The sequence below is a fragment of the Trachurus japonicus genome, chromosome 3 (genome assembly GCF_045865225.1).
Source record: "Trachurus japonicus isolate A0001 chromosome 3, Traja_1.0".
NCBI classification, from domain to species: domain Eukaryota; kingdom Metazoa; phylum Chordata; class Actinopteri; order Carangiformes; family Carangidae; genus Trachurus; species Trachurus japonicus.
The window spans coordinates 26,409,225-26,550,053 of record NC_140909.1 but is presented as its reverse complement, the minus strand read 5'-3'; the positions used below and the strand labels follow the sequence as shown (position 1 = coordinate 26,550,053).

The 140,829-nt window shown below is 46.6% G+C and overlaps 10 protein-coding genes across 21 annotated transcripts in view; 7 read left to right on the top strand and 3 right to left on the bottom strand.

Moving 5' to 3' along the window:
- Positions 1–14,207, top strand: part of LOC146990054 (isocitrate dehydrogenase [NAD] subunit alpha, mitochondrial) — a 242,259-nt gene extending 228,052 nt beyond the window's left edge. The window contains exon 12 of the mRNA XM_085768235.1: positions 14,193–14,207. The gene's annotated coding sequence lies outside the window, so the exon portion shown is untranslated. The remainder of the gene's footprint in view (positions 1–14,192) is intronic.
- An 18,793-nt stretch (positions 14,208–33,000) lies between these two features.
- On the top strand, positions 33,001–39,930 carry zdhhc1 (zDHHC palmitoyltransferase 1). 3 transcript variants are annotated; one of them, XM_085768047.1, is made up of 11 exons: positions 33,001–33,580; positions 33,952–34,171; positions 34,439–34,614; positions 35,325–35,426; positions 35,816–35,940; positions 36,073–36,228; positions 36,399–36,514; positions 36,610–36,698; positions 37,566–37,680; positions 37,813–37,888; positions 39,174–39,930. In XM_085768047.1, the coding sequence occupies exons 2-11, from the start codon at positions 33,953–33,955 to the stop codon at positions 39,698–39,700; spliced, it is 1,701 nt and encodes a 566-aa protein (XP_085624173.1). In that variant the 5' UTR covers positions 33,001–33,580; position 33,952; the 3' UTR covers positions 39,701–39,930. The 3 variants fall into 3 exon arrangements, with proteins under 3 accessions (XP_085624173.1, XP_085624162.1, XP_085624184.1); XM_085768036.1 differs by having other exon boundaries at positions 33,452–33,580; positions 33,949–34,171; XM_085768058.1 differs by having other exon boundaries at positions 33,470–33,580; positions 33,922–34,171.
- Positions 39,931–43,664: 3,734 nt separating this feature from the next.
- tppp3 (tubulin polymerization-promoting protein family member 3) lies at positions 43,665–46,380 on the top strand. Its single transcript, XM_085768023.1, has 4 exons — positions 43,665–43,787; positions 44,946–45,145; positions 45,248–45,401; positions 45,602–46,380. The coding sequence occupies exons 2-4, from the start codon at positions 44,958–44,960 to the stop codon at positions 45,794–45,796; spliced, it is 537 nt and encodes a 178-aa protein (XP_085624149.1). The 5' UTR covers positions 43,665–43,787; positions 44,946–44,957; the 3' UTR covers positions 45,797–46,380.
- Positions 46,381–49,084: 2,704 nt separating this feature from the next.
- On the top strand, positions 49,085–65,552 carry LOC146990051 (transient receptor potential cation channel subfamily M member 1-like). The gene is given in 28 exon segments (XM_085768013.1): positions 49,085–49,250; positions 50,813–50,889; positions 51,022–51,214; positions 51,374–51,587; positions 51,670–51,794; positions 51,917–52,088; positions 52,738–52,912; positions 53,711–53,834; positions 54,366–54,438; positions 54,512–54,748; positions 54,751–54,914; positions 55,245–55,379; positions 55,650–55,700; positions 56,059–56,199; positions 56,365–56,394; positions 56,471–56,763; positions 56,840–57,068; positions 59,342–59,473; positions 59,546–59,692; positions 60,036–60,164; positions 60,437–60,688; positions 60,871–61,045; positions 61,386–61,406; positions 61,760–61,904; positions 62,033–62,229; positions 63,719–63,851; positions 64,192–64,547; positions 64,857–65,552. Coding segments are annotated over 28 exon segments (4,875 nt in total). The 5' UTR covers positions 49,085–49,166; the 3' UTR covers positions 65,528–65,552.
- A 453-nt stretch (positions 65,553–66,005) lies between these two features.
- Positions 66,006–75,095, bottom strand: LOC146990050 (ATP-binding cassette sub-family C member 12-like). The gene is made up of 29 exons (XM_085773026.1): positions 75,022–75,095; positions 74,771–74,989; positions 74,540–74,687; positions 74,217–74,453; positions 73,637–73,810; positions 73,346–73,493; positions 73,038–73,186; positions 72,833–72,940; positions 72,503–72,685; positions 72,077–72,148; positions 71,805–71,929; positions 71,641–71,713; positions 71,086–71,289; positions 70,658–70,792; positions 69,965–70,034; positions 69,721–69,771; positions 69,469–69,555; positions 69,245–69,348; positions 68,972–69,154; positions 68,646–68,872; positions 68,324–68,461; positions 67,614–67,803; positions 67,441–67,530; positions 67,154–67,337; positions 66,913–67,072; positions 66,759–66,837; positions 66,562–66,675; positions 66,236–66,400; positions 66,006–66,115 (listed from the first exon to the last, which is right to left on the bottom strand). Exons 1-29 carry the CDS (start codon positions 75,093–75,095, stop codon positions 66,023–66,025), a joined length of 3,984 nt encoding a protein of 1,327 aa, XP_085629152.1. The 3' UTR covers positions 66,006–66,022.
- A 2,830-nt stretch (positions 75,096–77,925) lies between these two features.
- On the bottom strand, positions 77,926–81,871 carry galr1b (galanin receptor 1b). The gene is made up of 3 exons (XM_085767989.1): positions 81,058–81,871; positions 80,321–80,386; positions 77,926–78,686 (listed from the first exon to the last, which is right to left on the bottom strand). The coding sequence occupies exons 1-3, from the start codon at positions 81,772–81,774 to the stop codon at positions 78,369–78,371; spliced, it is 1,101 nt and encodes a 366-aa protein (XP_085624115.1). The 5' UTR covers positions 81,775–81,871; the 3' UTR covers positions 77,926–78,368.
- Positions 81,872–87,621: 5,750 nt separating this feature from the next.
- LOC146990048 (chymotrypsin B-like) lies at positions 87,622–89,087 on the top strand. The gene is made up of 7 exons (XM_085767966.1): positions 87,622–87,685; positions 87,793–87,896; positions 88,011–88,090; positions 88,187–88,268; positions 88,349–88,529; positions 88,610–88,743; positions 88,857–89,087. The coding sequence occupies exons 1-7, from the start codon at positions 87,634–87,636 to the stop codon at positions 89,016–89,018; spliced, it is 795 nt and encodes a 264-aa protein (XP_085624092.1). The 5' UTR covers positions 87,622–87,633; the 3' UTR covers positions 89,019–89,087.
- Positions 89,088–91,868: 2,781 nt separating this feature from the next.
- Positions 91,869–93,524, top strand: LOC146990047 (chymotrypsin A-like). Its single transcript, XM_085767977.1, has 7 exons — positions 91,869–91,929; positions 92,197–92,300; positions 92,380–92,459; positions 92,547–92,625; positions 92,712–92,892; positions 93,067–93,200; positions 93,295–93,524. The coding sequence occupies exons 1-7, from the start codon at positions 91,869–91,871 to the stop codon at positions 93,454–93,456; spliced, it is 801 nt and encodes a 266-aa protein (XP_085624103.1). The 3' UTR covers positions 93,457–93,524.
- A 2,900-nt stretch (positions 93,525–96,424) lies between these two features.
- Positions 96,425–97,125, bottom strand: agrp (agouti related neuropeptide). Its single transcript, XM_085773128.1, has 3 exons — positions 96,943–97,125; positions 96,722–96,819; positions 96,425–96,637 (listed from the first exon to the last, which is right to left on the bottom strand). The coding sequence occupies exons 1-3, from the start codon at positions 97,067–97,069 to the stop codon at positions 96,446–96,448; spliced, it is 417 nt and encodes a 138-aa protein (XP_085629254.1). The 5' UTR covers positions 97,070–97,125; the 3' UTR covers positions 96,425–96,445.
- A 3,271-nt stretch (positions 97,126–100,396) lies between these two features.
- On the top strand, positions 100,397–137,452 carry vps13c (vacuolar protein sorting 13 homolog C). 10 transcript variants are annotated; one of them, XM_085767899.1, is made up of 87 exons: positions 100,397–100,612; positions 101,290–101,333; positions 101,442–101,484; positions 101,965–102,060; positions 103,039–103,140; positions 103,528–103,590; positions 103,784–103,858; positions 104,059–104,168; positions 104,285–104,344; positions 104,427–104,486; positions 105,470–105,550; positions 105,665–105,722; positions 105,856–105,983; positions 106,089–106,195; positions 106,390–106,564; positions 106,725–106,787; positions 106,867–107,005; positions 107,085–107,185; positions 107,264–107,406; positions 107,498–107,690; positions 107,790–107,904; positions 108,168–108,304; positions 108,395–108,527; positions 109,090–109,207; positions 109,281–109,413; positions 109,517–109,589; positions 109,697–109,794; positions 109,901–110,048; positions 110,169–110,248; positions 110,465–110,524; positions 110,694–110,844; positions 110,928–111,044; positions 111,128–111,231; positions 111,342–111,509; positions 111,802–111,837; positions 112,444–112,748; positions 112,928–113,075; positions 113,155–113,263; positions 113,387–113,511; positions 113,660–113,816; positions 113,930–114,009; positions 114,104–114,163; positions 114,406–114,559; positions 114,666–114,785; positions 114,860–114,963; positions 115,097–115,264; positions 115,670–115,974; positions 116,060–116,207; positions 116,576–116,717; positions 116,794–116,915; positions 117,230–117,396; positions 117,484–117,737; positions 118,388–118,614; positions 118,954–119,046; positions 119,156–119,389; positions 119,472–119,603; positions 119,696–119,785; positions 121,032–121,187; positions 121,969–122,233; positions 122,323–122,483; positions 122,586–122,707; positions 122,998–123,295; positions 123,773–124,162; positions 124,368–124,472; positions 124,672–124,827; positions 125,052–125,177; positions 125,274–125,407; positions 125,501–125,627; positions 126,319–126,554; positions 126,635–126,779; positions 126,872–127,012; positions 127,092–127,173; positions 127,474–127,543; positions 128,064–128,175; positions 128,263–128,376; positions 128,694–128,824; positions 129,165–129,246; positions 129,324–129,437; positions 129,667–129,742; positions 129,984–130,147; positions 130,220–130,265; positions 130,402–130,525; positions 133,465–133,579; positions 136,228–136,319; positions 136,395–136,518; positions 136,601–136,681; positions 136,773–137,449. In XM_085767899.1, exons 1-87 carry the CDS (start codon positions 100,513–100,515, stop codon positions 136,872–136,874), a joined length of 11,247 nt encoding a protein of 3,748 aa, XP_085624025.1. In that variant the 5' UTR covers positions 100,397–100,512; the 3' UTR covers positions 136,875–137,449. The 10 variants fall into 10 exon arrangements, with proteins under 10 accessions (XP_085624025.1, XP_085624015.1, XP_085624042.1 ...); XM_085767889.1 differs by having other exon boundaries at positions 118,385–118,614; XM_085767916.1 differs by lacking the exon at positions 111,802–111,837.
- Positions 137,453–140,829: the final 3,377 nt, after the last annotated feature.

Below are 140,829 nucleotides of genomic sequence, written 5' to 3'. Positions count from 1 at the left end.
GTGGTTTGTGGTCGTTTGATCCCACAGCTTGTTAGTCAGAGAGGAGCCGCGTCGATTCAGCAGATTCTCAGCCAGGTCCCACCAGAACAACCAATCACAGCCGTCCAGGGTAAGTCAGGAGGCGGAGTCTGTCTGGGGAGGGGGGGTAGGGTGCATGGCGGCCATGTTTGTGGTTTGTGGAGGAGAAATGTTGAGGACTAATAAAGAGAAAAGAGTTGCTGGTCTGTTCTCAGCTGGAGAGGTTTCATTTCATGTCACCACTTCAACTCCTGTCAGTCAAAATTTATTAGTCTGTCAAAACTTTATTCGTCTCTCAGGACAGACAAAGGACAATCATCAACAACAAACACTAAGAGGGACACACAAGATTCACACTCTCACTTAATGAGTCGCTCAACAACAACAGCAGCAGCAACATTGTTAATGTTGCTGTTGCGTGACTCATAAAGTCCAGTGTGAATCTACAACAAAATCCTTATCTGTCTAGGTGGGTCGTTGTCTTCAAGGAAAGAAATGGGACTGTACTGTTACACCTGTTCGCAGAAGCGTCACATCAACTCCAGAAAACATTTCACCGACTAACATACACATACACATACACATACACATACACATACACATACACAGTCGATCACATCAAACTAAGATTGGTTCCTCAGTCACTTCCTGTCACACTGATCCCTATGCTCATCATGGGGCCTGTGTGTGTGTGTGTGTGTGTGTGTGTGTGTGTTTCTATTGATATCATCTAGTTGTAAAGGTCAGACAGTCCATCAGACTGTTTCCATGACTTCTTCTTCATGTGATTTGTCAGGAAGTTTAAAAAAACACCATGTCTGTACCTGCATACATACGTTTCTGTGTGTGTGTGTGTGTGTGTGTGTGTGTGTGTGTGTGTGTGTGTGTGTGTGTGTGTGTGTGTGTGTGTGTGTGTGTGTGTGTGTGTGTGAGAGGGAGAGAGAGAGAGAGAGAGAGAGAGTTTGTGTTCTTGTCTCTGATTGGTTCTTTCTGTTTCTCTGCCTCTGCTCAGTCCTGATGATGATGATGAAATCAAAGGCTGTGTAACTAGATCTTAAATACCTGACATTTCTCATTGGCTGGATCATCTTCAGAGACTCTGCCTACGTCTTCACTGGAACCAGCCTCCTCAAAAAAACAAAAAAAAAACGAATTCTGCTGCTCCGCAAAACACAGATCAATCAACAAACCACAAACCAGAGACCAGCCCACAAAGAAGTGTGAGGTCGGAGCAGTGACCTCAGGCTCAAAGGTTCATTCTCAGTGCAGAGTGAATACAATGATGTTTTCTAGTTTTAGAAAATGTGTCAGTGAACCTGCAACCCGCCCTGCAACACTGTCTTCTCAGACTTTTTGAACCACGAACATAGAAGAGAGGTGTGTGTGTTTTGTGTGTGTATCCATTATTTGCGTCTGTTAGCTGTAGCCGCACTAAGCTCATTGTGATGATCTATAGAAGCTGTGATTAGACCCAAACACAAAGAGCTTTTTCTTCATTCAGCGTCTGCGTCCAGCAGCAGCTTAAACCGCTGCAAAAGGTCGTTACCATGAAAACCAATAAGTGGGAGGGTTAGCGGCAGATTTACATTCTGATTTACATCCACAGTAACAGGGGCGATTGTTCACCTGGATGAAGGGGGGGTTAACACGTCATCGATTTGTGCCATGTTCAGACCAATCAGCTGGTCAGGGAGTCAGCTGAGACACTGAGGGACCTCGGGTGGTGTCTGACATTCAGACTCTTCACAGTTAAAAACATTGTTTGTGAAATATAACTCGTATAGCTAAAGGGCTAATTCAGGCCAGTTTAACAGACCATGTCTGAATCTGTCTGTTTTTCATGGAGACGGCAGCATCGACACCATCATCATAATTGTCATCATTGTCATCTTCACCATCTTCACCCTCCTCCTCCTCACCTAGCCTACTACACTTCAGCCTAATTTTTCTGTGGTAGAAACATGATGTGTCCTCATAAAACCTCAGTTCTCATGAAAGAGGGGGCGGGGTTGATTTACAGCTGCTGGGAAAATGGATGAGCTGCTGTCTGAGCAGCTGGAGGAGAAACAAACAGAAACATGAGGATCTGTGATCTGTGACATGAGAAGACTGAACATGGTGACAACTCATCTCAGGTTTGTTTCACACTGAAACGAGATGAAAACAAGACAACACTTCCTGTTCGTCAGTGGCTAATGACTTGTCAGTGATTTTTCTCTTGAGTCACAGTTCTACTGTTGTCTTCTTTTCTTCTCTGTATCACTTCATCTCACCTGGTTTTCTCCACACTTCCTGTTTTAACACATTTCAGGCATTTTGCTTCATTTAAACTGACATGAACGACAGAAGGGGTTTGAGTCTGACACCTATAGTTTCTGTTCAGGCTGCTGCTTCCTCACATCACAGTGACAATCAGGTCCATCAACTAATGAGTCAGCTATAAATACATAAAGAAATGGAAACAGCTGTGAAGTAAAAAAGTAGATTGTGTGAAATAAAAGTTGACAAAAAATAAACGTAGCTACGGAAGCCCTAAAGGGCCAAGTCCGTATAATTTTTTTTATTATCGTTTTCTCGTGATAACGACTTATTATTTCGTTATCTCGAGATAACAAAGTCTGTTTTCTCGTGATAACGAATTAATTTATTTCGTTATCTCGAGATAACAAAGACCGTTTTCTCGTGATAATGAAATAATCATAGAATGTGTGGTTGACATGGTTGCCAAGCAACATGTTTCCCCGGTGCAATCGCTTCTGCTTATGGGGAAGTAGCAGCTGGTTAGCCGCTGTATGTTCGTAGCAGGGGGCTACTACGTATTAACTGACTCGCCGCTCTGTGTGTGTGTGTCGCGGTGATAATTTAACCGTGAAAAGTAGGCTACAACACACACAACATAACGTTACAGCCGCAGTGTTGTGAGTGAATCATGTCAGGACAACCAGGCTTCATGAATCCGTTTCACAGACCCCGGTGCTTGGGGGTCCATGGCACTGGTCCGACCTCCCATTAGTTCGACCTCCCATTGGTTCGAGCTCCCATTGGTCCGACAATCGGAGTAATGAGAGTTCGAACTAATGGGAGGTCCTCATTAGTTCGAACTGGACTAGTTATTAGTCAAACTCTCCATTCTTACCGTTCACTATGCATTTATATCATTATTCATATAGGCTCCACCTGTCAATAAGACACAAGTGGAAGAAGAGGTGCAGTTTATTGTGTTTCACCAACGAGGAGCTGTCATTACGCACGACTTTTACGCACTGCTGCGCGCTCATTGGTGTCCGTAATTAAACCTTGACACTCATATCAAATCAAACTTACATTACAGACAGGTGGATTGGGTTCTCTGTCTCTTTCTCCCACTCCGAACAGACAGACGGACGCAATCAGAAAGGAAACAGAGGCTGCGCATTGATCCTTTTTTCCTTTCTGGGATCAAACGGATCATGTGCATAAGCACTTCATATTAATAACATATAACGCTCATTATGCTTCCAGCCTGTCTAGCCTCTACCTGCTGTTTTTACTAAACTTAACCAACTCCTTTCTTCATTGCCTGAACCTAACCAAAGCGAAATTTACTTTTTTTTTTCTCTCTCTCTCTCTCAGTCTGCTGCCAGCAGCAGCAGCGGCTGCAGCAGGCTCGCGCCCGTGAAGTGAGCTCAAGCCGGCCAGGTTCAGCCGTGCTCGAGCGGAGGGGGGAGGAGAAAAAAAAGTGTATTTCTTTTACTCTGTACTCTGGGAGGGGGGGCTTTGATTATCAGTTTACACATCTTGATCAGCATTTATGATGGTTGTGCGCGATCTGACATGATCTGGCTCTCTGACTGAATATGGTGATATTCTGGGCCGCGCGTGTATGTGTGTGATGTGCGTAGAGAGAGAGAGAGAGAGAGAGAGAGAGAGAGAGAGAGAGAAAGCTGCATGCTCCTATCAATGGAAGAGCTTGTCACAAAGTAGCGATGACAGTTCGAACTAACGGGACCACCCACTGGTTCGACCTCTTATTGGTCTGACTTGTGGTTGATTTTATCGGAGTAACGGGAGGTCGAACCAATGGGAGGTCGGACCAATGGGCAGTTCCCGTGCTTGGGCCGCCGCCGCCGCCGCTGCTCTAGTGGCGGCCGGGCACCGGGGTCTGTGAAGCGGATTCATGAAGCCGCTCCACAGACCCCGGTGCCCGGCCGTAGGTGGCTCACACACCCGGGGAAGGACATCCTGGCAGTTAAGAGGAGAAACTTTCTGCTTCTAGTTTAGGAGCAGCGCAGCGGCTCGCGGCTGCAGCTCTGTTCACTTCATACACTGAGAGTCAGTGTATGAAGTGAACAGAGCTGCAGCCGCGAGCCGCTGCGCTGCTCCTAAACTAGAAGCAGAAAGTTTCTCCTCTTAACTATGCTGCCAGTATGGCCTTCCCTGGGTGTGTGAGCCCGGCCGCCCCCGCCGCCGCTGCTGCTACGGCGGGGAAGGCGAAGCTCACTGATCGCCTTACCCCAGCGGCGGCGGCGGCCGGGCTCACACACCCTCACTGCCAGTATGGCCTTCCCTGGGTGTGTGAGCCACCTGTGTTGAGTGTTGTGAGTGAATCATGTCGGGACTCGGGACAACCAGGCTCCATGAATCCGCTTCACAGACCCCGGTGCTTGGCCGCCGCCGCCGCCGCCAAGCACCGGGGTCTGTGAAGCGGATTCATGGAGCCTGGTTGTCCCGACATGATTCACTCACAACACTGCGGCTGTAACGTTATGTTGTGTGTGTTGTAGCCGAAAAGTAGGCTACAACACACACAACATAGCATTACAGCCGCAGTGTTGTGCGTCATGTCGGGACTCGGGACAACCAGGCTTCATGAATCCGCTTCACAGACCCCGGTGCCCGGCCGCCACTAGAGCAGCGGCGGCGGCGGCCTGGAAGCCTGGTTGTCCCGACATGATTCACTCACAACACTGCGGCTGTAACGTTATGTTGTGTGTGTTGTAGCCTACTTTTCACGGTTAAATTATCACCGCGACACACACACAGAGCGGCGAGTCAGTTAATACGTAGTAGCCCCCTGCTACGAACATACAGCGGCTAACCAGCTGCTACTTCCCCGTAAGCAGAAGCGATTGCACCGGGGAAACATGTTGCTTGGCAACCATGTCAACCACACATTCTATGATTATTTCATTATCACGAGAAAACGGTCTTTGTTATCTCGAGATAACGAAATAAATTAATTCGTTATCACGAGAAAACAGACTTTGTTATCTCGAGATAACGAAATAATAAGTCGTTATCACGAGAAAACGATAATAAAAAAATTTATACGGACTTGGCCCTTTAGGGCTTCCGTACCGTAGCTATAAATACATAAAGAAATGAATACAGCTGTGAAGTAAAAACAGGAGATTGTGTGAAATAAAAGTTGACAAAAAATAAACGTAGCCTTAAATACATAAAGAAATGAATACAGTTGTGAAGTAAAAAAGTAGATTGTGTGAAATAAAAGTTGACAAAAAATAAACTTAAGCGAGTCAATAAATGAATGAAAAAAATACATAAACCTGTGAGATAGTCACAACCCTTCATTTGAATATAACAAATGGCCCTACACTTGGCTGCAGGAAGTACAAGTCTCCTAATTAAATGTAGAATTACAAAATAAAAGTCTCCAAAACATTTAATCTATTATAATACAAATGTTTAATTCATGTAGGCTATTTACTAATTCTCATGGAGGTGTCTTTGTGCAGGTGAAGGGTGATGATGTCAGTGATGTCATGACACAGCATTTTTACAGGAACATTAACTCATTGAGTGCCAGCCCTTTTTGGTCAGTGCCATGTGCCAGTGTTTTGGGGCATTTTGAGTAATATTTCAAGACCCACAGAATATTTTGTACTATGACTCTGAAAACACCAAACAGCTCAAAGGAAAGAGGAGACTCTCTATTTAACTAGGGAAAAACCATTTGTTTGTACCTTGTTCCATTCGTGATATATCTTAAGCTGAATAGAGCCTGGTTGCACCAAAAAGACCACCTTTTTTCTAGAAAGCTGAGAAAAATGCATTTTTGTGAAAGAGAGTCTCTCAAGAAAAACAGTGATTTATCCGTTTTAATTTTGGCTTCAAAAACATGTAAGACATCTGAAAATTTCATTTCACGTGTTTTTTCAGTGTAGAATTTTTAAAAAAAACTAAAATACAACAAGTAGGAGTCCTACTCTGCAGAGTGATGCCTTCTCTCCTACTTCTCCTCCTGCAGTTGCTGCCCCCTCACCCTGTCCTACCCCCTCCTCCCCCCCTCCCCTCACCCCCTCTCTGCCCCTCCCCTCTCCTACTTCTCCTCCTGCTGCATCGTCTCTGCAGTAGGGAGGGAGACGTCATGGCGTCTTCAGCCTCTGTGCTGGACGCGACCGCAGCAGCGACTCACCGCGCTGATCTCTCGGTTCGTCGGTTTCAGACAGCAACTGGTGAAACTGACTCCGCGATCCGCTTTCGCTTCGGCTGATCATCTACATCATTTTACCTTTCCTGCCTCCTCTGATCACTTCATGTTGGAGCTATGCTAATAGCACCGTGGCTAAGCTTTCCTCCAGCTCCACGTTACACTTGTTCCAGGCTCTGCCCGTCGTTTTTCTCTAGAAATAGAAACTTTTTCCAACTTTTTTATCTCTGTACCGATCGCACTTGTCTTCTCCTTCTTCTTCACTTCTTGCTCTGGGGCCGTATTCACAAAGAATCTTAAGGTTAAAAGTAGCTCCTGAGGGCCGAATTTAGGAGCAACTCCTAAAAAAAGTGGGCGTGTCAGTCTTAAATTTAGGACTCCTAGTTTTTTAAAATAAGAGTAATTCACAAAGTATTTTAGGTCTAAAAGTAGCTCCTAAGTCTGGGAGAGCTTAAAAGTCCTCGTGAGGACTCCTAACTCACTAAGACCTATTCACAAAGAATCGCAAATGGCTGCAGCCAGGCAAATGTATGGAGGACTGCGAATTGCTGCAGAGGGGGGAGCTGGAGCACCTGCCCCTTTGCCCTTTGATGCCCAACGTGCCTTTTTGTCTGTGTTTTTTTTTTTTTTTTTGGTCATCTACAACATTTTCGCTATAAAACGGGAGTAGTGACGGTGACGGACTGTCCAATATAGGCATCACAACGGTCGGACCGAGGTAACTGCGACCGCTGCGATGCAGTCGTGCTGATTTGAGCCAAAAATATTTTTAAAAAGTTGCTGGGTGCGCTAGACACATACATTTGTTGGTAGTAATAGCTCACGTGATAGGGTAGCTACTCCAGTAAATTAAACTTATTGTCAGTCTGGGTTCAAATCCTGCTATAGGCCACAAATGTGGGTAATGCATTTTCTTTTCTCATCATTATTATGATCACTATATAATATAAGGGCTGTCAACGAATGTGAAAATTAATATTCAAATGTGGGAAGAAAAAAAACCAGCGGCTGCTTTGCGAGTGGACGCACTGACCCTCATTGCATTTGCACAGCGTCACACTACAGAAAGTGAGACGTGACACTGTAGCAGAAAGATGCAGATGGCAGAGAGAAAGACAGAAAGTTCAGAGCCCAACTTGGCAGCAGAGAGAGTGGTTTGGACTCGAAACAATCTGAAAAGCCCCGTCGGACCTGACGGCAAAAAAAAAAAAAAAAAAGTGGAGCGGAGCGGCCGGTGGCAAGGAGGAGGGAGGGAGGGAGGGGGGGGGGGGGCACTCAACAACCAATCACCGTATTGAGCGCCTCAAATTCGTGCACGAGAATTGACGTAATCCATAGCAACGGGGCGTCACCAGGGGCGTCACTCTTACTCTGCTCTTAGTGATTTATCCTTAGTAAGAGTAGGTCTCAGCGGCTTTGTGAATAGCTTTTAAGAAAAAACTCCTACGTAAAAACTTTTAGTGCGAGTTAGGAGCACTCCTAGCGGTAAGATAAAAGGCTTTGTGAATACGGCCCCTGATCTACAGTCTCATTCGTTCTACACATCCCAGAAGCCCCCAAATTACTCACAGTGTGGGTGACAGCGTCCCCATTTACCAGCCGCAGAAAACTGCATTTGACGTATATGGACGTCAATGGCACTCAAGCGTTGGGTTTTGATTGACGTCCATAGACGTCAATGGCACTCAATGAGTTAAGAAGAAGAGATTGTGACTCATGCTCGTTGCTGAGTGACTTTTTTTCCAGCAAGTTTGAACCTTGCCCTGGCCGGCCCCACCCCCGGCCCGTCATACTTGTCAAGTGATGCACGTCATTGGTACAGGTGTACAGTAGAGGGGGCGGGGACACCTCCTCTTTACCTCCTCATTACCTCCTCTTTACCTTAATCCTCATGTTAGTATACGAGGACGTATCAAAATGTGACCTGAGAGGCAGTTCAACTATACACCTGTCCAGAGCATATCTCAGTCCAGGGGTTCATCTAGACCAGGTCCACATCAGATACTCGGTCCCCTTCTTCAGCAGCAACGTAACGTGTCACCAGGTGACATGTGTTCAGACCCTCAGGAGTTCATGGTCCGTTGCTGCAGTGACAAGATGAAAGTCCTGATATCAACCTGCTGAGAAACCACATAAGAAGAAGCTGCTGCTGCTGAGACCCCTCCTGTTCCTGAGGCTCCTCCAGAGACCACAGTGTAAATCCCAGGACAAACTGATCAGTCACAGCTGGGGTAGTGTCCCCTCTAACAGCATCCGAGACAACATGTCAGACTGAGGATGGCAGATTCTACTACATGCACCACACACACACACACACATACACACACACACACGCGCGCGCAGGCATGCAGGTTACTTTCCTTAGAAAACAGCTCAATCAATGAATACACTGCCAGTAACTATTAGAGTGAGGTCACTGACACACACACACACACACACACACACACACACACACACACACACACACACACACACACATGCACACACTCATTATGTTGAGGTGTGTGTGTGCTTGTGTGCATGTGTGTTTTGGGTAATTGAAAACAGACTCTCAGCTCTCTTTGGACCATGTCCTCTGACTGAGCCTGTTTACAGATGTGTTTGGCTCAAGAGCACATCAGCAGAGAAACAGCTGGAAACATCTGGAGACTTTTTTCCTTCTTCTGTGGTTCAATGAAAAACTGAATCTCTGATCTGATCCATTTACATTTTTCCTAAAACAACTGATAATGGAACACAAATACAACAGAGTACAATAAGAAAAACACAAACCTGAATGCACCACGACCTGAACACAGAGAACTGAACACACCAGAACCTGAATGCACCACGACCTGAACACATCAGAACCAGAATGCACCACGACCTGAACACAGAGAACTGAACACACCATAAGACCTCCTGTGTCTACTTGTTCATGCTGACACATCAGCACATCAACAAACTGTATCTGTTTCATGATATTTAAACCTCAGGGAGAGGGAGAGAGAGAGAAAGAGCGAGAAAGAGAAAGAGGGAAGCAAGAGAGAGTGTGTCCTAGTCTTGATCATACAGAGATTCATCAACAGTCTGATCTGACATGTCAGACTGTTTGCCACCCCCTCCCTGTCATACAGCCCATGAATTAACTTCCTTCACTTTATTTACTTTGGTTTTCGCCACTAAACAACAATCAGCCAGTGGCTCGTATCCAGCTCAAAGCTTTTCTTGGCTGCAGCTCTCAGACTGAACTGTTCACGTTAACACACACGTCCCACGCCAGCGGGAACTTTACACACATATCTGAAAACTAATCCTTTAAGGCTGCGTTTTCCCAGAAGCCTCCTGAAAATAATTCCTCCTCTGCTGCTCGGGAGGTGAACGGTGCCCAGAGAGGCTGCAGGGAAACCTGGGAAAGTTTCTGTCTGGATTTCAGCCGCTGTCATCATCTGAGAGAGAGAGAGAGAGAGGGAGAGGGATAAAAGAGGGATAGAGGGAGAGAGAGAGAGAGAGGGAGAGGCAGAGAGTTACCTTCAGTTTTATTCTGCAACTTGTTCAAGTCAGAAACTTGATTTTGGGCCATTAACTCACAGAAACGTGTGAGTTAACACAGTCACATGATGAAGGAAATCAGAGGAGGATCTGATCTGCCAATGCCAGAACACAAACCACATGAAAGGATGATGAAGGGTTGTGTCCAGTTTTCATGTTGCACTAATATTTCCATCATGAATTGACATGATGTTTACCTGTGTGTGTACCTCTCTCTCTCTCTCTCTCTCTCTCTCTCTCTCTCTCTCTCTCTTACACACACAGAGACAGGGAGAGAGAGAGTCTTCAGTAAAAGTTCTGCAGCAGCAAGTGTGCATCAACACTTAAGATGTGTATTACAGTTACTATGTGTGTAAGATGTTTCTGTGGTCAGTTACTGCTGCATTCCTAACATACTGCTGACCAAACATCAGGAAATCAAACTCACCCTCCCCTCAATACGCACACACATAACACACACGCACACACATGCATGCATGCACACACAAACACACATGCATGCATGCACACACAGTGGACACACTGCAGCTGTTTCACTTTGGTAAATTATGTTTTGTTTAATATCAAACAGACTTTGTCCGGTTGTTCATCTTTGATTAATTGTTAATAATGTGGAGAATCCTGAACCACGATGAGCTGTGTGTGTATGTGTGTTTTTGTTGCGAGTGCACACGCAAATCTGTCGGTTACAAAGTGTCAGTTGTGTGCGTTTGAAAAGTAAAACAATCTGTCAGCCTGCAGTAGAGATGCATCGTGGGACATGTAGGCAGTGGCACAGGTTCCTTGCTGTTGTCTCCTCATCTCTCCTGTGGAAAAAATTAAATGAAGACACTCCATCAGGAGACTTTCTGCTTGTCAGTGCTGTGTGTGTTTCTGTGTGTGCGTAAGAAGGCCAAACTCCAGCAGAGAGGAGGAGGAGGTGTGAGGATTTATTGCAGAGCTAAAGTCTTATCTTCCTACAGAGGGAGGACACAAAGTCCACATTATATAAAGGTCCCAAAGGAGTGTGTGTGTGTGTGTGTGTGTGTGTGTGTGTGTGTGTGTGTGTGTGTGTGTGTGTGTGTGTGTGTGTGTGTGTGTGTGTGTGTGTGTGTGTGTGTGTGTGTGTGTGTGTGTGTGTGTAAAAAGGATAGAATCAGGGTAGTTTCATAAAACCTCAAAATGAAAGTTTGAATGTTGCCAGGCTGAGCCGCCAAGTGATGAACAGGTCTCTGATGGTCAATACAAATATTGATAACTTCAGTTGAAAACATCAACTTATGATCAGTTTTAGACATGATGATGATGATGATGATGATGATGATGATGATGATGATGATGATGATTTATTCAATTGCATAAAACACAATGTTTACAACATGAACAATGAACCGAAAGCTTTTTAATAGTTTCTATTTACTCCTTAGGCCTACAGTTAAAATTTAAACCCATCAGTTATTCATATCCAAAAATAGTCGATCTTATTCCAAAAAAGAGAAGTTATGATCTTGTGTTGTCTCCTGATCCCAGCAGTGAGACCCCCCCCCCTCCACACACACACACACACACACACACACACACACACACTTGTGACATCATCAGATCGCTGTCTAGCAGTAATGGACGTCAGTCGCCCTCTGACCACGAGGATCTGGTGTTTCCTCTCCTGTGACTCTCAGTCATGTCTCTGCTGACTCCAACACACAAGGCTAAATTTAACCCCCCGCTGTCATGCAGCATCAGCATCAGGAAACACCTCAGTGGCATCACTACAATGTCATCAACACCCACTGGAAACACACTGAGCAAGCAATAGCTCTCAACAGAACTCAACGTCCCCAAACACACTCAAGACCATCAGAGTCAAAGTCAGACAGTCAGAAAATGTTCCTCTTTTATAATTGTATGTGTTGGTGTGACGCCTCGGCCACACAGGGGAACAACCAAATAGGAGTCAGAGTCGGAGTCACAATCAGAGTCAGGGTCCGAATGAGAGTCAAAGAGTCAGAGTCAGAGTCAGAGTCAGGGTCACACTCTTCCTGGGGTCTCAACAAAATCATCAACAAAGGCTGTGTGTATGAGAGAAAGGCCTACAGATTTTCTGGTGATGACTTGCGTTATTTGTGCAGGCTGCTGGGGCTCAAGATCCCCAGCACCACACAACCTGGAGCCACTGTCTCACCATCCCGCAGATGGCATTACAGCTTTTTTCAAATGGCATGTTCTTGTGCTGTTGGAGATGCAGGACATTTGAATAAGGGTACTATTTGCCAAACCATCAGACGTGTGCCTAGCACTAAAATTTATTGTGATCATTGTTACTATTAGATTGCATTAATTTATACTGCTCACAAAAGTGTATAACAATTATTTCGGAAAAATGTCCAGTGGCTTCTTGAATTGTTATCATTATGTTTCGGTGGGGCAGCGGTTAGAAAGTGTATTCTGACAATTGACCCATTCAGCCAGTCCACTACTGACTGTCAGGCCTTTTCCATTATTCTAATGACAGCGTCCATATTTCCTTTTGTGGAAATATTATGATCACCTCCTCATATACTTCCATCCAGAGCAGCTAACCCTTTTCCATCTCTGCATCAGTGACCCACAGTGATTGATACTGTGGTCTATTTAGGAGAGACCTAACCTGACAAGCCAGACTATATCATTAACATGTAGTCTGGCAACGACCGGTAGACCTCGGCTCAATCCAGGGGGCGGGATGAAGGCTGTCTTTCCAACTGCCTCTGCACGCAATAGGGTAGCGCTACGACTAATCGGAGCAAAGAGCACGATGACGTTAGCCTGACAAGCCAATTAAAATGTATGTCATCATCGCGTTAAGCCCGCCCAATGACTCTCTAAACAGATAGAGCGCTGTGATTGGTGAACACAAACGGTGTTCGAGACTCAAAAAGTTCCTATGGCTCGTTTCTAGACCCACCTACGAAGCAAATATTTTTGCTGCCGCTAGGGTGCGTCTAGATTTCTAGGCTAGGAGAGACATGCACATATCTGAATTCCTTGGACCTGGCTTGACATATCTGTACCCTGTCGTCCTTAGATTGGGTCAAGCCTGGCTTTTTCAGTCATCCTGGATTTCTTAATTCTAAGACTAATATCCCTCAGGTCAGAAGTTTGTTGTTGTTGTTGTTATGGACATCACCAGTCAATACAAATACCATGACTGTTGTTTGCTCATACAAATACAGTGGCTAATACCCACAGGTGGAGCTTAGACACATGCTAGACTGTTGATGTGTGGAGCAGCCATTTGGACCTTGAGGTTGGTGTTGGTGAAGCTCCTTGTTCACATGAAACACAGTCTTCAAAATGAGTCTGTTCACACCATATAGATGTTGATTAACAGTTGTTTACCAGCTGTTCCCTGAACATGTGGCCGTTTTGTTTTTGAGCTAAAGGCTTCCTTCTCACAGTGACCCGCTCCAGGTCCAACAGGAGAAATGTGCTGAGTGTCCACCACCGCGGTCAGAAGAGACCCCCAGGCTGTTCAGGGGGGTTCACACAGTGAGGAATAACTCCATTTCACCATCGTCTCACACAGTCACTGAACGTACACGACCAACATTCAATATAATCACAGGCTTCTCTCTCCACTATTGTCTCCCACACACAGTGTAAACATCAGAACCAGCTCCAGTCCTCCCACACACTCCACCGGGACCGGGCCTGATCAGCACAGAGTGTTTGGCCTCTTCACACTGTCTGTGTCTGACTAAACAGAGATGACCCCGCCCCTCAACGCCTCAGCCCAGCACATCCAGAGTCCTGAAGGTCAGACTCTGAAGTCATGAAGGTCCAGGTTGAAAGGTTGAACCCAAAGACCTTCAGAACTGTCCGATACCATCTGACAGTCCTGACTCTCTGACAAACACCGGCCCGATGCGGAGCCTGAGAACTGAGATCCAACTGTTGGTCTCAGCTCAGACTCTCTCACCTGGATCCTGTTGTTTAACGTGAGCTCACTGTGGCTGGCTGAGACAGTAGATCCAGTCTGAGGGACAGGATGGTGTGGCTTGTGGATTCAATTCTGGTTCTGGTTGTCAGGTCAGTTCATTACTCTCATAGCCAGAAACTGGTCTGAGATCAGGCCACGCCCTCCTCTCTCTCTCTCTCTCTCTCTCTCTCTCTCTCTCTTTCTCTCTTTCTCTCTTCCTCTCTTTAACTTCTCTGTTTCTACAAGCCTTCCCTCCCTGCCTGCCTCACCCTTCAGGCAAGCCCCCCCCCCTTCTCACTCTCCCTCTCTCTCTCTCTCTCCCTCTGTCTCTCACCTACGCAGGGTGTCTCTCACCCGGCCTTGCGGGTTTGGCAGCCTCTCATGTTATTGTGCTCTGTGGTTTTGGAGGAACGAAGCGAATAAACCTCCTGCGCCGAGTCATCAATCAGCTCAATCTGTCACCTAAATCATGGGCAGAGCCATCATGGGGGGTGCATGGGTGTGTGTGAGTGTGTGTGTGTGTGTGTGTGTGTGTGTGTGTGTGTATGTGTACACAAAAATCAGTGGAGGAAAAATAAAAACCTAGAGCTTATTCTTTTTTTCTTTTTGCTCCTCACGTCTCATTCGGTTTAAACTGAATGGGGAGGTGGTGACTCCTACCACCTGCACGGACGCCACCAGGGGGCAATGGAGCCAGATGGAAACGTAGCATCCTCTGGTGCAGGTGAGGTTTACCTGCAGGTGAGGAACAAGCCCATGCAGAGGTTTTCTCATGGGCGCCCTCCGGTGGTACAGCAGGAAATCAGGCAACTTGGATTGGTCCCTAAACCTGACCAAACTGTGTCAGTAATCAATGCGATTATTGATGACTGACATAATCTCTGATAACATCACAGTCCATATCCTGAAAAACATTCATGATGAATCTAAATCTGCACAGTGAAATTCTCAGACAAACGACGAGTTCCTTCATCATGTCAAAATGAAACATGAATGGACTTCAGTTTCTTACGAACACACTTTCTTCTTTTACTTGTGTCTCTGATGTGGTTGGAATCATCATTAAAACTATATGAGTTTCAGACCTGTCACCAAACTTCAGTCTGACAGATCAGATCCGTGAAACTGATGAACTGGAGAAACAGCAGAGCTCTGTGACTCTGACTCTGAAGTTTAAATGTCACAAAGTCCAAACTTCAGCTTTCATCCAAATGTTCCATTTTAAAAACCTGCTCCACAGAGATTTACTGTGCGTGGACTTTGGAGCTTTAATTCCTGGGATAGAAATGTCGACGTCACAACATGGCAGTTGCTCGTGGCTTGGCATTACCCAGCCTCGAGTGACCTTAAATGGGCCTTGATGGCATTGGACTGGTTTAAGTGGTGGGCTGGCACTGGGTACTGAGAGTGGTCATAAGAACATTAAGAACTTTGGCCATTGTTTGATGCAGCTTTAACGAGAGGGGAACAGCTGGTGACGTAACGGCCCAGTGAAGGATCGGACTGATCCCACCTGGCCACCGTCCTCCGTTCAGAGCCGTTAGGTAACAACGCTCTATCGTCAGTGACGTCGCCACCCAAAATCACACAATCATCTATGCAGGGTGTATTTAACGAACGCTTTTCAAAAAACCCGCAACTTCCTGTTTGGCGTGTTGTTTGCCAATCACCTCGACCTTGTCCCGTAAACGGCGGCACTGTTTTGCAGAACTACCTGACCACAGGACATCAATAAAGAGCAACTGTCCTCGTGTGCAGCAGGTTTCAACATCTGCACAGCTGAAGCAACAACAGAGTTTCAACACATCCAGCAGCTGCAGGTGATACCCGCCCCCCTGGGTCAGACACGGGACAGGGAGGAGCGTAGAGACCCCAGCAGCGCTGACCTCTGACCTTTCAGTCCACTGCGATTGGTGGATATGACTGACGACTCGTGACCAGGCCAGGTGGAGTAGTATGCACGCAGGCATGCACACACACAAGCACTGTACCTCAGTTTGAGTGTGTGTACTGTAGTTTAGTTTTTTACTCCACTAAATGTATATAGATTTCCCCGAGTGAATGATGAGAACACATTATCATCTTTTAGGAGTTGGCTCAACTCCTCACCTGTCAGCCAAAGAAATATGAAAATAACCATTTGATTGGCCTGTGAATATTCTCATTTGTCCAGGTCATCGTTATCCCAAAGAAATTTAAATCAAACGCAACCGGACTTGGTTATTTGGTTATTTGGACAAACAACCAAGTCCAGTTGCGTTTGATTTAAATTTCTTTGGGAGAACCATTTGATTGATTCAGTTGTATTCTGGACATTTCTACAGCCAATCCGGAGAAGGCTGTGGGAGGGGTTAACACGTTCTAACTCGCCATTGGACGTGTGGGAGGTGTGATGTCATGGTGATTGAATGGTGTAGCCTACACAGGTGCGTGGCACTGGGGCTGATGTGGGGTGTAATTGTGGCAACAGATTAATGTAGCATCATTATGGGCTCAGCCTGGTAATTGTCTGGTGTCACAGCAGCAGACGGCGAGACGATGTAATCCAACAACGCGTTTACCTGACCCCACCCGCCTCACACCCACTCTCACATGACCTCACACACATAATGACTTTACAGTTTTATCAGCAGGTACTTTGTGACTGAGATGTTTTCACTGTTTTACTATGAACTTTTGTTTTTCAGTTTCTGAGTTGGACGTGAAGCACTTACTGTAGCTCTCTGTGGAGATTGAAGAGACTTTATATCATGACTAATTACCATAAAATATGTCATTATATTTTATACTGTATGTATATGAAACATATTAGAAAATGGAACAACTTATCATATGCTTATATGGTAGACATACCTTACATTTATGAAACCTTGATATAGTGGCTTTCAAAAGTCTAAGTCACTTTTGAAGATAGGTGTTTTAAATTATTATTATACATATTTACAGAGTCTTCCAAATAGAGAACAGGGATGTCAGCTTCAACAACACTGAGGCAGGAAAACACAGAGCACAGAACTGTCATGGCGAACATGTTTGATACAAGTCATTATAGACATTTAACCCCACACTGACCATCTCATGTGTTCAGTGTTGGTTCAGAGGAGCAGTACAACACTACACTACAACTTCTGAGTCAGGAAGGAGGACGTGAAGAAGGAGAACAGAGGCAGACACATGACGGCTGCAACTGTCATGACCAGGTTTGTTGTTGTGCTGTGTTGTGTTAGCTGCTCAGAACTGCAGAGTTGGGGGCGGTTCCTTGTGTTGTTGTGTTTTGTAATGTTCTATTGTTGTGCTGTGCTGTTGTGTTATGTTGCATTGTGTTGTGTGTCAGTGTGCATAGAGCTGCAGACATGGACACGCTCTTTCCCTCTCCATCAGAGACACTTGTCACTTGTGGATGATAAATGCAGGCTCCTCCTCCTCTGTTCCTTCTCACAGTTACATTATTGTGGTCAAACACTTCCTGCTTTGTAATGAACCTGTGGTCACAGTGACATTTACCACACCACAATAACACAGCAGGGTTATTACTGTGTAACACACCAGAGACTCAACACACAACTTCATTATTATCATATAAAAATACAGATCCTGAGGGACCAGTTATCATGACTTAGTCATCTATAATCAGTCACATTATTAAAGTCTGCTCATCTGTTGATTTATCTTTGTGGTAAGTTAAAGATGAAATTAGTCAAAAAAGCCAATGAAATGTATCCAGCATCTAATGGAAGTGCAACAACAGTCGTATTTCAAGGTAAGTGCAGGTCAAAGGACAGAGCTATAGTGTTAGTGATTCTGTACAGAGTTGGAAACAGTTTGTCCTTTAACACTTTGTGCTTCTTCATTAAAGTGTAAAAATAACAGCCGTGTGGATAGAAACAGCAGAAGCAGAACTGAGACGGTGAAAAGACTTAAACTGAAACTTATAGACACCACAATGAAGACGGCAACAAACCACAGTGACAAGGAAGAAAAACTACATCATTATGTTCAACTTTGTTGAATGCGACAACAAGAAGACAACAGGACAAAGCAACACAGAGCATCAATAGAGTGGGCAAGAGGACACAGTGGGGCAGAGTGAGACAAGACAGATACAATGATACAGTTGGACAAAAGTACATAGAGAGGAAGACAACAACTTTAAAAAAAAAAACATCATTAGGGACAACCATAGGACGACAAGAAGAGACAAGAACTGGATGCAAGGACAACATGGGGACAACATGACGACACAGAAACGTAAGAGAATACAATGTAACAACAGAGGACAAAATGGACAGATGTAACAAATAGAAACAGAAGAAGACTTTGGAGGACAAGATGAAGCAACAGAGAGGACACATATGTGCAGAGTGTCCCACATAAGTCCTCAGCAGAAAAAGCTGCTGAAATGTTAAAGCGTCCGTCTTCAGGGAGGATGTCTGCCTGCAGGGAGGACACTGAGCTCTAATCCTCTGATCCCTCACAGACAAACTCTCTGCTATCTCCACAATTTATGAGGCTGCATCAGAGCAACTTTCTCCCCAGACAGTAACAGGCCTGCACACACGAGGTCAGAGGTCATAGGTCAGAGGCCATCATAACAAATTATGCAGAAATTATGCAACGTCCATGAAATGGTCATCCTTATCAGAGCCGTAAAATCAGAGGAGACACTGAAGCGTGGACGAGCCCGAGGCTGAAACCAGGGTCCAGGGGCCCCGAGACAAACAGACAAAAATCAAATGGGATATTTTGGCAACATAGTGAAGTGTTTCTACTTCATATTTTCACACTCAGGCAGCAGAGACTGTAGAAATAGTAGAAACAGTAGAAACAGTAGCGATAGTAGTAATGGTAGCAATAGTAGTAACGGTAAACAGTAATAGTGGAGTCAGGGCTGGACAGCGTGGAAACATTCAGACTGCAACTGCAACCAGAGACCTGCACTTGCAGCAGAGGTAGTTGCCATGGTGATGGACGAGGACACTGAACATGTGACATTTCAGGGCCTCCACCAACACCTCTGTCCGCCTGCTCCTCGGTAAAGGTCAGAGGCCACGTGGGTGGGACAGACGTCCGCCTACAGCTCACACCAACTCTCATGACTGTCCATCATTCATCGGCCCCCGCCCCCTCAGGAAGACACAGAACTGGGCGTCATGACAACAGACACTGAGTAAAACAAAAGGTCAGATGATCAAAGCAGAACCACAAGTCAGTGTTTATTTACTGTTTCGCTTATTTTGTTCAGCAATGACGGGAAGTTTGATGTTAGAACGCAGCTTACTCTTCATCATCATCATCGTCAGACAAAGCAGTGAAGCTGCTGTTTTCTCCTGTAGCAGAAAGGTTTTAGGTCTTTTTAAGAGGTTTTGGTCCAGTTGGCAGTGGGCAGTTCCAGAAATGTTTGTTCTTCATAATAAAAGCATTTAATGTTTCGTAGAACAGATCAGAGCTCAGTGACAGTGACGCTGTTGTAACTGATGACTGATTAGCAGGACCGTTGTATAGGGGAGAAAGGTGATGATAATTCTAGGGGCCCAGTGCCCAGTAGGGCCCACAAAAAAACCCCAGTTGTATGACTGACTTATTCTGCATAAGATCCTGACTAATAATACTCATAGTAATTCTGCATTAGCAACAGAACAAAGTAAATAAAAATGATAATACATGTGTAGTCTAAGAAAAAAAAGTGGAAAAGTCAGGGGACAGGGACCACTATTCTTTCAAGGGGCCCAGAATTCCAAGCAAGGGCCCTGCTGATTGGATTCTTGCCTCTCCTCCTCTTCCTCACTCTCTTTCTCGTCTCAGCCACTATACAGGCGACATATTGACGCTGAGCTGATGGAGACACACCTCTAGTATGATCCACTGTCTGAAGCCTGCGATGCTGCTGCTGGACGTTTACCTGAAACTCAGACTCCTTCCCGTCTCCCAGTGGGAGGAGCCTGACCGAGGTCACCTGAGGTCAGGTCAGGCTCTGCTGTGCGGGGTCAGGGCGGTGGAGGTGTTTTGCGTCGTGACCTCCAGGGCTGTGACTCAGTTGGTGACGTTGACCATTGTTTTAACTGTTTCATGCTGACTGGGGGGTTTTTAAGCTGCTTCTGTTTACAGCTCACACCGACACTTATATAACTCTGACTGGTCTCAGCTCAGTGCTGTCGAGCGGCCACATGGTTCCTAAGAGGATTCAGAGAGTGTGTCTGCCAAACAACAGGCGTCGGCAGCTGTTGTTCTCCTCTGGTCCTCCGTCTTCTGTCCATTGTCCATCGTGTCTACCTCTCCCGTCTCTGCTGTTGGTAAACCTAAAAGAGGAAGTCAGACAAACCACTTCCTGCTTCTTCAGAGCTTTAGCTTTTGTGCTGATTCACTGCTGCTCAGGATGCCCGTTTCCAACACACCAACAACACTTTAGACACACAACAGTCCAACTGTCTGTTTTTCATTTAACAGTCCAACTAAAGTCAAATATTAAATAAAAGTTCTGACATTGTTTGATTTCTGTTAACCTTCTGACCGAACCTCAGTTTTAGACCCAGTCAGGTTTTATTGTGGATGTGTTATCACATCACACACACTCTGATCTTTCGTAATTATCTGTCCACCTCTTGTAGATAAACAGTTTCCAACCTTCATGTTTAGTTTCTATATAAAATTGTAGAGATATTTGTCCTCTCTCCCAGCATTGGTCTCATTGTGACATCATCACAGACGGTTTTTGCAGCACTGAGAGCAGAGAGTAGGCTGGGTGGAGCAGGAAAAAACATGTCTTTTCTACCTGTTTGAATGTTGTTCAACGGGTGATGATGGAGGAGCTGATGTGGTGTGACTTTTACTGGCAAAGCTTGTCATGATGGTCTCCGCCTCCTCCTTTGTGCGGCCCACTGTGACTTAAGGACATGTTTATATAAAGTTATATAAAGCCTTAGCAGATTCAAAGCTTCACTGAACTGAGGTGTCACAGTCTATACAGCGTTGGCACTGATGCAGAGTGAATAAATGTCACTGTTCCCATATTAATTAATTGATAAACTGATTTGATTGAGGAGAGAAGTTGTTTTTTTTTATTTCAGCTCATGTTTGAATCTTTGTCTTTTTGTGAACTTTAACTCTTTGTTGTGAATGAATCTGAGACGCTGGCATGTGACACAGACAATGAGAAAAAAATTGGACAGGGTTCAGACAAGTGTCCACACAGGTGATGTGTCATCCAGAAGGCGGTTCAGATATTCAGGATCTTTCTGAAAAGCTGCACACGTCAGTGGAAAGGAGTGTTGAAAACTTGCCACATTGTGGCTGAAGTCTGTTTCTGTCACACAGGTAAACTCACATACCTGCAGCTATCGACCTGTTCCGGCATCAGTTCAGCAGCTGATCGGTGTTTCACAATAGAGAGATGATTCAGTTTCTGTGAGGAGAAAGTGTTTCGAGTGAAAGTGTCATAATCATCCGATGTTTGATAATCACTGATATTTAGTAATAACTGTTTTGAATAATGATTCTGTTGATGAAGCTCTGTATATGATGGTGAATTATTTTCTCTAGGACTAAAACAATGACGAGTTCATCACTTGTTGGTTCTTTGTCTATTGTTCCAGCTGGTTTGTGTCTACACAAACCACACACACACACACACACACACACACACACACACACACACACACACACACACACACACACACACACACACACACACACGCACACCCTCTCTCTTTCTCTTTCTCTCTCTTTGGGTTCAACAGCCGACAGTTTAACACTCAGTTTATTAGACAGAGGAATGAGACTCTCAGGTCTCACTCAAACACAGAAAACCTTTTGTCCAGAGTTTGTTGACTTCCTGTTGTGTGTTGGCGGCGGCAGACTGTCAGGAGTCTCTGCTGCTCCATCGGCTCGAGGTCGTTGGCCTCAACTCAACAGCAGCCATACGTCTGCTGCTGAAGGTTAAAGTTACCAACCACACACTCCTCCTCCCCCTCCCTCTCACCCTCCTCTCCATAGCTCCTTGCATCCTCCTCTGGCTTCTCATGTCCTTCTTTACGCCTTCATCTCTTTCTCTGCCTCTTGTCTCCTCCTCACCTCCTTTTGTGCCTCCTCGTTCCTCATCTGTGAAACCACAGCTCTGTGTTTCTTTGTTTGGTAAAACACATATAAATGTCTTGATTTCCTTGTATGTCCGTTTCCCAAGCCTCGCCAATACAGTTTTTTTTTTTGGATTGGGCCAACACTAAAATCAAAAGTATTACACAATTATCAAAACCTACACCCAAGGAGTAAAACATCAGACCAGATTTGCACCACTATAAGCACAATGCCAGCTTCACATCTTTTGCAAAGCACACAGTGATTTTGCAAAACACTAAACACACTTGTTGTATTCATTAGACACAGAAGTCAATCATGACTTCCTTCCACTTCCTTGCAATTCCAAAGCACTGACTGTCAAATTACAACACATATGAGCCAAATGGATAAACACAACCATCAGGTGTGTACAGACACATGACTGCTTAATTGTAGACACACAAATCATGTTTAGGCACTATAAAAATGCAGCAGGTGAGTTAACCTGTCTTCAACCTGTCTTGTGTTGGTTTGGTGTTTGGTTTGCCATTGCTAAGACACAAGAAGTGCTGCTTGTGGCACAGTTATTGAAACCAATAACTCATGTAATAATAATTATTTTATTTATAAAGCACTTATCAAAACAATGTTACAAAGTGAAGTGAAGTGGTTCTACAGTAATTCTGAAAACTCCTCGTTACAGGTTCTGATTAAAAGAGTTGACGTCACTGAGATTCATCTCTTTTGTTTTTTTGATACTCTGTGTGTTCAGGGTCAGAATAAGGATCAGGATCTGCATCAGGGCCGATATATATATATATACATATATACATATATATGTGTGTGTATGTATTATATATATATTTTTTTTTTCTTCAAGGTTTAGCATGTACTTTTACCCTTTCTTTTCTCACCACACACAAGATCTAGGGTAAAATGCACAAGGAAACAGGTAAAATCACACCATGCAAACAAGTGGTATTTTTGTTTGTGCTGTGATATGATTACATGAAGAACTTTTTTTCAGGGCCTTTATTTACATTGAGTTGATAGACAATCAGCCTGACACATGTGGACAGATGTTCAGGCCTCCACAGGTTCTTTGCTGAATTTTAACCAGCGTCCAGGAACAGGGTCCTGCATCACATAACTCTCGCTCTATTTCTCCCTGCATGTCCATCCACTATCCAGCGTCACCTGGAAACATGTTTGTTATGTTGTACCAGTCTCTCGTCTGGTTCTGTTTTCCCGACCACTGAATCACTGTATTCCTCCGAACAGACACACCCACAGCTGCACTGAATCAGAGCACAGTTCAGCCAATCAGAGAGCTGCAGATTAGCAGCTGCAGGTTTCCAAAGGAAGTGAACATTTAAACCAAAGACGGTTTAGAAGAGTATCTTTGTTTAAACTAGTGCAGGCCTCGCCCACAGTTCGTCATTCCACTCCTCTGACCGACTCTGGATCAGTTCCTCACGCAGTCACAGGTCAGTTCATCTTCTGTGTCAGTTGTCTGCTGCTTCACTTATCCCTCCTCATCTTCACTCACTCATCACATCCATTGATCATTAACTGATGACTGACTGAGGGCTGATCAATGGCTGACAACTGACTGATGACTGATTGATTACTGAATGATGACTGTTGGTTGATGACTCGTTGCGGTGACAGGTGCAGCAGAGCATTCAGGCCTCTAGACGTCGTCCTTTCGTCTCTCTGACTCTTAGAGATTCTGAGGCCTTTGATTATTAATCTTTTCTTGATTCTTTCGTCTATTACTTGTCTTTTGTGTCCTCAGGTAAGACGTCCTCTCTTCTGCAGCTGATTGGATGTATTTTCTTTGAGACTTTAAGAAGTGAACTCTCTTTATTCATTTTCACTTTACCTGAAATGACCTGAGATGAAGAAGAGCTGACGCCTCAGTTGCTGCAGCTACTTCTTCTTCTTCTTCTTCTCCTTTATCGTCTTCTTCTTCTTGTTCTTCTTCTCTGTCCTCGGGTCACGGCGCAGCAGCGTTTCACCTCCTCAGCTCTGAATGTCGTCATGGAGTGATAACGACGAGATGCCTGAAATATTAAAGAGACGACGCTGCTGCTCACAAACTCATGACTAAAGCATTAAGAGCTGCTTCTGATCTGCCTCTGCAGGTCTGAGGCAACACACTGCAACCTCTCTCTTTCTCACACACACACACACACACACATTGTAACAAGAACATGAGGAGGAGGAGAGGAAGAAGGAGGGAGGATAAAAAAAGAGGATAAAAGCTGCAGAGAGGTGAACTGAAGTGGAGGAGTGAGAGGAGGACGAAGTGAGGAAGAAAAATACCTAAGAAGTAGAAAAGAGAGAGAAGGTGGGAAAATAAATTAAGGAGATGGACAAGGAAGGAAATGTGTATATTATGATTAAACTCTCCCCAAATCAGTTGAAGGCAAAGCTTCTCTCTATCTCTCTCTTCGCTGAATTCTAATTTAAATCGCAAAACCTTTATTGACAGTGACAAACGGCAGCTGACTGCGTCTCTGTCAGGAGGAGGAAAGCAGGAGGACCCAAACGCAGGAGCAAACACAGGTAGGTACTTGCAAACTGATGTTTAATACTTAACAGGCAGGAACAGAACACCATGACAACAAACAATAATCCAACAAGGAACTGAAAGACACACAAGACTAAATACAACATAACTAATCAAAGTAACAAGCAACAGGTGAGGAGACAGGAGAGCAAAGAAACCTGATTGGTGGAGACACACAAGGAGCAGGGCAGGGCTGACGAGGTGAAACACAGGACAGGTGTGCAAGGAGAATGAGGAGGGAAAACACAGGAAGTAACACTAGAACCAAATGCACAAGAACTGAACTACAAAATAAAACAGGAACTGAAGAAAACAAGAGTCCAAAACAACAGAAAACCGAGCCACTAAATGGCGGCAGACCCAGGGCCATGACAGTCTCAGTCTGACCCTGGTTCTGATCCTCACACTCTCTGGTTAGCTCCAGGTTGGAGGTCAAGAGGTTGTGAGAGGGACTGTTTCTTCCTCCTTGTGTCTTTTTCTCTGAAGCAACATCATGACACCTGATGTAGCAGATATTCTAGCGGTTAAAGGGATAGTTCACCCAAAATTCAAATTTCACTCCCTCATGTCGACCAAGGGCTGGGAGAAGTTTCAGAGTCCTCCGTGCCTTCTCTGAGTTACAGCGGCGCTCCGTGCAGCTGCACAACCACCACGCTATGAGATAATGACGGAACGATACGAAACGGAGCCGTTTTCGAGGTAAATACAGGGTAAATACGGAGACTGCTTGCTGAAAAACTGTCCCTGAACGCAACGCGCATCAGCGGTTTTGTATGTATTACCTCGAAAACGGCTCCGTTTCGTATCGTTCCGTCATTATCTCATAGCGTGGTGGTTGTGCAGCTCACAACTTGTCTACAAAAGCGCTGTGGAGTTTTGGGATGTTGAATTTGATGAGTTTAATGAGGGAAACCAAGAAATTCCGTTAGCCTCCATAGCGTAGCTCTGAGCAGCCAGCTGCTGCGCTCCGCCGTACTGAAAATAGCTTACACCTACAATTAAAGGTAATGAACCTACTGCTATGACTATAGCGATTATGGCAATGGGCCAATTTGCCAAAATGTTGAACTATCCCTTTAAAACATAAACTTATTTAATTTTTTTCAGAACAATTTCTCATGCCGGGGCTTCAATACGAGAGGGACATTACAGACAAGCAGTATGGAGGTATTTGGATGTTTTTTTGGTGTGTTTTTTTGGTGTGTCTTTTTGGACGAAGAAAAGTGAGCTCAGTTCGCAACAGTCATATGGACATGCAGTGCTGCACGGAGCCCCGCTGTAACTCAGAGAAGGCACAGAGGACAATGAAACTTCTCCCAGCCCTTAGTCGACATGAGGGATAATGAGTGAAATTTGAATTTTGGGTGAACTATCCCTTTAAGAGATGCAGGTTCATCTCTGTGACAGAGTCAACACACCCAAAGGTTAATATATAAACGATTAAAGCTGGTCAGCGTCCTGATCAGCAGTGACCTCAGGTCTATTCCTCACCACCCTGGACTTTATTAAATCTAAAGACAGATATGATCAGCTGATCCTTGACCTCTGGAATCATCTGGATGTGCTGCAGCTACATGCTGAACCCTGGTTGACCTTGGCTTTACCTCTGACCTCTCAGTGCCATTGGGTTATAAAGCAGGTCAATGTAGAGCTGAGAGATTACTTCTTCATGACTTGTCTCACACTGTTCGCCTCCACCACTTATATTAACCCTATGAGCCCAAATCAGCTTACAAACCAGTTGACCCCTGTGTAACTCCTCTGAGTCCAGGTTAAGGTGCAGAGTTCTTGGAAACCACTCGCTGTGTGCTACCTTTAATCTGACTGCAGCAGTCATATGCTCACACTGGAGCTGTGAAAATGTCACCTACACAAACATGCCACTGTGGATTTCCCATCAGCCCCTGCAATCACATGCTCATTTCCCTCACTTTTACTGCAGATTAAGATGGTGCAGGGGATAATCACAGATCAGGCGGCTCCTTGTTACTCAGCATCATATGGAGAACATACACAGCCAAGTAAGAAGTGGAGGAATGGCAACACTTACACTATCATCATCATCATCATCATTTAACAGCACAATAATGCAGTTACAATAAAACCTGTGATTGACGCAGTGATTTACAATGTAATTTATGTAATTTACTGTGACTTACAGTGTTATTTACAATGTGATTTATTGTGATTTATAATGTGGTTTACAGTGTGATTTACAACTGGGAGATGCTGTGATAACTGAGATGCAGTCTTTAACATTCATTCACAACGTGACAGTTTGTGCTTTAATTGATATTTCAGTGTTTTTGAATTGCTAAAATACTAAATTCCCTTGTCTGACCCAAATCCCCAGTGGCCTGAACCCATCACTTTTTGGGTGAACCCATAAACAATTTTCAGCAGTTAGACACAAGTTGCAAATCTCATATCACCTATTTGCACAACTCTAAACACAATGTCACTCACTAAAACACTGTGCGCTGTGATGTACTGTGATGTTATGTATAATAGTAAACACAGGTATAGCAAGTGTCAACAGTTGATGATGAGATGAAATCAGACCAAGTCAGAGTGCTCAGGTCGTTGAAGTAGAATTTTGATATACTGTATATATATAGAGAAAGAGAGAGATAGATACAGATATGCATATATTTGATTGGCTTGTTTATTATCTGAAAACAGAGTTTGATTGACCACAGATACAACTTTTTTGAGGTTTGTGTTTGGTTTTACAAGAAGAGTCAGAGGTTCAGTGAAAGTACTTTTATTAGTATATGTGTTCACAGTTTTGATAAAAGCATAGGAGCTTTCAAGAAATGTGTGTTACAGTTTTGAAACCCTGAAACCTTCCATCCTTTTCTCTAAACTGTAAACACAAAACCCAATTTTCAAATTACATTCATAAAACCTCCGACTCTTCCTGCAAAACCAAACTATTGCCTCAAAACAGTTCAAACCTTGTTGTCAGATCAGACCTGAGTCAATCAAAACAAAAAACACCACTGAACAGTCGCACAACATAGAAAAAAGGAAAACACAATGATCATATCATAAAGCTGTAGAAATAATTTTCTGTGAACATTGTTCACAATAGGAAAATGCATTTTGCAAAACAAAACAAAAATCCTGTTTAGCACTAAAAAAATAAAAATAAAAACAGGAATCACATTGTAATTACAAAAGTGCATACAGTATCTACTGTGCAATTATTCATCATGTCGACGTGCTGGGTCATGCTGCAGGGCTTTACTCTGCCTCTGCCTCTCTGATTGTTTCTATCCATAATGAAACTTCTCCAGTGGCTCATATTGGTTTCTTCACATCATTAGCCACGAGTGTGATCAATTTTGAGTTGCTGTGTAATTTGTGACACCTGTGCTTTAATTGAGTTTCACTTTTGCTACCTGTGCTTACCATTATGTAACACAAGTCTATCACAGTGCAAAATGTGTTTTAGTGGGTGAGAATATGTTTGCAAGTTGTGTCTAGTGAAAAGGTTCGTGAAAAGGGGTAGCCAATTCAATGAATGGGTTCAGGGCACTGAGCATTTGGCTCAGACATAAGGGTTTTATTTAGTGTTTTAGCAATTGAGAAAAACTGTAACAGTTGTGATTGTCTTTTTGATTACAGTTTTTCTCAGTTTTCAAAACACGAATTCCTGTTGTGTGAATCAGATGCTCAGTCGTCTAAACTCATTCACTAAATCAAACATCCTTTTGACAAAACCATAAACAATCTTTACCTAGTAACAATATTTGCAGACCCAGGTCATTCTTTTTGCACAACTCACATTTGTCATCTGTTAAACACAATGACTCGCATTTGATTACACTTGTTTCTCATGATGAGACAACCAATATAAACCAGTTCAGAGTGCAAGAAGACGAAGAGCAGTCATTTCTGATGACATTCGGACTACTGTCATAGACTGTGTCCTTGTGCATGGCATGACAATAAGGGGGCAGGCCAAAGTAGATTAGTAGATTCTCTGTGTCCACCATAATCCAGAGACAAGGGAACCATGCCATACAGGGGTGGGAGGACACCTTCGTCCACACCCCAGCAGGAGGACACTGTAGTCTAGATGGTCATTCAAAACAACTACGTGAAGTGTAGGGCAAACATAGCATGTGATGTTGATGAAGTGCTGTGGCCAGACCCTGCCCAAGACGAGATGAAGCTCAATGACTGCGTGATCAATTGTGTACAGTCTTTTTCCACCCTTTACAGTGCATTATAGGCCGTAGACTTTCATTTGTATTAATTTATTCAGGATGGAACATTCTTTTTTCACAGTACCTAAAAATAAAAATGAAAACAGGGCCCAGTTTTTCAAACACTACACCCAATATCTCAAATCTTTTGCAAAATGGAACATTTACTACTCCACACTAATCTGTAAAAAACACAATTGTGTTACCATATTGAAACACACACATTTGCTCAATTGCTAAAACACAACTCTGTTGTCTGAGCCAAATGCTCAGTGCCATGAATCAATTTATTGAATTGGTCGCCCGTTTTGTAGAACCTTTTCATCTACTAGTTAGACACAACTTGCAAACATATTCTCACCCACTAAAACACATTTTGCACTTGTGTTGCATGATGTTAACCACAGGTAGCAAAGGTGAAACTCAATTACAGTTTTTCTGAATTGCTAAATTAATTAAAACTAATTTCTGTTTGTGAATCAGTTGCTCAGTTGTCTAAACTCATTTATTGAATTGAACATCCTTTTGAGAAAACCATAAACTATAGTAAAACACTCTTTGCAGATCTCAGTCGTTCCTTTTGCAAAACTTTAAACACAATTCTCAAACAATAAAACACAGTTGTCACTGTGATGCACTTGTGATGCATAATGGTAACAACAAGTGGAAAAACATTAACACAAATAAAACACACGTGTCATCCGTAAAACACAACGACTCAAAATTGATCACACTTGTTTCTCATGATGTGAAAACCAATATAAACCACTGTAGAAGGCAAGAAGACAAAGAGTGGTCATTTCTGATGACATTCGGACTACTGTCATGTTCTTGTGTATGGCATGACAATGAGGGAGTCAGGCCAAAGGGTCATTCTCTGTGTCCATCTGGAAATTTCAGACAAGACAACAGGTACAGTCTACTTTACTGTAGGGCCTACCGTTTTATCAATGAAAGTTACTGTATATATACTTTTATTTTTCTTCAGCACATTACATTACAGATATTTTGCACATTCACTTTGTGTAGAATTGCCATACTGAAGTGGGAGGACACCTCTGTTCACACCCAAGCAGGAGAACATTGTAGTTGAGATGGTCCAACAAAACAATGCCATTACACTACGCGAAGTGTAAATAGGACAAATGTAGTATGTGACTTTTTTGCATGTAGGCTGTAAACTTCTTGTATTGATACATTTCAGAATGATGATGGAAATTATTTCTTAACAGTATCTGTTTATGTTTGATGAATGCAGAGTAAATGCTAAATCCACAGAGTTGTGAAATCTTTTTTTCTTCTTTAGTTTTGGAGACGGAAAATTCAGTGCTATATTGTAGTGTGATCAGCGAACACTTCTACATGCCCTGAACACTGTGTTTTCCATGTTGGTGTGTGTAATGACTGCTCAGCAGTGGTTCCATTTTGACAGATTAAAGCAATATCTGACAACATTGTTCGGTTGAGCACAGGTAAAACTATTTTGAGGCAATGGTTTATTTTGCAAAAAGAATCTGAGGTTTTGTGAATGTAGTGTGAGAAAAGACTTTTGTGTTTACAATTCTGAGAAAAGGACAGGAGGATTCGAAAAATGTTTCAACAATTGTGAAAAACTGTAAAGCACAGGTGTCACAACTTAAACACAGCAACTCAAAATTGATCACACGGCTAATGATGTGAAGAAACCAATATGAGCCAGTTCAGGGAGCCCTGGTTGTTGAAGTTTCATTATGGATAGAAACAATCAGAGAGGCAGAGTAAAGCCCTGCAGCATGACCCAGCACGTCGACATGATGCTGTAGATGAATAATTGCACAGTAGATACTGTATGCACTTTTGTAGTTGTAATGTGATTCCTGTTTATATTTTTTTAGTGTAAGTGCTAAACAGGATTTTTGTCTTATTTTGCAAAATATGTGAACAATGAAAATTATTTCTACAGATTTATGATATGATCATTATGTTTTCCTTATTTCTCTGTCCGACTGTTCAGTGGTGTTTTATGTTTTCAGGGTCTGATCTGACAACAATGTTTGGTTTTGAGCACTGTTTGAACTGTTTTGAGGCAATAGTTCGCTTTTGCAGGAAGAGTCAGAGGTTTTGTGAATGTAGTTTGAAAACTGTGTTTCGTGTTTACAGTTTAGAGGAAAGGATGGAAGGTTTCAAGAAATGTGTCTTAGCAAATTGAGAAAAACTGTAATACGTAATAGGAAACAATCACTAATGTAGTAGGACATGGTTATTAGTTACAGTGATACAATACAGTAATAGATAACAATCAGGGACTGAGTCCCTGGTTTATGACGAGAACAGATGAATCTGTGTTGTAAGCTACTTGGTTGGACAGTGTTGATAGTTTTATTGAATCTCAGTGGAATTGGCTATAGTGAGCAGACAGCGACACCTGGTGGTCACAGAGGTGTGTGTGTGTGTGTGTGTGTGTGTGTGTGTGGGGGGGGGGGGGGTTAACTCTCTTATATAATGTTCATCACCCTACATCACCTCCTTTTTCCATCAGTGCTTCATACATATCTTTATTTTTTTTAGCATGTTTATAGGAGCCCCCCACCTCCTTCTCGTCTGCTCAGCACAAATCAAACCGCACCCTGCTGATGTCATGATGATGTCATCAAGTCAGTTGAACAACACAGACATCAACACCTCGTTTTCATATTATCTTTCCCCCTAGATGAAGCAGCCACGGCTCCAGCCCGGCTGCGTTTCGGCTCCGTTCCGGCTGTGGTCCGGTTCTGTCACGGCTCTTCCCCGGAGTGCTGCTCTGGCTATAGGGCTCTGTCCCAGCCGGGTCCTGGCTCCTTCCTGGTGCTGCTCTGACTTGGATCTGGTTTTGTACTGGCTCGGTCCAGGGTCCATCTTCCTGGCTCAGACCCCTCCCCTTTCCTGAGCTGATCCAGCTCTTTGCAGGTTCAGTTGGTTTAAACCCCCTGAAGTTCAGCAGAAGCTCATCTTACAGAGAGTGAGAGGCTCAGTGTTTTCTGTTGCAGTTGGGGGGGGTCTCAGATTTGGATCTTTGTGCTGAGCAGTGAGGTTTTATAGATCACTTGGGGGGGGGGGGGGGCGTCAATGATTCCAAGTTCAAAGAAAACAAATGACAAACCGTTGTGAGCTTTGGGCAGAAACTGGATCTCTGACACTTTAGCTCCTTTGAGTCTTAGGCAGAGTTTTATGGGCCAGTGAGGTCACGACCCATCACAGTCCATACCAACATTGTCATGTGTGGAGCTTTTCCTGAAGCTGAAACACCTCAGGAGCTTCAAAGTCTCCTGAAGATGTCATGTCCACGACAATGAGATGCAAACGACATGCCCGTTGCCGTTGCTAAACAGTGCAGTCTTACAGATACAATCCGAAATACTCAACTGTGTCTGAGTCAGATCCTTGTTCAACTCACTCACTGATACAAAAATGAAATAATATATCATCAAAAAATATGATCAAAAACTAATAATCTCTTACAGGTGAATCGGCACCTGTGTGAACCAGAGGACTTCCTGCTTAATGTGTCCAAATGAGACGTGATCAATTCAGGTCCAGGTGTATGACTGGTTTCCTTTAGTGGGTCAGACATCTTATATTTTTGTTTTATATTCCCAATCTGTGTTATAATTCCCTATTGTTGGTCTGCAGTGTTTTATTTGTGTGTCTTTATTTTTTATTGATTTTATTTTTTCAATGGGCTTTATGCACAGGTGTGCCTGACCATTGTTGTGAGGTCAGACACACCTGGATTAATCAGTTGGTCCAATAATGTAAAACAGGAAATAAAGGAGCTGGCTTATTTCAGGAAGTAGTGGAGCTGTGCAGTGAGGAAATGTAGCTCCTCCTACTGTAATTAGTCAGCCATATAACATTACATTACTTTCATATAAAATATAATGTTTAAAAAATACATTATCATTGTAACACAAAAATATAGTACGATAATTGAAGGTATATTAAGATTAGTGTTAAATATATTAGTAATTAGGAGCATACTAGAGCATACTAGTCCCTGAACTCGGCAGGACCTCAGCTTGCTTTCAGCTCAGCTCATCCACTCAGTTGGTGGCTGGTCGTGGCCCTGCCGCCCCCTGCTGGACTCAGTCCGCTCACACAGCTGCTGCCATAGACATATGGCTGCTGCGGTCTGAAGGCTGTTCTCGGGGCAGGGGCGGGGTCAGACCCACTGACCAATCACAGCCGGTCTGGAGCGTTACCAAGGAGACGGCGTACAGGGCTGGGAGACGGTGGACGGCAGCAACAGCTAAGCTAACAGGCTAACAAGCTGGCTGATGGACAGCTGTGTCGCCAGCGGCCGTTAATTATTTAAAATGATCAATCCACGTAAAAAATTAAGCGTCGCGGCCCGTGTCTGAGTCACGGCTCTCGGTCACCGTTTAATCGTCTGTCGGCGCTGGAGCGCTCTCATGGCGGCGGCGGCGTCCGGCTGACGAAGCTAAAGCTAGACGCGGTGGCTAGTCCGCTAATCAGTCAGCAGACCGAGTCGTTACCGTGGTGTCAGCCGGTGAAGGGGTCCTGTGGTCGGTGAGCAGAGAGCCCGCTCCTCTGTGGCTGCAGCCGAGATGGATGTGAGTTAACAGCTGGACTGGGACGCGCTGACCCGGGGCTGTGGCTCTCTGGACGGAGTCTGGGTGTTGAGTTGAGCCGAGCCGATCCGAGCCGTTCCCTCCAGTAGCGACAGCAGCGGCAGATCGTGGTCGTGAGACCGGGGCACGGCGGGGCTGCACGCCGCCGGTCAGGCCCGGACTCGGGGATGAATGAAATGCAGCGGAGCGCACGGCCCGTTAACCCGAGCTAACCAGGTGAGCTGCCTCTTACACCTGCTCAGATGTGAAGTGCTGTGAGTCACACCTGTAGTCTCCTCATATTGAACTTCATGTTATTAACCACAGTCAGAGTTAATCGATTACCCGTTTCCTAGTACCAGTAGCAGTCATTGTTTGATCTATAACACGAAGAACTGTAATTATCCCGTTATTCACATATCAATCCCACTCACCCTCTCCGGTGTTTGAGGAGTCACAACAGACCTTGAGAAACTGATAGTCTTGGTTCCAGTGAGAAATAACTTTAAGGATCAATTGATGATGAGAGCCGTAAGTGAATCAGCCAGCTGCCCTGACCTGAGGGGAACACAGAGCAGACCTCTGGTGCTGTGTGTGTTTGTCAGCAGGATGGACGTGTGCAGTAGGAACCCGAACCGCACAGCGCCGGTGGGCGAGGACGGCCCCCAGCGAGCCGACGTGCCGCTCTGCTCCCGGACCAACGGCTGGAGCTGGCCCCCCCACCCCTTCCAGCTGCTGGCCTGGCTGCTCTACGTCTACTTCGCTGTCACCGGCTTCGGCGTGCTGGTCCCCCTGCTGCCGGCTCACTGGATCCCTGCAGGCTACATCGTATCCTTTAGACTGATGGGACCAGCAGGACCCCCAGAGGACAGAGGACAGGGTCTGTGACACTGTCATAGACAGAGGGAGGATCTGGTGGTACAGTATGTGTGGTTGAAAAGGTGTGAAGATGTAGATGATGTTGATAGGAGTCACAGAAAGTCTGGTGGGTTGGACCTGTGGGCTGACTGGTGGGTTAGTGGACTGTTGACACACTGACTGCAGCTGACTTTATCCTCCCAAGTGTTTGTGTTTGAGTCCTGACCTGTGTATCAGTGCACTGGCATCACGTTTGTGTGTCACCTGTGCGTTCACCTGTTGGCCGTGTCCATTGACCCGGCCGACTACAACGTCAGGACCAAGAGCTTCAGAGGTCCTGTGCCTGTGTTCGACCGCTCCAAACACGCACACGTCATTGAGAACTGCCACTGCTACCTGTGTCAGGTGGACGTGTGAGTCAGCCACACACACACACACACACACACACACACACACGTACTAAATACACACTCAACACATCACACTCAGCTCAGAGTTAGTTTTTTACCAAACCAGTGACTGACTTGACTGAAGCTTTGACAGTGAGAGCATCCAGGTGTTTTTACCTGGAGCTCTGTTACTTTGCACCTGAGGGAATGTGAGCTGTTTAGAGATACATCTCAGAGGAGGACAGAGTCGCACATGCACACACACATACACACACACATGCGCGCGCACACACACGCACACACACACACACACACACACACACACACACACACACAGTGTCTTGAGCTAGGAGTCCCAGGGTTGATGTTGTCAGATGCTGTCCTTGCTGCACTGGAGGGTTGAGGGAGCATAATATGCAGTAGTCTGTGTGAGTGTTGTGGAGCTGCCGACTCCTTGTGATCTACTACATGATGTTAATAATGAAAGGAGTTGGGGGGGGGGATCTCAGAAAAACAGGTCAGTGGGCTGCACCTCCCCCACCCACCACAAGAAGTGGGTCAGAGGAGCCAACACACACTGATGTCTGCTCACACACTACATTACCCATGCACCTCAGCAGCTTTTCAACAGAACTCAGTGTTTATAAATACTGACCTGTGTGTGTGTGTGTGTGTGTGTGTGTGTGTGTGTGTGTGTGTGTGTGTGTGTGTGTGTGTGTGTGTGTGTGTTTCAGAGGACCGAAGTCAAAGCACTGCAGTGCGTGTAATAAGTGTGTTGCTAACTTTGATCATCACTGTCGGTGGCTCAACAACTGTGTGGGCAGCAGGAACTACAAGTGAGTTACATGCTACAAATGTGTTCACACACACACAAACAGACACACATACATGTGGATTATTGTTGTGCACTCCACCCCCAACCCCCCACCCTCCTCTACATCTACCTGAGCCATTAACACTGGGTGGCTGGGCCTCGTTCCTACAGGAGACAAAGAGTTCACAGATGATTTACATAATATAGATCTATAGAATTATACATATATAAAAATACATCTTTTCACCAGTCTCTTCCTGTTGCAGTACCTTCGCTGTCCAGCAGAGGCCGGGCTGGTTCTGCTGCTACTGCACATTCACATCACTGAACATCTGTAACAACTCAGTTAGTGGTACTCAGTGTAGAACTAGTCATGTGTAGAACTAGTAATATTGTGTTTCCTCACCACAGGTTGTTCCTCCACAGTGTGGTCTCAGCTCTGGTTGGGGTCTGTCTGGTTCTGGTCATCTCCTCTTATGTCTTTATCGAGTTCTTTCTGGACCCGTCCAAACTCCGCACTGACAAACACTTCCTGGGTGAGCCCCGACCTCTGCTTCTGATCAGTGTGGTGACAGTAAAGTCTGATATAATCAGGTGCAAAGCTGAAGGTACAGCAGACCGTGTTCATGTTGAAGCCCCTCTCTCTGCCTGTGTGTGTGTGTCCTCAGTGAGGAATGAGACAGGTGTGTGGTTCGTCTTCCTCCCCGTGGCTCCGGTCCGATCAGCAGCAGCTGTGATTCCTGGTGTGGCTGCTGTGACCATGGCGCTGGGTCTGCTGTCCTCAGGGCTGCTCAGTCACCTGCTCTGCTTCCACATCTACCTGAGTACGCCCAGCCTACACCTGTCAGCTCAGCTTCACCTGTCTGTCTGTTAATCTGTCTGTGTGTTCACTTGTCTGTCTGTTCACCTGTCTGCGTTCATCTGTCTATGTGTTTACACTCTGTGTGTGTGTGTGTGTGTGTGTGTGTGTGTGTGTGTGTGTGTGTGTGTACAGTGTGGAACAGACTCAGTACCTACGAGTACATCGTGAGGCAGCGCCATCGTCACGACCACAGGACCTCAAGGAAGCCAGGACCAGTGAAGGAGATTGCAGTTCCTTCAGTTGTCAAGGTAACAGATACCTCTGAGACTGGATTGGAGGGGGAGGGGAGGGTTGGTGGTGGGGTGTGAAACCTGGTGCTGAGTGTCTGTTTCGTCCCCGTTAGGATGTGGACTACTCTGGGACTCTGGGCTACACTAACCCTCAGCTGGATGTGGAGGAACCTACCACTGTCTCTCTGCAGGGGGAGGCAGAGTAAGTGCCCCCCACCCTCCCTGGTCCTGATGGTCTGATCCGTATTGCAGAGTCCAGCCCTGCTGTGATTGGCTTAGGCCAACTGACCGGGTCCCGACACGTCTTAGTAAACAGTCGTTTCATAACAGTGAGGCTGGACCTCCGTCGCCACGGAGATGGTTCTCTGTGCTGTAAACAACATGTACAAAATGAAATTCTTTGGCTATGACTTCCAGGAAGCAAACAAAGTGTGTATTGTGTGCGTGTGTGCGAGGGGGTGTATTAGTCTAACAGAAGGTCTTCATAAATAACTCCAGTGAACCAGAGACTGTATTTACACAGCAGCCTCACAGCAACCGAGGGGGGGGTCTCTGTAGATCTGCACTGTCCCAGAACCTGAACCTGAACCAGAACCAGAACCAGAGCCAAAACCTGAGCAGTGCTCCTGGATCATCACAAAGAACAACAAACACATTAACACAGTTTCCATTGATCTGTTGATGTCAGTGATCTTACTAAACCTAATAATCAATTGATAAATGACAGTATTGACCCTGTTCACTATATAACAGTGAGATTACAGACAGATTACAGTGACACCTACTGTCCAGAAACTGCATGTTACAGTTTTTCTGAATTGCTGAAACAATTGGCTAAATTCATTCACTGAATTGCACAGGTAAAACTATTTTGAGGCGATGGTTTGGTTTTGCAAAAAGAATCTGAGGTTTTGTGTAGTGTGAGAAAAGAGTTTTATGTTTAAAATTCTGAGAAAAGTACAGGAGTATTCGAAAACTGTGTTTCAACAATTGTGAAAAACTGTAAGACGTCTTTCAATGAGCCAGTCACAGTTATTCATATTTTCATGTGTGTGTGTGTGTGTGTAAGGTTCTTGGCTAACGGCAGAGTGAGGACTGTGACGAGTCCCGTTCCTGAGGAAGAAGGTCCACCCACCATCTCTGCAGAGCTGAAACCAGCAGCCCACACACACCGACGTACACAGGTACACACACACTGATACACACACGAATGGTACACACACAGACACTGATACACACACGCATGGTACACACACAGACACTGATGCACACAGTTACACATACACATGTAATTTCATGTTGTCGTGTTTTCACAGAAAAAGAGGAGAAAAGTCCATAAAGTTCCAGCAGAGGTGATAAGAGAGCGCTGCCCGAGTGCAGTCCCGCCCCCAGGTACACACACACACACACACACACACACACAAACAAGGGGTCTCATTCATGAAACGTGAGCATCACGAATTTATGGAAGCACACACACATTGACTAGAATAGAAACGTATCGGCTCCGCTGCCGTGCCGGAGCGGGGCCGCCGCTGTTCCGCATCCAGTGGAATTTGCCCGTTACTCTCCCTCTTTCATTTCTCCTCAGACAAAACTTTTAATTTCTTTGGTTTTCTTGCTGCTTCTGCCATGATAGTGGTAATCCCACATCAGCGTTCGCATCGACTTCCGTGTCTTTAACAAATGGGGAAAGGGGGATGTGGCGTCTGCCGTAAAGCAGTCGGCACATTTGTAGTTTTTTGTGTGAAGGGGTTCCTACCATCCACCTCGAAGCTGCTTAGTGCCAGTGAAGGCCATGCAGACCCCCTGAGGCCATGACAGAGGTGTCATTCAACCTGTTGTAAGTCGATGTACCATCACAAAAGTTCTGAAAATATAATATGAAGGTTGAAAAGTTACTACAGTAAGTGTTGGTTTAAACATGATAAATGATTAGAAATATTTGGAGAGGGACAGGTTTTAGGGATTGGACACGCGCATACGCATCAAGGCTCCATCTAATGATGACAGTAAGCTGATATATGATATCAACCGGAAAAACTTTCATTCCATAAATGTGCAGCTGATTTGCGATGCAGTGTGTGTTGTTGCTGTGTACACACGCTTGGTGGACGCACACTTCTTCCTGTGCAATAGCGCAGTTGGCACTGGTTTGGATGGAGTTGTGAGAGACAGCTGGTTCAACCTGCCTGCACAACTTCATGTGTTGATGCAGCGATGCTTCTCTACAGCAGACAGCTGAGACTGAAGAAGAGCCTCCTCTTCCTGTTTTTCAATTCAGTGGTTTTTTAAATCGAGGACACTTTATTCACGACACGTGTTACTTACCTCCACGCCATGGGTTGGTCTTCATGATCTTACACACGTGCTTACGATCAAATCTGAGATTCCCGCACCGTTCATGAATCCGGAGTAGGGTTTTATGTGCCAATCCACACACAGATTTACTAACGTTTCATGAATGAGACCCAAGGAGAGCAACTGAGCTGTTAGCAGCAGGCTGACTGGATCAGAGGACTGCAGCTCTCTGTCAAAGGAAGGTGTAGCTGAGGTAACAGATAGCAGGTGTGAACTCATCTGTCCTCAGGTCAGTCTGTCACCGTAGGACATCTGCCCCCCACTCCTCCTTCTGAAGGTTTTACAGAGGTGTGTGTGTGTTGTCATCCTCCTGCAGAACCTGGCAGTCTGTCCTCTGTGTCTCTGGGTCAGCGACTTCCTTTCCCAGCATTCCCTCTGAGGGCCTCCCTGCCCCCACTTGGCCCCCCTCCGGGCCCGGTCCTGGCCGCAGCCCCCCCTGCTGAGTACCACTCGGACTCTGCTGAGTCTCTGGAGGAGATCCCGGTTGCGTTGGCCAAGCTGGGCTCTTCGTCCTCTGCTGCTGCCGGAGATGTCTCATCTTCTTCAAACAGAGCACCCCCAGCCTTCCCCCTGCCCTCCCCCCAACCCAGGACTAAAAGGAAGGCCCCCACCACCCGTGCAAATAAGAGCTCAGCGGAGCTGAGGTTTGAGATGGCGTCCATCCAGCCGCCCTCCGTGTTTGTCAGTCGGGCCAGCGGAGAGGAGGTCCTCAGTCTGGGCAGGAGACCAGCCGGGTCCAGACCTGGCTCCAGGCCCACCTCAAGGCCCGGTTCAAGGCCAGGGTCCAGACCTGGGTCTCGTGCATCTCTTGGCTCGGGTGCAGCCTCATGGATGGAGCGATGACCTGACTTTTATCTTTCTACAGAAACGTACAACTGTCTTTAAATCACCCACTTGTATTTAGAAGGATTTTTTTTATCTTGGACTTTTACTTTTTAATTCTGATGCCAAAGGTGACTTCCTGTCTGTGCACAATCTTTATATCTGAGGGACATTTGTTACCTGAACTATGTCAGCTGTTACTTTGTTTCTCTGTTGCTGTGGCAACGCCATGCCCCCCACGACACCACCACCACCACCACCATCACCATCACCACAACACACACGAACGCACACACCAGGAGAAGCTCCTCTGCATCTGGTCTTGTGGTCACACAAGAACCAAGACCGAATCTTAAATACATAAATCAATAAATGCCAGTGATCAAACTTTGAATTAATAAATTAAGAAAAGTCACATTTCACCAAAAACTTTAATTTATTTATATTTTTTTTATGTCACTATTATCAGAGAGCTCCTCCTCACTCTGTCTGAGCAGTGCATTAATCTCCATGATAAGCTAAGCTAGGCTAAGACAACCAGCTGAGTGAACGAGGTGTCTTGTTTTTCTTCTGTTTTTTTCACCTATTGCTGATTTTACCTGTTTGACAATAAACAAAGAAAACAGATCAGTTTCCTGGTTATCTGTCTCCACCTGCTGGACCTGGTCCCAGTTCTGGTCCCAGTCCTGGTCCTAGTCCTGGTGATGTGCTGGTCCTGGTCTTGGTCTTGGTCCCAGTCCTGGTCCAGGTTCTGGTCCTGGTGATGGCCGTAGTCCTGGTCCTGGTCCGGGAGAACTGTTGCTGGTTCTGGGGGGTGGGGGTGGGGGGGTCGGTGGTTGAAGTTCAGTTTTATCAGTATGGGTTATACGAATCCCTGCGGAGTTACCATGGTAACATGCTGGTGAAGAAGTCTGCTCCGGACCAGGCTATCTGTCAAGTTTAGTTGTGTGTCAAAAAATGGGTAGAAACTCATCAAATACAACTACAAGTGAGAAGAAAAATTCACATTAACAGAGTTCTTTCTGTCTTCGAGTGGTTGTAAAACGATCAAACAGAACGGAGAGAGACCAACACCTGTACAGACCGAGACACTGGCAGACACCTGACTTGACTAATTCAGTTAAACTCACATCTCCATAGACAAAAACAAGACTGATGGACCACAGAAAAATATACGTTATGTCCTGTAATATATAAAAATCGAATAAAATGTAATAGCCAATGAAGCACCCTCAGTTGTTGTTAAACTCTCCAGTAAATCACATGTTCATTCAGATTCATCTTCTCAGGCTAATGAGCAGCAAAAAATATATTTCAGGTCAGATCATAAGACACTGCAGACATAGGGCCAAAAGTAAAATAACAAAAGGCTGCAAAGGCAATATAATCTCTCGGGGGTCCATATATTCTGACTGGCTGAACATGAAGAACTGGGGGCAGCTGCTTCTTATATTCCCAGCTGCAGAGAAAGCTCCAGGTGTGGATAAACTGACATTACATCTAGAGTCTTAACATCAGAAAACCATAAAAAAGTTTATAAAATGAGTGTGTACAGCTGGGAAAATGGAGACGTATGAGGTGAAGTCATGATGTAGAACTACAGTGGCTGTGTAGCCTTTGGGAAATCAAGCCAACTCTTAGAAGTTTATTTTTTTTAGGTGATAATATCTTATCTGATCTTACTCCTTATACAGCTCCATCAGAACCATTTCCTCAGCTGCTAAAATGTATCTCTCTCTGACTCATTTGATAATTTTTTCGTTCATCCTTTCATTTGGAATTCTCATATACCTCCGGTCCGTGCACAAAGTGAGACTATGCAAGTCTGTCTTGAGATCAAGAGCAAGTCTGGACTGCGTGAGTGGAACGACTGGAGGCTTAATTTGGAGATGGTGCTAGTTTAAACCTTGCTTTTTAAGGTGAGCTTGGCTTTCTTTAGCAACGCTGATGGAATACGTCTTGGTCCTGGTCCTGGTCCTGGTCCTGGTCCTGGTCCTGGACCCGCAGGCCAACCCACAGACCATGGACCTGGACTATTTCCAGCAGTGGATTAATCCATGTTTGGTAATGTGTGTGTGCATGTGTGCACGTGCGTTCTATTTGTCTGTTCTTTTCCATGGTGCAGCTCAGTCAAATCTTTGTTAATTGATCAGTGGATTATTTGATCAGTTCATTAGATGACTTCACAGCTGGGATGAGCTGCTGCAGCATGTGGAGACAAATTAAACCTAATAAATCAAATTGATAATCAGGCTTTTATTTTGACAGGCTGATAATATGTATGTGTGTGTGTGTGTGTGTGTGTGTGTGTGTGTGTGTGTGTGTGTGTGTGTGTGTGTGTGTGTGTGTTGTTGTTGTTGTAGTATGTCATCATCCCTCCACAATGTGAGGTGGGGTTGCCTCAGCAACAGGCCACGACAACATCATAACAGTATCAATCAAAAGGAGTGGCAATGAGAAGCATGCCCCCCCAACCCCCACCCCGCCTCCAACTACACACACAGACACACACAGTTAACATTTCAACGGAGCAGCTCTCCCTATGTTTGCATATACTGTATTTAACATGTTTTGATTGGTCACACACATGCACATGCACACAAACTCACATGAACTTAACAGTGTTCAGCAGTGTCAAAGGTCAAACACCTTTGGTGACTGGTGACCTCAGATATCGTTAGCTAGTGAGCTAACAGTCTTGAGGATGAACTCTGTGTGAGTCTACAAGAAATCCACTAATCCACTAGAAACGCTGTGAGTTCAGCAGTAAACTTTTATTTACCACGTCCTATATAGGCTACTGACGTCAGCACGCTAACCGTTAGCAACTAGCTCCAGCTTGACCAAGACTGGAGCTGCAGTTCCTCTCCTGACCACTAGAGTGTGTCTCCTGCAGTGAGTCAGTGTTTACAGCCTGGTACAAACACAGTTTTGATCTCTACAGCTAATTATAGAACTCATTAACCACTGAAGGTATGGACTGAGGACGGGCCACTTTGACTGGCAGCAGCGAGTAGATGCACTCATCTCAGCTCCACAAGCCACACCTCTGTTAACAAGTTTGGATTTGCTGGATATAGGGCTGGAGTCACACACAAGGTAACTTCGGGTCAGGGCAGGGGTTAGGGTAACCTTACGTGAACCCTGACTCCCAGTCAACACCTTCAGGAGTAGCGTCAGGGTGGGACTCAGGGTGGGAGTGTCAGTGTGAGGCTGCGAAGTAACCAGTGTGAACCAGCAGATCTGTTTGTTGGCTCTGGTCATGTGACTCGGTCCTGATTGCTCTGCTCTCTGGGGACAGCCCCACCCCGCCCTAGCTCAACAACATGATGTCATCCTCAAGTCCTCCCACACTGACAGCTGCTTCCTGCCGACACAACCGCTGACATGAGGTCATTTCCTGCTGCAGACACACACACACACACACACACACACACACACACACACACTAAGCTGATCATTGTTCTTAACCTCAGAAACAAGACAAGCTGTTTACCCTCAAACTTTGTGTGTCTGTGTGTGTGTGTGTCTGTGTGCATGTGTCCATATGTGTGGGTGTGGATGTTTTCACATCGGTCGTCATGGCGATGGGTTGGGACTGTTTGTTCTGCAGACTGAACAACAGAGTTTTTGTCTGATCGGAGCAGCATCGCAGGTGAGCTCTGTTGCACCTGTGAGCACGCCCAGGTGTGATGTCACAGTGAAGTGGAGCACGCTGTGACATCACTGGGGCCAGGTGAGGGTCTGTTGACCTGCAGAAACATGGTGGGGGCCTCTGACCTCTGACCCCCGACTCCAGGAGCCCACAGGAGCATGCATGGGCGCCCTGCTCCTGTCAGCCTCCTCCTCCTGCTCCCTCCTCCCAGTGTTTTATTGCCCTCCCCTGATGTTGGACAAGATGTCGTCATGGCGACGGGGTAAACAGACGATAACAAGCCCTCGGCACTCTGAGCTCATTTGAATCGTGCAGCGGCCGCTCAGGGTCAGAAGACGGGAGACAGAGAAGAAGAAGAGACAGACAAGAGGAGAAAAAGAGGGTGACAGAGAAGACGAGACAGACGTAGGAGAAGAGAAGACGGACGGAGGACAGAGGAAAGAGGAAAGACAGGTAGGACACAAATTCAAGAACTAAATCAGTCTGAAAGTGGACCAACGTCATGCTGGTCCACAGGAGGAGGAGGGTGTAATTGATCATATAATCTCTAAATGCATATGATGATGATGATGATGACATGACTACTTTATAATAATAACTGTTTTTATTGTAGTTGATCAACTTTATGACTCTCTCTATAAAATGTCTGATGATCATGAGTCAAACGATGCAAAACTTAGATATAAAAGTTTATGCATGATGTACTCACAGCTCACTATATGTCCCTATTATTATTATCGCATTTTAAGGTTAATGAGAAAAACACATGCATTTTTCTGTTCAATAACCTGGAGAGCAGTGCACATCAATAACACATTTGTTATATGTACATACAATTCTCATATGTTATAAACAGGACACTGCATTTACACTTACCTCTTTGTGTGTGAACATGCATGTGTGTGTGAGAGTCATAGCATGCACCTATTGATTAACGAGTTGACTTATCAGAGAATAAGCTGATTGGTTCAGGTTCTTATTTAAGGGTAATTTAAGGACAGTCAGTAAGTCTAGGTCTCAGTGTTTGCAACAAACGCATGACTGTGTGTCTGTGTTGGTGTTTTGGGACCAATGCATTATGGCCTATGTGGCATTGTTCACAAGCTGAAACCTATGGAACCAGCTGGTGTCGGTCTTTCCCCTGAGCTCTGGTCCTTTCTCGACTACGCTGTCTTCTTCTCTTCCTCCCACAACTTCTCCTTCCTCTGCCATGACGAGCACACTGGGAATAATGAGCTAGCTGGCTTCTTATAGGCAGAGGTGTTGATGTTGGTGTGTGACATGTTAACATAAAGCCATATGTGTTTTTGTAAGAGAGCGCATGGGCAGGCAACCAAAGTTATCAGCAATATCAGCAATACCAGGCCATCATGGGGGGCTGTGTCAGTAGTCCGGGCCATTCTCTCTGTTACAAGACAATGACACTTCTAAATGATTTTGAAACTTTATCACTTTAAGGTGAAATAATTAACTTTAATTAAGCTATGAAACAATGACAACAACTAGAACACTCTTAAATCACTGATGGTGCATTATCTAAGGGGAGTACTGTGATCTTCCAGCTACCTGCTGGTCTGGTTTCATCAGCTCCTTCCTCACTTCCTGCTTCAGGTATCTTCCATCATGGCGGCGAATACAGACATGGAGCAGCTTCTGGACACGTTCAAAAAGTTCGCCATCCATGGAGATTCCAAGGCAACAGGGGACGGGCTTAACGGGAAGAACTGGGCCAAACTGTGTAAAGACTGTCGAGTGATTGACGGCAAGAATGTCACCGGCACGGACGTGGACATCATGTTCTCTAAAGTCAAGTCAGTCTCACACACACACACACACAGGGACACACACACAGGGACACACACACACACACTAATAACAATAAGAGTTATGTGTCACTGTATGTGTATGTACAGGCAGAAGACGTCCCGTCACATCTCCTACGAGGAGTTCCTCAAGGCCCTGGAAGACTTGGCTCCAAAGAGGTTCAAGGGCCAAAGTAAAGAGGAGGCGGTGCGCTCCATCATCAGCCTGGTGGAGGGGGCGGAGCCAGCCAACGCGGGCGTGACGGTGAGAGGAGGAGGGACTTATTAAAATGTCCTCACTTCACTCAATGTCGTCACCTGTCTCACCTGTCTTCTGCTGTCCTCTCTGCCCTCAATGACCCCACCTGTCCTCACTGTCTTACCTGTCTTATTACTACCCTCATTTGTCCTCACTGTCCTCACCTGGTTGATTAACTTCCTGTCATCTGTGTCTGTCTCCATCAGAAAGTGGCAAAGACAGCAGCCGTGGACCGACTCACTGACACGTCCCGTTACACAGGCTCACACAAGGAGCGCTTCGATGAGAGCGGGCGGGGCCGGGGCCGTGGGGGACGGGAGGAGCTTGTGGAGAAGACCGGCTACGTGGGGGCGTACAAGAACGCTGGGACGTATGACACCAAGATGAAGGCTGACAAATAAGGAAGGGAGAGGAGGGGGTCGTACAGCTCCTACAGCACTTATTCTGGATCAAACCTTGAACTTTGAACACTCTGTGTGTGCGTGTGTGTGTGTGCGTGTGTGCGTGTGGATATGACAGAAGTGATGCAGAATTGAGTGGTGGTCCAGTCCGGCCTGGTCTTGTTTAGACACTTGTATAAAATATTTTCCTATAAAAATCTACAACCTGACAGATTGTTTGAGTCACTCCAAAATAAAGTGAGAGAGAAATTATTAACAGAGACGTGATCATACATGATGTGATCGTGGAGAAGTGACCTCACTTGCAGCTGCGATGAGGTCACTTAACTGTCTCAGCGAGAAACGTGTCACATAAAATTTAATTTATACATTAGTGGAAATTATAACTGGTTTATAACTACTGCTCCGGTCGTCAACATATAAAATACATGTTAGTGTGTAGAACATGACACGTGACCTTTGGGTCACATGACTCTGCAGCAACTTCTGGATCCATGTTGTTCCTTCTTCTGTGGTGACTGTTGAAGCTCTGTGGCTGCAGCTGAAACTGGAAGTGATATCATCATCAACCCAATAAAGACCAAAACAAAAGTTTGTGTTATGTCTCTGTTGCTCTGGTTCCACCGCAGGAACCTTGGAGATATATATACAGTTTCAACCAGAGGTTATACAGTTTAGAAAAAGACAAACACACACCTTTTCTCTTCTTCAGGTCTGACAGTGAAGTTGAAGGAAACCTTAGGGCAATAACAAGGATCCAATTTTTTTTATATTTGTAAAATGTCAGAATAATGACAAAAAGGATTTTTAGAGAATTTTTTAGTAACCCTTTAATCAACGACCCTTTAATGATAATGTCAAGAAATAACAATTAATTGCGTAGTAATATCAAGAAATAGCCTAAAAATAACGGTCAATTTCATAGTAATGTCATGTTTTTCATAAAGGCAAAAGATTACCCATGCTTTTCATGCTTTTGGGAAAGGCCAGAATTTTTCTCCCCGAAGTCCTTGCAATTGACTGTTGTTTCTGGCCAATCGTTATTTCTACATTCTACATTTCGTATGAAATTGACCATTATTTCCACATTATTCTAGACATTATAGCGCAATTAATTGTTATTTCTTGGCTATTTCTTGACATTATCATGTAATTAATGGCCTGTAAATTAAAGGGTTACCAATTTTTTTTTAATGATTTCCAACATAGTCAGACATTCGCACACACACACATACTTGGTTAGTATTTGGTAAAGCCTTCCACAAGTTTTTCACAATATCTTGTTGGAAATTTGCCCATTTTCCTCCTGACACAACGGGTGGAGCTGAGTCAAGTTTGTGGGCCGTCTTGCTTGCCTTTCATTGCCACCCACAAATCTTCTATAGGATTGAGGTTGGGGCTTTGTGATGGCAAAACAGGACTATTTTGACTTCAAAATAAAACAGGAAATCAAGACACAGACCATCAAAAGCTTCCAAAGCCAAAACAACACAACTGTTTAACGTCACAGTCAAAGTAGTGTATGTAAAACACTTCTGGTTGCAACTGTATTTATATTATACAGTGTTATATAGGCTACAGTATAATACAGCATGAATTACAGTGTAAACATTTTTATATACGTTTATTACACCAGTTTATTGCTTTGTGTGCCTTCTTCGTCCGTCCAAACTGATGCAGAGAGAAACTTTCTCACTTCATCAATGTCAGCTCAGAGTTGAGATTCACTAGTGTCACAATCCCTGACAGTCACTAATGGAGTGTTCACAACTGGTCAAATATTTGTAATTGATTGATGAACTATTAGAAATACTCTCTCTTTCTCTCTCCCTCTCTCTTCATATCAGTGTCCATAAAGAGTTTTCAAAGGGTCTAACCAGACCTGTGGTAGATGAGACTGGACGTCTAATCAGGACTCTCTCAAACTCCTGAGCAAGTGGTTTGATGACCAGCACCGCCAGTCAACATGTGTGTGATATTGAACTACAAGCTGCCTCTGATGTGTCATAAGCCTGTGACAGTTTGTGTCAGTGGTGAATGTGAGTATGCAGGCAGGTTTATTTAGCCCATTTTTCTAGTTTGTCTCAAAGGGTTTTACACAGCAACATAACAACATCCTCTGCCCTAAGACCCTCACACGGAAAACTCCCAAGAAAACCCTGAACTGGGTGAAAAATAGGAGAATCCTCAGGGTGAGCAATGGAGGAGGGATCCCCCGTGCAATAGAGTGAAGCATGACGAGTTGTCACTGAAGCAAGCCCCGTATGAATGCAGCTCCTCCGTCACACGTCTGAGCTGCTCTGCACTTCACCTGCAACAGCAATGTCTGTACAACCCTCAACCTTACATTGAATGTAGAAGTGATGTCAGTGAGGATGTGACGCCCACAGGTTTGGATCCTCTAAGTTGCTCCACAGTGGATCAAAGCTGCAAAGACTGTTGATGGTCAGAGGTGACTGATGATTAACTCCTTACATGACCAGTCAGCTCCATCTAGTGGACACATGGTAGAGCTGACAGGGTTCCTGCCTAAGGTCTCTCTCTGGTCCTGACCTGGACACTGAGGGTCTGAGGACACATGCTACTGTATAATACAGAGCTAGTGTGTGGACAGCTGGACAGACTGTCTCAGGAGGACATGGTTTAGGTTTTCCAGGTCTCTCGGGTATGATTGTGTGATGTTTGCTGGGTCTTGTACCCAACAAACATCACACATGTGATGTGTCTTGAGAACATAGTATGTTGTCCAGAGCATCTCGTAGCAACACAACACTCATGGTAGGCTACTGACAATGCACAACGAGGTTTGACCCACATTGACTTTATTACACTGACACTGTGATTAATCGTGCAGCTCTCATTTATATGACTGAAGAAACAACACGGTCTATGTCAGCTGTGTGTGCGCGATGATGTGTGCTCTGATGAGTGTCTCATCACTTGCTTAATGTTTCTCCACTGTCTGAAGAGGATGACCCACCACATTCAGCAAATGGCCAATCACACAGCAGCATCTCAACAGGTGTTCAGTACCTGGTTGCATGCACATGATGCCAGCAGGTGGAGCAACAGGAGTGAATTCTGGAGGCAGAGTGTCCTAAAGTGGATTTACCTTCAATCACCATTTATTAAATCTGCATCCATTAAAGAGCCCTGCCCCCCCATCCTCAGAAGCATCCACTAATCCTGATTACAGAGGGAGGACGGGGTCTCTGCCTGCCACATCCCACCCAGAGAGACGCCTGAACGCATCACAGACCAAAGGCTGCGGGATCACAAGAGACACAGAAGACAGAGGGGAGGACGCAGAGGAGACAGGACAGAGGAGGAGGACGAGGATGAAGGTGGAGGGCAGCTGAACTTTGTCAACATGGACAGCAGAGGGAGGAGAGGGACAAACGGATCCTTCAAACACTCGTCCATCAAACGCAGTGCATCATCTGGATCACAGAAGGTAAGACTCACCTGAGACTGAGACTCATGTGACTGAGACTCAGACGTATCTGCATTTAAGGGGTGTCCCATTTCTAAGTAACAAAATAGCCCTTAACACTTGAGGGCTACAAAAATTAAGAGTTGAGATTGAGGGTTAAGAGAGGAATTGGAATTCACCCTCAGACTCTGAGACTCAGCTGAATCTGAAACTGAGCCCAGAAAAATGACAACCCTGTCTTAGTCTGCTCAGACCCAAGTCTCTTAAGACTCAAGTGTCCTCAGACTTTAGTCTCTCAACACCTCCTCCTCCTCTGATCATGTGGTGGTCAGGTGAGAACATGACAGTTGTTGAGTTTTCATGTGCCAGTGTCTCAGTGGGGGAGGGGTTATCTTCATCATCCTCACCACAGCTCCTGCTGTGAATCATTAAACACATCTGTGATGAGCCTTAGTCTGCGCCGTGGTAAATACACTAATAAACTGCGAGTGACAGATTAAACGCTCTGGGTGGGGTGTGGGGTGTGGGGGGATTATCAGTGTTGTAAATGAGATTAATGTTGTTTAACAGGAACTTTCACACTGAGCTGTGACATCACTGACAGGACAGTTGTGGACCTCTACACAGTACTGTGTACTTTTACTACACACTACTTTATATGTCTACTGCACACTACTGTATACTTCTACTATACTCTAATGTTACTTCTTGTGTTATATGTAGGCTACAATGTATGATGTTAATGTGTACTGGGGTGTTTCTATTACAACCTACACATACACCTCGCTCAACAGTGAGAAAATAGGTAGAGTTTAAACTCAGCTCTGTTCATCACCTCTCATGTGAACAGCTAAGGTCAGTGACTGATGATGATGATGATGATGATGATGATGATGATGATGATGATGATGATGATGATGATGATGGTAGTTCATCGTTCATGTGAAACAAACAATAAACCCAGGGATCATGTAATGTTCACATGTTAATCCTCCTTCATCCAAAGTGCAGGAATTTATCAAAGTGCTTCAGAGAACACACACACACACACACACAAAAACACACACACACACATACACACACACACACACACACACACACACACACACACACACACACATTAACACATACACAAAGTCATTAGTGGTGTATGGATTGAAACACAGAAAGTAGATTTCAGGGTCTTGTTTGTGTGTGTGTGGCCTCTGCAGGATTAGAGTGTAAGAGGATTGGATGCATAAAGAAATGGAAAGCTCCACTCTCCCAGTAATTAGCCAGATCTGCACACACGTGAACATTTTGATGTTTCAGCCGCTTGTGGCCTGAAAAAGACCAAAGAAGAAGAAAGAAACAATGACAGCCGCAGCTGCTCTCACGTATCATCATCAGTCTGTATCATTCTGTCACTGTCTTCTAAAGAGATCTACTGACACGCTGTTGAAACATCGTCAGACTGACCAGTGAACCAGATCCTGCTGCAGTGTGTCTCACTAGGATCTCTTCCTCATGAAGATCAATCCTCACCCCTGACCTCTGACCTCTCTGCAGGCTGCTCTTCACTTCCTTACTTCCTGTTTCCTCAGGTCCACAGAGTCTGGATTGAGAGGACGTTCAACAAGAGAGAATGTGTCCAGATCATCCCCAGCAAAGATGCCAGCAGGTTAGGCCTGCCTCACTGATACATGGAGAGTCAACAGTGACTCCCCCTCCTCACCTGAGCACCCGACGGCTATGAGACGTGTCAGCCTGTGGACCCCGTGATGTCTAAATCGTCTTCTCTGTCGTTGTTCAGGTGCAGCTGTGGTCAGCTGCTGACACAGCACACCGCTGTCCCCCCAGGAGCCAAAGAGGAGGGGGCCCCGCTGGTCCAACTGGAGGTCCAACCTGCTGAGAAGTGGACCCCCCTCAAACATACCCAGACCTCCCCCACTGACGCCTATGGGGTCATTGAGTTCCAGGGAGGGGGGCACATCAACAAGGCAATGGTACCAAACACACGCATCTACTGTGATGGTTTGTCGTGAGATTCATCCGTGTCACTGTAAACAGCTCCCACCCTCTTGTTCCACCTCCTCTTCCTCCTCCTCCTCCTCCTCTTGCTCCACCTCCTCCTCCTCCTCTTCCTCCTCTTCCTCCTCCTGCAGTACATCAGGGTCTCCTATGACTCAAAGCCGGACTCCCTGCTTCACCTCATGGTGAAGGACTGGCAGCTGGAGCTCCCCACACTCCTCATCTCTGTCCATGGAGGTCTTCAGAACTTCGACCTGCCACCCAAACTGAAGCAGGTGTTTGGAAAAGGTCTGATCAAAGCTGCTGTGACAACCGGAGCCTGGATCTTCACTGGAGGAGTCAGCACAGGTACCATAGTCAGCCTGGGATCCAGATCCAGATCAGTCCTATACCCACTGGTCCTGACCCTCCTGACCCCTCTGTCTTTCAGGAGTGATCCGCCATGTTGGAGATGCTCTGAAAGATCATTCGTCCAAGTCCAGGGGGAAAGTCTGTGCCATAGGCATCGCACCGTGGGGAATCATCGAGAACAAAGAGGACCTGATTGGGAGAGATGTAAGTCCAGTTTAAACCAGGCCAAACTGGACTGAAGCAGACTCAACCAGGCCAGGCCGGTGGTTTGTAAAACAGTAACTTGTTCCTCCCACCTCTGATTCCAACAATCGCATGTGTTTCAGGTGACTCGGCCCTATCAGACCATGTCAAACCCACTCTGCAAGCTTGCGGTCCTGAACAGCAGCCACTCCCACTTCATTCTGTCTGATAACGGGACCAGTGGGAAGTATGGCGCTGAGGTCCGCCTCCGCCGGCAGCTGGAGAAACACATCGCCCTGCAGAAGATCAACACACGTGAGTCATGTGACCTGTTTACATCAAACCTGAGCAGTTTGTGGCAATACCAAATACATTCATCCTCACAAGTTCTGATCCAGGTCCAGATTCAGGCTCATCAGTTTTGGACTCACCAATCATGACACATCATGTGACCTGTGGGTTTCCCTTTGTCATCCTGTGCCTGGAGCTGAGTGTGAGGCAGAGACGGCAAAGGGCGGCTCAGCTGTCACCTTTACTGCAGCCACGAGGAGCACAGCCTAACACAGCCCCACCTGCTTTCAGTCTTTATGCTAAACATCCTCCTTCCCGTTTTTGTACTAAGATAGGTTCACCCTTTTCTCTGCTCCCAGTTTTTAAGCAAAGCCAGGCTAATGTTTCCACATGTTTGTTTGTCTTTGTGCTAAGTTAAGATAACGTTTTCATCCACTTCCTGTCTTTGTGCAAAAGTTTGCCCTGTTCTCTGTCTTTATGGTCAGCTTGGATTATGTGATCAGTGTTGTTTCATTCAAGTGAAAAGACACTAAATGAATTTAAATACAATTACTGTGATGTTTGATGACTGTTATCAGGTTTGATCTGGATCAGGTCTGGGCTCTGGTTCGGGTCTGGTCTGGATCAGATGCTTCATCCTTACAGGTTATGTGTGTGTTTGTGTGTTTATCAGGTCTGGGTCAAGGGGTTCCTGTGGTGTGCCTGATCCTGGAGGGAGGTCCTAATGTCATCTCCATTGTGCTGGAGAGTCTAAGGGAGGAACCTCCTGTTCCTGTGGTGATCTGTGATGGCAGCGGTCGGGCCTCTGACATCATCTCCTTTGCTCACAGATACTGTCAGGAGGACGGGTGAGGATCTCAGTCGGAGAGTAGACGCCACAGAGGTGTGAGCAGGTGTGATAGGGATTCCACCTTAATCGAACAGACCTCAGTGTCCTGATTCTGGATCAGTTTTAATCTCAGACTATATATTCCGATTCTTCTTTGTAATGTTTTTTGTGATGTTTGAAACATCACTGAGCTATATCAGAGCCTGCATGACAGATGTGACAGATGTGACAGATGCAGAAGATGTGACAGATGGTCCTCACACCAAATCCTAATCATGACCTATGACCTTTAGGGTCAGTAGAACAGTGGCTCAGATTAGTGTGGGGGTCCTGACTTCCATCCTTGGCTCTGACAGTGAGACTTTAGTAAGTTTAGTTCTTCAGTTCAGATTGTGAGATAGAATTGATTCTGACTAAATTAAGACTCCAGCTCAGTTCAGCAGAAAATGTTTGCCTGTGGGAAGACTTCAATAGTTACAGGAGAAAGAAGAAAATCAAAACTCTCTCTGACAAACTGACAATCATATGTGTATCCTGTTTATTGCTGCTGAGATGCCACTGACTGTTACCACAGTAACAGTGAACACAGGCCTGAGTTAGTCCCAGGTGATGGAAATGAGCAGGGACTGACAGCAGAGGAGGAGGAGTCAGGTTTCCTCCACCTATGGTGTGTGTTTCCTTCAAAAGATCTCACTTGTGACCTCAGTGTAAACCAGGTCACTATCTGATGTGATCTTAGTGGGCGCCCAGTACACTAGAACATCCTGAGGCCGCCGCCCACCGACAGCTAACCGGAGCGTCTGTGTGTCTGTCATAGGTTGGTGAGTGACAGCGTCAGGGAGCAGCTGCTGGTCACCATTCAAAAGACGTTCAACTACAACCGCACCCAGGCGCAGCAGATCTTCACCATGGTGATGGAGTGCATGAAGAAACGAGCTCTGGTAGGTTGCCCTCACACAACCCCCTCTCTTCCTGTCTCAGCCAATCAGGACCCAGGGGGTGGAGCCAGCGGTCCAGGCTGATTAAACCTGCTATGAGACCTTGGCCATCCTGACATTAACATAATGATAAAGGTTTGACCTTTGACCCCAACTGCAGCTCTTAGTGCAGATTGTTCTGTTTATTTAATCCTACAATCCTCTGCTTCCTCCCGTCGACAGCTGCAGCCAAACATTACATCACCTCATCACTCTAAACGGTCACTGTTAGATGAAAGCTGCAGGTCGATGGCTCAGATCAGGTCCATCAGGTTCCAGGGTTCAACTCATCATGTATCTGCGGCTTGTTCTCGTCTGAACCACATGTTGCTTGTGTTGATGACGTACTGTACTTCCACAATAAAACCAACAGACTACTAAAATCACCTGTGTGCATGGGGCAGCTGCTCCACCACAGCTGTGTATTTGTCACCTGTGTTACCACAAGAATGGCTGGAGCTGTGTGCGTCTCACAGTGCATGTTGTGTTGTGTAGATCACAGTGTTCAGGATGGGCTCAGAGGGACAGCAGGACATCGAGATGTCCATTCTCACAGCTTTGCTCAAAGGTAACTAACGCATGCACATATACCCACACATACTCACAGACAGTCACAGTTACACCTGTGGTGTTTGTTTTAGGCACAAACGCATCGGCTTCTGATCAGCTGAGCCTGGCTCTGGCTTGGAACAGAGTGGACATCGCCCACAGTCAGATCTTTGTGTATGGACACCACTGGCCTGTGAGTCCACCTCACTCATCTACTGATCACTGATCAGTCCTGTTTCAGAACCAAAGCTCAGTGGCAGCATCACATCTAATGATCTCAGTAAAACATCATGTGTCTTCCTCTTTCTGCAGCCTGTCACCGCCTTACCCCCCGACCGTCCTAAAAGCCCCACGGCCCAGAGGGCAGGGGGAGGTGGGGCCGGGGGAGGGGGAGGAGGGAAAGGGAAAGCCAGAGGGAAGAAAGGAAAAGGAGGCAAAACTAAACCTGAACCACCAGAGGAGACCGACCCTCGTAAACTGGAGCTGCTCAACTGGGTGAGGCTTGTCTTGACTTGTCGCATGCTGCCACCTCCTGCACTGATCAGATGAGATCAGTAGAGTCATCTGTCAAAGGCAGGAACAAATTCAACAGAAAGGTTCTCAGGTGTAACAGCAGGGGGCAGTACCGACCAGTCACAGCACTGGGCTCAGTCTCACAAATATTACAGGAGGATGAGTGACAGATGTCAGTCATTTCAACACAGCACAACAGCTCCACAGTTTCTTCAAGTTAGGGTGGGGATGATGATGATGATGATGATGATGATGATGATGATGATGATGATGATGATGATGATGATGATGATGATGATGATCCTCCCACAGGTGAACTCTCTGGAGCAGGCCATGATGGACGCCCTGGTCCTGGACAGAGTGGACTTTGTGAAGCTGCTGATCGAGAATGGTGTAAACATCCATCACTTCCTGACCATCCCCCGCCTGGAGGAGCTCTACAACACGGTGAGACTCGTCCCCCTGCAGGCAGGAGTAGACAGGTGAACAAGGTGATGTCTGCTTCAAAGTAATGAAACAAAGCTTTAAGCTTTACCCCCCATCTTCTCACTGACATGTTGATACGCTCAGAATCCGTCATCTCTGATCTTAAATTAAACCTCTAGTCTCAGTCTCATGTTGCTACAACATAATGGTCAGATTAACGTCAGATGTTCACACTCAGTCAGTGTGTAAAGCTGTCGACATCACAGTCCCTGTCTGGTTCTGGTTCTACAGAAGCTGGGTCCGGCCAACACGTTGCACTTCGTGGTCAGAGACGTCAAAAAGGTTAGTGATGCTTCCAATGCAAATCAATCAATCAATCAATCAATCAATCAATCAATCAATCAATCAATCAATCAATCAATCAATCAATCAACAAATCAATCAATCAACAAATCAATCAATCAATCAATCAATCAATCAATCAATCAATCAATCAACAAAACAATCAATCAATCAATCAATCAATCAATTAATCAATCAATTGTTTTTCCTGATGGCCAGAAACAAACACAAAAGTTTGAATCGTGCATAAACAGCATGGACTGGACACTCAGCTTTTCTCTCTCAGCTGCCAACATTTACTTCCTGTTGACAGTGAGAACAGAGTGAGAATCAGATCATGAGCAGGTTTGTGTTTCAGGGCAACCTTCCTCCAGATTATCAGATCACACTGATCGATATTGGATTGGTGCTTGAGCTCCTGATGGGCGGAGCATATCGCTGCAATTACACCAGGAAGAACTTCAGAACACTGTACAACAACCTGTACGGCCTCAAACGGGTGAGTGACAGAACTCAGAGGGAACACAAAGGGAACTCAATGGGAACACAATGGAAACTCAATGGGAACACAATGGGAATACAATGGGAACACGGAGAGTTCAGTATCTGAAGCTGCTAAAGTTCCAGGACCAGATTATCTAACCTAGCTATTTCCTTCTTGCAGCCCAAAGCTCTGAAACTTCTTGGGATGGAGGTAAGTTGGCAGCGTTTATGTGTCACTTCCTGTTGTCCTGTCTGTCTGAGTCTGACACGTGTTCTTGCATCTGCAGGATGACGAGCCCCGTTCCAAGGGGAAAGGAAAGAAGAACAAGAAGAAAGAGGAGGAGGTGGACATTGACGTGGACGACCCTGAGGTCAGCAGGTTCCAGTACCCTTTCCATGAGCTGATGGTGTGGGCAGTGCTGATGAAGCGCCAAAAGATGGCGCTGTTCTTGTGGCAGCGAGGGGAGGAGGCCATGGCCAAAGCCTTAGTAGCCTGTAAACTGTACAAGGCCATGGCCCATGAGTCATCCCAGAGCGAGCTGGTGGATGACATCTTCCAGGATCTGGAGAACAACTCCAAGTGAGTCGCACACAGGGGTCAAGGGTCACAGGGGTCAGGGGTGCGTGGTTATGATGGCATGCTGTTCACTTTTCAGGGAGTTTGGGCAGCTGGCCTACGAGCTTTTGGACCAGTCGTACAAACATGATGAACAGGTTGCCATGAAACTTCTGACCTATGAGCTGAAAAACTGGAGTAACTCCACCTGTCTGAAGCTTGCCGTCGCGGCCAAGCACAGAGACTTCATTGCCCACACCTGCAGCCAGATGCTACTGACGGACATGTGGATGGGCTGCTTGAGGATGGGCAAGAGCAACAGCCTGAAGGTACTGAGGCTCTGCCACAGAACTCCACTGTGATGCTGGAGGTGAAGTGACCTGTGGCTGGATGAGGAAGGTGAAGGTGACTCACTGACTCTGGATCAGTTCCTCACTCAACCACACGTCACTTCACCTCAACCTCACCCTCAATACACAGCAATCATGACTGTTCACCTACAATTTAACTCCTGAGATCAGCACCTATCATTATTGATAATTTATTTCCAATCAATCAATCAATCAATCAACTTTATTTATATAGCACATTTAAAAAACCACAGGGGAAGCCAAAGTGCTTTACATTAGGACATAAAAGATTAAGATAAAAGACAGCACATAAACACAAAATCACTTTAAAAAACAAACAAATGGACCAGCTCACTGCAGGTGCTTTTATAGGGAGAGACATATAAAAAATTAAAATTAAGGTGAGTTAAAAGCACGGGAGTAAAAGTGTGTTTTTAAAAGAGATTTAAAAACAGGAAGCGAGGAGGCCTGTCTAACATTCAGGGGTAGCTCATTCCAGAGCTTGGGTGCAGCAGCGGCAAATGCTCTGTCACCTCTGAGCTTCAGCCTTGTTTTGGGGACTGTCAGCAACAGCTGGTCGGCTGATCTTAGTGATCGGGGTGGGCAGTAAGGCTGAAGTAAATTGGTTAGATAGGGTGGAGCAAGGTTATTTATGCTTTTAAAAACAAATAACAAAAGCTTAAAATTGATTCTGTAATACACAGGGAGCCAGTGTAGGGACGCCAGGATGGGAGTGATGTGCTCACGCCTGCGTGTCTGGGTTAGCAGGCATGCAGCAGAGTTCTGCACAAGCTGCAGACGGGCGAGAGACGCCTGGCTGATCCCTATGTACAGAGAGTTGCAGTAATCAAGACGAGTTGTAATAAAAGCATTGATTAATTTTTCCAAGTCAGGTCTTGATAAAATAGGTTTCACCTTCGCTATTTGACGTAATTGATAAAAACTTTTCTGTACTACACCACTGATCTGTTTCTCAAATTTAAAATCAGAGTCAAACTTGACCCCCAGATTAGTGACGCAGTCTTTGAAATACAGTGACAGAGGGCCGAGGTCAACTTTGGGGGGGGAATAACATCATTATTTCAGTTTTATTCTCATTGAGACTCAAAAAATTAAGTGAGAGCCAAGCTTTGATGTCGTTAAGACAGTCAATGAGTGGTTGGACAGTGTGAGCATCGCTTTGTGCCAGTGGAACATAGATCTGGCAATCATCAGCATAAAAATGGAATAAAATACTATGTTTTCTAAAAACAGAACCAAGGGGGAGTAAATAAAGAGCAAATAAAAAAGGGCCGAGGATTGAGCCCTGGGGGACCCCATGTGGAAGAGGAGCTGTTGAAGACACAAAGTTGTCAATTTTTACACAAAAGCTTCTGTCCGTTAAGTATGACCGGAACCAGTCAAGGGCGACACCCTTAATGCCCACGCAGTGCTCAAGGCGAGAGATTAAAATGCTGTGGTCAACAGTGTCAAATGCAGCAGACAAATCTAAAAGCACTAGGACAACAGACTTTCCAGAGTCTGTTGACAAAAGTATATCATTTGACACCTTCAAAAGTGCTGACTCTGTACTATGGAGGGCTTTGAACCCTGACTGGAATAGCTCAGTGATGCCATTATCTTCTAAGAATGGTAATAACTGGTTGTAGACAACCTTCTCTAAAATTTTGGAAACGTATGAAAGATTGGAGATAGGCCTGAAGTTGGAGCTGAGGGAGGGGTCAAGGCCTGTTTTTTTAAGTAGAGGGCGGACTACTGCATGTTTAAAAACCCCAGGTACTGTACCAGAGGAGAGACTTTCATTAATAATCTCAAGAATGCTTGGTCCTATTGTCGTAAGTACCTCTTTAAACAGACGAGGGGGGATGGCATCTGCAGGGGAACCAGAGGGCTTCATATGACTAACTGTGTCCTTTAAAATGGAGAGGGACACCGGCTCAAACTGAGAAAATACAGATGAGCAGAGCAAAGGAATCGAAGGATCATAGGAGGGCTGAGAGATACAGGCTCTTGTAGACACACATCTACCTCACATTAGCTCTACATGTGTGCGACCTTCAGATGTCACCTCGTCAGTGGGATAACTGACAGAACTGATGTCAACTCATTGTTTCCCTAACTAACAAGTTCTCACAGTTTACATTTTATTCACTTTGCATGAGTAAACATTGCTTGAGTAAACATGGGAGTATTTGCGACGCATGTTTCGACACAGGGACAGATGCTGATTCTATTCCACTTTCTTTGTGCAGGTGATCCTGGGAATTGTTTTTCCCCCGGCGATCCTGCTGCTGGAGTTTCGTTTCGGAGAAGAAGCTTCATTCCACTCGTCCAGGGAGGGTGTGGACAGCAAGAGCAAAGATGATGACAACAAGTCTAGCAAGGTACAGGAGGGGGAGGAACCTGTGTCAGTTTGTGTTGTCAAGGCCGTGGTTCTAACGAAGCCTCTGTTTCAGGACGCCGTCTCCAATGTGGATGCCATATCCAAGAAAGGTGACGAAGAAGAAACGCAGAGCAAACAGAAGAGAGGAAAGAGAGTTCCCATCGGTAGGAAGATCTACGAGTTCTACACTGCCCCCTTCACCAAGTTCTGGTTCAACACGGCAAGTCCATTTTGTGGTTTGTGATATCAGGTGGTGTTGCTATAGTGATTTGAATCAGCAAAAACAGACTTTTACTGCCATGTGCTATTGTCTTTAGTTATTCAACCCATCATGATGTCATCATGTGAAAAGAGGGAAGGGCTAGGTGAAATATAATAAACCCACCCGGATCTAGACAAGGAAGACATAATTGAAAGGTTAGGATCATGGCAAACTCTGATTGAATATTTAGACCTAAAGTGAGCTGATTATGGGGGTGGGGTTAGAGAGGGAGGGCTGATTGAACGCTCCATCTCTAAGCATCATGTGACCTGAAGGTGAAACCACCCGTGTGTGTCCTTAGATCTCCTACCTGGTCTACCTGATGCTCTACAACTACATCATCCTGGTGAAGATGGAGAGATGGCCATCTCTGCAGGAGTGGATTGTCATCTCCTACATCATCACTCTGGGCCTGGAGAAGGTCCGACAGGTAAACAGCAAAGCCCCCCTGAGCACAGTCAGGGGTTCAGGCGTGGGTTCATTAACCCGTGGTGACATGATGACTGATTATTCATCAGCTGTCATTATCCTATTTGAGTCTATTGATTCATCTTGAAGGACAATCCTTGGTTTCCATGTCAAACCTGCTGTGACACACACACAGTTCAGACCTCACCTCAGTGTGTGATTTTAAATCCGATGGGCATGTATCAGGTGAGAGTCTGGTGTGTCTTGCTGACTGGATGTCGCCCCTGTGGTCAGATCCTTATGTCAGAGCCAGGGAAGCTGAAGCAGAAGGTGAATGTGTGGTTGGAGGAATACTGGAACATCACAGACCTGGTGGCCATCTCTGTCTTCCTGCTGGGGCTACTGCTCCGGCTACACAATGAACCCTACATGGGCTACGGACGCGTCATCTACTGCGTCGACATCATCTTCTGGTACATCCGAGTCCTTGACATCTTCGGGGTCAACAAGTACCTGGGGCCCTACGTCATGATGATCGGCAAGATGGTACGACTTCCTGTCGTGACACTGCACATTCAAATCAGCAGTGAACATGAAATCATGGCGTCTTTATGTCCTGCTGATGTCCTGCACAGAAGAATCGGGCAGAGGACAGTCCCTCTGGTATCTGATCTGTTGTCTCTGGTCCCTCTGATCCCACCCCCTTGGCCCTGGCTCCACCCCCTCAGATGATTGACATGCTGTACTTCGTGGTCATCATGCTGGTGGTGCTGATGAGCTTCGGTGTAGCTCGGCAGGCAATCCTCCACCCTGACGAGGAGCCAACATGGCGTCTGGCCCGGAACATCTTCTACATGCCGTACTGGATGATCTACGGAGAGGTGTTCGCTGACTCCATAGACCGTAAGACTAGAGTCCACCGTAAGACACAGCTACGTCCTCTGTCCTGACCTGTCCTCACTGCCCTCACGTGTCCGCACTACATTCACTGTCCTCCCGTGTCCCCTGTCCTCACCTGCCAAATATGCCTACCTATCCTCTGTCCTCAACTGTGCCGCCCTCCATGGGCCCTAATAAAGTCTACTGTGAGACACAGATACATCACCTGTCCTCACCTGTCCTCCTCCTCACTCACTCACTTTTGAAAACATGTCTCTGTGTCTCTGTTCTCTGTCAGCTGATGGTAACGTTGTCTCTTTTGTCTCTTCCTGTCTCTTCCTGTCTGCTATCCACTGTTGGACAGTTTATGCGATGGAAATCAACCGTGAGTGTCTGAGCTTCATTTACAGCAGCAGGAAGCTGTTTCCAGCAGCTGCTTTACAGTAAAAGCCTCTTTCAGCAGGCGGTAGCATTAGCATGTTAGAATTAGCAGCTGGAGAGTTAAGTGAAATCAGTGGCAACACCATGAAAATTTTGACTTAGCGGTCAGATGTCAGTGAATGCCCCACAGCTTATTCAGAGAATTATGACCGTCTGTCAGGTTAGAGGCTTTTATTGTGAAGGCAGGACTTTTATTTTATTTTTTTCGATTTAAAAACACAAACACTGCTAATAAAGTTCCGTATGTGTCCAAAGTCAGGACACACTTTGACTGTGTGTGTGTATGTGTGTACTCAGCTCCATGTGGAGACAACATGTATGACGAAGATGGGAAGAAGCTTCCTCCCTGTATCCCTGGAGCCTGGCTCACTCCGGCCATCATGGCCTGTTACCTGTTGGTGGCAAATATCCTGCTAGTCAACCTGCTGATCGCTGTGTTCAAGTCAGTCACACACACACACACACACACACACACACACACACACACACACACATAAAAGCTGAAAAAACTTTTTCTCCCTCTCACACTGAAATGAATAAGACGACCTGACTCCTCCTTCCACCTTGCAGCAACACCTTCTTCGAGGTCAAGTCCATCTCCAACCAGGTCTGGAAGTTCCAGCGTTACCAACTGATCATGACCTTCCACGACCGGCCCATCCTGCCCCCACCCCTCATCGTCTTTCCCCACATCTACATCGTCCTAAAGAGGTTGTGCTGCCGTTGCAAGCCAGAGGGTGACCGTGACGACCGCGAGAGACGACTCCGTAAGGCTTTTGCCCTGTCTATACTAACCAGTTTAAACTCAACTAGGTCAAATCAGTTTAAATTTTTTATTTATTTATTTATTTATTTATTTATTCATTCATTCATTCATTTCGGACATGTTAGTAAAATCAGACTTCATCACACATCATCTCAGATTAAGTAATACAGCAACATGGCCAGTCCAAAGTCCCCCTCCCCATTTGGGGAACAGAAAAGAACAGAGCCTCTACAGCACTAATTATGAAAGAATAGCCATATTTCACATCAAATTAAACAGCATAAGTTTGTCTACAGTGTGTAAAAACCATGTTTATATGACCCAAACACTACTCAAATAAACAACTAAACATCAAACTTCATGAAGCACCTGTGTGTGGACCCAGTTGCCACATTTCTGGCTCATATACTACTATACATTATGCAAAACACATCAGCTACCACTCATCTGAAAGAGCCGGCTACAAAGATTGGGACGTTACATAGCAACCGCGGCTACACAGAAGCTACACAGAAGCACGGCAAAGAGAGAAGCCAGCAACGAGCAAAGTCGTGCAAACACAGCCAAAACATCGTCGTAAATTTCATCTTACCTTTGCTGTTTTGCCGTGAAATGTTTGTTTTATGGGTAAATCCATATACATATGTCTATGGGTAAATCCCATGGATCTAGTATACCATCCATGGTAAATCCACAATATTTCCAGTTTGAACTTTGACCGGCGTTAGTGTTACATCGGTCCGGGCGGGCTGTAGGAGCGGGGAACCTTTGTGAGCGCTGCACACAACAGCTTGCTCGTCACACGTTTCAGGATTCTGCTGATTCAGATTGGCTCATGGCTGCCAGTACTGTCGATCACATCAACGTGGGTATAGCCTCATTCTATTGGCTCTAACGGTTATAATGAGCTGACTCAAATCAACCAATCCACTACGGAGATAGAGCCAGGCATAACTGCATTAGTTTATGCAAATTGTGTTAAAATAAAGATTAAACAATGGTTTATAGTGGCAAGCTGCGCCAGAAATTGACATTTTGGAAAGCTCGCCTGAATATTTTGTAGTAAAATCTCAATAATTTTTTACTGCTTCACTTTATCAGAATCAACCATTGCAGAGATAATGTTCATACATTGTGCAATCATTTGATAGAGGTTTTGTGCTTTAGTAGCATCATTCTGAAGGACACTCATCCAAAATATGATTTTTGGGGGGGTGAATGTTAATTTTTTTTTTACTTTTTCTGTATGACATCTTCATTTACTCTTCACCAGTAACACATATACTGAAATTTACACATCTAAGCAATTTCTAAATTTTTTCCCTTTACTATGACACCAAAATTATTCAAATAGACCTGATGGTTGCAGAGATATACTCATTATATTATGGATATACAATTTTCGAGAAAAGGCCTAGAAAATAGGCTTGGTTTTTAACACGTCAAGTGCCCAGCTCAGACACCTTGGTTACTGGTGTTTTTCTTCCTAGAGCTGGTTCTGAGCGCTGAGGAGCTGAAAAGCCTCCATGAGTTTGAGGAGCAGTGTGTGGAGGAGTATTTCAGAGAGAAGGACGACGAGAAGCAGTCGTCCAACAACGAGCGGATCCGAGTCACGTCCGAGAGGTCAGAGGTCACTGCACCTCACATACACACTAACACCACCTTTTACTAAAACACTAGGTAAACTTTACAAAACAATAAAAAACAGTCGCTGATCTTCAGGTTTTTCTGTTGCGTTATTGTTTGTGTGTTTCTTCCTGTCTGTGTGTCAGAGTGATGGAAGACTGGTCTCGGTCACTGATGATTGGGGGTTTAAATATTTATTGATCCACAGAACAAACATGATACTGACTGTGATGACGATAAAGAAAGAACGTTGTCCATGTCTGTGACACAGAAAAGCTGCTGATCTCTATGTTTGTGTGCCTGACTGAGTGATGTCATGATACTGGCTCCTCCTCAGGGTGGAGAACATGTTCATGTGTCTGGAGGAGGTGAATGAGAGGGAGCAGTCAATGAAGGCTTCGCTGCAGACCGTGGACCTGCGCCTGGGTCAGCTGGAGGAGTTCTCTGGCCGAATGATGAACGCTCTGGAGAAGCTGGCGGGCATCGACCACGCCGACCTTGTCAGGTCACGTTCCAGAGGCTCGTCTGTCTGCGAACCTGCCCTGCTGCGACATGGCAGCATCAACAGCGCTGACGGCTACAGTCTGTACCGCTACGCACTGGACCACGATGACCGCACGTCAGTGTCTGGGGACACGGAGGGACACGACAAGAAGGCCCAACTGAGCCCTGACAGACCAGGAGCAGGAGCAGGAGCAGGAGCAGGAGCAGGAGCAGGAGCAGGAGCAGGAGCAGGAGCAGGTGAGAGAGAGACAGAGACCAGATGAGAGGGTCCAAGTAAGGACAGAGGCACATTAGAAAGAGGATCCTGTGAAAAGGCTTTAATGGCAGCTTGTTACTATACATAGTATATAAATGCCACATACACATAAGTAAATACACATGTGTATTTAGTCTTTCTGTATGTTAATATTGACAGACACAAGTTTTTTTTCCAGTTTTCACACTAAAAGCTGATTTGAAGACCACGATGTGAGCTCTCATCTTAGAGTCTGTCAGTTTCAGGTGAGGTGGCGGAGTTCGGCTTGACCCTGGAGGTCAGAGAACCACGGGAAAGGGCTCAGTCTCTGTCCAACGTGGACATCCTCATCTCCCCCTGCGACCCAGACATCAGACCTCACAGCACCGCTACCCCGCCTCCATCCGAGCAGACAGGGGCAGAGCCATGGGGGGCGGAGTCAGAGAGACCGCCGGAGAAGAGCCGACTTGAGGCGGCCGTGTCCTTTCCTCTGGAGAGGTCGAAGGTTATGCAGTATTTGTCTTCTCCGACCCTCAGTAGCTCCTCAAACAGGAAGTCCATCAGCAGTATCATCTACAGCCCTGCCCATCAGAACCAGGGGGGCGTCACCGCCTCAACCCCCTCCACATCTCCAACAGCGACGAGGGAGCAGAGCGGAACTGAGACGAGTCAGGAGGCTAACGAATCCAGGATGGACAGTAACCACGGTAATGGCAGCAGGGAGGAGCTGACGGAGCAGCTGCTGCTGGGGGAGGACAGGATGTACCCCACCCTCCGCTCTAAGAGCCTTAACACCAACCCGAGGAAGACGAGGGTGAGGAAAAACGAGGAGACACCTCGATCGGCCAGTAGCGTCAAAGACCTGGTGTCAGCCTTCAGCGGGGAGGGAGCGGGTGGGACGCAGTCCGGGACCGCGTCCAGAGACTCAGACTGATCCTGATCAAGGGTCTGTGGTTGACATGAACAATGAGAGCTCACAAGAACCATCCACCCAGTTCAAGGTCCTCCAAAGGAAACCAGATCTACCAGGACCAGCTCCAGAGAGAAGTTCAGTTTCTGGTTCTCTTTTTTTTATAGGATGGTTTTTGGGCATTTTTGCCTTTAATTGACAGGATAGTGGAGAGAGAGAGACTGGGGAAATGACACGCAGTACAGATCGGGAAATGATCCAGCGATCACTGCATTGGACATGCTCTTCATCATCATTTCAAATGAAACAGTTTTAGATATTCTATATATTGTATATTTTAGATATTCAATAAATAAAATGTTAGGAATAAAATAAATATTATCAGAGATCCTTAATGTGTAAAACTGAATTAAAGGGAATTATCTAAATAAAGAACTGAAGCATCAAATCTTTGTCTCTGACTCTTCATCCAAAGATCAGTGGCTCCTTTCCTTCAACATTGTGCTGAGTTTGAGGATTTCAGGACATCACAGCGTTAGCAGCAGTTAGCAGAGAGGAGAACAGGGAGTCTGGTCTTTGTCTCAACACTTCTGGATGATCAAACTCTACGACCTGCAGGACGAGGATACACAGAGATCAGTGAGTTCAAACAGAGATCGCATAAATGTCAGAGAGGTCAGCTCACAAAGTTACTTTGACCAGATTGACCAGTGTAGAACGGGCGGTACTCACCTGTCCGTGGTGGAGGACCAGGACCCGGTCTGCCTGCAGCACAGAGTGGATCCGGTGAGCGATGGTGAGGACGGTGCAGTGCTGGAAGCTTTCTCTGATGGTCACCTGCACCAGAGAGTCAGTCTCTGCATCAACAGATGCAGAGGCCTCGTCCAAGAGGACAATCTGCTGGTCAGAGAGGTAAACAGACAGGTGAACAGAGAGCTGAGCAGACAGACAGGTGAACAGAGAGCCGAGCAGACAGACAGGTGGACAGAGAGCCGAGCAGACAGACAGGTGGACAGAGAGCCGAGCAGACAGACAGGTGGACAGACTGGTGATCAGACCTTGGAGTTGTGGAGCAGAGCTCTGCTCAGACACATCAGTTGTCTCTGTCCCACAGAGAACGTCCCTCCGTCCCCCGTCAGCTCGGCCTGAAGCTTCCTGTCTAGACTGGACACCTGGTCAAAGAGAGGAGTCAGACAGGTGATTAGCGACCGATGAGGAGACACCTGAGCATGGACAGAGACGGGGACAAACGCACTGCGTCCTTCATGTAGGTCTTCTCCAGAGCTGTCCAGATCTCCTCATCACTGTGGACACTGAACGGGTCCAGGTTGAACCTGCGGACCAGTGGACACTCAGACACCGGTCTCTGACCATATGACAGTGATGATGTCTCAGGAGCAGCAGGTTACCTGACCGTCCCTGTGAACAGGATGGGGTCCTGGGGGATGATAGACAGTCTCCTGCGCAGGTGAGACAGGCCGATGGACGTGACGTCCACTCCGTCAATCAGGATCCGTCCTGCAGCCGGTTCAACCAGTCGGAACAGAGCCGTCGCCAGAGACGACTTACCTGGGCCACGAGGACAAGCAGTCAGGTCACGTCATCACCGACTTCACCTGACAGTCTAACGCTTACTTTACATGATCTCACCAGAGCCCGTCCTTCCCACAATGCCGAGCTTCTCCCCAGCTCTGATGTGCAGGTGCAGCCCCCTGAGGACGACAGGTGAGTTTGGGTGGTACCTCATCTCGTAGTCCTGGAAGGTGATGGCTCCTCGCTGAGGCCATTCCTCCGGCGCCTGGTCCACCGTACCCGAGCCCTCCGCCCCGCAGCCCTGGATCACAACCAAGACCGTCACGAAGATCAGACTAGACCGGACCAGAATGGCCTGAACCACCAGGACCCTGTCCAACACACATGATGACCCCCCTACTGACCGTGATGTACTCCAGCAGCCGCTCCACAGACATGAACCGGACCCCCACCTCCATCAGGGACTGAACCAGATACTGGCTGTTACTGGTCAGCTGGAGACACACACACACACACAATTATATGTCATCTATCTCAGGTTCCACAGATGTGGTCACATGTGGTCAGGGGGTCTCACCTGGATGATGTAGCACAGGGCGAGGGCTTTCATGGAGGGGCTGCGGATATCGTTGGAGCTGAAGATGATGAGCAGGGCGACTGGCAGCGACATGACAGCGCAGAGGGCATCGACGAGGAAACACAACCACCGCATGGAAAAGTGTAGGAGCAGGAAGTGGTGGGCATTCACGTCAGAGAGGCTCTGAAAGCTGCAACACACACACACACGCACATGCACGCACACACACACACACACACACACACACACACACACACACGTTAGCTGAGGAAGCAGTGTGGGCAGAGTCGGACACAGGGCAAAACCAGCAACAGCCTCCTGACAGACAAAGGGTCCAAACAGCAGACACACATGACAGGTTGGGGTGGACAGATGTTAATAATAATAATAATGGCTTAGATATATATAGCACTTTTCATGGCACCCAAAGCGCTTTACAGAAACCATTATTCATTCATACCACATTCACACCAGTGATGGTAAGCTACGTGTGTAGCCACAGCTGCCCTGGTATCAGGCAGATGTTAGACTGGCGTTAGACGAAAAAATTTTATTTATTTGATTAGGACATTGCATATTAATCAACATGTCAGCGTTAGTTTGGTGTTAAACAGATTTTGGACAGGTGTTGGAAAAATGGTATAAGGAAGGGAGGGATGTTGGACAGATGTTAAACAGATGTCTAAAAGATGTTAGACAGATGTTCTTACAGCTGTGTGTACTGCTGCGTCTTGTCGTAGACCTGGATGGTGCTGAGGCCACGAGCAATGGAGGAGAAGAGAGAAACACATGGAGAACGACTCACGTTCTCCATCTTCTTCAGCTCAAAGACGTTTCTCAGGAACATCCTGCAGGTGTTCAGACAGATGTTCAGACATTATATCAGATGGAGATAATCAGTCACGGTGATGTTTAAGATTATTTGTGTGTGAAGATGTATCACTTTCTAGCACCCCTCTGACTGACAGTGACCTAATGAGTTGATCGTAGCTCTTTCATATCCAATATCTGGTCTCTGGGTCTGGTACTCACCACAGGAGCAGAGTGAAGAGCGAGACGAGGAACAGCACCGGCAGCAACATGACCGGGAAGATGATGGAGTTGACAATGCAGACGGAGATGGCCAACAGGCAGAAGGTGATCAGAGCGTTCAGGTTCTGAGGCAGCAGAGAGTCCAGCTCGTCCTGGTACCTGGAGACACAGCTGAGGAGGCGTCCGATCGGGGTCTGGTCAAAGAAGCTCATCGGACTCCCCAGGATCTGAGGGAAGCAACGACCAAACAGCTGATCACGGGACCCGGACCTGGACCTACATCTGGACCCGGATCTGGACCTGGATCTGGACCTGGACCGTCTCACCTTTGTCAGCACGTTGTTGTGCAGTGTGGTGGCGGCGTGTGAAGTGACCTTGATGAAGCAGAAACACTTGAGAGAGCAGACGCCAAGCACGAGGAGGATGATGATGATGAAGATCAGCTGGTAGAAGCCGAGGTCGCCGTTCAGCGTCACGTTTCCTCGCTCTGACGCCGTCGCGTTGCCGACCTGACGGGACAACACAACAACTCTACACCTGCACAATAAAACATCCTGACAGATTCAGTGTGTGTGTATATGTGTGTGTGTGTGTCTGACCCCGGGACCCTTGGATAGCCAGTGACAGAGCCACCAGTAGCTCAGACCCGTGTTGGTGACGAGGCCGATGAAGATGAGGAGGATGAAAAAGCCCACACAGTATCCTGCAGGAAAGTAAAAAAACAAAAAAAAACATGTCTTATGAAATGCTTTAAATTTGAAGGGTCAAGTTGACACTGTGTGTGTGTGTGTCCATGTGTGTGAGAGAGTGAATGACCTCTGACCTCCTGCTGCTTTAGTGTACTGCTGGAAGGTTCTCCATGTGACCGGCCCGTGTGTGTCGTTCTTGTGGCCAATCAGCTGATGAGCGGCTTCAGAGAACAGATGACATCATCAGGAAGTGAACATGTGACCTGCTGGATGTTACCTGTCCACCAGTACAGTTTGTGTGGCGTGACAAACAGTAAAGACTCACAGCTGATCGCCATAGAAACAGACGACCCTGGGGGTCAGTGAGCCACAAACATAAACCTCACCTGTGCCGTGGGGTGAAAGTGTGTCTGTGTTCTCATCTAACAGGTCAAACACTGTGAAGAGCCAGAGAGAACACATCATCAACAAGAGACGGAGACAAATATGTGAGAGACGACCGTCACAATAACTCAAATTAAGGGGGAGGGGTGCAGGTCAGGACTTCCTAAATGGTTCAGACTTGACAACGCGTGACGGCTGAAGCTCTCTGCTGCAGACACAAACTGTTACACACACAGAATTGGGTACCTGGATTGACGATGCCTCTATCTATGTGACCGTTCAGCTCCACCCTCTCCTTCTTCTCTTCTTCCCAAGGCTAAAAGGTAGAGGGTCAGATTGGACAAGTTGAGACACTAGGATATGTTGAATGTCGTCCATCAATAATACAAAACTTTTTTCAACCTGTTGTTGTAGCAAAATAGGGGAACAGAGGCTGCAGAGATTTATTTTTGTGTTTTTAATTTCCCTCCAGTGTCATAGCTGATCACAAGGAAACAGAAAAACAGCAGCATCTCCCTGTAACTGATGTTACACCATCTGACGATCAAGACAGTCAGATGGTCAGATGGTGGGCTGTAGGCGTAGTCAGCCAGAGGGCCGTGAATGTCGTAAATAGTTGTCAAATCATCTGAAAACTGGAGCAATTTTGATGAAAAGATAAAAAATACCAACATAAGATTTGAAACTAGATGTTCTTTTGAAATCTTTAAAAGCTCTGTTCATTTTTTTTTTTTTTAATCACTGTGATTAACCAATGAGAGGGAGGGTGATGTTGTTGCTGGTGGGCTCAGCGTATACATGTAACTAACAATCTGCATAGAAGAATAAAAGAAAAGAGTGGAGATACAGATGGTCAATCTGCAAGTGATGCATCACTGAGTGGAAAAACACAAATTGAATGTTTTGCAGTTCTGTACGTCGTCAGGTATCAGGTCTTACTGTGCTCTGCTCCCTCAGGTGTTTGGTGATCTGCTCAGCGTAGTGTCCCTCCACCTTCATCAGATCCAGGTGATTCCCTGTTTCTAAAACTAAGCCGTCCTTCAGGACCAGGACCTGGTCACAAAACTCCAGATACTGATGGACACAGAGAGACAGAGACAGAGATTCTTTACAAAGATCAGAGGGAGAAAACTACAACTACAGACTGACTGTGATTATGAGGTGAAAAGGCAGGAAAAGCAGCAACATGAGGCTGAATGATCTGTCATTTTAGTCATTTTGTGTTTCTGTCCGGGGTTGTGTAATCAGGTCTGGGGCTGTTACTTACCCAGTGCACTTACTAACATTAAAGCTAACAAGAACCAACATTACTGAGTAGGAAACACATTTAAGCTTTAAGTGCATAAAACATTCATTCATGATCCCACCTGCAGCTGGTGCGTGACCAATATGACGGATTTCCCCTGCAGATCCTTCTTGATGCACTCCTCAAAGATATGTTTCCCTATGTGGGCGTCCACAGCGGACAGCGGGTCATCCAGCAGGTAGATGTCTCTGTTGGAGTAAATGGCTCTGGCCAAGCTGATCCTCTGTTTCTGACCCCCCGACAGGTTCACTCCCTGCTCTCCTAACTGAAAACACAGTTACAGTGAGGAACTTCACTGCTACCTCCGGCTGAGTCCGTCTGAACTCCTCTGCTGTCAAATGTGAATGTTTGCTGATGTTTCTGTTCATCATTTCAGCCGAACTTTACCCTAGAAAAACATGCTGTTCCAGATTACGTCAGTTGTGTCATCTACTTTTACGCTTTTTGTCTAAACACAAGTTCCATAGAAAAGTGTGAAAAATGATTAGAAAAAAATAAATAAATAAATAAAAATCTTACATAACATATAGCTGCTCTTCTGTAATTATGAACCATTTATAAACTGCTGTGATGTAACAGTCCTAACAGAGTCAGTAACAGTTCACCGTTTTCTCACCATAGTCTGATCGCCATGAGGCAGAATTTGGAGGTCGACCTCCAAGTTACAGCTGCTCAGGACTCTGCTGTACCTGCAAAGCACCAACACATCATCACTGCAGACATCCACTAATCTCTTTACAGTATAACAGGAGGATAGTTCATTGTCTTTTTGTTTCTTACCTGGAACGGTCCAAAGGCTCCCCCATCAAGATGTTGTCCTGGACAGTCCCATAGAAGATCCAGGCCTGCTGAGAGGCGTAGGCAATTGATCCATCAACTGAGACTGATCCCTGATGGAGGTGCATCTGTGAGACAACAACAGGATGAGGTATCTACCTGCTGAGGTCTGTACTTTCTACTCTAAACTTTTTGAGGTTTGTACTTGCTGAGGTCCAACGAGTCCACAGCAGCAGAATCGCATGCTGATGTGGACTCTGTGTCAAGTAACTCACCTGTCCTAACAGACTGCAGATCAGCGATGTCTTTCCACTCCCGACATTCCCACACACACCCAGCAGTTTGCCCTGGTCCACAGAAACAAATTATTATTGGCATACCATACTTATCCATGAGACCATGGTTTTCGCCGGCTAAAAACATCTGTGTCCAGTTGAAACCACTCATCTCTGCATCGGTCTCATATTGTCAGATGGACTAGACCTTTATACTGGGATGTAAACACCAGTGGGTGACAATGTGTCAACCAGAGACACAGAGCCTTCCAGTCCCAGGGTCTGGTCTCTGACTGGGACCAGAAGGTGGACACTGATCTGTAAACCAGGATGAGCTGCAAACATCACCGTTATCGACTCAGACTAGTGCCTGATTCCTCATACATCGCTCAGAGTCAAGAACTACAAGACCCTCAGCAGTGTCACCTTGTCAAGGGTGAAGGAGATGCTCCTCAGGGTGGGCATGGCCGCACTGCTTTCCTTCTGCAGGTCACCCACGTCCTCTGGTTTCATCCAGGACAGTGTGGCCTTGTCGATGACGATGGCTGCTGATCTGAGGTCTGTCTGCTGGATGAGGTATGGCTCTGGATTCTCTATCAGCAGTAACCTCTGCAGCAACCACACACACACACAGAAATGTGAAGGTAGACCATCAGTTGTAGATGAGTAGTAGGTGTCTTTTTTTCATGAACATCATCTGCATAGAAACACTCAACTGCACTTTAAAGTCACTTCTGCAGGTCAGGGGTCAGTTACCTTGAGACGGGTCACTGACACTGCAGCTTCAGCCAAGACCTTGACAGCGGTGGGCGACATGGACAGAAGGAACCTCATGCTGTTGAAGATGGTGACAATAGGAAAAGCCTGAAGAAGAAAACGGCTCGGGTCAGTTCGCTCCCCGCAGCAGTAGCGAACAAAGGCCCCGCCCCTTCAGCAGGGAGGAGACACAGGTTAAACTCACTGTGGTGGTGCTGAGGGGGAAACCCAACCAGGTGTGAACGAGGAAGGTGCAGGAGGCGGCGATGATGGGGACGAGGGGGCTGATGGTCATGCTGAAGTTCTGGATGAGCGCCGCCTTCTCCAGGATCCTCCTCTCAGTGGTCCTGATGTCTGACACACACACACACACACACACACACACATTATCACTCCAAAACTAGGAGCTTGACCCTGAAACCAAGTCCTCAGATAAAGGTCTGGACCTGTGCGTCTCTTCTGGTTTAGGTTCCCGTCCAGGTCCAGGTTTCAGGACAGTGATGAATGACATACCTGTGATCTTCTTCTGAAACGACTCCTCCCACACGTACATCTTGATGAGTTTAATGCAGGTCAGGACCTCGGTAATTGTTCGCACTCGACAGTGTGTGACAGCTGAGGCTCTCTGTTGGTACATGCTAACAAGCCTGGCAAACACAAACTGACACACACACACACACACACACACACACACAGAACTGTTTTAGGGTCTGTCGTCCTGTGTTGTTGTAGTAACAAAAGACTCGAACACCTGGTTCCAGTCCCGATGCCAAGCAAAGCTAACAGCGTCTTGTGTCCAGAGACCTGCAACAGGATGAAGAGGAGGAAGATGAGGAAGCCAACGAGGACGGTGTAGCCCAGAATGTAGCAGCAGTAGGTGGAGCACATGAGGAGCAGCAGAGGGAACGGCAGAACCAGAGGACCCAACAGGACGGCCTCAAAGATACGGTAACTGTCCGAAGTCAGGACTTGGACCTTCTGCCAAACAGGTAGACAGACAGAAAGAGAGAGAGAGAGAGAGAGAGAGAGAGAGAGAGAGAGAGAGAGAGAGAGAGAGAGGTTGTTATTATATATAGATGCTGTCAAAGTAAAAGTCCTTATGTTATCAGAAAAGTATTTTCAAAGTAAAGGTTCACTTCTGACTGTTTTCACCTCTGTATGCCTGTATATACAGTATATACACGTTCTGAATATGAAGAAACTGAGAGTTCACTAAGTCTCCTCAGAGAGACAGATAAATAGAGACAGATAGAGACAGACAAGTGGAAACAGACAGGTAGAGACAGACAAGTAGAGACAGACAGGTAGAGACAAACAGGCGGAGACAGACAGGTATAGATAGACAGGTAGAGACAGACAGAGGGGGAGGCCGGTAGAGACGAACCTGTCCCACAGAGACTCCACTGAGTGTCCTCAGGGACAGGATCTTGTTGAAGCCCAGCATACAGAAACCGGCCTTCAGCCGTGTCCCCGTCCTCAGGTTCAGGGCCCAGCTGAGACCCAGGCAGCCCACCCTGAAGATCTCCACGGAGACCACGGCCGCACACAAGGCCACGCCCCCCAACACAGACGACATCTCTCGGTGTACGACGTAGCTGAGGATCTCATGGACCAAAACGCCCTGAGAGGACACAGAGGGGACAGTTAGCACGGCCTGGGAGGACACAAAGACAGGTGGGTCATCACAGAGACACAGGTGAGACTCACTGAGCCGACAAACAGAGCCAACATGAAGAGGACAGAAACGATGAGGGCCAGAAGCAGCCGGTCTCCCTGGAAACGGAGCAGCACTCGAGTCAGAGACGCCTTCTGAAGACCGACCTCACACACCTCCTCGTCCCAGAGCTTCTGAAGCCTGAACACACACACATGCACACATTTAACACACACTTCCTCTGAAACCTGAACACACACAGTGACGGTGTCCCCGTGTCCCACCTGTCTCCGTTGACAGCAGCTCCGTCCGCAGACGACAGACAGAGTGAGCTGAGGTCCAGCTGCTTCCTGGACATGGACCACATGACCGGGCTCATCCAGGACATGGTGCTGAGGGACAGGACGCCCGCTCTGTCCAGAGGACTGGACCTGGACACCAAACACACAAGGAATCTCATCGGGGTGTCCTCGGGGTCAATCAGCTGAGCAACTGTGATGTCACTAACACATGTCCGTCACGTCTGAGGTCTCACCTTGATCCTGCCGCCATCTCCGACTGGCTGGTGAAGTCGGTGGGTGGAGCTGCTGGTGCTGTTTTACCGCCCATCCTGCTGGGACACAAACAAATCTCAGACCGGTAAGACACACACACCACACTGTGTGGGGGCGGGGCTTAGCTAACAGGGTCCAGTGTGTGTGTGTGTGTGTGTGTGTGTGTGTGTGTGTGTAAAACATCTGTAGCACCACCCAATCAGAGGTAGTTAGGAAGTATCTTGACATATAAAGGAACTTACCAAAATAAAAGCTGCAGCTGGAAGTAAAAAAACCAACATTTGTCAGTAAATATTTGACAGCTCCACTTGGTGAGAAGTTGAACCAGAGGGACCAGTTTGAACCTGTTCAAGAGTGGGTCAGACCCCCCGAGCACCTGAGTCCATGGTCAGATGCCCATGCCCCACGGCTGAGAGCAGCTTACGTTGGCCTATAGCTGCCACAGTGAGAGTGTGACCATGTCAGTGTCTCAGTGTGTCTCATGGTTCACAACCGTCGTGTTAATAAAGTAATCTGTGTTTGAGTTGAGTCAGACTGAATCTTCTTCAGTGAATTCCTCAAAGGAAGCATCGTAAAGAACTAGTTAATTCAATACCAAAGTGGCAGACAGTGACTGACTGACTGACTGACTGACTGACTGACTGACTGACTGACTGACTGACTGACATTAGCAAAAGACTGACACTGAAAGACAGATTCTTTAAATAAATCTGGAGCCATATGTGTCAATTCACCACAGATCCTCCAATCAGTCTGACATCAACAATGTGTTTTCAGTAGAAACTTTATTTGTCAAAGCTGCTTCTGTCCTGGGACCCGAGCACAAACTCTTGAGATCTCACAACTCCTTTCTGTTGCTTTCACTGCTGCAAATGATGAGTTTCAATCTATAAAGTTTTGTAAAACTTGAATTTATCTTTAAACTGAGATGCAGCTGGTGTTTCTCTGCTGAAAAACACTGTAACTGTTATAATAACTCAAAATCTGAGTGTTTTTAGAGAGATCACATGTCCAAAGCTGGTTGTGTGAGTGACCATATTAATTGTCACTTGTGAATAGGTTGATACTGAATGCAGTTTTTAATTAGTCAAAGACCACCAGCTACTTAGTTTCTAACAAACATGAGACTTTAGTCACAAAACACACAGAGAGATTCATACATTTGTAGGAAGATTAGAGATGAAAAGCTCAGAGGTGTCGGTAGCAAAGCAGCAAGTTTAGGGCTCCTTGCAGTGAAACAAGGAGCTAAAGAAGTCGCAATAATTTTAACCTGGCAAGAAATTATTAGAAAGTAATCCGTTTATTATTAGTTATTATTAATTTACTCTTTCAATACAAAACTATCAAATGCCTTGGTTTAAATTATTTCATGTTATCAGCTCTCTTGTCAAATTGCATTTTTGTGTAGTACCATATTTGGACATATTAAGATAATTGGAAAATATGCATGTTTTCAAAAATGTGTTGTGTGGTTAAGTAGTGGAAGCGATTCAGGCCACAAATAAAATCTCAAAAAGAGCCAACAAAATCCTTGACCGGCCCTGCTATGACCTGTTCCTGAGCGGATCTGATCAGAAGCTGTTTCTCACCTGGATCCCCGCTCTGACGTCACTGCTTGTCGATATCTGATGCCACTGCCACTATCTTACAATTCATTCATCTCGCTGTTGTTAATGAGATGTATCACCTATGACCTGTATCTGCCTCTGCCCCGTCGCATCTCACGAGACATGTCCCTCCAGGAAAAAAGGTCCAGAAGATCAGAGGCTGTAACATCGCGGCGCAGTTTCCTTCATGTCACGTGGAAGCTACTCGGTGTGAGGACCTGAACACCAGCCGGGTCCTCCTGCTCCGGGTCCCGTCACTGAAGTGGACTTGTCTCGCTCTGTTGAAGCTGCAGTTGGACATGCTCGCTTGTTGCCCTGCATCTCTGAGGGACTGACAGTTGCTTCCTCACAGACTCACAAACATACAAACACGTAGGCTACACAAACACACACACAATCCCCGCCACGCCCCATCCTCCTCCTCAGGGCCAATCTGCAGAGAACAGTTACTACCTGTTGTCAGAGCCATCGGCAGGTAAACAGCGTCAGAGTGAAAACACGTGTTGATTATAACCCCCAGGTCTGTTTTTATATTCATGTTTGACGGTTTTAATAGTTCTTTTTCTGGAGCAGATTATCCCTGATGTTTTATTCTCACATCAATTTGCTACAGCGTGCAGTGTCACAGGAACAGGGTGAACTTCACACAGAGAGGCACAAGAATCAAACCCAGACCTTTTTTGCTGAACACAACACATTGAAACTATTGGTTATAACCACTGCTCCATGTTGCCCTCATCATTATGTCTTATATATTTGTTTGTAAATTTAGATGTTGCCAGATGTTGATCCACCTGGTGGTCAGATGAAGACCAACTTGTGACCTCGCCCTGACCATGGATGTAGACCCATTTATAATGTAATTATTATATTACGTATCTATATAGTACATATTACTATATCCATGCCCAAGAAGAACAGTAACTTCACCAGTACATTGGTTTCCCATTTCTCCACCTCAACTCCACCTCCTCTTGTGCAATGCATCATGGGGACAGTGCTGGCCATCTGGTTTTGGTGGTGTCTCCTCGTCTGTGATGGTTTCCACACACATGGATATGTTGTCCACAAACACATCATCATTACTGTGCGGAAGCAAACGCCTCACAAATTGTGTCACAGCAAACATGACAGCTTTATACATGACACATCATGTAGTTTTTTACAGCTTCAAACATGATAAGACATATATATATAGTGTACATAAAACAAAAACAGACACTGCGTTTGAATCTGAAACATTTAAAAGCTGTTTTTTAAAATATAATCTTATTAATTAACCCTAACACTTTAATGAACACAACTATAAATTAATGATCGTTCTCCAAATCAATCAGTCAGAGGAGAGCAACAACATAAAATCTTTAACTTATCTATGACATTTTCATTATTAAATATAAAATAATAAATAGACAGGGGGTAAAAGTTTAAAAAAAAAAAAAAACTTTTTAGAAACAAAAAAAAAGCTGCGTTTATTGTCCTTATTGGAAAAGATATGCACATAACCTTAAAGGTTCTGGCTAAGAAACAGGACGCAGCGAAACACTGCTAATTTTAGTTAGTTAATGAACTTTGGGCACTTCTCTACCCAGACGACTACTGCATCATGTCGCTGTCTGTTCTGTAGTCATGTGGCCCAGCTCATGCTAAAGACACGGCCCCGTCTCCACCGGAGGAAGTCTCTGGGTTCCTGTCATGTGTCTGATCGCAGCTCCCGTACTTCATATGTTGGTGGTGGAGTGCGTGGTGGAGAAGTTCTCCATGCGGAATCGAACCACCTTGCCCTGGGGCGGCGGCGGGTACAGGAAGTGACAGGTGAAGACCTGGCGGCACGCCTTACGAAAGTTCTCAGACAGGAAGGCGTAGAGAATAGGGTTAACGCAGGAGTTCCCGTAGGACAGACAGTGGGAGATGATCCGGAAGGCGAAGGTGGCGTCATTCAGCGGGAAGGAGCCGAACTCCACCCACATGGCGATGATGTGATGAGGCATCCAGCAGATGGCGAAGGCGGTGACAACCAGGAGGACGGTCTGAGCCGTCTGCGGAAACACAAGAGATGTCTGAGACTATAGGGGTGTTTAAAGGGATAGTTCAACATTTTGGCCAATTCACCTATCACCATAATCCCTATTAGCAGTAGGTTCATTATCTTTAATTATCGGTGCATGTTGTTTTGTGATCAGCGGGGCAGAGACGAGAGCTGCTCAGCTAACACAATGGAGGTGAATGGTACAGGACCCCTGTCCTTCAAAACTCATCAAATACACAATCCAACAACTCCAAAACGCTCTTGTGGAGAAGTTGTGACCTGCACATTCACCACGCTATGAAATAGTTACCTCAACTGTGTTCACTGAGCAGCTCACGTCTCTGCCCCCTGGATCTCAAAGCAACATGCACTGACATTAATTAAAAGTATAGTTAAAGGGATAGTTCACCCAAAATTCAAATTTCACTCATTATCTACTCACCCTCATGTCGACTAAGGGCTGGGAGAATTTTCAGAGTCCTCCGTGCCTTTTCGGAGTTACGGGGGGTCCGCGCAGCAGTATTTGTCCATATAATGGTTGTGAATGGTGCTCACTTTTCTTCGTCCAAAAAGACACACCAAAAAACATCCAAATACCTCCATACTGCTCGTCTGTAATGTCCCTCTTGTATTGAAGCCCCGACATGAGAAATTGTTCCGAAAAAAATTAAATAAGTCTATATTTTAAGCTTGTTTGTAGCAGAAGCTCCCAGTGTCTCAGTTCACTGCTCTTCCTGTGTCAGTGCAAATCTCGTGTGATTTGCACTGACCGGCGGAACAATTTCTCATGTCGGGGCTTTAATACAAGAGGGACATTACAGACGAGCAGTATGGAGGTATTTGGATGTTTTTTGGTGTGTCTTTTTGGACGAAGAAAAGTGAGCACCATTCACAACCATTATATGGACAAATACTGCTGCGCGGAGACCCCCGTAACTCAGAGAAGGCACAGAAGACTCTGAAAATTCTCCCAGCCCTTAGTCGACATGAGGGTGAGTGATAATGAGTGAAATTTGAATTTTGGGTGAACTATCCCTTTAACCTACTCCTATGACTATAGGGATTATGTCAACAGGCGAATTTGCCAAAATGTTGAACTATCCTTTTAAGGAGCATAGGAGTCTTTAACGTCATTACAGTCACACACACTTCTGAAACTCCACCATCAACCTCCCAGCACATGAACGATACTCCACTCCAGCGGCCTCTGGTTCACTGTCATCTCCTCAATGAGGCTTTTCACCTTCCACCCAAAAACGTGATCCCTTTCACCTGCACTCACCCCCCATCAATAGAGTCGTGCTGGACGTTGACTGAGGACAGTAGAAACAGAAGAAACAGCAGAAGGCGAGTGGACTCTGTCTCAGCGGATGTTTGGACGGTGAAGCTCTTGAAGGGTCTCCTCTATTCTTAGTCCTCTGTCTAAATATTTACCCAGGAGCCTTTGTTCCAACAGCTACCCAGAAACTGATCCCTGATCTGATCTAATGCAGACTCCTGTGGCTTGGGGGTGGGAGTGATTAAATATTAATCAGAGAATCATTGTTTATAAGGAGGAGGAGAGAGGGAGGAGTAAGAGAATGGGTAGGGGGACGAGGAAGAGAAGGAGGAAGAAGAGAAGGGGAAGGAAGACAAGGTCTGTACCTTTCTTTTGGAGCGCTCGGACTTCTTTGACATGTTCTTCATTTTTTTATGAAGATGAAACAAAACCTAAAAAACAGACAATAACGCGTCACCGTTAATGACAGTTGCATTTGTTGAGTTATTTATTTAGTTATTGATTATAGGCTACATCAGGTTGACAGCAGTTCAGGAAACTGCTCATCGTTTTGACTGAAACTCATCTGAAGATAAAAACTGGACAAATATTGATTTTTAATCAAAACACTAACACACTAAGACAATAAACTGTCTCAGTTTATTACTGGGTAGTTGGTTCAGACACACACAAACACACACTTACTGTAAAACGTCCACTCTCCTAATTAACATATTGTTTGATTAATTAATAAACTATTGATGATCAGCTGACATTGTCCCACAGTCTGAATTTTAGCTTTACATGCCTGTTGTCATGGATATAAGCATTTCAGTTTTAGATGATTCAGATCATTTAAGATGAACAGTGAAGTTAATCTGTAAGCGAAAAACAGCTGACGCCCCTGTTGATTATCGGTTAAGTATTAAACGATTTTGGTATCGATACTTCTGTCTCTCCTGTTTTACTGTGACACCTCTTCGCTGTGTCGGTGCGCGCGCGCTCTTGCCGCGGGTTTTTACGCACGGCTTAACTTCCCAATTGCTGCTAATTTCGCCCTTTGCTCCCTGCCTGTATGATTCCAGGTGTGTGGCAGCCGCTGGAATCGAACCTGTGAACTGACCTTGGCGTAGCAGCAGCTGATGAGCAGCAAAGGCACCACGTATCCGATCAGCAGCAGCGTCACCTTGTAGCTGAGCCGGGAGGCACCGTACCACTGCTCCCAGCAGAACGTGCTGTTGGGGGCGTCGGGGTGGGTGGTGAGGACCTGGTGCTGAGCCACCGGCACCGCGCACACCAGCGACAGCGTCCAGATGACGCACACCCCGACCAGCGCGTTCCTGCGGGTCCGGACGCACGCGGACTTCTTGGAGTGCACCACGGCGATGTAGCGGTCCACGGACATCGCGACCAGCGTGAAGATGCTGACCAGCATGCTGACGGTGAAGAAGTAGTGGCCGAACCTGCAGACGAAGCCCCCGAACACCCACTGCGGCAGCGAGTAGATGGTGGCCTGGAAGGGGACGCACAGCAGCAGGAAGCTCAGGTCCGCCACGCTCAGGTTCAGGATGAAGACGTTGGTCGGGCTGCACGTGCGCCTCCCGCCGCTCCCCCCACCACCTGCCCCACCGCTGCCGTACCTTACCTTCCCGATCACCACCATCACCAGAGAGTTCCCCACTACACCCACCACGAAGATCAGCCCGAACACCACCGGCACGACCGCCGCCTCCGGCCCCGCGCCGTCCTCCGCCGCGCCGCCGCCGCCGCGCGCCGCCTCGGAGCGGTTCGGCTCCAGGAGTTCAGCCCAGCCGGAGGAGCCGTTTCCCGGCAGCAGCATGTTGAAACGCCGCGGGTTAGAGAGGAAGACCGTGAGAGGCGGACTGAAAGACCAGGTCCATGATCCAAGTCAAACGCGTCCAGCCGAGTCCGGACTCTGGACAAGTTGACGGAAACATGTGATGTTTCCTGTTCTGGACTGTCAAAATAAAACCACGTCACCAACGTTCAGGCCTGAACTCTTCAGTAAAACCAAGTTCAGGATTTTATTTTGTAAGGACGTGTTTGTACTTCCTGTTGTTTTCCTGTAAAGTCTGAAGTCTCCTGATAAGAAAGTGTAACAGGGTTTTATTACAGCTAATATTCACTTTATTAACCGTGGAACTGGTTTGAACTCGCCAGGGTCAGCGTACAATTAAATTAAATTAATTTAACATCATGAAACATAACGAGTGACATAATCACATCAACTGATCAGCATCAGCTTATTGATGAACCTTAATGTGTGAGAGAAGTGTTTACAAGACGATTTCATTTCCTATTGCATGATTTATGGTATCAGCGACATGAGGGCATGTTTGTGTGTGTGTGTGACATTTAAACAGCTTTGAGCTCAGTATAAACACACCCAGCAGCAACATAGAGATGATCACACAATCACACACTGTCTCTGTAATGATCAACCGCACCACACACACAGCTGCTGCTGTCTCAGCAGGAAGATGCGAGCACCATCTTCCAGACTTTGGACTGGAGGCTTCAGTTTCTCCACTGTGTCTCCAACAGTGAGTCAGTCCCCTTACACTCCCATGTTAAAATCTCCAACTTCACAGAAGAAATAAACAGCGGTTTATAAAACTCAAATGTTAACACTTTATTAACCACTAAAGGTTTGGAGGAGGACTGTTGTTGTGGGGCCAGGCCTGTTTGACTGACAGGTGAGACTGTCATGAGGACATACAGGTTACAGAGATCAGTCCCATGTTGTCTCCATCAGTCACTTCACTTCCATGATGATGATGATGATGATGATGATGAAGACTGTCAGCTATCAGAGCTGAGCGAGTCAGAAATGATAGATGAGGCTCTCGTCTGCAGCTGCTTGTTAATTGACTAATTTCTTTAATTTTATTTCTTCTGTTTCCTCTTACCAAGGAAGTTTGAGAACAAATCAGATCATCACTGAGGTCACGGTCACAGCGCTGAGGTTGCTTAAGTTCTGTTAGTAGTCTGTTAAGTTATTTTTTTTCCTTCTTACCTTCAGAATTATTGCTGTCATTAGTACTATTATGAGTTAGGTTATGTTTGCTATCACAACTGTTATCCCTACTACCCTTTATACCGTGTTTGTTATTGCGACCAATGTCACTGTCGTGATTCTTTAATTTCTTTCCTTATCTCTGCACTATTACCATCACCACACTACACTGCACTCGAACTACACACGCACACCTTGTGCATATTTTGTGTATCCATTGCTGTATGTCTGTTATGTTGTTTGTCTTGTGTTTCACAATAAAAAAAACACAGAGGAAGTCTCAGATTTAAAAAAAAGAAGTTATTTTTTATATTAGAGTGATTTGAAATGCAGGTGGTAACAGTATATATCACAAATATTACAGTAACTGATCTTTTTTTAATAAATAAAAATGCTTCTGAAGGGGTAAAACACTGTTATGCCATCTACAGTGCTTTTAGGACACATTTAACATAATACAGAAATATTCTAAGAACATTTATTGTGATTTCCAAAATCGCACAAAAATGCCATCAGGTCACAAAGTCAAGTGATCATAATGATCACCAATTGGCAAGTCAGAGTCGCCAGCCAACCTTATATGTATGTATTTGGACTGTGGGAGAAGTCACACAACCCAGAGAGAGCCCACACAGGAAAGGCCAGGACACACACACTCACCACAGACACCTCAGGCCTTCTTACTTGGAGGTTACAGTGCTAACCACTGCACCAACATGCCGCCCTTTGCTGTGCCCCCACTCCTGCATATACGGGGCGGGCACAGGGTTAAAGTCAAAATCCATAAAATGATGCAAATTCACACTGGCATACTTTCTCTATACCACCCACCCCAAGGCAAAACCTGAACACTGTGGACCTGTTCCAAGGTTAGGGTTAGGTCTGTATTTGGAGACTGTGAAACTACTGGCCAACAGTGAGTCAGCCTCCATAATGATCCCCATAGACTTGTGCGTGTGTTGCTGCTGCAGGCAAATGAGTTTTAGCTGAGAAGAACCATTAGAGAATGTCAGAGCACATTAAGCTGATGGAGGCAGAAGATAACAACAACCATCAACCGGGCTCGGGGCTCGGGGCTCGGGGCTCGGGGCTCCGGGTCGGACCTGCACACAGGACCAGATAGGACCTGCTGACTCTGAACCACTAACTGATGCTGGATCAGTTCTTCTGTTTGAGGACTCAGAGGCCAGAGTTTCTACTGAAAATAAGACATTGAAATAAAAATTAAAACAAAAATATCAACAAATAAAATTATTCTAATGAGAATCTTCAGTCATGACTCACTTCACCTGCTGTTAGTTTATTAATATCTGTGATTAATGACATTGATCACTGACCTGTGACCTGATGACCTCAGCTGATGATGTCATGATGTCATCAGCTACTGTGTCATGTGACGATCTCTGCTGATTCGTGATCCAAATAACGCATGTTAAATAATATACAATCTCTGATCATTGATATCTGATCAATACTTGAGTCAAAGAGACATTTACTGAAAACATCTATTTACCTTCCCAGCAGCGGTGGGGGAGTTGGCTGTCAGGTTTAGTTAAACTGAAATTGTCAGCTATAAGGTGTCAGAGGATTTATCGGGCTTTGTTTATTATTGATTATTGGATTTTTAGAACTGCCTATTGATAAAATTGATTGTTGAGTGACACTCCAAACCAGCATCATCCTGCTCTGATTATTTTTACATGCACACACACATGATGGCATGAGGGGACCCTCCCGATTCTCTGAAGGCAGCGAGGACACACCACCTGTTTTTACCTTACTGAAACACTCAGCAGCCAATCAGCAGCCACCAGATGCCTCAGCCTGACCAATCATTAACCTCCCCAGCTGCTGATAATCCAAGTTTCCCAGAGAGAGCTGCTTAAGAAACCATGACCCCATTCACAGGTCTGGATCAGATTCAGATCATGTGTGGATTAGATGTGGATCTGGTGCGGATCAGATCTGGATCAAGTGTAGACCTGGATCCTGGTGATGAGCAGAGACACTGACACGTTTTTCTCAGTTTGTTTTTTGGGAATTTGCTGCTCTGCGGCCTGTGAACTGCTCTGTGATTGGTCATATGCTGGAAACCGCACCCCTCCCACGTGAACACCTGGGGGCTGTTGCACAAAACAAAGATAGCAATTTAAGTCTGGATTTTCCTGTTATCCCAGCAAAATTTTGTTAGTTTAGTTTGGCTGCACCAAAGCAGAGGCATGTTTATTCTGTGCAGCTATAGCCTGCTCCTGACCAGGCTAACAGCCAGGCTTAACTTATGGTGTTGTATTGATTCAGTCATCTGTCCTGTCAGTCGGATCAGAAAAATGTGGTTCACAGTTATTAATTTTTATTAGCACACATTAAAATATCACAGACAGTCAGAGAAGAAGCCTACCTTTATTTCTTGAATTGTAATGTCATCATAATACCTATTTTGTGATCACTAGGCCAACTGTTATATCTATGAAGACTGCTGTTCACATTGTTGTCAGAAGTTTGATGAATAGTTTTTACATTGATTATTAGATATTGATGATGACATTGTGTCAAGGTGGTTTCAATAAAATAATCAGAATCAGAACTGTTTTATTGCCATGAGCAGTAAAGGTCAGTTTACAGCATGAGGAACTTGTCTTGGTGTCAGGTGCAAACATAAATGTACCAAAAATAGAATAGAATAAGAATTTAGAGAATTAAGAATTTAAATAAAATGAAATAAAATCGAATGAATTAAAATATTCTAGTGCAAAAGATACGCATTTAATATATACAAAAAGGAAATATGCATATACTACAAATACACATATACTATATAAAAGAATAGAATAAAGATATATACAAAATACTACTAAATAAGTTATTGTGCAAAATGTTATAGTGCAGAGTGACTGTCCATAGGTTTAGGGTTATTTAGGGGGAACTGGGGCATTGTTCATTAAAATCAGAGATAACTGCAAAATATGAAGTCCCATTCATGTGAATCCTCTTCACAATACTTGATAAAAAAAGGCATCATATGAGGAGGGTTTTCTGACACAAGAGTTTTTTGGGAGAGGTCGGACCCACTGACATTTCCTGATGACGACCTGTGTGACAGATACAGGTGTTAGGGTGGTATCTGTTATAAGTGCAGACTGATGGGCCCCAAGATCCCCACACATAACATTTGAATACACCATCAGAAATGTGGGCATAGCACCAAAATATTTGGCATACGCTGTTATCAGCTTAACTGGCCACAGAAGAATGAGCTTTATCAAAGAGAATGTGTACGTGTAGGAGATTTTCCTAAAATCAGTTTAACCCCCCCCCGGTACTGTGACATACTGTGCTGTGCCTGTTGTCTGACCCATGTCAAGCCAGGTATCATTGTAAAGCTCTCTCTCTCCTGAACAATTATGTAGGCTCCAAAAATTGTCATCTCCTCCGTATCCGCAACCAATCGTAAAAGTACGATTTACATTAACAATCTATGGAATTTTACAGTGCAAGTCTTTAAAGGCTGTTTTCTCAAAATGAGTTTTTCCTCAGACCCTGAAATCTCCACTTCAGCAGCATTTAGAGACACTAAACCTTCCAGTTTTATTCCTGTCTTCTGAAGGTTGTTACAGAGGGGATTGTTGATATATCATTCAAAGCCTGATTTATATAACATTTTATTCCTAAAAACATGGCGAAATTGGATTTTTTTGGGCTGGTGACAGTATTTTCTCATTTACAAAGTGATAAAAATAGATATCCAAAATCCCCTCTGTAAAAACTTCTGACTCTAATATGTCAACAAAATAAAACAAGAATTTTGAAAGTGGCTTTATCCATTTTTCAGATTTAAACATAAAATTTGACAATACTTGTAATACAAAAAATATTTGTCTTAATGTAAGTGATAAACTTGGGAAGTTTCATGGTGATATCTGTTATTTAAAGTGTCTCCCCCAAGACACATCAGAGATCAGACATAGAGATAGTCACACTTATGGCCCGTCCACCTTTAATGACATCACAGTTCACACTCTTACACCACCCTTACAACAATAACAATTGACGACAACAGGGAACAACTTAAACAGTGAATCAAACTCTCAGGGACTGAACCCATTTGAATCAGTTTCTGCTTTAGGGAAAATATCAACTTCTGGATTCACTTGTGTACAACTATATTATGGTTAACACAGGAAGTTAAACACACAGCTTCAACACAACAATTCATAACTGTTGATATATTGTGCTGATGAGTGTGAACAAGAGCTCATATAATAATGATCAGAGCAGCAGAGGAGGAAATATATTTACACTACACTACAGTTCATAGTGTTGATTCTGGGTTCAGATCAAACTGATCTCAGGTCAGAATCAAACTGATTCTGAGTTTTGTGTTTCATATTTTGTCATCATCTATTGTTGATATTATGTTTCATGAACATACTGTGTGGTTGTATGTCATGTGGTGAATCATCCACATGTTATCAACCATGCTGGCCAATCAGAGGGCAGCAGTGCCGGGCGTGTAACCCGTGAGAAGGACGATGTCGCCTCAGGTGTGATAACCAGCTGACGGCTGAGCTGGACAAACCAGCGGACTCTCCGCTGATTGGCCGAGGCCCCATGAAGCTCGAGTATAAAAGAGCAGCTCAGTCTCAACTCAGCATCATCATCATCATGGCCTTCCTCTGGATCGTTTCCTGCCTTGCCTTCGTGAGCGCTGCCTATGGTGAGACACACACACACACACACACACACACACACACACACACACACACACACAATCTTGTCACTTGTCAGGTGGTTTCTAACTCCTGTGATCTGTGGTCCAATCAGGCTGCGGCACCCCCGCCATCCCTCCCCAGGTGAGCGGCTATGCCCGCATTGTCAACGGTGAGGAGGCTGTGCCTCACTCCTGGCCCTGGCAGGTGTCTCTGCAGGTGAGACTACAGACCTCAACAAACAGCAAACCCTCTTCCCCTTCCTCCTCCTCTTCCTCTTCCCCCATTTCTTCCTCTGTGGTTCAGTGACTGACTTCTGTTGTCTCCTCGCAGCAATCCAACGGCTTCCACTTCTGTGGAGGATCCCTGATCAACGAGAACTGGGTTGTGACCGCCGCCCACTGCAACGTCAGGTCAGAACAGCACACACACACTCACGCACCTGGAGATGTCTCACCTGAGTCTGATCCTCAGTGACAAACTGACCTGTGTTTCCTGCTTCCTGTTAGGACCTACCACCGTGTGGTTGCTGGAGAGCACGACAAGGGCTATGGCTCCAACGAGGCCGTCCAGATCCTGAAGCCCGCCAAGGTGAGAACCGCCCATCAACCAATCAGCTTCCAGAACACACCGTCCTCCTTCCCTAACACCACCCTCTCCCACCGTCACAGGTGTTCACCCACCCCAAGTGGAACCCCCGCACCATCAACAACGACATCTCCCTCATCAAGCTGTCCAGCCCCGCCCGCCTCGGCTCCAACGTGTCCCCTGTGTGCATCGCTGAGTCTGGTGATAACTTCCCCGCTGGCATGACCTGCGTGACCTCTGGCTGGGGTCTGATGCGCTACAACGGTGAGTCGCAGTCACAACAGGAAGAGTTTTACTTTGAAAAGTGCAGAGGAAGTGTGTCTGACGCTTCCTGTCTCCCACAGCTCCCAGCACTCCCAACAAGCTGCAGCAGGCCGCCCTCCCCCTTCTGTCCAACGAGCAGTGCAAGAGACACTGGGGCAGCAACATCTCCGATGTGATGATCTGCGCTGGAGGAGCTGGAGCCACTTCCTGCATGGTGAGGCCCCGCCCACCTTCCTGTCTCACCTGTATCACATTCACTACTGTAGTTCCTGTCATTGTGCTGTGCTGCGTTGTGTTGATGACGTCATGATGCTGTGTGTCTCTCAGGGTGACTCTGGTGGCCCCCTGGTCTGCGAGAAGGACAACGCCTGGACCCTGGTCGGTATCGTGTCCTGGGGAAGCAGCCGCTGCTCCACCTCCACCCCCGCCGTCTACGCCCGCGTCACCGAGCTCCGCGGTTGGGTCGACCAGATCCTCGCTGCCAACTAAACACTCATAAGTGAACTGGGGCTGACCCGGTAGTCGAACATAAGAGTGTGAAAAGTGAACAAAATAAAACTGTAAAAAACATCAATTATGCATTTGAGCATTACTTTGTGTGTGTATCTGTGTGCGTGTTAAGAAACTGGTTAATATTCTGATCTGACCAGTTTTCCATCTATTCATAAAAGTCATATCAGATCAATCCTGATTGATCAGCAAAGTTGTGAGAAGAAAAAGAAACAGCAGCCTTAACTTCACAAAACTCAGCGCTAACTCCAGGTGGAGGACTTCCACAGTAACTCCATCAGTAACATACATTTCTCCTCATCACATCCAACACCATTGTTTACCAATCACAATCAACACCAGCCTGCAGGGACTAAACTGACCCACAGTCCCTCTGAGGCAGCGTCAAAACAAGGAGGCAGCAGCAGCCTGATGGAGGGTGAGGGTGGGCGTTAGTGTTGACCAGTTAGCGGAGGTGTTCACCACCACCTTTAACCTCCTGATCTTCATCGCCACCAACACCGAGCTTCAAATTCACCACCATCATACACCTCCCCAACGACATTGGTTTCTTACTTAATTTTCTCTGCATCTATCTATCTATCTATCTATCTATGAGTCACACCGAAAACATTAAACTGACCCAGAACCAGAACTGATCAAGGACAAACACTCTTTACTGATCCTGGTCCTTCTGAGTCTCTGTGCCTCATCACCAAGAGAGTTGCTTTTGCTTTTGCTCTTTACGAAACAACCTTGACGTTTGACCTCACAGATTATTCAAATTACTTGGCTGATGACCTGATCGTCATCATCATGTTTGGGTGTCCATGACGACAGAAAGCTTCATCCATCACACAAACACACACACATACACATATACGTGTGTGTGTGTGTGTGCGTGTGTGTGTGTATTTACATGTTAGTACTTAAATATTTTATTATTATTATTATATTTAATCCACAAATTTTAATTACAGTAATAATAACTACTACCAATAATATTAGTAATAATAATGATTCTAATAACAATAATAACATTTGCAGATTCTTATGTTGTTCATGTTAAGCTGAAGCTGCTGCTGGGAAACACACACATGTTTTAGCCTGGTGACCTTCAACACACACATAGAGTCAGCATAAACACACTGATCACACACTCTATGTGTGTGCTCGTGCACGTGTGTGTTAGTGTCACTTTGGGTTTTATCTGTGCTTTTCTGCTGATATTACAATATTGATATGTTACAGTGATGTTACAGTTTTTCCTCCATTGGTTTGGCTCATTTCTTGAAACAGAAATTACATTCTCAAAACAACATGGACAAACCTCCAAACCACCACGGAATTGAATTTCTCATTCATCTCATCAAATTGCAAATGTCTCAGTTCATCTTTGCAAACGATTAAGTACATGTAGTCTACAGTTACTGTAACACAACTTCCAAGTAAATAGATCTTGTTGATCTAAACTGATTGATTGATTCTCAGTCTAATGGTTGTTCTCTCCAAAACATGTCAGCATCATTTCATTGTATAAGCCATCACATATTGTGAAAATATACGCACATCCCTTGCTTGGGGTGCTGGGCCAAAGGGACAGTAGAAAAGAGAAGAAATAGCCCACACAACCTCGTTTTGCTCCAGAATATTTTACTGACAACGTTTCGGGCTTCTCAGCCCTTCATCGGGTCATCATCATAATGTGTTTCACCCGTGTAGCATAATGTAGACGCCCCCTGGTGACGTCATCAGACGTGGGGTCATTCACAAAATGTTTTTTTCACACACAACAAAGCAACATAGTAGCCTGTGTGAAGGCAGCTTACCAATAGGGAAACATTTGACATTCATACATCATACATTATATCTGAAAGGTCCAAGAACGACATCAGGTTAAAAAAATAAGCCATCACATGCAAAATAGTCTGTTCAATTGTCAAAATTAGTCAAGAACATATGATTACCATACATGAACGCCCAGGAAGGAGGATGGTGACCAGGGAAGAAGTGTTAGTTGGGGAACTCCAGCTTTATTTTCAGCACTGTAGAGACAAAGCCTAGACAAAAGAAAACGTGTACAGTAATCATTGTCAATGAAGGACTGGGCTAAGACTGAGAGGTGGACATGAGAGATATTTCAATGGTCCTCGCCATAGTAACAAAACATCTAAACATTTTGACTTGCAGTGCTCACACAATGCCAAAGGGACAACACATTTTGGGGGCACTGACAATTTATATGAGAAAGGAATTTAGTTTTGACATATGAGTGAACTGTTTTGGGAGAGATATGAACTTTTGCAAGTGAGCTATGGTGTTGTGCTGAACTGTAAGACTGTTTTGCCAAATGATCTTATAGTTTTGAGAATGTAATTTCTGTTTCAAGAAATTAGCCAAACCAGTGGATAAAAACAGTAATATAGAGATGATGATGAGTGTCAGTAAAACATATTTTGTGTAAATTTAGCTCAGTAGGCTATCCCTCCCACAGTTGATGTAATAAAACAATGTAAAATGTAAATGTTCCAGTGTGAAACTAAAGAAACAGTGTTACGGTGATGTCATTGTTGTGCTACATTTTCACCTTGTTTCAATCAACATGAAAGAAAAATTATTTTATGATTGATTAAGTATTGATGGTGTTCAAGACACTTTAATGACTTGAGAGAAACTCACTCTGATGCTGTTTTACATGTTATTTTAAAACCTCTGCAGGTGGAAACTCTGCGTCAGCTGCACCTGTCCATTCTCCCACCGTGCTCTGATAAGACGTCCCCTCCTTTCCTGTCTCGACCAATCACGTTGCTCTGTAGCTGTATAAATGCTCCCTGCTTCCACACTCTCACCATGATCACCATGGCCTTCCTGTGGATCCTCTCCTGCCTTGCCTTCGTCGGCGCAGCCTACGGTGAGACTTTACTGTAACTTAAGAGGAAGGCCTGCTGGGACAGAGGCTACTGTTACCCAGCATGCTCCTCGGAGAAGAGAAGGTTTCTCTTCCTGCCGGCAGGAGGCGCCGTGGCAGCTCAGTTTTTTTATTTTTTTTATGTTTTAGCTCCCTTTAGAACGACACAATGCTGTTTGTCCACTGACATCAAATCATCAATATTCACATTTAACCTTCTGCTGTTGGTGTTGTTTTTCTTTGCTGATGATGTCATGTTGGTGTTACCAGGTTGCGGCAATCCTGCCATCCCCCCTGTCATCACTGGTTACTCCCGTATTGTCAATGGTGAGGAGGCAGTGCCCCACTCCTGGCCCTGGCAGGTGTCCCTTCAGGTAATAACTCACACACACACACGCGCACAAGAACACACACACACACAGGCAAGTGTGTTAACCTGTGCTGTTGTTTCAGGATTACACCGGCTTCCACTTCTGCGGTGGCTCTCTGGTCAACGAGAACTGGGTTGTGACAGCTGCTCACTGCAACGTCAGGTAAACTCCTTCATCATCGCCATCCTCATTATCATCATCATTAGCTTTGCTGTTATTAGTCTTTCACACGCTCTCTCTCCCATGCAGGACTTCCCACCGTGTCATCCTTGGAGAGCATGACCGCTCTTCCAATGCCGAGGACATCCAGGTCATGAGGGTCGGCAAGGTGGGTGACACCCCAACTCCCCTCACACACACAGCTTGGTGTCCTTATGAGTGTTTGTTGTTCGTAACAATGTCAACTCCTGTCAGGTCTTCAAGCATCCCCGTTACAACGGCTACACCATCAACAACGACATCCTGCTGATCAAGCTGGCTAGCCCTGCCAGGATGAACATGCGTGTTTCCCCCGTGTGCGTCGCTGAGACCGGAGACAACTTCGCCGGAGGCATGAAGTGTGTGACCAGCGGCTGGGGCCTGACCCGCCACAACGGTGAGGTCACCTGCAGCACAGCCAACCAATCACAAACCTCACACCTGACATCAGAAATGACATGATGAGTGCAACGCACGATGGTCAACACTGCTCTGTGACCATCAGCAGTTCACTCTGACAGAACAACATCTTGACATTCAACTTATATGTGTGTCTGTGTGTGTGTTGCAGCTCCTGACACCCCCGCCCTGCTGCAGCAGGCTGCCCTCCCTCTGCTGACCAACGATCAGTGCCGTCGTTTCTGGGGCAACAAGATCTCCAACCTGATGATCTGCGCCGGTGCCTCTGGAGCCTCCTCTTGCATGGTGGGTGACAGTGCTGCCAGTGGCGGCACTCAGGTTGATTACCTTGTGTTTGTTATTGTTTATTCATTTGTGTCTGTGTGTGTGGTGCATTCAGGGCGACTCTGGCGGTCCTCTGGTCTGCCAGAAGGCCGGAGCCTGGACCCTGGTCGGTATCGTGTCCTGGGGCAGCGGAACCTGCACCCCCTCCATGCCCGGTGTGTACGCTCGCGTCACCGAGCTGCGTTCCTGGATGGACCAGACCATGGCTTCCAACTAAGTGCATGTGAACAGAAAGCTTCCTGTTTCAACTTGATCATCAATAAATCATTAAACAGTAACTCTGAACCTGCCTGATGTCCTCTGTTGTATTAGCTTATGCGACAGTTAAGGGTCCTGTCACTATGCCTCCAATTGATCATGCGCCCTGGCTACTTGGCCAAGCGGATGTCCCTTTGGCCAAGTGGTTAGCGCGCATGACTCTTACCCGGGAGACCCTCTTCTCCTTGCCACACTTAGTTTAGCATAGCATGTCCTCGGAAGTGGCTCCAGGACAATCTCACACGCAGCACTGTGTGACTCGACCATTAACAAAGTTGGTTCTGTTGGTTTAAAACCAGAGGTGTCTGTTCACTATTCATAGTATCACATCCACTGGCACAAACTGTGACACCATTCTTCTACAGTTCTCTGCACATTCTGTGTAGTGGCTATCTTACGTTCTCATCTTTGTTCTTCGTTTCTTGTTCTTGTTCCCTCCCATGAAAATCGTGTTTTTTGTGCTTTTCACATGTTCCTGTGGCATTTTTCTTGTGTTAGAACACATATCAGCAGAAAAGGAAGTGCAAAATTGCATTTCTGTTTTTCTGCCTTCAAATTGCTGTGAACCAATGGCAGATGCAAACTGGCAGTTTCAGGGAGACTGGAGGTGACGTGTCACAGCTCCAGGGGAGGGCACTAGTGCTACAAGCTCCCGCCCAGCTCTGCATCTGGCTCAGAGGTGAAAGGCTTGACAGCTTGTTGTAGCTGGCCAGGTATAACAGGTATAGCTCACCTGGTAGAGCAGCTTGCACTGTACGCTAAACGCTCTGAATCTGTAATTGTACAATGTCCAGCTGTCAGCAAGCGGGGGGGTGGGCTGCGAGGAGGTGGCTGGGCGGGTGCAGAGCAGCGCAGTCTCCGCCCACCCTCCAGATGTGCATTGCTAATGAGTTGGTTTTAAAATGACCAAAAAGGGTCGCGGGAGGGGGACTTTAACCACTCATGAGAGATGACAGGAGACCGTTTATACTCGTCGAGCTGCAGACAATGCAGAAGTTGCGTACCTCACGGTAAAACGACTGTGTTGCTCCGCCATGACTCAGTTATTCAACACTTTTCATTACATTCTTTTATAAAAGTGCTTGACTTCCTGCTCTAGCTACGGAAGCCGCACAAGCCCAAACATCAACACAGACAGCTCAAAACTCAAATCACGTTCAAAAGTAATACTACTAGTCAACATAAATCAGCGCAAATGACAAAACAATAATAAATGTCGCTTACATTCTGCCTTTGAAAAACTTCAGCATTCACTTTTCCACTTTTCACTATTTAATCTGAAATTAGTTTCCAGTGAAGACAAGACCAAATATACATGATGTCTCCACAAGCCAGAAATATGAAAGATGGTGGTTGATATATCTCAATGGTGCTACTATACTACTATGCTACAATACTAGAGCAGATCTCAAGACAACTGGAGGGACGCAACTTTTTTTAGCAGAAACGTTTTACTTTTTATCTGAAACAAACTGATCCTACTCAGCCCTAAATGCCTCAGAAACACATTATCTATTGATGGACTGACTCTAAAGCCTTGTTCTCACTGTCACTCAAAATCGCATTTTTAGCATTATGCAGATTGGATCAGGCTTGATTTTTTTTCTCTTTTTTTTGACAGTTTGAACAGCCAAAACCTACATGAGAACCTTTTTTTTTTTTTTTAAACAAATCTGATTCAAACCACACATGGAGGTCGCTTGCTTCAAATGTGATTGTAGTCGAATTCGTACAGATTTTTGTTTCAATCTAAACGTCTTGGTTACTCAAATAGGATTTCAAGTGTCTTTGTGTCTTTCGCAGTGTGACATGAACAAAAAAATAACCATCAGCAAAGACGTAGTGCCAGAGAGACAGAGGTTAATTCATGGTGCGTTACATGACCGACACTGGTCACAAATGCAGAATGTCTGCTCTCGCATCGTGAAATGCAACATGCGATTGCACCATGGCACTGTCCACTGTCATTGCTGCGGTGATGGCAGCACAAAAGGCTGCTTCCTTGCAATTAGCAGACATTTATGCCACGGCTCCACATAATGGTTTGGGACAGAAACAAGTGTGGCAAGGTGAAGAGGGCCCGGGCGGGGATTAAACCCACACCTCCCAGGTAAGAGTCACGCACGCTTGCCAGTCACCCAAAGGGACATCCCCTTAGCCAAGTAGCCAGGGCACATGATCAATTGGAGGCATAGTGACAGGACCACCACTGTCACACAAGCACAGCTCACAGCCTCTTTTGTTTGTTTGTTGGAGCGTAGCCTGTTAACATAGAAGAATACATAAGATACACGCAATCTGGACACACACAGATCGGATCGGATCACTTGCAATATGTACTGTCAGTCAGTAAAATCGGATTCTGATCAGCAAAAAAATCTGATTTGGACTGCAATCCGAACAAGGCCAAACTGCAGTCACAGTTCCTTTTCATGCATTTGTTTCTCTGGACTGGACGGCTGTGATCCTTCATTATCAGGTTGTGCCAATAACTCAGTAAAAAACCTTGAGATGGTTCTAAAAGTACTGACAGGAAGTAGGAGGAGAGGATCGCATCTCTCTCAACATCTGTGTTTTCATCAGTGGCTCCTCCTCCTCCTCTATAGAAACATTAATGGTCAGGCGCAATTGTATCTCAAAGCACTCTCGATCTGAAGGTCTACTTGTGGTACTGGAGTCTCTGAGAGTTGAATGGGAGGTGGAGCCCTCAACTATGAGGCTCCTCCCCTGTGCAGCCAGCTCCCTGTACGGCCTCAAACTGTTGACAGATTGTATTTTGAGCTGGATAAAGTGAGATGAGTTTAATTTGGTGACAGAGCTATAGTGACTCATGACTCTTCATGACTTTTCTCAACTTGTTATTTATTTCACAACCAACATTTAAATAACACATAACAGCACATTTCTCTCAGCGTGACATCCTGACAGCAGGACATTGTCAGGCATGTTCAGGTGCGTCGGGGTGGGCAGGCGTGGCCGACCCGGCGACAGTAGCAGAATGCATTGTAGAAACGGCAGTAGCAAGTGTCGCAGGGGTCGCAGCAGGGCAGCGGGTAACCCAGGCAAGACTGCTGGTGAGGAATGCAGCGCCGCGGTGAACGCATAGCCCGTCCCTGCACCTGCACGGAGGCTGACGAGTCCTGGAAACACAACAGGTGTACAAGTCAACCACTCGTCTTAGCTCTGTTACCTCCTTTGTGTCTCGTTAAATCAGCCACACCCACCTCATCATAGGACCCTGTGTCAATCAGGAAGTGATCCTCCGCTGAGTCGACAGATAGAAGGGTGGGGTCACGCATAGGGTCAGGGGCGTGGGCTCTCTCTGCAGGACGCAAGACAACAGGAGAACAGAGGTCATGTGACAGGGATGTGACACAATAAAGACTCTGTGTGTGAACGGTTCTCAGTGTATAAACCTTCACTGTGATTAGACGGGTGTACTGACCCAGGTCAGACAGGTAGGCAGGGTCAGGGTGGCGACCGTCATCTAACTGGAGGTTTCCGTGGACCAGAGCAGAGGAGAGATGCAGCAGACTGATGGAGTAGCAGCAGAGCAGCACTGAGCCCAACATCCTACCACCGTCACAGATGAGGAGGAGGAAGAAGAAGAAGAAGAAGAACCTGCACCACAACTCCCACAGTCCTCTGCTTCTCCACAAACAGCTGTTAACAGGGACAAACACACAAAGGTGAGCAATCAGCTGTTCATCAGCTGCCTGAGTTATCCAGGCATTAATCTTCACACAAAAAAATACACACATCATATACACAATGTACACACAACACAACATATACACACATCATACAAACAGATACAGCCCATGTTCAGGCGACGTTCAACAGTCAGATCCCGGTCGTCGATGTTTAACTGGAGACTCTATACCTGGACCTGATCTGTTTCCTCCTGAACTTCTGGAGATCAGTCATTCATCACAACATGCCAACATCAAACATCAAACATCAACACAGCCTTCCGTTTAAAGCTGCTGCACGCTGTAAACATAAAATTACAGTAACAGAAGAATCTGCATCAGAGAGAGAAAGAGAGCGAGAGAAAGAGAGAGGGGGGGGTGTAGAAGTGACTTACCTGTTGCTTGCTGGCACTGTTTCTCTCTCTTTCTCTCTGAGGGGATGACAGGAGCTTTAAAGACCCCGGAGAGGAAGGAGGTCACATGACCAGCAGGGGTGGGGGTAGGGGTGGTGCAGGGCATGGCCACCCTCCTCTCTGGGGTCTTTAAAGCTCCTGTCATCCCCTGCGTCATTCATCTACACTCTTTGACCTTGTAGAGAAACATCAGAAAGTTTGTAACGTGTCATTTATCCAAGGGTCAGAGGTCAGTGTCACAGCTGAAAGGTCTGTCATTAAATTATGCAAATTTCCCAAAATGTGCTTGTGAGGATGTTCAATAGGACAAGATACACTGAAATGATAGTAGCACCTGAATGTATATAATCCAGATAGATGTATGGAGTTTAAATATTATTCCTGTCTTTAACTTTCATTTATTGGTGGTTTTCCCTTCATTATATCTATTTGACACCTGTTCTATCCAGACTGTCGAGGTGGCTCTACAATAACATGAGGACCGATTGAGTGAGGAGTCTAGTGTCGTACTGTTCATAGTTCATATATATTGACAACAAAGTCTCTGAAGAGCTGCAAACTAGATAAGTGTCTCTGAATACCACTGATCTTCATTGGCGTACCAGTCCACATGGCCTAATTTGTGAGAGTTCTTCAGCCTAAACTGGAATAAAATCCCATACAAGAAGATACTTCGCAGGAGGACTTGTGAGTTTTACCTGTGGTCAGGTCAGTATGGACTCTGTCAGTGATTCATGTTCTCACTCGTGTTCATTAATCTTCTCTCTGTCCCTCAGCTGACTTCCTTCCTCTCTGTTGGACAGAACGTCCTCAGTCATTAACCCTGTGTTGGTCGGAGCTCGTCTCACTAATGTTCCTCGCTCTGGATGGTTAGAGACCTACCTCATCCTCCTCATCCTCTCTCCACAAACATGTCTGTGATTCTCTGAATTATGACATCACCTCTGCACTCTATTGATTATAGCCAATCAGCTGGAAATCCCTCTGATGAATTTGTTTGTCAGAACAACAACAAACATCTCACACACGTCCTGTCTCAACCTGACCTTGATGTTCCTCTGTTGGGCTGTTACCATGACAACGGTGAAGGCTTCACTATCACCTTCCTCCTTCACTTCACCACTTTCCACCACCAAACAGTCTCCAGACCTGGATCAGGCAGAACCCAGCAGATTCTGCAGGAAGGACGGTGATGATGGTGGTGATGATGATGACGATGATGATGATGATGATGATGATGATGATGATGATAATGATAACGATGATGATGGTGATATAACGGTGCGTCCCAGGCAGGCTTTTGAACCCGTAAGTCACGACTTCAAGTCACCAGTTACGAGTTTGTAGCGTTCCAGGCAAGTTACGAGTTACAACTGGGAGTAGATCGATCTAGTACGAGTTCACAGGTGGGAAGTTACGAGTTTGACTGTATGGCTACGTTCCAACGGGTAACCATAGGAACAGGTCGGAAAAACACGAGTTACGGGTTGCCTGGAACACACCATTAGTGACGGTGGTGGTGGTGGTGGGGGTGATGATGATAATGATGATGATGATGATGATGGTTATGATAATAATGGTGATGATGGTGATGATGATAATGATAATGATGATGATGGTGATATTAGTGGTGATGATGATGATGATGATGATGGTTATGATAATAATGGTGATGATGGTGATGATGATAATAATGATGATGATGGTGATATTAGTGGTGATGATGATGATGATGATGATGATGATGATGATTGTGTATGTAAAGATGGTGTTGAGCCCTGTCAAAGATAAACTTCTGTTACCCTTTGGTTTCAGACAGTTTCTATTCTATTCTACGATGGTGATGATGATTATGTTATTAATGTTGATGAAAATGATGAAGATGATCATGATGGTGGTAATAATAATGACGATGATGATAATGTTTTTGACAATGTTGATGATGATGATGATGATGATGACGATGATGATGATGATGATGATGATGATGATAATGATGATGATGAAGATGAACTGCCCAGTATGGGTGTCTCCCTGTAGGGACATGTTGACTCTGGTGCCCTCTGGTGGTTTTTGTCTGAATCACACTGACTGATTGAGTCTCCCTCACTGAACACATGACGGCTGAATGTCGGCTAACCTGTCTGATGAAGAGTCAGAGTGAGGTCTTCATCACCTCTGTCCTCTTCCTCCTCCTCCTCCTCCTCCTCCTCCTCATCATCATCAGTTACAGGGCTCTCACGCATTTCAATAAGTGGACATGCTCACATGACATTTCTCACGCTTAGAAGTAATAAAACTCCCCGCACTTAAATTAGTAGCCTACTAATCCATGAATGAATGACGTGAAGGCAGTTTGCTCTGCTTCCATCCATACAGCCAGCTGTCTTTAATTAGCGATCAATCAGCCAATCGGAAAAAATGTAGCTATTTCTTGCTGCGCCGGGTTAAATCTGAAAACAGGTTTCCACAGCGCTGCAAGCACGCGCTCCACGAATGCTCTGAATGCGCGTGCATGCACGTTGCACACAGGTCGCATCAACCATAGATCTATATCTATGGCATCAACGGCCAACTCTGGTCGTCAATGCATTTTCCCATGATCGAGTATGAAAACAAAACCTGACAGGACAGCCCTGAGCAGTCGAGTGACAGACCAACCCCTCTCTCTCTCTCTGTGTGTTAACAAGACAGACACGCCCTCCATCAGCTGACTGGTCGATGCTCTCTCTCTCTCTCTCTCTCTCTCTCTCTCTCTCTCTCTCTCTCTCTCTCTCTCTCTCTCTCTCTCCCAGACATCACTAGTCAAACACAAGCGATGCTCTGCTCCTGTCATCATCCGACCCGGAAATCAGGTGTAGTCTGACTGACGGTGACCCTGCAGCAGGGTCCAGTCCGGAGCTTTCGACCATGGTCTTCGAGTCTCTGGTCAGCGACCTGCTCAACAGGTTCATCGGGGACTACGTGGAGAACCTGGACAAGTCTCAGCTGAAGATCGGGATCTGGGGAGGTGAGTGTCCCCGCTGCTAGCTGGCAGCTGCCGCAGCGACGGGCCAGACTGGCTCCACAAACACCGCACTTTAAAACTCAGCGCTGTCTTCACCGCCACCGACGCCCCACAGGACGAGGCTGGGGGTCTACCGCCGGTGCCCGTCGTCTGGTCGTAATGTCGGCTTTGGTCTGAACAACAAACCAACCCGTGTTTCTTTTTAATGTGAACTTTAGTCGAGGCTCCGCCGCTGCTCCCGTCGCCACAACACAGGCGGAAGAGAGCACGTTGTCGTGTTATTAAACATGAGGTTGTGTTGATTAGAGGGGTCTTTGGGCCTAGTAAATATTTGTCGTTGTAGGAAATGGTCGCAGTGACTTGAGAAACTATCCAGTCACGTCGTTTCAATGTGACATCCTCCAGCAAACTCCTTCACTTTGAATGAGCAGATGTTTGGACGTCACACAGAGGCAGTAATTGGGCCAACATCACGAGTAAACAACCCCTCCCCGGTCCAACCACATACCCCCACCCCCCTCTTCCAACCACACTGTCATCACACCAGGAAGTGGATTCAGAGGAAACAGGATGATGGATAGAATCTGAATTAATTGATACAAACATGATTAATAATTAAAAACATGTTTATCCCAGTTTGTTCCACCTGTAATTTAACTCCTTCTTTTCTCCTACAACAGGAAATGTTGTTCTGGAGAACCTGAAGGTGAAGGAAAACGCTCTGGTGAGTCTTGTACCTGTTCACCTGTGGGAGGAGCCAGCCAACACAGACAGATAAATAATCATCTACAGTGCTGCTGTGGGAAAGTGAAAGTGTGTTTGTGTGTTGCAGAGTGAGTTTGATGTTCCCTTCAAAGTGAAAGCTGGACAGATCGGTGAGTAATGATCTGCATCACTGGAGCTGAATCACCAAACACAAACATTTGACAACTATCCAATGTAATGTGATGTAACTACAATGGATCAGCCGGTCTGTTGTCTTGTGTGCATCGACCACGAGGACTCGATCCTCAGGACTATGGCAGACCTTCAAAATTAAATCAAATTCTTCACACTTATAATAAAATTAAGTCTAGATGTAGAATCATGTACAGACTGGTCATGTGACAGAAGAGTCAGGGAGTATTTTGACATCGTCATCATCAGCGTGTGTGTGAGAGAGAGATTAGACTGCTGCTGGCTGATAAGACCACATGTCAGTTAATGGCTGTTTGAGGTTCAACTGATTAATTTTAGAAGAAGTTGAATAAGAGTTTAATTCAGATTCAGGGCTGCCACACATAAATAAAAGTACAGAGCTGTCACCTGAGAGTCTCACCTGTTAGTCTCACCTGAGAGTCTCCCGTGTGTTTCAGGGAAGCTGACCTTGAAGATTCCCTGGAAGAACCTCTACAATGATGCTGTGGTCGCGACACTGGACGGTCTGTACCTGCTGGTCGTTCCTGGAGCCAGTAAGTGACCTTTTAAACTCTGGTCTCAAAGGACAGTTGTCCATGTGTGTTGGTGTTCAGACAGTCCCATGTACCACACCTCAGGACAGATCAGCTAATCTCAGACAACCAAGTGTCTCTGTCAGGTGACATGGTCTGATACAGGAAACATCAGGGCCTTAACATTCTGTACTGTGATGACCTCTGACCTGGGGCCAGTCCCGACTTTGAGGACTGTGGTTCCAGGCTCAGAGCTCATTACTAATGAGTGAGTCTTCACTGACAGGTGCTGACTGGCTGGTATGGTCTGGGGGCGCGGCTTGTTGTACATATTGCACAGTGTATCACATGAAGGAGGGTGTGTGTGTGTCTGTATGTGTGTTGCAGCTGGATCTCAGCTGAAGACAAGTCCATATAATGGTGAGTTCTCATGTTCTGGTTCAGTGGGGTCTCTCTCTCTCTCTCTCCATCCGAGCTGCATGAATATCCACATCAACTCTGTCGTGTAGCTCTGGTTTAGTCTGTTGGTCTCAGATGCTCTCTCATTAGTTTCTACTCTGATCCTGGAGGTTTTGCTGGTCCTGGTCCCAACGACACTTCTCATCCTATAGATCATTGCTAGTCTGGAGCAGGGTGGAGGTGGGTGGAGATTTGCTATAAACCAATCAGACTACAGGTGTTGGTGTCAGTGTCCAACTCTGGACTGTGATTCAGAGTGACCTCTTGACCTCTTCCCTGGGACTGAAGTGGCTGCTGACCCGACATGTGGTTCTGGCACCAGTTGGCCAAACACAAACTGGACACAAGACACATGAAGAGTAAACTGTCTGTTTACCAACATAGCAAACAAGTTTCTTTTCGCAGGGAAAACCTGTGGGACAGCAGGGACAGCGTTGGACAAACTATACTCGGCACTTCCTGTAGCCAGTTTGACCAACAGGTGTTTAACTGCAGCTGCACAGGTGTTAAGTAAAACTGTTGTTCTTCATTTCTCCTCAGCCATAAAGTTCGATGCAGCGAAGGAGGAGCGTTACCAGCAGGAGGCCAAGCAGAGGGAGCTGCAGCGCATCGAGGAGGCGCTACAGCTGGCTGCACGAAGAGGTGAGACAGGCCCACCTCTGGCCTTGGATCTCACACTGACCCCTGACTGACCTCTTTCACCTGAGCACTCACCTGGTGTTTGTGTTTCTTGCTTCCCCTTTGGTTTCTGCTGTTGTGACCGATACACACACACACACACATACGCGCACACACACGCACACAGGAGCCTGTTCAGCTCAGATGTCATAATAAGACCACCTGTGAATTCTGTTAGGAGGGTCAAATCAATGTCTGGACTGATCAGGTGTGTTTACACCTGTGCAACATGTGAATACACCTGATCCAGACCTGATCCCCACAGACTGATGAGGTGCTGACAGGTGGATGGATAAACAGGTCAATGTATTAACTGCCTGTCTTTACTGTTCATGCTGCGTTTGCTGACAGCATCTCAGTCTGGAGATCTGCTGTTCGGCCTGGAGAGTGTGGTTTACAAGGAGCCGCACAACGGTAACACACACACACACACACACACACACACACACACACACACACACACACACACACACACACACGCTCAGGTTCACATCCCACCAGACAATGTTGCTGCTTCCTGCTCTGTATGCATGAGTGTTTGTGTGTGTGCGCATGCGTGTGTGATGCTCTGCTCTAACTTCCGTCTCTCTCTTTAACGCTGCCAAAGTCACTAAAGGACTTAAAAAACACAAAAAGCACAAAAAAGGCTTGAAGAAGCTGAAACGATCCAACGACAAATCAGGTAAGTGAACAGTAAGTGATGAGACGTTCTGGTTTACGCATGTTCACCATAACTGCAGACATCAGTAGAGGGGACGGTCCTTCAGAGGACGTGAAGAGAGTTGCAGGTCCTTCAGAGGACGTCAGTAGAGTGAGTGGTCCTTCAGAGAGCGCCAGTTGAGTCCTCGTCTCAGGTTTCCTCCTGGTTTCTGTTGGTTTCAGAGAAACCTCAGGAGGAGAAGAAGGACACGTTTATGGAGAAACTGGCCACTCAGGTGATCAAAAACCTGCAGGTGAAGATCAGCAGCATCCACCTGCGCTACGAAGATGACGTGAGTACTGATCCAAGTTCAGCTATTAGTCGAGGTCCAGGTGTGTAGAGTCTACAGTGGTGTTGTGACAGACAGGTGAGTTGTATCTCACTGTCAGTGTGACTGATGTGTTTCAGTTGTCAGACCCTCAGCGCCCCCTGTCTATGGGAGTAACACTGTCAGAGCTCAGCCTGCAGGTAACACAAAGACACACAAACACACACACACAGAGTTCCTACCTGTACCAGGCGTTACTGACCTGTTGCTGTTCCCCTTCAGACCACCGATGAGAACTGGAGGTCATGTATCCTGAATGAAGCAGCAAAGATCATCTACAAGGTGACGGACGCTCTGCTCGCTCTGTTTACCTGAGCCTTTCTCACCTGCTCATGCCTGAGGCCTGGGGGCTATTGCACAAAAGTGGAATTAAGATATCCAGGATAAGTGAAAAAGCCAGGCTCGACTAAGCCTCCTCTGTGAATCCTGCCTCAGTCCGTTGCATGTTTGCTGATCCAGGATGACTGAGGGTAGATTCGTCAAACCAGGTGTAAGTGATTCAGATCAGAGCGCGCACACGGCTTTCTGAAACAGACCATGGTATCGGTCACTAATTTACTGATGAAGAAGCAGAAAAGACACACGCTGCAGCAAACCTTTCAGGGAACGAGCAGCTGCTCCTGCCAGAAGCTCACGAGTAGGTGATGGTTTAGTTACAGCCGCTGTCAGAAAAAAAGCCAGAGAGTCAAAAGCAAATCAACTGAATGTGTAAGTGAAAAACCATACACTTTCTAACAGTGAAAGGTAATAATTACAATTCAGTTCGTCACTTAACATTGTTTCCAAATAAACATTTGTATACTTGTGTAGCAGAGTTAAATAATGTAAAACAAATATGGTCTAATAGTAATTATCACAGTTAATGGAGCTGGCAATAAATCCAGGTCAAATATAAACTGTGACTCTACTGTGACACGCCTTTTATAATCTGTGTTGCCGCGGTGATAAAGGTGTGTGAGTAACACCTTTATCACCGTGGCAACTACATAATCATTTCTGATGGTGCAGTAAATTGTGCCTTTATTCAGATATTCAGGTGTTTTAATGAGCACTAATAAAAATTAGATTAGATGTGCCTCCCTGGTGCGTCCGCTTTCGTGCAACCGAGTCCCGACTAAATTCAGCCTGGAAAACCGGAAAATCCTCGCTTAATCCGCTATCTTAGTTTTGTGCAACAGCCCCCTGGTCTGCTACTTTAGCAATTAGCTGCTTGTTGCAGGTGAACCTGTGCAGGTAATTAAGGTCCAGTTGTCTCTGTGTTGCAGCTCGGCCGTCTTGACTGCCTCTGCGCCTACTGGAATGTCAACAGCCCCATCTTCTACAAAGGATCATGGGAGGACATTGTGGTGAGTCCATGCTGGCTTTTTGTTTGTCTGTTTCTAAAGCAGAACATCAACAACAACAACAACAACAACAACAAGGGATTGACCCCCCTGCGACCCCCTCTCCCTTCTCTGTAGGATCAGCTGAAGAGTGGGATCAGCACCAAGGACCGGCAGCTGCCTCACTATCAGTACAGTGAGTCTCCTTCAGTCAGTCCATGATCAGCTGATGTGTGATGTCATCAGGCTGCACCGGTGTGTGTGTGTGTGTGTGTGTGTGTGTGTGTGTGTGTGTACCTGTGTGTGTGACCAGAGTTTCATCTGTGTAGTTTTCAGGCCCATCTTCGCCTCGGCTAAAATCTGCATCAACCCAAGCGCTGAACTAGAACTTAAGTCTCCCAAAGTAAACCTTCACCTGGAGGTCCAGAACATCGCCATAGAGATGACGAAGCCTCAGGTGAGACTAAGACAGACAGGTGAGATGCCAGCATAACCACAGTGCAGTCAGTGCTGTGTTGTAACTGTCCCCTGTGTTGGTTCTGGGTCGTGACGTCCTCTGCAGTACCTGACCATGTTGGAGCAGTTGGAGTCTATCGACTGTATGGTGAAGAACGCCCCCTATAGGAAGTTCAGGCCTGAAGTCCCTGTTCGCACAAACACCAAAGTCTGGTGAGTTTAACGATGGTCCCGTTGGTGCCAACAGACACCCTCACCTGAGGAAAGGTCATGGGGTTGTTAGAGGATGGTCCCTATCAGGAGGGTCTACCAGGGGGTGCAGCAGTCTTCCGTTGGAGTTGTAGCCCTGTTGAGCCGTCTTCAGTCTCTGACGTTCTGGGCTGTGCTTGTTTCCGTTCCTCTGTCAGGTGGAGGTACAGCTTCAACAGCATCCTGGAAGTCCAGATCCGGCGCTGCAGCCACATGTGGTCCTGGTCCAACATCAAGCAGCACCGTGAGAACCTGAAGGCCTACAGGACCGCCTACAAGACCCGACTACTGAATCAGAGCAGGCCCAGTCCAGACACAGAGCGGCAGATCCAGGTGCGTCTGGACGAACACATACACGTTCACGTCCACATGAGCATGCATGGTGAATGTGTACAAGGTCAGGGATTAGAGAGAAGTCGGTGGTCAGCTCGAGGTCAGGGTTCGGTGGAAGCGACCTTAGTCTGACCTGGTCTCTGCTGTCTGTCTCCTCCAGGATCTGGAGAAAGTTCTGGATGTCTTCAACATCACGTTGGCCCGCCAGCAGGCCCAGATGGAGGTAACCACGGTGACACTAGTCTGGGGTGTCCATACTAAGACCCGACTCCACGTTAACACGTGACCTCTTCTTTGTCCAGGTGATCAGATCTGGGCAGAAGGTGGTGGCCAAGAAGGCAGCGGGGGGTCAGAAGCAGGGAGGGGGTTTCTTCAGCAGTTTCTTCGGGAGGAAGGCCAAGAAGGAGGAGCAGGAGCAGGAGGAGAGCAAGGAGGCAGAGAGTAAGTGACTGTTCATACTGATCCATAAACAGCTGGAGTGCCATCAGTGCGAACTAAGACCCTCCTCTGTGGTGCTCAGGTTCTGGACTGGATGAACTCCTGACGACCGAGGAGAAGGAGAAGCTCTACACTGCTATCGGCTACAGCGGGAGCTCCCACAACCTGGCTCTGCCCCGACAGGTACGCTCACCTGCTGACGTCCTCTGACTCATCCTCCAGCCCCTTTAGGAAACACCTGACACTGTGTCTCTGTTCCAGTATGTTGCCGTCGTCGTCACCTTCCAGCTGCTGAGGACGTCTGTGACGGTCAGAGAGCAGCCCGACATCCCCGAGATCCTCAAGATCGAGATGCTCGACCTCAGCACCAAGATATCTCAGAGACCTGGAGCTCAGGCTTTCAGGTGAGTCCACCGTCAGCCGAGTCCACTGTTCGGTGTTAGAGTGTGTAAAAACATTGGTGCATTTGATGTGAAACTCCGTGTGGTCCTGCAGGGTGGAGGCGGCGTTGCAGCACTGGTATGTGACTGGTTTACAGCAGCAGGGGACGGTACCCTCCCTCATCGCCTCAGTAGGAGACTCCTCCTCCTCTCTGCTCAACGTTGTGTTTGAGTTGAACCCAGAGGAGAGCGCCGCTGACCAGCTGCTCAGAGTGCACTCTCAGCCGGTGGAGATCATCTACGACGCGGTAAACAGCTGATGTTCTGAAATGTCAGAAGATCCACCTGCAGGAACAAGTAATGACGTGAGGTCCTGGTTCTGCTCTCTGTGTCGTCTTGTTCTCCAGCTGACCGTGAACAGTGTCGTTGACTTCTTCAAGACAGGGAAAGGTGTGGACCTGGAGGTCCTGACCTCGGCCACGCTCTCCAAGCTGGAGGAGATCAAAGAGAAAACCGCCACAGGTTAGATTCACAAGATCAAAGGATTTAATGTTTTTTTAATCCTCAGAGGACCTGAGTCTGAGTCTCAGAGGGTCTGGATCCAGATCTAAAAGAGTTTTCGCTGACTCTGGGCATCAGTGTCCAGACAATGAGGCCCTGATAAAGAACAAGAAGCTAATTGGTTGTTTCTTTCTCATGTCAATGAAAGTGTGACTCCATTGGGCCAGATAGTTCTGGAGCCAGTAGGTGGCAGTAGTGGACAGTCTTTGCTCTGGTCGTTGCAGGTTTGTCTCACATCATTGAGACCAGGAAGGTTCTGGACCTGAGGATCGACCTGAAACCGTCTTACTTGCTCCTCCCAAAGTCCGGTTTCTACAAGGACATGTCAGAGCTGATCATCGTGGACTTTGGCAGCCTCCAGGTCTGTGTGTGTGTGATTATTTGTCTTTCTGTGTGTATGCTTATTTGCGTGTATGTGTGTGTGATTATTCGTCTGTGTGTGCGTCTGCAGTTGCACAGTGTCGAGCAGAGCGCCGTGGCCTTGTCCTCGTCCACCTCTCCCTCTTTGGAGGAGATCATGGACCGAGCGTATGAGAGATACAGCGTGGAGCTGAGACGAGTCCAGGTGCTCTACAGCAAGTCAGGTACACACACACACACACACACACACACACATAGTTGTTACAGATGTCATGTAGTCATTTGTTTGGTGTTATTTAAAGTGAAACTGGAACATTGATTTATTTGTTAATACCTGCAGTGAGACGGATGAATGAATGAATGAATGAATGAATGAATGAATGAATGAATGAATGCTTTATTGTCACTGTACTAACAGTACAATTAAGCCATCACTGATGACACAGCAGGCCTCTGTGGTATGTTATCACATTACAACATCTCCCTCTACAAGTCCATGTTTCTGTAGGTTGTTAATGAAGTTTTGGCTTTTGAATTGTGCAGGTCTTTTTTTTTTTACTTTACTTACAGTAACATGAGCGTATTGTACTCAGGTAATCTTCAGATTATTGTGTCATCTCACTGCTCCCATGTGACACCCAGAGACAAATGAAACCTTTATCTGTTACAAAGCATTTTTGCAGTTGCCCTGGACCAAACCATACACAGATGACCTGAAACGAGGCCAGTGAACTGAACGGGAAGGATTTTTTCATGAACCTTTCCAACGTTGTGTGTTGACTCCAGGTGAGGACTGGACGTCAGCTCGGCTTCAGGGCTCCTCCCTCCAACACATCTTGCAGCCCATGGACTTCACTGTGAACCTTGCCAAGTGCATGGTGGACAAGGACGCCAGGATGCCTAGGTAAATGTCGAACCAACGTCGTTTCACTCACCTGTCCCCTGTCCACTCACCTGCCCACTCCCCTGTGTTCCAGGTTCAAGGTGTCAGGTGAGCTGCCCCTGCTGCACATCAAGATCTCAGACCAGAAGATACAGAACGTTTTGGAGCTTGTCGACAGCATCCCCCTCCCCAACATGGGCTCCTCCCCCTCCACTCCCACGGAGAAGGTACACTTCAAGTTCCAGTTAAATCTGACTGGGGTGGCTCAGGGTAATGCAGAGGGATATCAGGACTTCATATCTTCCCTGATGTCTCCATGCTTCTCTGCAGGTTCTGTCGTTGGCTGAGGTCCGACCACAGGGGCTTGGCCTCCCACCCTCCCTCCTTGGTACCATGGAAACAGGTCAGAGCTTCTTGTGATCCGACTGGCTGATGAACACTGGTATTGTTTCCTACTGTGATGTTCTCTGGTTGTGCTACTTTGAGACTCAGATTGTGTTTCTATGTCAGACTCAGACGATGACACCAGCGGACGCTCCTCGGACGACCTCCAGCGTTTGGCTCTGGATGAACTCACCGATGTTCACTTCACCTTTGAGGTCACAGAGGTGTGTTTGTCCCTCTTTTCAAGTCAGATGGTCATGTGACTCACAGCAGGTGGGCGGAGTAAGGGAGTAAGTCAGAGTGCAAGTCTGACGTATGTGGTGCATTCAGGTGCTGCTGGAGCTGACCCGGCAGGTGGACCAGGAGAAGACGGTCCTGTCCTTCAGCATCTGCCAGCTGGGTGCTGAGGGGAAGAAGAGGAGCTTCGACCTGAGCATCACCTCGTACCTGCGCAGAGTCACACTGGACTACTGCGGAGGTGAGACCCGTTCACCTGACCTATCTATGAGCAGGTGGTCAGGGGGCGGAGTTTTTCCCCTGTGACCAGTCAGTGGGCGTGGCCTATTGTAACTATGTTTTACTTTTCAAACTGATTTAGATGACAGAAAGGAACCTCTGCACCTGGTCAGGTCGTCAGAACAGCAGGACTCCAACCTGCTGAGGGTGGAGTTCATCAAGGTGAGCACATCACCTGTACTTCTCTTTCAATTGTGCTGCTGCTTTTTACTTTGTATAATAATGGTATGTTTGTATTTTTTTATGTATCTGTGAAGCACTTTGTGAGACTTCTCTGTGAGAAGTGCTATATAAATAAAATACATTTTACTTACTTACGTGTCTGCACACATACACACACACACCACTGAAGCTGACAGTGTGTCTCTGTCGTCACAGGCTGACCCCTGCGGCCCCAGCTTCCAGACTCTGTTCAACAACACGGAGCAAACACTGAAGGTGGGTGGGGGAAAGGTTTCCATAGCAACGGCTGTGTGTCTGTTTCATTTGAATCTGCTTGTCAAATGGTGAATATTTCAATATTTCAATGAACTGTGGACAAACAGGAAGGGAGTGACCCTGGTCTGAGAGCGGGAGGAGCTAACTCTGGTGACTTGGTGTTTTCCAGGTGGAGTTCTCTTCTCTCCACTTCCTCCTTCACACCAAAGCTCTGCTGTCCACCATCAGCTACCTGAGCAGCGCCCTGCCACCGCAGCTCACCGCCGCCCGCGACCAGGACTCAAGGAAGCAGGTGGAGAAGACAGAACAAAGCCGGACAGGTGAGTCCAGACCGGTGTTCCTCAGGTCAGTCACCCGGTCTGTGAAGTTGTCTGTGTCTGACAGGAAGTGTCTCCTCCTGCAGCGGCTAAAGGAGCCAAAGATGGCGGCATCTTCACCTTCAAGCTGTTTGCCGTATTGGGCTGTTTCCAAGTGGAGGTGTGCGACGACAGCGGCAGCATCGCTGACATCAGAGTCCAAGGTACTGACACGCTACACAGCAGCAGATGGGATCAGGTGAGACATCATGAACTAACTCTGCCCCTCAATGTCACCGCCCTGCAGGAATCGATGCATCGGTCTTGGTGCAGGCAAAGGCCACGGAGGTGTTTGCCCGACTCAGAGACATCGTGGTCACAGATGTCGACCCCAGGACCGTCCATAGGAAGGTGTGGCCTGCAGATGCATCAGACCTCCTCCTGTCTCAGTCGCTTCCCACGCTGTAGACAGTGATAACCATGTGATACCTTCTCTGAAAGCTGATTGGGTCTCGTTGCAGGCCGTGTCCATCGTGGGTGAGGAGGTGTTCAGCTTCAAACTGTCCCTGTTTCCCGGAGCGACGGAGGGGGAGGGCTACAGTGACATGTCCAAGGTGGACGGGAAGGTCACGCTGCGTCTGGGCTGCATCCAGATTGTCTACCTGCACAAGTTCCTCATGTCGCTGCTGGTCAGAGCACACACACACACACACACACACACACAATTGATCAGTATCAGTTTGGTATCAGTCTTCTTTTCTCTGATCGGTTCAGACTGAAAAACCTACACTTACTGTAAATATGACTGTAAACTCTCCATCCCAGCAATGACGATGAAGATGAGGATGATCACAGCTGTGTGGGTTTAGTCACAGGGTTCTTCTTCTGGTGGGGAAAAGTTTGTTCTGTCTTTGGTTTTGTCTGTGGCTCTGTGGTTCTGTCTGTGGATCTGTCTCATGTTGATGTATTTGGTTCTTTCAGGCTTCTTGTTGCGTTCAGTGTCCGTCAGCGGATGAGGTACGAGCTTAGAGCTCAGCTCTGATCTCACCTGCTGCTTTAGCTTCACTCACCTTCAGCACCTCCATCACCTTCATCACCTGTTGTCACATTTGGATTCATCCTCTCTTTCCTCCTGTTGTTAGTGCCAATGTTCTTAAAACCTTAAACTCCGCCCATCTGAGACGAGCGTGTCGGAAGAAAAGCTACTGGCAGGTTGCGTTTGAGTCTGCTGCAACAGGTGGAGCAGAAATAGAGGGATGAAGTCAGAGCTCTCCTCCTCCATACGTGCTCCGCATCTCACACAGCTGCCATCATTAACCTCTCCCCCCATTCACACCGCCATGCCCTCGTCAGTCACATGAACTTTGCCTGTGACCTCACTTCCTGCCTTGAAAAAAGTTTTGAACTGAATGAATTTCATTGTTGTTTCCTAAACCTCTGGAGCTGCTCTCCTGCTCAGGTCAGGTTCAGAAGAACCTGTTAAAGTAAAAATCTGAGGCTCATGTGACTCCTCTGGAGGTTTATGAAACAGAAATTAACCTGTACACTCCGGTTGGTACAGTGAACGCCTCACAGTGACACCCCCACTCCCATCTCTGTGTGGTTTCTCCTTTTGTCCTTCAGATGTTTGTTGACAACTTCCAGACAGCCAAAGAGGCTTTGAGTGCCGCCACGGCTCAGGCTGCAGAGAAAGCAGCGTCCAGCGTCCGAGACTTTGCCCAGAAGAGTTTCCGTCTGTCCATGGACATCAAGCTGAAGGCGCCGCTCATCATCATCCCCCAGTCTTCCACCTCCCGCAATGCAGTAGTGGTGGACCTGGGTCTGATTACGGTGGGAAACAGCTTCTCCCTGCTGCCTGCTGAAGGTTTCTCTCTCCCAGCAGTGGTGGAGAAGATGGATGTGAAGCTGACGCAGCTCAAACTCTCCAGGTAACAACTGGACCAGTGTCATGGTGACCTCTGATCTCTGACCTGTTGACCGATGGCAAACTGAACAGAAGCAGCTGTTTCTCCACAGAACAACAAACTGAGCTGTTGTTCTTCTTGATTGTGATGAAGATCCAACTGAGACAGAAAGCTGAGTAAATGTCGAACCAATGTCGTTTCAGAACCATGCTGACGTCAGGCTCCTCTCAGCTGGATATTGAGATCCTTCAGCCAATCAACACAGAGCTGCTCGTCACCCGAAACCTGGCTGCTTCCTGGTTCACGAAGATCCCGGGAGTCCAGGTCCAAGGAGTCCTGCGATCGCTCAACGTAGGTGTCCTCTGTGCTGTGGCTGGAGCTGAGACTGTCGGTCAGACTGAGACATGCTTCTGTGCTGTGTTTCCATTAGATGAGTCTAGGTGAGGAAGACCTCGCTGTGTTGATGAAGATCCTGGTGGAGAACATCGGGGAGGGAAGTAAAGAGCTCAGCATGGACGTAAAGAGACAGGTGGCTCAAGGTAAGAGCATCATGGGAAGATTGAGTTAGGACTGATTGTGTCCTTGATTTTTCAGTCAAATGTGAAATCGATCTGTGTGGAGCAACTGACCAGACACTGATACCACCTGTCCTGTCTTCTCAGGGAAGGCGGAGATTGCCGAGCAGCAGGTGGTGTCGCTACAGAGGGGGGCTGACGTGATGCCTCACATCAATGGAGTCCCGACTGAAAACACCGTCAACGTTCTTCTTAACTTCGAAATCGAAGAGGTACAGAGTCTGAAACCCGCGACAAGTCCTTCAAGAACATCAGAAGAAGAACCAAAAGCTGAACCCCACGTGGTCCTCGTGGTCCCGTAGCTGCAGGTCTGGTGATGAATTATTAGTTCTCATCTACTTCATCTACTCTCTTGTCAAGGTGCTGCTGACCCTGAAGAAACCCAAAGAGGTCCAAGAGTCGCCTTTCCTGCTCTTTCACGTCGCTCACCTGGGAATCGACACGAAAGTCAGGAAGTACGACATGTGTGCTACCATGTACATCAACAAGATCACAATGAAGTGTCTGGAGTTCAGAGGTGAGTCCTACAGAAAACTAGGGTGTCCTCGAGTGGTTCCTATGGTGTCTTATGGTGGTTTCTACTCTGTCTAGTTGTTTCGATTTCATTCCTTTGATTTCATCCTGTCTCAGATTCAAGTGGCGAGCCGTTGTGTCTCATCAGTTCTTCAGTGGAGTCCGGAGCTGAATTGCTCAAAGTGCAGTATTTCAAGGTGATGACATCACTAAGTCACAGTATATGTTACGACCTGCGCAGGTGGACTGTGATTGGTCAGAGCAGTGACTAACCTGATTGTGTGCTCTCAGGCTGACCGCTCGGGGCCCAACTTCTCCACCACCTACAAGAATACCGAGCAGATGATCAACGTGAGTGACAGTCGATCCACTGACACACTGACACATCATCAGGTTTCATCTGTTCATACAGTGACCATGTAGAAGTCTGTGGGAAATAAAACCCAGTAAAAATGACTCTGACACAACAAACTGATTATTGGCACTTTCCAGAAGGATTGAGTAACATCCCTGAATAAGGATGGAAAGCCTCATGAATGTACGTGAAGTCGTAACGCCACATGTTGTTCAGTTGTTGTGTACCTGCTCCCCAGGTGACCTTTACCTCGCTGGATTTAATGCTCCACACCGAGGCTCTGCTCTCAGCCATCAACTTCATGTCGGCCGCCCTGTCGTCAGGCAGCGTGTCGCCTGTAGAGAGAGAAACCAACTTGAAGACGGAGGACAAGACGGTGTCTGCCAAGTCCAGTCAGTACAAAACACACAAACACACACCAAGCCGGTGAAGTATCTGATTGTTCAACTAGAACCTGTTAGCATCTTCATGGTGGTATTTCGTTGTGTTTCCCGTCAGCTGCCCTGGTGTCACCTGCAGACTGTGAGGTCATCGACCTGAAGGTGGTGGTAGCACTGGGAGCCTTCAATGTTTTGGTCTGTGACCAGAGCTGCAACATGGCCGACATCAAGATCCAAGGTAGGGTCAGGTAGCAGCTGTTAGTCTGTCACCACTGAGCCGACCTCAGTTAACTGACTGGTTCTGTCCTTCAGGGATTAACGGCTCTTTAGTGATGCAAGGACCTCAGACACACATAGCAGCACGCCTCCGAGATTTCATCGTTCTCAACGTGGATCCCAAAAGCATCCACAAGAAGGTGAGTCAGCTGTGTGACCTCCACTCACCTCAGACCACCGTGGAACGAGGCTTTGAGTGGTCCTACCTGGACTAACTGTGTTCTGTAATGAGTGCTGAGCCATGTTGATCTGTGGTGACTTCCTCTCCTCCAGGCCATCTCCATCGTGGGGGATGAGGTGTTCAGCTTTGCAATGAGTCTGACTCCCAGCGCCACAGAGGGCGCTGGTTACGCCGACACGTCCAAGACGGACGGCAGTATAAAGCTGAACATGGGCTGCATCCAGATGGTTTACCTGCACAAGTTCGTCACATCTCTGTTGGTGAGTCCTTGTCCTTAATCCGCAGCTTCTTCCTCTCCTTTGGCTTTTATTTCACATCTGTTCATGTCAGTTGTATTGGTTTGATTCCTCCTCACCGATGACAGTTAGAGCAACCATAATGTTTTCAGATCATCTCTCTCACTCTCATGGATATGATGTGTCAGGGATACCTTGAAGGAGCTTTTTCACATTTGGTACAAACAAACATTCACTCTTTTGGTTGCTAAAGGTCAGAAGTCAAAGTTTCAAAACACGTTTAAGCCACAACTCAAGATTTCATCCCAATCATTAAAATTTGGCAACAGGACGTGAGTGGAACTAGTCTGAGACTCTGGTTCAATCGTGCCTTAAAAACGGTTTTGATTGATAAAAATGTTTGTTTTTTTGGGGGTTTTTTTTATTCAGAACTTCACCAGCAACTTCCAGACGGCTAAAGAAGCTCTAAGTGCTGCTACGGCTCAGGCCGCCGAGAAGGCAGCGTCCAGTGTCCGAGACTTTGCCCAGAAGAGTTTCCGTCTGTCCATGGACATCAACCTGAAGGCTCCAGTCATCATCATCCCCCAATCATCTACCTCCCATGATGCACTGGTGATGGACCTGGGTTTGATCACGGTGGGAAACAGCTTCTCGCTGCTGCCTGTGGATGGGTGTCCGCTGCCGGCTGTCATCGACAACATGAATGTCCAGCTGACGCAGCTTAAACTCTCCAGGTGAGTCACATCGACCCTCTGCTGCTTCTACTCATTCTGTCAGTATGAGTCCAGACAGAGACACCTGTTTCCTGTTGTCCTCCAGGACCTGTGTAGACCTGGTCCCAGACCAACCCCACATCGAGCTGCTGGAGCCGGTCAACTTGCACTTGAACATCAAGAGGAACCTCGCCGCTTCCTGGTACAAGAAGATGGCGGCTGTGGAGATCGATGGCGATCTGAAACCCATGAAGGTAGGAAGAGGAGCTGTGTGTGTGTGTGATTTTCTTTGTTGAAGACCACATCAGACCAGTACAGGAGCATTAGGTCTGTTGAATCTCTGATCTCTGTCTGAATGTTTCTGACTCCAGTTCTTGTCTTTACAACCAGTCCACTTGTAGACCACCACAGGTACAGTCTTTTCTGATTGTCTTTGTCTACAGCATCATCGTTTCTAGTGGTTGGACCCATTAGTCTCTGTAGGCATCAGCTCCAGGACCTAGTTTTGGGCCAGACCAGCAGTTTGCCCTGTTCCCTGTCTTTGTGCCGAGCTAGTCTCAGTTCAAGCTGATGGACTTTTGCAAACCAGGGCAATATATACTATACTATTCTCCGCCCACAGGTGGAGCTGAGCCAGGACGACCTGAAGGTACTACTCAGGATCCTGACGGAGAACCTGGGAGAGGCTGGCAGCTTGGAGCCCACCGCCCGAAGACAAGAGGGGGCCAGCCTGCAGATTCAAGTGGGCGGAGACCCCCCATCAGGTCTGACACACGCATGTTCACACAACTAAGGTCATGTGTCTGGGTTGCTTTGGTCATGTGACATGTGTGTCTGCAGGTGATGCTGGGATGTCGACTGTGACCAGTGATGATGAGGCTGATGAAGACCTGGAGTCCCTGAAGTTCAACCTCAACATCGAGGCTCTGGGTCTGGTTCTGTACAGCAGCGACCCAAAACTGGTCAGTCACGTGAAGAATGAAAACCTGGTAGAAATGAATGAGGGTCGGGGGTGGGGGGTGCTTCAGGATCAGCTGGTTTTGGGCCAGTGGTTCATGATCAGCTGGTTTTGGGTTTGTGGATCCGCTGGTTCTGATGTTATTGATTTGCAGATCAGCTGGTTCTTGTATAACTGGTTCAGAGTCGGCTCCAGCTGACTTTGATATGTTTCAGGTTCTAGTTCAATGGCTCAGCTGGGTCTGGTATGTTTCGTCCGATCTGGTCCAGGTTCAGCCTGGCGGTGTTTGTAACTGACCGTTGTTCCTTCTTCCTGCAGCCACCAGACCTCCAGCACCAGCAGCACCTCAGACTCGGGGAGTTCACCCTCCACCTGCTGAAGACCTCGGGGCGGGTCATGGCCCACGGCAGCATGGAGGTGACCACCATCCTCACCTCCTGTACACTGGACGACCTGCGGACTGGCATGGAGAGGGTGACGTCACGGTAACAGGCCCCCGCCTCTCTGCTCTCTGATCAATTGTTATCCCAAAGCATGTTTATGAACCCAGCCTTTTGTTGTCACGGTTACAGGATGGTGAGGCGAAGGGACGAGGACAGCTCGGAGACGATGATCGACGTGACATATCGACAGAGGGGTGGCGAGCGGGAGCTGGTGGCCGTTCTGCAGAAGCTCTACCTGTGCGCCAGTGTGGAGTTCCTGATGGCCGTGGCAGATTTCTTCCTGCAGGCTCTACCACAGAACGGTGCTCCGACTGCCACCGCTGCAGCCGGTGATAAACTACCCCTGAGGCAGACCGCCGAACCTCGGGCCGATGCCAGGACCGGTAAGATTGACACCTGAACACAGACACAAAGGAGTGGAGGTGGTTCTGCACCGAGACTAGTTTCGACCACTGAGGTAAAACACTGGTCAGTGGTCAGGCCTGATTTCCTAAGATCCCAGATAAGGGGCACTAAATTTGCCTGCTCCTGGTAAAATTTTGCATGTTTGGTTAGCACACTCAAAACGGGTGATCTACTAAGAGTAACCCCCTGAATGACAACACCCGTAAACCGCAGTATTTAAATGGAGAAACACCCATATTTGCATATTCATTAAGGCAAACATGCTTAATGTATTGCGAGTGCTATGTTGCCTATTAGAGAAAGGCAATCCTCGGTGTGTCCGGTTAGTAGATCAGCTTCAACATGTGTTTGCACACGTTTTTCACACGCAAACCTTTAGTAAACCGGTATCCTTGGCGAGCAATCTGACAACCTCATGTCGTAGGTATTTTGGTCAACTTTCAGATGACTCGTTCACATCATGTTGTCACAGCCTGCAGGGGCCTGCACCTGTCCTATAAACTGCACTTAGACCGCTAACACCTTTTCTTGGTGATCTGAATATGACAGCATTAATGCATTCCTCAATGAGACACAACAACAGGGGTTGTTCTACCTATCTGATGATTCTCTGCCTCCTCCTCAGCAGGTCCGTCCCTCAGGACTCGTCTCCGGGCGGTGGTCGTGGACCCGGAGGTGGTGTTTGTAGCCAACCTGATGAAGGCGGACGCCCCCGCCCTGGTGGCCTCCTTTCAGTGTGACTTCAGCCTGCAGGAGGAGGACGATGGCACCCAGGACATGAGAGCCAACCTGAGGGAGTTGAAGGTCCTTGCCTGCCCCTTCATCCGAAACCAAGGGGACAAGGCTGTCACCACTGTAAGATCATGTCACCACATCGGCTTCATGCGTTCCCTCATTGTCACTGATGTTCCTCATCTATGGGCTCTTTGCACAGCTCCACTACTTCCTGAACTTAAGGCTGCTCCTTTGTTTCCTGTCTTACATTATTGGACAGACACACCTGGATTAATCAGATTGTCCAATAATGGAAATAAAGAAGCCGCCTTAACTTCAGGAAGTAGTGGAGCTGTGCATAGAGCCCATTGGCACAATTCAGGTGTAGTGAGAGGCTCAAACAGGCAACACTGAGGGCCCATTAAAGAGCAAGTGAACCCATCACCTGCTGTTACTCATCGGTCTTTCTTTGTCCCACAGGTGTTGAGACCCTGCTCAGTCGCATTGGAAACCAAAACCCACCGTGCCCGCCCCTTGAGTGGCTCTGTGACAGTGGAGGAAGTGATTGTTAAGGTGCGTTCACTGACCCAAAGACAACATGTTTAAATCAGAACCACATGAACATGAATGAATGTAAAGACGAGCAGTCAATGAAGGCGTAACCAGCTTCTCCGTCCCACAGATCTCTCCCTTTATCCTCAACACCGTGTCGACCATCACTGCTGCCATGACAGCGAAGCAGCGTGACGAGCAGAGTCAGGTTTCTGAGCCCAGTGTGGGCGACCTGTGGTCCGTCATGAACATCTACAACTGTAACTACTGGTTCCTGGGGGTGGAGCCTGCCTCGGAGGTCACAGAGAGCTTCAGAGAGCAGGATGGTCGTAACGAGGGCGAGAGCTTCACCGCTGAGGTCAAGGTACCGGGACATCTAATGTGTCTGAGCCCTTTAATTCACAAACGCAACTCTTTCCTGTTGATGAGGTGTCGTTGCCCCCCAGGTCGTCCAGGTAACACTGGAGTCCGGTCTTGGTCATCGGACTGTCCCTCTGCTGCTCGCCGAGTTGTCCCTCAGCGGGACGGCCAAGAACTGGACGTCTCTGCTGCAGCTGACAAGCAACATCACGCTGGAGGTGAGAACGACCTGTCCCTGTCATCCTTGTCCTCTCTTCTCACTTGTCTCCTTACCTGTGTCCTCACCCGTTGACGCCTGCTGTCTCTGCAGGTGAACTACTTCAATGAAGTCCATGCAGTCTGGGAACCTCTGATTGAACGAGTGGACGGAGGCAAACGAAGATGGAACCTGGAGCTCAAGGTCAAACTCTCTAACTGCTGTTTCTGTCTCTCTCCATGATTAATGCCAGTGTCACAGTCTGGGTGAACTCCAGGAGCAGTGACTTGTGGTGGGCTGCTGTGGGCAGCAGTGTTTGCAGAGCTGCAGTGTTTGTGTGGAGGAATATGATCATTCACCCGGTGGGAAAATAGAACCAGCAGAAAGAACTGGAACCACAGCTATCACTTTAAAGGGGAACTATGCAGGTTGCATTTCTGCTGTTTTGCTAACCTTCCTCCTGGCCATGTGCATTTGTTTACAACAAAGCTGACAAGAAATCAATCAATAGAGCGGTACATACGTTATATATCATATACGATGTTACGACATGTGTATATGTGTAATATTATCCGTCATAAACATAGACTGTAAAAAATATGGACGTAGCACCCGTGACGTCACCCATTGGTTTTGGGGATTCGTTTTTGTGACTCAAATATGGCGGCCTGAACAGCGCCATGTTGATTTACCGGCTGAGAACCCGCCCACTGGCCTCGAAGCAGCTGTCCACGGAGCTGCTTGGACCTGTCACTCAACGTTTCCGTGCCCTAATTGGCCAGAGTTTTAACCTAATAACAGTAAAACGGTAGAGTAAAAAAAAAATTCACCCCCCTCAGAGTGTGTGCGGGGGTAGAAACTATCGATTGAGAAAAAAAACGTGCTGACACCAGGCTTTTAACATGTTTATTGAGGATGTAAAGTTGGCGATTTTAACATGGGGGTCTATGGAGAATGCTCCCTTCTGACACCAGCCCCCAGAGGAAGCCGGGGGGATTGCAGTTTTTTGAACGCAGAAGTGAGCTTCACTTCTCAGACCGACAACTGCCCCCTTGGTCATAAACAAGAGATTACGAGTTACGTGGAGTGCAGAGATGAGAACTGGGACACTGGGGAGGCTCCGATCTTGCAAGGTTGGTTTTCAGCAAAGAGACGCGACGTGGAGGACAGAGTGCCTCCATTCTCCCTGTGACAAGTTGCAAAGCTGTTATATTAAGGTAAACATGTAGCAGCATAGGTAAGCTACAATTCCTACATAGTTCCTCTTTAATGTGTGATGACGTGTCCCCCCCCAAACAACTGCTCTGTGGTCACACCTGGTTTCAAAACCTCACTGTTGTAATTTGAGTCACAGCAGCCAACATTACCTGATGGTTCATCATCCCACTGTGAGGCTGGGAGCAGCCGGTTGATGGTCTGATGACCTCACTGTTGTCATTTGTCCCTGCAGGTAAAGACCAGTCCAGTCCAGGACAAGAGTCCAGTCCACGGAGACGACTTCATAGTTCTGCCTGAACCACGCACATCTGTCAGCATCTGCTCAAAGGACACCATGAACATCACTGTGTCCCAGAGCAGCCTCAACGTCTTCTACCACCTCAGCAAGGTACTGCAGCAGTGACATCATCACACCTGTGACCCGACCTTGCCAGGTGTGATGATGATGGCCCAATTCCAATCCAACCCCTCACGGACTCACTGACTTAGAGGCGCGTTCGCGGGAAGTCCGTGAGTGTGTGAGGGCTGTTCCGTTGTCAGATCATCAAGTCAGTGAGTCAGTGAATGAGCCCTTACTGCCCCCTTACCGTAAGTCAGCACCGATGCTGACTTTGGGTAGGGGAATTACCCACAGTTCATAGCGTTTTGAAGTCAAACACATGGGATGCCGTCGGAACGCGAGTGTTAAAAAAAAAAGAAAAGTAAATTAACACACGTAGTCAGAGAGAGCTCCGCCGGTCTCTTTATTGTTAATGGACAGGAGCAACAACCAAAAAAGAAAGAGAGAAAAAAAAGAAGTTTACTGTCAGTATTAACGTTTGTGATTATTGATGATAATTTGATCAGATCTGATCCAGGAATATTTTGTTTTGAGTCCGCCTCCCTCACACACCTTGTGCGTATTGAAAGTACGGTAAATTATCCGGAGTCAACAACATTTTGTTGTCAAGGTAACGTGTCGTGAGAGTGGGTAAGTGCTGTTCCATTCATGTTTACAGCATCTGGACCCTCACAGACTCTCACACTCTGTCACTTAGAGCTGACGTCACTTAAGTCAGTGAGGGTTCAGGGCTTGAGTCTTCAGGGGGCGGATTGGAATTGGGCCGATGTCAGGTCACAGTTGTAGTTTGACGCAGCAGACTGATGATGTCACTGCATGTTTTGACCAGGTGTTCTCGGAGGTCGCCGCCTCCAGCTGTGACTCCTCCCTGAAGGAGAAGGCCCCCTTCACCATCAAGAACAGTCTGGGGATCCCACTCATGGTGCAGCACAGCGCCAACCTGCGGCCGGTGGGAGCGGCGCTGCAGGGGAAACTCCACGAGCTGGCGGAGGGCCGGTGCCTCGACCTGGAGCACTCGGTGTTCGAACCCTCTTCACGGGGAAAACTGTCGGCTCTGCAGCGGCAGGAGAGCTGCCTGTTCAACCTGACCATGGGTTAGAAACCTCAGACGCCCGCTTCCTCACCATCCGCTGTCCGTCCGTGTAGCATGCATCTGAGTAACTATGTGTCTCTGAACCTGCAGTGCCTTCTGGGTACAGTGAGATCGCCAACATCGCCGTGGACAAACCAGGTCGGTGTCTCTACAACATCCGCGGCCCAATGCTGCAGGAAGCTGTTTCCGTACTGCTGCAGATCGATGCTGCCGAGGGCAACAAGGTCATCACCATCCGCTCGCCCCTGCAGGTCTGTCTCCACAGTCTGAGCACGAAGACGTCCTCATCTGTCTCTGAGCCTCCATCTGTGTCTCATCTTTCTCTCTCTCTGTCCTCATCGTTCCGTCCTCAGATCAAGAATCACTTCTCTGTGCCGTTCACCATCCTGAGGTACTGTCCCACATCCCGGACTCTGCAGAGCGTTGGACAGGCTGAGCCAGAGACAGAGTTTCATGTTGCCTTGGAAACATACAGGTACCATCACACTGCCTTGCTCAGAGGCGGGGGCTGGGACATTTTAAAGGACATAACAATACACATCTGTTTCGTGTCTTCGACTGTCAACTTTAAAACAGAAGCTTCATTCATTCAACGATTTAACAATTTAGAGTGACAAGTTCCCTGGTCAGAGGTTGAAGCTCTGAGTTCAGAGGCGGTGACTCTCAGGTTTATTTAGCAGACAGACGTCAGGACAGGTCTCTGTAGATCCTATGGCAACAGGTCAAGGCGCTGCCACAGGTGTTGATGATCTGTTGTCCCTCCAGGTGTCAGCTGTTCATCCGTCCGTCTGGTCCTCTGGAAGGACAGTACGCTCCGTCCGCCACCTGCGTAGCCTGGAAGGAGCAGGTCCATCACAGCTCAGAGGTGCGCTCGTTGCTGCAGTGTCCCGCCACAGAGAGTGGCCTCTTGCCACTGATGGTCAGCACGCTCGCCGTCCCCGATGACCTCCGACATATCGCCAGCCACGGAGAAGAGGACTGGGACCCCGCCTACGTGATCCACCTGCATCCGGTGGCCACACTACGCAACCTGTTGCCATACACCGTCCGCTACATGATGGAGGTAGCAACACACCCACACACTAGGTTATGTCAGGTTAGTTTAGTTTAATCCAATCTGGGGCCTGTAATACGACGCAAGTTCAACATACCCAGGGTATTTTCCAGTTACCCGGCTTCACTTGACCGAACAATCGCGGTCACACAGCGGTGGTTATCAACTCGGTAAGTCAACCCAGAGTTTCCCAGTCTATCTGAGAACTGATTGATCAGGAGGCGGTGCTTTTATCCCCAGTGATCTCGAGCATAACCTCTGGACCAGGTTAGCCGTTCAGCTTAAGTTATTGTGGAGATGTATCCCGTTGTAGTACGGAAAACCCAGAGCTGAAGCTACCTGGCTAAGCCCAAATCCTGCTTCGTAGTACAGGCCCCAGGTCTGGTTTTTCTCTGATTCAATCCGGTTTAATGTAACTCAGTGATTAATCTGATTTGATCTGATGTAATCTTGTTTAATCTGATGTGTCTGGTCTTTCTTTCTTAGAGCTCAGCAGACTCCTATGAGCTCCCCGAGGGCAGCGTGTCAGACCTGCTGAACGCTCGTGTCTCAGGTGAGATCGTGTCATTGGTGCTGATGAGGTATCAGGGCCGAGACTGGCACGGACACATTCGCGTCACGCAGGACATGCCAGAGTTCTTCGCTGCGTGTCTCGCCTGCGACTCAGACCCCGACATGACGGTGGACGTGAGCATCCACGTGACGAGGACGTCAAGTCGCCTGCTGCTGTCGCTCTTCAGCCCGTACTGGATCATCAACAAGACGTCGCGAGTGCTGCAATACAGAGCGGAGGATGTCAGCGTCAAACACCCGGCAGACTTTAGAGACATCATCCTGTTCTCCTTCAGGAAGAAAACCCTGTTCAGCAAGAGCAAGGTGAGACCAACACCTGGGCGATACAGTCCACAAAGATTTAAAATCATAAGTCAGTTGAGATAGGCGGTACAGAAGATGAATGAATGAATGAAAGTTTAATATCTTAACAGAAGTTAGAGCAGAGAGCTGTGTGGTGTCATACAGTAGTAATGGCACAAGCTCAGTGTGTGGTTGTTTTTTGTAACTGTGTGTTGTGCGGTTGCAGCTCCAGTTGTGCATCTCCACCAGCTCCTGGTCTGATGGTTTCTCTCTGGACACCGTTGGGAGTTCCGGCTGCGTTCGCTGCCCCTCCAACAACATGGACTTCCTGGTGACTGAAACCCTGACTTCTTATTGAGCTTCTGACCGAGTCACACAGTCTTCATCTGTAGACGCTCCAGGTCGAAAGTCAAATTACCTGCTGATGAAGACAGTGGGATGTGGTCAAAAGCTCCACGGAGTATAAAGTCCTCTCTGTAACAATCAGCTGACTCTGAACTGTGTGTTTGTGTGTGTGTGCGTCTATCCAGGTGGGCGTGAGCATCCAGATGAGCAGTTTTAACCTGACCCGGATTGTCACCATGAGTCCGTTTTACACACTCGTGAACAAGTCGTCTTTCGAGCTGGAGGTGGGAGAGGTCACAAGCCACGGCTCCACCAGGTGGCACTACGTCGCCTCCACTGAGGTGAGCCTGTTGCCCACGATGCGCTGCTGTGAGCGCTGTGCTTTTGATCGTGGGTGAGGAGACGTCAGGGTCTGTTTCACCTGTGTTTGTGATGTCACGCCTCCTGACATCGACCAGATGGAGCCGTACTCTCTGTACGTCCAGACCTGGACTGAGAGGTACTCAGAGCAGACCACACTTGTTGTTCTCACAGTGTTGTTGTTGCTCTTGTTATTGTGTTACAGTGCCTTCCTCTGTGGCCAGAGAACGGCTCGGGGAAGTTGTGTGTCCGTGTGGTTGGATCTGACTCCACGTCCAAGTTCTTCTTCTTCAACCAGCAGGACAACGGCACCCTGCTGAGCCTGGATGTGGTCAGTGTCTGTCAGCAATTACAGGCCAATTTACTCAGTTCAGTGTGTGTCAGGATTCCTCATGTATGTGTATGTGTGCGTGTGTGTGTGTTGTAGTGTGGCGGGATCATTGTCGACGTCAACGTCGCTGATCACTCCACTGTCATCAGCTTCAGTGATTATTATGAGGGAGCAGCTCCCGCCCTGCTGGTTAACCACACGCCCTGGGTTAGCATCAGCTACAAGCAGAGGTCAGTCCACACACACACACACACAAACCTGCTGCTGTTCAGTCCAAATGTCTTCTCTGCTGATGACAAACTGTGGACTCTGTCTCTCCCCAGTGGCTCGGCCGTGGTTCACGAGCTCAAACCGGGTCAGGCTCAGCGGTTTGTGTGGGACGACCCAGCAGGAGTCCGGATGCTCAGCTGGAGCTGCATGGAGCATGCAGGAGACCTGGACCTGCTGAAGGTCAGTGCTCAGTGTTTCCACAGCCAGACTGGTCCAGGTCAGATGTAGGAACACGGTAGCCTCGTAAAACCAGCCTCTCCCGGAAAGGCATTTTATTTCATTTCGCAGGGAGGGTCTGGCCTCATTCATTGCCTGAAAACCTCAGAGGGCCAAGCGAATCAGCGTCGCCGCTCAGATTCCTGTGATAGACACAGCACGTTGGCCAATCAGGGACCGACTGGTGCGACTCTAACCACAACAAACATGGCGGAGCTATCTAGCAGTAGCAGCCTAAAAACAGCAATAAGGGAAGTTCTTACTGAAATACCATCCATTACAGCAATTAAACAAGAGCAAGAGTCGGCGCTTGTTGAGTTTCTTGAAGGAAAAGACGTTTTTGCTGTTCTTCCAACTGGATTCCGCAAAAGTTTGATATACCAACTTGCTGATTGGCTGAATGGGGTTGTCTGTCAACGCTACTACTCCCACACAGCTCCCACCCACCCCAAATGCTTACAGGGGGAATGAGGCCAGACTCTCCCTGTGAAATGAAATGAAATGAAATGCATTAATGGGAGAGGCTGGTTTACGAGGCTAGGAACACAGTTCACTCATGTACACACTTTTTGCATGCTGCATCCCTCTCACACACACACACACACACACACCACAGCCAACCCCTGACTCTAACAGTCTGCCTCTACTGGTCCAGGACGATGTGGGTCAGTTCTCCTACGACAGCCTGTCTCAGGTCCACTGGGTCTCCTTCCTGGACGGACGTCAGCGGGTGCTGCTGTTCACCGAGGACGTCGGCGCGGTAACGAAGGCCCGGCAGGCAGAAGAGCTCGAACAGTTTCAACAGGAAGTGAAGGTGTCGCTTCAAAACCTCGGACTTTCACTGATCAGCAACACCAACCGTCAGGAGATTGCTTACATCGGCATCACCAGGTAAACAACAACAGGTGGCTCAGGTGTGTGTGTGCGTGTGTGTGTGCGTATTTTACAGCTTGTGTGTGTGTGTTTTATAGTTCAGGTGTGGTCTGGGAGATGAAGCCAAGGAACCGCTGGAAGCCATTCAGTCAGAAGACCATCAACCTGCTGGAGAAAACCTACCAAAGTCAGCTGAGTGGGAAGACGGAGGGGGGCTGGGTCAAACTGGACTCTAACCTGGAGGTCAGCGGTCAACCTGCACATGAAAGCCTGAATATGAGCTAACCACATTATTTTTGTCCAATGAAATGACTGCGTGTGTGCGATGTCATCAGGTCAACCTCAGTGGAGCCATCATGATGCTGCGTCAGCCGTTCTCCTGCCCGGTGAGGAGGAACTTCCTGTCTGGGATCCAGGTGGAGTTCAAACAGTCGCTGCACCAGCGCAGCCTGAGAGCCCAGCTGCACTGGATGCAGGTAAACACAATCACACACACCTGAACACACATGCATGCCCAGAGCTCACCTGTGTGACTAACGTTGTGTCTGTGTGCAGGTGGACAACCAGCTGCCAGGTGCAATCTTCCCCATCGTCTTCCATCCTGTCCCTCCTCCCAAATCCATCGCGCTGGATTCAGGTTAGCGACCTTTCTTACCTGCTTCTTTTGTTCGAGCGAGTTGAGGCTCTGCCTTCTCTCTGGTTGAACTGGTACAGAGCTCTTCCTGGTTTCCTGAGGCGCTCTCCGTGCTCCGACTGTGCTCCACTTCAGAGACAGAGAAACATGTTTTCTGTTGCAGGGTAAGAGGTGTAACAGGTGGACAGGTGTTTGACCCGATGAAGCTACGTTGATAATGATCAGAAGTGATGCTCATTGATCGGATTGATTAAGTGATGATGTCTGTTGTCATGACGTCATGATGTTTTTGTGCCTCCACAGAGCCGAAGCCGTTCATAGACGTGTCCATCATCACCAGGTTCAACCAGCACAGCAGCGTCATGCAGTTCAAGTAAGTAAGAACCACCATAACCAGCTGAGGGCGCTAGTCTCACCTGGTTCAAGTATCTCAGCGTGTTCTTTGGACAACTTGTCAGCCTCGCCATCTGACGAGGTCCTGGTCCAGGTTCACATCCTGGTTTAGATCCTGGTTCGAGTCCAGCTCTGCACCTGGCTGAAGAAAAACTTGAGCTTCTGCCCAAAAGTCTCTGACAGACCCTGTGGTATTTGTACTCCCAGCTGTCAACCGTGGCCTTGGACCCTCGTCCCTGCTGCCTCTCAGTGTCCCTGAGTCACCTCGGGGCTCAAGGAAACATTATGGGTTGTCCTGGTGATGGACCTCTGTTGACTTCATCAATTTTCAAATCTCAACACACATCTCTTCAAACTTGCTTGTAGTCTGAGTCCAATCCTCTTTTTATTTTGATTTTATAAACTGTTTTAATCACTTTATAGATTTATTGTTATGTTGATTTCAACTCCTGACCCAACACTCCTGACCTGCGACTGATTCAAGTATTTGTGTACTTCAGGTACTTCATGGCTCTGGTCCAGGAGATGGCAGTGAAGCTGGATCAGGGTTTTCTGGGAGCCATCTTGGCTCTGTTCACCCCTGCTACTGACCCCAAGGTCGATCGACAGAAGGTAGAGCGAGGCAGCAGGTTGACGGTTTGACTCCTTGACACATAAGCAGCACACGAAGGGTTAACATGACATGTGTTTGTGTTTCAGTCGCGTCTGATAGAGCGAGATCTGCAGCCGCTTCAGGCCGAGCTGATGGAGGCGTCGCTCAGCGATGCGTCGGGACTCAGCTTCTTTGAACACTTCCACATCTCACCCATCAAGGTGCAGACAAACACCTCACAGCTGTTTTACACACCACACAACTGTTCCTCTTCACCTGTGTAAAACCCGTTCACGCTGCATCCACCAATCAAAGTATTGATCAGGTGAACAAGTCAGAGCCGTTCAGGTGGTTCAGGTGGGTCACATCTGGTTCATTCGATGTTTCCTGCCTGAAAGATTCAGAAAACTGAACCAGGTGGTTGCTTTCTCTGTCTTTTCTGTTTACTATTAATGTTTCAAATTAATGTTCACACTCCAGCTGCACCTCAGTCCGTCTCTGGTTATTGATTATTAATTGTTGGTTATCGGTGTTCCAGCTCCACCTGTCTCTGTCTCTGGGCTCAAGTGGAGACGACTCGGCTGAGGAAGCTGTAGCTCTTCAGTCTCTGAACCTGCTGCTGAAAAGTATTGGAGCAACACTGACTGATGTCGACGACCTTATCTTCAAGTGAGAGAGACAACGACAACACAATAATTGATTGATTTTTATTTCACACACACACACACATCATCTGAAAGAAAAACATATTTACATTACTACAGTGACTTGGTGTGTGAAAACGGGGTCACCCCAGGGAAGCTACTTAAAGCTCATAGTAGTAGTAGTAGTAGTAGTAGTAGTAGTAGTAGTAGTATACAACAACAACAAAACAGCAATATAACATAACAACAACAAAAACATCATCATCAGAACAACAACGAAACAGTATCACAACAATAATATTAGAACAACAGCTAAACAACAGCAACATAATCTGATTCTGGTCTCTTTGCCGTCTCTCTGGCAGACTGGCTTTCTTCGAGGTGAGGTACCAGTTCTACCGCAGAGAGAAACTGGGCCGTGCCGTGGTACAACACTACACAGAGCAGGTAACGTTTACTGCCTGTGGTAAATGTGAGTGTTGAGGTTTATTCTGTGAAACTGAATGTGTTTCTTCTGGCTGCAGTTCCTCAAGCAGATGTATGTACTGGTCTTGGGTCTGGATGTCCTGGGAAACCCATTTGGACTGATCCGAGGTCTGTCTGAAGGGGTAGAGGCTTTCTTCTACGAACCTTTCCAGGTAACATACACACGTGTACACACACACACACAGGTAAATTAATGTGATTACAGCTCCGCGTGTCTCTGTTTAACTGATGTTTGCGGGGTATGATGTCAGTTCAAGGGACAAACAAGGCGTTCAGGAATATCTGTAGCTTTGATTGTGGCTACATGAAACTAAATGTAACAGACACAAAATCACATGACCTGTCTGTGTGTGTGTGTGTGTCTGTGTGTGTGTTTGTCAGGGAGCCGTTCAGGGTCCAGAGGAGTTTGCTGAGGGTTTTGTGATCGGTGTCCGGAGCCTGCTGGGTCACACTGTTGGTAAGAAACCGCTGCAGCTCTCAAATGTCTGAACATTTTCACACCTTCAGTTTTTGCAGCTTCTACTGTAGGTCTGTAGTGTTTCCAGGTGTGGAGCCAGAGGGGGGGGGGGTCTGATCACATCTCTGTGCTCCTCCACCTCCACCCCTCATCTCTCCTGCAGGACACAACTAACAAAGCAAACCCCTGCAGGTTTTGAGTGGTGTCTCTGTGTCTGACATCTTCTCCCGATGTCCTCCAGGTGGCGCTGCAGGAATGGTCTCCAGGATCACAGGGTCAGTGGGAAAAGGCCTGGCAGCCATCACCATGGACAAAGAGTACCAGCAGAAACGCCGGGAGGAAATGAACCGGCCACCCAAAGACTTCGGAGAGAGTTTGGCCAAAGGAGGAAAAGGACTACTGAAGGTACCGGGACCGGTCTAGAGCTCAGGTTGCTGCTTCTTCAGCTGATGTGACCTGATGTTTCTGTCTCTGCAGGGGGTCTTGGGTGGAGTCACGGGCATCGTCACCAAACCTGTGGAGGGTACGTTCCTCTTGAAATCGGCCACAGTAGAATCTCTGACTCCCAGATTGTAGTCTTCATGCTCACGTGAGACAGATTTGATGTTCATCTTGTTATTTCTCTCTCCCTCTCTCTCTCTCTCTCTCTCTCTGTGTAGGGGCAAAGAAGGAGGGGGCGGCCGGTTTCTTTAAAGGCATCGGTAAAGGTTTGGTGGGCGTGGTCGCTCGTCCAACCGGCGGCATTGTGGACATGGCGAGCAGCACGTTCCAGGGCATCCAGAGGTAAAGTGGGCAGCGTCTTGTTGAAGGAGGTGGAGCCTGATTCCCACATGTTTCAGTGTCAGTGATGAACGATGGATATTACACTGGTTCACCCAGCGATATGGTCAAGGGTCAGGGGTCAAGGTCTCTCTCTCTGTCTGTCTGTCTCTCTCTTTCTCTCTTTCTATGTGAATATTATCTTCACACCAGTGTAGCTGCATTTATTCAGTGGCCTGCAGAGCCACAGAGCTCCATCACAGAGAAGCGGTGCCCCCAGTGGACATGAACCTGCTCCACATGTGACTTGATTTAGTGGGAAACTGAGAGATTTGAGCCAGGACTTCAGAATAAAAGTCTGCTTTGATGTCGTAATAACACTGAGATCCTGCGAGTAACTGCTATGTGTTATATATGTGTTTATATATGTGTTATTCGTGTGTTATAGAAAATATTGTCCTGTAAAACACTGCACACACCTAAACTGACCCGACAGTAAAAAGACAGAAGCGTCCATCAGGGTTAGAGAGTGAGGTCCCTTCAATCAAGTTGTGTCTTTTAACTCTTTGAACTCTGACCCTAACATGGAGGTCGCTGGTCCTGAACAGGAAGGTTTGACTCTGTTGCTCATTGGCTCTGAAACTGTGGGAACAAGGTTCAACATCCTGAAATTAAAACGTCGGCCGATGAGGAACTTTCTGTGTTGTGTTGTTGTGTCTCTGTTCTTCTTCTCGTCTTCTCACTAATTCTCTGCTTTTGTTTTCCGTTGTTATCGCTGTTGTCATTGGTGTGTGAGTATTTACACGAAGCCTGTTGAAGCTGAGCTCCTCTAAACACTGTTTATATCAGTCGCGAGCGTTGGCGTCGGGTGACGTCGGCTCGTACCGACCGTCCTGAATCTGATCTCAGAGCAGCAGAGGAGGAGGAGCTCAGCTTTAACTGTGCGTTTGCATGTTGCTCGTCCTGCAGCAGACAGACGGTAAGTCGCTGCATCATGTTGCTAATAAAAACGTGGCGTCTTGAACTGATTCATGCTCATCACATCGCCGTCCACTAACTCTGCTCCCAGCCCTTCCCCTCTGTAAGACACGCCCCCAAGCTTGTTGCAGCATCATGAGTGGAGAAGTCGTAGTGGAGGTGTTGGGTGATGACAGTTCAATGGTTCAGTACTTTACACCAACCGTATTCTTTCTAGCGTCTCCTCAGGATGTAGGTTGTATACTATAGGTCAGGTCTGAACCACACACTGTAAATAAGGATGAACATCGCCCCTGTGGCTCCACCCACAGGTTTCTGAAGCTCACATTAAGCTGCTCTATGGGTGTATTATTATCTTTATATATGAATAAATACTGGACTGTAAAAAGGAATGAGTAGGTGGAGACTGTAGGTGTACAGGGGTGTGTGTTTCATTCTTCTTCTGTGGTTCAGTATGCATTTTTATGTTTGACAATAATTTCATGGTAAAATCAAACTCTGGATTTTAATACATTTGTTGTTGCCTCGAGAACCTGCTTCTGTTCCTACATTCCCCAGCAGCCTCAGTAACCTTCATCCTCCTCCTCTGTATGGAGGACCCATCTGTCATGTGACACATCAGTCAGTTCATGATAACCTGTTGAATGTTACTGTTTCATGCTGTCACTCTAGAGGTCATGAAAGGTGAGAAATCGGCAGCATCGTGTGCTTTGAAAACTGAATGTGCTTCAGATCTGAGCTCGTGTCGGTCTGTGCTGTCACATCACTTGCTGAAACCCGAGCCCCTTGGACCATGAGTCTGCTGGACTATAAGTCCACTGGACCACAGGTCTGCTGACCCCCAGTCCTTACATCTGGACTCAGATTTAGCTTCATGGGGGCAGCTGGACCTGCAGCCCTCCACTCCCCTGGAAGTCCTCTCTAGGTCTGACTGGTTAGGATGTCCAGGTGTGTCACTTGTTGTTAACTCCTGGAGAGTCAGTGAGATCACATGAGTCATGATGTGCATGGGTGTAAAACAAAAGTTACAAATGTAACTACGGTTCTATGTATCCCGAATGACCGCCAGAGCTCTCTGTCACTCATGTGCTCGCGAGACGATTCTGTAGGATATGATCCTCAGTTGACCTCAGGGTCATCCAGGGGTCACAGGTGACATTGTTGGTATACATACTCGAACTGCGCATGCGCGAAGGGGAATATTCAGTGCTTAAAGCACCGGCTCTGGCGGTCAGCAGGGATGAAATAGAACTCCCTGTTGGGTTGTAGACCACTTCATGTCTTAAGTCATGGTCCAGTTTGAAGTAGATGCATCTTTCTCTTCTCTGACCCAGGTCTTGTAGACATTGGTGGATTGCCTCGAAACTCTAATGCACACAGATCAGTGCTTACTCGTACTCGTGTGGTGAACTCAGAATGTCCTCAGCCGGTCCAGCTGCCTCCATAAAGATCGTGGAGACACCTTTAGCTGGACCATCTGAGTCTTCACAGGAGTCCAGTCCTCAAGCTGTCTCCATAATGACATTCATCATGTTAACATTTATCATGTCACTGTTAATCATGTTAACAGTAACGTCCGTTATGTTAACATTCATCAGTTGAACATAATGCTCTTCATCACGTTAAGTTTTATCACGTTAACGTTCATCAAGTTAGCGTTCATCATATTAACTTTCATTGTGAACATTTATGTTTTATCACGTCAATGTTCATCATGTTTACGTTCATTACTTTCATGTTAATCATATTAACGTTCATCATGGGAACTTTAATTGTGTTAATATTCATCGTGTCAACGTGCATCACATTAACATTCATCAAGTTAGTGACAGTTTCATCACATCATGTGAGGATCTGAGTTTAAACGGGCAGAATGATGCTTTCAACCAATCAGAGTCATGTACTGTCACTCAGGTGGAGGTAGGTGAGGCGGCTTTAAAAAACATAAATTACATTTGTGTGTGTATGTGTGTGTGTGCACGCAGAGCGGCAGAGTCAACAGAGGAAGTGACCAAACTTCGTCCAGTGCGTCTCATCAGGGAGGACGGCGTCATCCGACCCTATGACCAGACGGAGTCGCAGGGTTTCGAACTTTTCCAGGTTTGATCACTTTGATTCCTTAACAGCATGATGTAATTCCCTGTGAGTGAACAGGTGTGATCTGTTTATACACATCATCGTACCAACCACTCATCAGAACATGGGATTTAAACATGTGGGGGGAGAGGGAGGGGGGGTGACGACCACATGGTAGTCAACGATGGTTCAATCCAACTATGACACTTGTTATATCAGATGTATTAAACAATATCAAACAACCTACCACAACAGATAAAAGGCAAACAGGCACTGCTGATGCTAAAGATCCTAAAATGCTGTAGCAAACTTGCAGGCGAGAGCCATGGGTATAGCAGCAGCGGTGACGATGCATCACGTTCGTTTGCACCAAAATCTAATGTTTCTGAAATTAAGTTGTTTCAAACAGTTGTCAGGGAACATCTGAACATCTGTCGGTCATCAGCTGCATCAACCCCACTCTCACTGTCCAATGAGACTGAAACAATCATAGAAAAACTAAACCAACTACTCACCGTCTTTAAACAAAGGTTTTAATTAGTAATTTAGTCAAGTTAAGTTAACTTTATTCGTATAAGATATCTAACAGCTGTCTACATTCAGTTCAGACCAAGTTTAGATTTAATTGAATCATGTGGAAGTGACACAAACAAGATCTTGTGTTTGGGATGTTAATGATACATTTTAGTAAAAACACCAACATCCTTAACAACTGTTACAGTCTGGAGCCTGTCGTTTGTTCTGGAGCCTTGTTTCTAGTTTGTCTAATCAACCAGAAACAGAAAACAGTTGATGCAGTCGTTCTCCAGTCAGATAACAATCATGGCAAAATCACTGACCTCAGTAAGAAAATCCAAATGTGGCCAGAGGCCACGGTACACAGGCGAGGCCATGGCCCTGGAGGCAATCCTGACGAATCTGAGCAGTTTTGGTACCAACAACTCACAGCAGACCTTCCACTGGACACAGGGCTGGACACAAAGCAGAGACCTTTACAGAGACTCACCTGGACAAAGAAAAACACTTCTGGTCCAGAGACATTAAGGTGTAACTGTTTGGACACGTCGCTTTGGTTTGGTGACACAACCATTAAACCGTTTATCGAGCGCGGTGGTGGGACTGTATGGTCCAGGGATATCGCTAAAATGAACTCTGTAAATAATAATAAAAAATAAAAAACTTGGGTAGGGGAGGTTAAATGCTTGGGTGAAAAGGAAAGTAGTAAGTAAAGGAACCATATGAAGAGGATCAAGTCAAACCTGTTCTGGAGCACCTTCATACATGAGCATGATCAGCCCAAGAAATCAGAGTTTGGACCTTAATCCCAGCAAGAATTTGTTGAGGGAATTTAAGACCAGAGTCCTCCAACCTCAAAAACCCAGAGGCTGTAGTTAGTCCCGGTGGGGCTGTGCCAGCTCGTAACCCATAACAACTGTTTAGATACAGTAGCTGTGTTGGGAACTAGAAGTCGGTCGGCGTTACCAGCGTGTGCATTGGCCGTCTGCGCAGTGTACCATCTTATCAACAACTAATGACACAGACAGACATTTTCTGAAGCTTCTCCTCCACAGCTTGGTCAGGGTCTGAGCTGTGGACCCCAACTCCCAACCTCTAACCCTCTAATCCCTAATCTAAATAACCAGCACATCCAGACATCAAACTGTGAAATGAAACTCCTCAATTCAAATCATCTTAAACATCAGAACCTAAAACAAGAGACAATAACAAATTCAATTTGGCAATTTGGAATTCATAGACCTGCGCGAGAATAATGAAATATTGGTGAAGTTGAGGCTCTTTCCACAGTTTGACAGTTTGTTTTCTTCATGATTGTTGTTTTGCCTGAGACTGTGTCTACTGCATAAGGGTTAGGGTTACTTTCTTTTATCTTTGTAGACTCTTCTTATCACTGTTTCTAACCTGCTGTCTTCTTCTTTTTCTTCTTCTTCCTCTTCGTCTTATCCTCTTCTGTGTTTGTCACATGCAGCCAGAGGAGGAGTGAACAGGGTTTGGTGGAGCGTCCATGGCTTTAAACTCTATGAATATTGCTGGTTATTTCTCATCCTGGTCTTCTGATCATTTATTGTTTATTGAATCATAATGAATATATTATGAATATGGCGCTGAGATTTATATGCATGACAAAACTAATATCTCCTCTCATACCAAATATTTTTACACTTTTTATTTTATTAGTGTTTTTATTTCTGCTTATAAATAATTGTTTGTATAATAGTTTTTGTTTATAATATGTGATAAATATGTTTATTCCTGTTGATGTAGCAATATTTTTGTAAGCAACTTAACTTATATATGAACATGTATGTGGTAGTTCTTATTTGTGTGTGATGATATAATCCCTCAGCATGACCTCTGACCTCCAGCTCTGTGGTGTTTATATATGTGTGTAACTTCAGTGTGTAATAAAACAGTTGTCCTTACCAAACTGGTCACATACATACGGGGGGGGGGGGGGGCTGAGCTACTCAGGGTCACAGCAGGAAGTGAGAGTTGTGAATGTGAGGTATAAGGGAGATGAAACCGACGTGGACTGGAGGTGGATGTAGCCGAGGCTCAGGTGCGGCTTAATCGATTCCATCCTCAACACACAGAGACATAGAGATGACATCACCCGAGGGGGCGGAGTCTTAACATTTGTGTTTGTGTTGCAGCGTTCACAGATCAAACAGCTGGACGGTGAGGTGTTCAGAGACCACTGCCCGTATCCTGGACAGAGGAAGACCACCATCATTGTCACCAACAGGTAGAGAACAGTCAAACACCTGAGACTCCAGCTTCTGTAAAACAGTTTATTTATTGTGTTGTTGCTGTTGTGCAGGAGGGTCGTATGTGTGAAGGAGATCGACTTTGTCGGTCATTTTAACAAGGAGTGGGAGTGTTTGTTTGAGAACTTCTATCGTCCTCCGGCTGTGACGGGATCTGAGCTGAAGATCTACTGCAAGGTACAGAAATAGGAACCTGAAGAAACATCTGAAATAAACCCACAAACTAACGTGTGTGTGTGTGTGTGTGTGCGTGCGTCAGGAGCAGCAGAAGTTGAAGCTTCCAAAGAGAGATGAGGAGTCTGTGAGGAAGGTTCAGCTCAGAGACTCAAACACTGCTCAGGTACTCCATGTAATTTAGCGTGTGTGTCATGTCGACTTCATATTTCTGTGTTTTAGCCATTGCCTCACCTGATTGCCTTGGTTACCTACAGGCACTGCAGGCAGCCATATCAAACGCCCAGATGGCGCAGCAGCAGCACCGCATGGCACGACAGAAGTCACAGCGCTTCCTTAAACTGGACAACAAGCAGTGAGGTCATTTCCGGTCAGCGGGTCATTTCCGTTCAGGGGGTCAGCGGGTGTTTTTTTTTAAATGCAGATGATGTTTGTTTAAAAAGTGGGACTGCGCTTATCACATCTACTCAGCTGTAACCGTCCAATCAAGGTGAAGCACATGATCAGCTGTGGAACAGGGTTAGGGTTAGGGTATTAAATTGTGAGCGCGGCCTTTACTCTGTTTTCTGTTTAAATCAATTGTGGGATTGAAGTTTTCACTTCCTGTTTACAATTGCAACCAAATGTCCAAACTGAGATTAATGCTGAGGTGATCAATGCTGTAAAGATTTTAGGTGTCCATCGTCAAGGTGACGATTATGTTGTTTTAAGTGTGAGTGTTTCGCCCCCTGTGCGTCGCCTACAGGCTGCACTGCCACAAAATGAAGCCATGAAAATGACACATTGCACTAAAATAATATTATGATTAATTTCACATGTTTATGAATGATGTTTATGTTTCTACAGTGAAATGTTGTGATTGATTCAGTTGAATCTGAATTGTGGTTGGGTTATCAGTTTGACCTGTAACAACTGATTAAACATAATAACCATCTGGAGCTGGACTGTTTCTTTAAGGGACCACTTTGTGATCAGAGTGTCCTCACCACTGGTGTCACACACCTTCATACCACAGAAACCCTCCTTGTTCATACAAGCTGTGTGTGTGTGTGTGTGTGTGTGTGTGTGTGTGTGTGTGTGTGTGTGTGTGTGTGTGTGTGTGTGTGTGTGTGTGTGTGTGTGTGTGTGTGTGTGTGTGTGTGTGTGTGTGTGTGTGTGTGTGTGTGTGTGTGTGTGTGTGTGTGAGAGAAGCTCTCTGCGTTCAGGCTGCAGGGCGGCCTGTAGGTGGCGCTGAGGGCCTGGGGGGGGCCCAACTCCAGGAGAATCAACTCAATAGTGGTTTTAACCTCCCATCCGGCCATGTTGATATTAATGTGTGTAACAGCTGTTTACAACACAAATACACAGTAACACATACACACTGTGAGGCAGTTGCTCTGCAGGGCATTGTCATGGCAACAATAAACACAGGAAGAAGGTGATGACGATTATTTCCAGATGTTGGATGTTTCTGCTGACTCAGACAGAGCCAAACCCTTTGATTGGTTGTTTTCTGTCCATAGTGTGATATGATTGGATGTTGTGCCTAAAAGTGAACTGACCCTGAGTCAGTGTAGAAGCAGCCATCATAAAGGAGGGGAGGGGGGGGGCTCCCATTGCACCATGGGTAGTTTTCTCTCAGTAATCTGACCTGAGATCTGCTGCGGTTGGCACGGAAACATCTGGAACCTCAGATCTGCTGCAGAAACACGGAAACATCTGGACCAGCTTGATCAGAGAGAAACAGACCTGAGGTCAGTTTTCACCCTGCAGAAGAGAGTGAAGCCTACTCCACTGTTTCTCTCCTGTGACTCCATTGTGTCTCTACTGTCACTCTACTGTTGATCTGCTGTGACTCTACTGAGACCCTCCCCTGTGTAACTCTACTGTGTCTCTATTGTGAGTCTACTGAGATGCTACTGGGACTTTATTATGTCTATTGTGACTCTACAGATACTCTGTTGTGACTCTGACTCCACCGTTTCTCCTCTGTTACTCTACTGTTACTCTACTGAAACTCTACTTGCTAATGTGACTGAACTTTACTCTAGTGACTTTCTTTTGTGACTCTACTCTCTACTCACTGGGTTCAACTCTTCCCCCCGATTAATTAACTTAGGGACATCTGTCAGCTGATGAACTGCTGCTCATCCTGTATCCACGGAAACAGATTCTGATTAATGGTATCCATGACAACAGATTGATGATCTCCTGTTCCTGCACAGCCAAGGCAGGAAGGTAAGACTGATGACATTCCCACAGGTTATCATCATGTGACGACTAAACGTCTGTGGGAACAGAGGAGGGGGAACCACAAAGTACTTCACTGTGAAATCCTTAAAAACTGAACCGTCTTGTGAAATCTGGCAGAGTCTGAACAAACTGAACAACACTAAATAAACAGTGACACAAATATACAATGACTGATCAGCAAGGATATGTGTGTGTCAGGTAAACAAATAGGCTTCAGATTGAAGATCAAAGTAACATCAAGTTTTCAGTCCTACAGTGGTGGTTCACTTGTTACCAGGATAAGTTACTATGGTAACAGATGCTGAACTCATCACCTGCCCAGAGCAGGTTGACTTCAGAGGATCAGATCTAAACTTCTGGCCAATCAGATCCTTGGAAACATTAAGACATTATTTCTACTATTACGGTAGTAGTAGCGGTAATAACCAGTGTCAGGTAACTCAGATTTATCTGGGTTTGTTGAGCTTCACACAACTCTGTTTTTATTGTTTAAACTTCTGTGTGTGTGTGTGTGTGTGTGTGTGTGTGTGTGTGTGTGTGTGTGTGTGTGAGAGAGAGAGAGAGAGAGAGAGAGAGAGAGAGAGAACTTATACTACTTAACTTTTCTCTGAGTGCATGAACCCATTCAGCAAGATGCCGTGTTGTGATTGGTCCAGTGATCGGTCACGTGACAGATTGTTTTGATCAGCTGTGTGAGGTGAATATCAATCATTGGCTCAGTTGCTTCGATGGATTTATAATGTAGTAAAACACAGTCAGACTGTGTGGGGGAGGGGTGGGAGGGGAGTTTAATGACTTCCAGCTGCAAAGCAGAGGGGACGTTTGATTTCTACACACTCAGAAACAGTTTGACCTGCTGAACATTTTGCACAGGAAGTGGGAAAATCAAAAGCCTGAGTCAAAGTCACAGTACAGTTCAGCGGATGATGAGGAAGATGATGATAATGAAGATTAAGATGACAGTTGTGTCTCTCCCACCTGAGCCTCAGCAGCTTCTCTGTGGAAAGAAAAAGATCCTTAAGGAAGTAAAGTAAACAAAGAGGTGGGGTGGGGGGGTGGAAAAAGTAGAGTGAGGGCCCCCAGGTATTTGCTCCGCCCAGTGCCTGTTGGCTGCGTTTAGATTGGCTGCCGGCTGCAGACTAAACTAACTGAAGCTGTTTGTGTTTAAAGATGTGAACTCGATCGACCTCTGAACCTCCAGCTGGAAACTGTAAACACAGCCCCACCCCCGCCTGTTGCCCCAGCAACACATGTCACATCACCACTTGTATACACGCTGTCAGTTCAGATCTCCATTCATTGTCATCACCATCATCATCATCGTCATCATCGTCACCACAATCATCAGCAGGTCAACCTTTCTGACTTGATAAGGTCAGATTTACCTTTATTAGTCCCACGATGTAGAAACAACCTGGTAACAGGAGAGTGAGACAATGAGACAGGGATGAAGAAGGAGAAAGCTGGAGAACTGAGGAGAGCACAAAAAACACAGAGAAAACTAGAAACTTCACCCAGAGGCTGTTTCCTCCTCCTCCTCCTCTTCTTCCTCCCCTTAGTGCTGTTCCATTCATGTTTACAGCATCTGGACCCTCACAGACTCTCACACTCTGTCACTTAGAGCTGACGTCAATTAAGTCAGAGAGGGTTCAGGGCTTGAGTCTTTAGGGGGCGGGTTGGAACTGGGCCCTTGTTTCCTCGTCCTCGTCCTCTCCTTCCTCCTTCCTGTTGTGTTATCTTCTACAGGTCAGGTCACAGGTGATTAGACGACAGCTTTGACTCCACCCACCGTCTGTTTCAAATGCTATTATCGTTTTATTCAGAATCTGTTTGGCTCTTCTCCTTCTCTGGTTTGTCTGTACGACATGGAGGTGAGCCAGTCAAACACCTAAGCAAAATAAAGAAAGAATCTGAGTTTTTATCTGCGACCTTTGACCCCAAACAACAGGAAAGAGACCCTTAGGACTTCTGTGGTTTTACGACTGCACTTAGAATCAGATTAGGGTAAACTTTATTTATTGATGCCTAAAGGCTGTGTATGTATGTGTGTGTGTGTGTGTGTGTGTTTATTGCTGTCTATGA

Coding starts and splice junctions, on each gene's coding strand:
- zdhhc1 (XM_085768047.1), top strand. CDS start 33,953: ATGGACGTGTGCAGTAGGAACCCGAACCGCACAGCGCCGGTGGGCGAG. Junction 36,229..36,398: donor CTGCTTCCACATCTACCTGA/GTACGCCCAGCC, acceptor GTGTGTGTACAG/TGTGGAACAGACTCAGTACC. Junction 36,699..37,565: donor TCTCTGCAGGGGGAGGCAGA/GTAAGTGCCCCC, acceptor TGTGTGTGTAAG/GTTCTTGGCTAACGGCAGAG.
- tppp3 (XM_085768023.1), top strand. CDS start 44,958: ATGGCGGCGAATACAGACATGGAGCAGCTTCTGGACACGTTCAAAAAG. Junction 45,146..45,247: donor ATCATGTTCTCTAAAGTCAA/GTCAGTCTCACA, acceptor GTGTATGTACAG/GCAGAAGACGTCCCGTCACA. Junction 45,402..45,601: donor CAGCCAACGCGGGCGTGACG/GTGAGAGGAGGA, acceptor TGTCTCCATCAG/AAAGTGGCAAAGACAGCAGC.
- LOC146990050 (XM_085773026.1), bottom strand. CDS start 75,095: ATGGGCGGTAAAACAGCACCAGCAGCTCCACCCACCGACTTCACCAGC. Junction 69,556..69,720: donor ACTTTCACCCCACGGCACAG/GTGAGGTTTATG, acceptor TGTTCTCTGAAG/CCGCTCATCAGCTGATTGGC. Junction 67,073..67,153: donor TGTGGGAAGGACGGGCTCTG/GTGAGATCATGT, acceptor CTCGTGGCCCAG/GTAAGTCGTCTCTGGCGACG.
- galr1b (XM_085767989.1), bottom strand. CDS start 81,774: ATGCTGCTGCCGGGAAACGGCTCCTCCGGCTGGGCTGAACTCCTGGAG. Junction 80,387..81,057: donor TCAGCTGCTGCTACGCCAAG/GTCAGTTCACAG, acceptor TCTGTTTTTTAG/GTTTTGTTTCATCTTCATAA. Junction 78,687..80,320: donor CCGAGCGCTCCAAAAGAAAG/GTACAGACCTTG, acceptor GTGTTTCCGCAG/ACGGCTCAGACCGTCCTCCT.
- LOC146990048 (XM_085767966.1), top strand. CDS start 87,634: ATGGCCTTCCTCTGGATCGTTTCCTGCCTTGCCTTCGTGAGCGCTGCC. Junction 88,091..88,186: donor GCCGCCCACTGCAACGTCAG/GTCAGAACAGCA, acceptor GCTTCCTGTTAG/GACCTACCACCGTGTGGTTG. Junction 88,530..88,609: donor GGGTCTGATGCGCTACAACG/GTGAGTCGCAGT, acceptor TGTCTCCCACAG/CTCCCAGCACTCCCAACAAG.
- LOC146990047 (XM_085767977.1), top strand. CDS start 91,869: ATGATCACCATGGCCTTCCTGTGGATCCTCTCCTGCCTTGCCTTCGTC. Junction 92,460..92,546: donor GCTGCTCACTGCAACGTCAG/GTAAACTCCTTC, acceptor TCTCCCATGCAG/GACTTCCCACCGTGTCATCC. Junction 93,201..93,294: donor CTGGAGCCTCCTCTTGCATG/GTGGGTGACAGT, acceptor TGGTGCATTCAG/GGCGACTCTGGCGGTCCTCT.
- agrp (XM_085773128.1), bottom strand. CDS start 97,069: ATGTTGGGCTCAGTGCTGCTCTGCTGCTACTCCATCAGTCTGCTGCAT. Junction 96,820..96,942: donor TGCCTACCTGTCTGACCTGG/GTCAGTACACCC, acceptor TGCGTCCTGCAG/AGAGAGCCCACGCCCCTGAC. Junction 96,638..96,721: donor ACACAGGGTCCTATGATGAG/GTGGGTGTGGCT, acceptor TTGTGTTTCCAG/GACTCGTCAGCCTCCGTGCA.
- vps13c (XM_085767889.1), top strand. CDS start 100,513: ATGGTCTTCGAGTCTCTGGTCAGCGACCTGCTCAACAGGTTCATCGGG. Junction 108,305..108,394: donor TGGACTTTGGCAGCCTCCAG/GTCTGTGTGTGT, acceptor GTGCGTCTGCAG/TTGCACAGTGTCGAGCAGAG. Junction 110,049..110,168: donor CACACTGGACTACTGCGGAG/GTGAGACCCGTT, acceptor AAACTGATTTAG/ATGACAGAAAGGAACCTCTG.